This window comes from Lontra canadensis, unplaced genomic scaffold (assembly GCF_010015895.1).
Source record: "Lontra canadensis isolate GAN:19392208 unplaced genomic scaffold, GSC_riverotter_1.0 scaffold50, whole genome shotgun sequence".
In the NCBI taxonomy this organism is placed as follows: domain Eukaryota; kingdom Metazoa; phylum Chordata; class Mammalia; order Carnivora; family Mustelidae; genus Lontra; species Lontra canadensis.
Window position 1 is genome coordinate 7,777,267 of NW_022631044.1, and position 144,179 is coordinate 7,921,445.

At 44.0% G+C, this 144,179-nt stretch overlaps 2 protein-coding genes, 3 long non-coding RNA genes and 1 pseudogene across 5 annotated transcripts; 1 reads left to right on the forward strand and 5 right to left on the reverse strand.

Moving 5' to 3' along the window:
* Positions 1-2,466: 2,466 nt before the first annotated feature.
* On the reverse strand, positions 2,467-7,692 carry LGALSL (galectin like). The gene is made up of 5 exons (XM_032873785.1): positions 7,601-7,692; positions 6,704-6,775; positions 6,466-6,554; positions 5,418-5,595; positions 2,467-3,445 (listed from the first exon to the last, which is right to left on the reverse strand). Exons 1-5 carry the CDS (start codon positions 7,634-7,636, stop codon positions 3,302-3,304), a joined length of 519 nt encoding a protein of 172 aa, XP_032729676.1. The 5' UTR covers positions 7,637-7,692; the 3' UTR covers positions 2,467-3,301.
* On the reverse strand, positions 7,641-8,125 carry LOC116877094 (translation initiation factor IF-2-like). The gene has a single exon (XM_032873597.1). The coding sequence runs from the start codon at positions 8,025-8,027 to the stop codon at positions 7,641-7,643; it is 387 nt and encodes a 128-aa protein (XP_032729488.1). The 5' UTR covers positions 8,028-8,125.
* A 6,833-nt stretch (positions 8,126-14,958) lies between these two features.
* On the reverse strand, positions 14,959-94,792 carry LOC116877206. Its single transcript, XR_004384577.1, has 2 exons — positions 94,677-94,792; positions 14,959-15,246 (listed from the first exon to the last, which is right to left on the reverse strand). It is a non-coding gene; the product is annotated as an uncharacterized LOC116877206 (long non-coding RNA).
* On the reverse strand, positions 15,403-16,148 carry LOC116877205 (annotated as a pseudogene).
* Positions 49,401-53,342, reverse strand: LOC116877207. The gene is made up of 3 exons (XR_004384578.1): positions 53,305-53,342; positions 52,859-52,951; positions 49,401-49,601 (listed from the first exon to the last, which is right to left on the reverse strand). It is a non-coding gene; the product is annotated as an uncharacterized LOC116877207 (long non-coding RNA).
* Positions 94,793-113,335: 18,543 nt separating the features above from the next.
* LOC116877208 lies at positions 113,336-119,646 on the forward strand. Its single transcript, XR_004384579.1, has 3 exons — positions 113,336-113,452; positions 114,355-114,456; positions 118,844-119,646. It is a non-coding gene; the product is annotated as an uncharacterized LOC116877208 (long non-coding RNA).
* Positions 119,647-144,179: the final 24,533 nt, after the last annotated feature.

The following is a 144,179-nucleotide window of genomic DNA, read 5'->3' on the forward strand; positions in this document are numbered from 1 at the left end:
ATCCTGCTTGAGGCGGTAATTACAGGAATCAATGCATGTATTAAAACCCATAGAACTGTACACCAAATAAAGTTAATCTACTGTATATAAACTATATTTAAAAAACCCCATTGCACACACAACATAAACTCATTAGGTCTCTGAGACACTTTCCTTCTCTTGATCAGTTTATCAAGGAGGGAAACATGAACGGCTGGTTCTTGGGAGTATGTATGAAAGGGAGAGAACACTGCTCTACCACATGGTTTAGGCTATATCATACCTGGTGCCAAATTTAGCATTTTATAAACTGGAACCTTTTTGTAGAAAATTCCTTTATTATAGTGCAAATAACTTTCAGCAGTGACATTATAATGTAAGAACACATTTAGCAACATTTTACACCACGCAGTAAATAAGAAAGTGTTTCTTTGAAAATATGTCATCATAATAACATTATTCCTACATTAATGCCGGAAAATACCAAGGCTGTTTCTCTCAAGGCAACAGGGCTCCCTCCCTCTTTTTGGATATTTTCTTCTTAATAGAAATGAAAGGATTTGCTATTTTAACAAGTCGCCATCATTTCCCAGAGTGATTTCTTAGGGGGTTTTGAACCGAGGTTGGCAAGATTTGAAATGGGGTTTCAGATTTTAAAAAAATAATAATTTTAAGACAATTCTGGGACAGCCCAGAAAATAAAGTCACTTCTATTAATTTTTAAGTAGATATATACATTCATTCCAATTATGATGCAGAAGTGGACAGATTGTCTAAAGCCTGCCTTTTATTCTCCCAGAGCCTGATTGTTATTTATATTCCTTGGTTTTGGTCATGTTGCAAAATTAGGGCTCTGGTCAGAAATAACTCCTTACATACCCAAATGCTCTCCTGTGAAGCTTTAAATTGCACTTTCCACCCTGAATTCTCACCTTAGACCTCACATGCCAATGAGAGGCAAGAACACTGTTTCCAGTTGACAGCTAATGAGTAACACAGCACCCGCCCCCCTTGCTAATTGAGCTCCACCTGAATCAATCCATCACATCATTTAGATTAATTCCAACAGGCTCATCCAAGAGGTTCCCACTGGGCCTCCCAGAGAAAGGAAGGGTTAACAGTGTATCTTTAAACTGAGCTGCCTAAGGGCTTGGCAGCTAAGCGGTTAGCTGATCAGCAGAGAGAACAGTGTCCCTTCCAATCAGCCACAAGCACAGCTCCTCCTGTTTCTGCTGAATTATGCAGTGCGTGGGGATGGACGGCCACTCAGAGGAAACCTCCTGTGGGGGTCTTCCTCCAAAACCCCTACAAATATAGTTCAGGGTGTCCTCAAAGTGTCTGCACGAACACACTTCAACATCTAGCGGCTTCACAAGCCATGAGAAGTGAATCACAGGCTTGAAAGTACCTGCAGCCGAAGAAGAGCCCTCTTGGCTGAATATGGCTGATTAAGTCAGCTGGTACATAAAGCTTTTCAACACTCAGCCAGTTTTGTTGGATAAAGTTATCTTCTTATATAACGCGATGGAACTGTGCTAAACAGTTTCAAAGTTGAGAAGAACCCAAATATATCACCTATAAAAAAGTCACAATTTTAGTTTGCTTTTTCTTAGACTTTGGTACTGAAACACTGTCTACATTCTCGACACGTGGAAGTGACGTGGGCACTTCCGTGCCTCTGCATGTCGTGTAAAAAAAACGCAAAAGCAGAGCAGGACAAGGATGTGTCCTAACATGATGCAGTACGCTGTACAAACAAAACCTAAATTATATATAAATACATCCCCACCCCAGCTCCCCTTTTTCCTCCCCCCATCCCCACTACCTGACCAAAGCAATGCCAAGGGTCCTTCTCTCTAGCGCCAATGCACCTAGAATGTAGGTGAACGGCCAGCCATCCCTTGCCAGGAGGTGATATTCACACCAAGGCCGCCTCCTCCTGGAGATGCTCTGCTGTCAGATCAGCTCCACAAACGCAGGGAAACTCTTACAGCTTAATTTGAAACATTCACACTATTGGCTGGACTCCAAGGATCTGGAGTCCTGGGAGTTAACCTTCCAGATAAACTAATTGGATCATTTCCTAATCTGGATCCCCCCCCCCGACCCCGACCCCCCCATCCTAATGTCTCAGCGCAGCTAACAGAGTAGGAAGCAGCCTCTCCTCTGAAGTTCCAAAGACATTGCTTAGGGATATTGGTGAGGGTCACATAAGAAAAGTTAACACAATGACCTAACAGCTTAAGTTGATATAAATTATTTCCAAGTAAGTTATCTGGGGCCATTTGCTTCTGCTTTACACTGCATTCCAGTATCGTTTTCATAGTATACTTTGAAAAGTTTATATAATAGTTATTTTAAAAATGGTCTCATATATTTTACCTAGTTTAATAACAACTTAACGAGCTGTTATAAAGACCTAGGGAAATGTAGTTAATTAGTCTTAAGGAGGCCAATACTGTGCTAATTCACAGTAAGGAGAAAACATGATATAAATAGAATTTATGTAACTGTCGATTACTTGAAAAGCAATTTTATCGAAATGTTGCAAACTTTTCCCAAAAGCACTTACAGCAATTTATATCAAGAGATCCTAAGTTTAGGGGTATGGAAGATAACAATTCTTTCATGATTGTAATATGTAATTTTCCCCTTTGGACCTAAGATATCTGTACATTCAAAAGTTCATAACTTGCTGTTTTTGAGACATTAATCATTCTCTAATACATACATTGAGTATAAATAAATAACTACGAGAAAGCTTTAAAAATCTGAATTAACATTATGCTGTGCAAAAACCAAAAAACAAGAAAAAAAAAAAAAACCAAAACCAACCAAACCTTGAACAACCTACATTCTATGTAAATACCCTGACTAAAATGTCGGTTGTGCTACACACTTCACTTCAGTGCAGAAATGAGTTGATCTCGGTGTACCGTCTTTGTTGGCGGTGGTGTTAAGTCTTTAGCACTTTTGTTTCTAAGTATCACCTTGCTTTGAAAAGATGAATAACTTGCTACCAGATCACAAATTATCACAAATCCATGTCAATATAGTCTGAATAAAATCCAGCATAAATGTATTACTTTGTTCTGGAAATAATGGCTCGGTGTCTTTGTTCTGACAGCTTCCTAAGGGCAAACCACAGTTTGGAGTTGTCATTTTGGGTTTAAACTGCACAGAAAGAAGAGACAGTAAAGCCTGCTTTTTGTTTTTGTTTTCTTTTTAAGTCTCCAGGTCTTGCTAGCACACTTCTTCCAGACCCACAGTCAGGCAGTTGTGGCACCTGATCCTACGTGAAACAGAGGAGGTTTAAACAGCATCAGCCAAGCTTAGTGATCTGCAGGTCCCCGTTTATCTTTATGGTGTCAATTGCAGATAACGTTTGAATGCGGTGGTAAAAATCAAAAAGTTGGTGTCCATCCACAAACACTCTGAAACGTGGGTGCTCACAGAGAATTTCCACCTAGAAGAAACAAAATCAGGATTTCAATGAACCTGCTGGGGAAAACACACACACAATACTTTATTTTAGAGAAAGGCAACATCTTCAGCAGTTCTCAAACTCTGGAATCACACAGAAGTGTAACAGAGACCACTGGACTCCACCCCCCCCAAAATTTCAATTCAGCAGGTCTAGGGTAAAATCTAAGAATCTGCATTTCCATCCAGTTCTAGCATGATGGTACTACTGCTGGAATGAGGAACACACTTTGAGAACCACTCTTCTTCACTCTTCAATATCCTTTAAAGATTTTAATTGTTCATGCTTGAACACATCTCCGTTCTCCAAAGCGACATAAAGCAGAACAGATTTATTTATATGGCACTTAATGCCTCCACGGTCATCCCCTGAACCTATGCCACCCCCAGAAGAGACCCTCACAGAGATCCACTGGCCCCCACTTAGTAGCATGTAATAACAGTCCAGGCACCCAAGCATGGTAAACATTAAAGCTGACAGAAGGTTACACAGTAATTACCACTGGACCAAGGATGTGTAATTAACAAGGCTTTGTTAAGCCAAACAGAAATGCTGATTCCATATGGTAAAAGCTTTTTCTTCCTCTTTTCCTTAAGTAATTCGCTATAGATTTTAATCATTGGTTCTGTGCTGTGTATTTATTAAAAGCATCAGTGGCTACCATGTAAGAAGAGACTTCATATGTGATATTAGTCACATTTAATTCATATTATTACTAAAATTATATCACCAAGAAGGGCTGATTTCAGTTCAATTTGGTTGCTGGGGAGCATTATATTCCTCTTGGCAGACAGAGGCTCTGGTTACTCATACTCATGAGCTACGTATGCATTACGATTCATCATTAAGAAATTGTCACAGTCAAAAAAAAAAAATGAGAGAAAGAAACTGTCACAGTCAAGAGGAAGCTAAGGAGCCATTACAATTCTAGAGAAGAGGAGGGCACAGGATACGTACGGGTACCTTCCCCAGACTATGATTAGAAGGCAACAATCTCAATTCCATCACTGACATAAAAGTCATGGGTTCTTATTCCCCCCACCAGATGGCAAGGTGAGAAGAAAAATTATTACTCCTTCATAAGGCCCTTGTGAATGTCTAGATGAAGAGCAACAGGTTAAGGGCAGTTGTGCTTTATTAGGCATTTACGCAACATGGAGCTTTTAACTGAGCTGTTATTATTGTGATGTGTGTTAACAAGGTATAGTACGGACAACTTCATCACCAGGCCTGGTAGTTCAGTAAATCCTGTCCTAACGCATTACCCACATTACTTGCATCTCTTACTCGGCACTGTCCTTCACAGAGGAAGGTGCTACTAACATTGCTTGGTTGGATGGGAAGTTTGGGTTGTGCTTCCTGCCCACTAGATGGTGGAGAGCCAAGTTATACCCATCCAGGTCCAAGGGAAGGAACTTGTCAGCCACAGAGCCTGTGACGATAAAACAGACTGAGGCTTGTCAACCCAGAAGGAGAAACAAGGACCAGACTTCATTAGCAAAAGTAACAAGAGAAAATGAAAAGATTATCGCTATTGTTCTTTTGAAAAAAGTCACAACTAACAAGGTTCAGTGCTCCTTATAGGTTGAAAAAAAATGAGGAAATTTCTAGCACTTATTATTTATTAATCAATCAGGATATTTTGGGACAGGTATAGATTACATGCCTAGTACCAGGTTGAGTACTACACAGAAAAGTATTTATTCTTAACAATCTGGACATGGGTTTATTTACTAAATGTACTGGGTAAACAGAGCCAAGAGCTACTATGGTAAGTATTAGTTTGTATTAGCAAACAGAGCTCTTTTCATCATTTTTCTTTCTTTCACCATCAGGTGACAAATTTCCTAGACATGCAAAAATTTGGCGGCTTAAAGCATTCTTGGCATCTGCTGGAGGAGCAGAGCACCAGTGCTCTGCCAGCCGCTGGACTGGAAGCGCTCGAGGTACTCACCCTGAATGGCTGGTCTGGGATGAATGGAAAGTAAGGGATTGCAGACTGTTCTTCACCTCTTTCCCCAGATATACAAGAATTTCTAAGTAGTTGCCGGTCTGTGAACACAGCTTTGAGTTCAATGGCCACATCGGCGGGAGGGTCTTCGGAGTCACCACAGGTCAAGCTGATGGCAAAGCTGAAAGAACATCCTCTCATTTATTCTGGGTTTGGCTATCCATGACCCAGGCTCCCCTAGTTCCTCCTCCTCCTTGGGGTTTGTCTGCTTTGAATGGGCCACTACTATTTGCATAGGAGATTACACCGTGTATGCAGGAGGAGGATTAAAATGAAGCCCGACATCTTAATATTGAAAGCAGGCTCTGGTAAAAACTTTGGTGGAGGAGCGCCTGGGTGGCTCAGTCATTAAGCGTCTGCCTTTGGCTCAGGTCATGATCCCAGGATCATGAGATCGAGCCCCGCATCAGGCTCTCTGCTCAGTGAGGAGCCTGCTTCCTCCTCTCCCACTCCCCCTGCTTGTGTTCACTCTCTCCCTGTCTCTCTGTCAAATAAATACATCTAAAAACAACAACAACAAACTTTGGTGGAGTTGAACATGACTAACATTAGGACTTTCAGATACCCCAAACCACCCACACATCTGTGTCTATATCCACCTTAGATTCTCAAAAACAGCCCCAGAAACTGACCAGGGGAAATAGTATCCTATAATGTCGCTTGTCATTTATATTGATAGATCTTGCTCCAAGCACCATGTTTAAAAAAACCTTTAAAGAAAAAAAAAGTACTTTGGCCTCCTTAAGGGTCAAAGAGAAAATGATGTGGGCCGATATTTATAATCTTTGATATAAATAGCTGTCTGGAGAAATGATGGCTGGGATTCATACACATTCTTTTCATGGGAACATGGTACTTTCTTGGCACTTCCAATTAGCAACACTGGCCAGGAGGAGAGGAGGAGGAGGAGGAGCAAACAACCACAACAAGAGTGGGCAGGGCCTTGTAACTGCCTGATAAGCCTTGGGGTGACAAGGACTCTCTGTCTTACCTCTCTGGGTTGAGGTCAACAATGCCCATCACCAACACCTTCTTGCCTGGTCTCATGCCGCCTTTAATGTGCCCACAGAATGGAACTATCTGCAAAGGATGACAGGAGAACAGGAAGTTTACTGCCTGTCTGAGAAGAGCCAAGCCCTCAGATCCTGAGTACCTGACCCATTAGAAAATGCAATTAGAAAGGAAAAGGGTACAGGCAGAGACACAGAGCACAGAACTAAACCACTTACCAGTCGTGGGAAGTACACGTCGGCTTGAACTGGAGAGCCCAAGGAGTTGTTTAAATGCCCATCATCTAGTTTCTAAAAATAGCAGCACACAGATTGGCTTTCCAGAGGCTCTAGTTTTGGGGTGTGGGGGCTGGGAGGAGAAGGGGAGGGAGTGGGGAAGCATCTATCCGAGTCTGGCTGAATCCAGCAGCCTTCACAGGACACAGGCAGCATCTGCAGATGCTGCCACCTCACAGCCCATTGAACAACCACATAAAGCCCGGGAACAAAACCCGTCCTTTCCACCCCGTAGCTAAGCTGCTACCGAAGATCCCCAGACCTTCAGATCTAGATCAAAATCCAGGTCGAGGCACGCCGGGGAGCCAGAGCCCCGCGTCGGAGGAGGGGAGGCCCGTCTTCAACCGCAAACGCCCCTGGACCCGCAGTCGCCCAGGCCTGTCCTGAGGGACGCGGCCGGGGTGCAGGGCCGCGCTCAACTTCTCTCCTGGCCCCCCTCCCGCCTTCCCGGCCAGACCTATTTCCAAAGGGGAATCCCCGGGACGTCGGAGGCGGCCGCGGGGCGCGCACCCCAGACACATTCACACAAGCGCACGCTCACACGTGCAGCGTGCACACACCTGGCCGCCGGCTGCATGGCACGGCGGGGGCTGTCACCCCCACGCTGCCGTCCGCCCCCATGCACCCTCTCCGGTGCACCCGGGGCATCAAGCCTGCCCCCCGCACCCCCTCCAGGCCGGCCGCTCACAGCCGGCGCTGGCTAACAGGTACCGGGCGCCTTCCCACGCGGGGGGCGCCCGGCTGGGCCTCAGCCTCCTCTGCGCCGCAGCCAAGCTGAGCGAGCGGCGGCGTGCGGGGCCGCGGGAAGGGGACGCCTCGCGTGCACCCCTCCGCACTCACCACCGCGGTATCGCTGTCGGCCACCGATCCCGCCATCTTCTTACACGGCGCGCCGGGGTGCACGGCTGGCGGCCCGGCGGCGGCGGCGGCGGCGGGGGGACGTGGGACGCGGCGCGCGGGCGGGGATCCCGGGGCGGTCCTGCGCCGGGCGTGGGCGCGGGTCCGAGGCTGGTCGGGCGTGCGCACACACACGCGGGCGCGCGCGCGCGCGCACGCCTGGGGCCAGGCGCCGACCGGGCAGGCTGGGCCGGGGTGGAGGTGGAGGGGGAGGGGAGCGGGAGGCGGCGCGGGCCGGGAGGTCGGAGGTGGCCGCAGCTGCCCGGACCGGGGTTGTCGAGTCGCGGCTGCTTTCTTCCTCGGGGTGCTGCTGTCGCCTCCCGAGGCAGAAAGGTGACGAGGGCCGCGTCGCGCTGGCCCTGGGCGGCATTTAAAGGCCGCCGGGGCCCGGCTCGGGAACTGGGAACAGGGCGGGGACCCGGCTGGGCTGCCGCGGCTTGCTCAGCTTGCCCTGCCCCTCGGCCATTGGAAGGTGGCGGGAGGCTGAAAGGGGGAGGGACGGGCCAGTCGCAGGGCGTGCGGGAGGGCGGGGATCCTGGGGGCTAGGGAAGTGGGGACCGGGGCCTGACAGGTGACAGGTGCTTGTGACACCTTCGCCCCTCCCTTCCAGCCAACCTCCTTCCTACTGTCACGTCCAGGGGCAGGTGGAACGGTGGAGGCCGAGGTCAAGGGAAGACTGGAGTGTGGGGACGGTATTCCAGAGCTCCAGATTTCTGTCAGAAAATTCCAACAAAGTAGAGCAGAAGATTCCTTCGGCCCTCTAGGGTAGAAAGATAATGAGAAGGCTCTACATTTGCGTAAATAAATATTTGACCTGAAAGCAAAAGGCAGAGAGGACTCCGGGTAAAGACTTTTTAATCCCAGGAGGCTAGGTACAGAATAGGCCTCTCTCCCTTGTGGACTGATGGGCAGGTCTGGGAGACCCTGGAGGCTCTCCAGGGCAGGGATCTGGCTACCTCTTACCAAGCAGAAATGCTCCCAATGAATCCTCAGCCCCCACTGGGCCCTGTTTTTCACAAGTCACCTGCTCAGTTTGGGCCAATAAGTTTCTCACTGGAAAACTCCTTATATCCTTTGTGGAGTAATTCCCAGGGGTACATCCGTCTTTTATTCCAAGGCACAAATTCCTTTTTGGCATTTCCACATTAGGATGATTATGTAACTTCTTAGATAAAGCTGTATCAACATACCCTCTCTTAGGTGACATCTTGGCTTAAACATTCCATTGTATGAATCACCAGGGTGTTTTACGCTAATAAGCAGGGAGCATGTGTGACCTACTGCAGTCCCAGAGGGGCCCTCACAGGCTCTCTTCCAGCCAGTGCTGCTGGCTCTGTGGCCTGGAACATCACTGCGGCTTTTGTGCCTTAGCTTTCCCTTTATGGACCAGAGCTAATCGTGGTAATCTCAGTCCAGTAGGGAGAATTACCTGCACACGTCTGTAATGCCACAGTCCTATCCTTTCTGTTCTCTGAGTTAGACTCAAATGCAACACAGTTATGGTTCACGTTTTTTATCTTGTTTGCAAATCTTAGCTCAAAATCACACCTTAGTGATTGTTAATATTAGGAAGTTATAAGAAACTATTGAAATTTTGAAAGCACACTTGGATATATCTCAGTTTCTGAGAGTCTGGTATGGGGAAAAACCACCAAAGTCATTTTTTTGTCATTAGTTAAGCATGACACAGTACATCTTGGTGGTTAAAAGGCCTGTGCCCTGGGTTCAAATCCTGACTCTACAGTTTACTGGCTGAGTGATCTTAGACAAGTTTCTAAGCTATCCTGTGCCTTAATTTCTTCATTTGTGAACCAGAGATGACAGTGATGACAATAGTGCCTTCTTGTTGGGAAGATTAAGTAAATGGGTTCTTGTACCCTTCTTAGAATAGTACCTGGCACATAGTAGCACTTACTCTACAAAAATACTCAGTGCCTGCCGTGTACCAGGCACTAGGGATCCAGCAGGAATTTTTTGTTGTTGATCTTCTAGTGGGGAAATGCAGTCCATAAACAAATAAATATATAATACGTCAGGCAATAAAAGTGTTAGAAGAAAGTAGGAAAGAAAGTAAGGGGGGAGAGAGGGACAGGAGGTGGAGTGATGTTATTTACATAGGTGTGGACAGGGAGGCCACCTCTGGTAAACGATGTTTGCTAAGACCTCTGAAGAAAGGGAAGGGGGAGGGAGTCCTTTGGAAGTCTGAAGAAGAGATTTCTAGTGGAGGGAAGTGCAATAGAAAAGTCCCAGGTGAAGTGTGTGAAGAGTGTTGGGTGCTTCAGGCAGAAGAGATAAGTAATTACAAATAGATTAGAGCACACAGACCGTGTGAGGATTGGCTTTTGCTTGAGAGAAGTGGGAAGAATTGGAAGTGTCTGAGCAAAGGAGTGACAGAGTTTTCCCTCTGTAGTAGATGCATCCTGCTGGCTGCTGTGTGGACTGGCCTTTGTGGGGAGGGGAGTGCCCAGGAGGGAGGGTAGAAGCAGGACTCCTGTACCAGGCCAGCAAGATATAATGGTGGCTCAGACACCCCTGGAAGTGATAAACATGTGAGAAGCTGTGGGCCCTTGATAAGTCCTAGCTGTTACCATTCTGCAGCTTTGAGAGTTCATACTGACTTCTGAGCCTACTTCCTCACCTGCAAAATGAAGTGTTGGGTTCATTCATTCATCCTTCTTAGCTCTTAGAAAGTTCTTTGGGTTTCCTGAAAAGATGTGTAAATACCATCTGAATTTGAATGGGTTTGAGAGTAAGGGCTGCTGAATGAAAGCAATCTTGGGTTGAATCTCAGCTTGATAAGTGATTTTATAAAGTGAAGAATAATCCTTTGATTTGTTTTATGAGTGGAGTTGAAGATATTTGGATTGCTTGAGATGTGTTTCTTACATCTTGGGAATTTAAAGAATAGGAAGGTACTGAACCGTCCCAGAATACTTTAACATGGAAAATTGCCTTTTATCCCCCAAATGCTCGATTCCTTCTCAGTCTACAGAATGTTTCATTTTAAATATGAAGAGGAAGGAGAAAGCTTGAATGACTTTTTATTACAATTAAAGCTGAGCAGAGTCAAACTACTTTTTACGGGGGAAAGTTACTGGCAAATTAATTGCAGAGCTTTATTTTTATTCTTAGTTCTATAGTGAAGGCAGACTGCTCTATACTTGGATTTCAGGCATTTGTGTCAAAAACAACATAAACCACGACTGTGAAATTCCAAGATGAACTGCCTTACTACTGGAAACTGCTAAAAAGGCTAAAGAAGGGGGGGAAGGCCTGTCAAACAGATGGTTAACATCAAAAAAGAAGTATAAACAGGTCTTTGAAGATTTTGCTAAATGGTCTTCCCAGATGAAAAGAGTAGATCACTTCCTTTTTTCCTTCCCATTTACTGTGTTCTATTCATATGTGTGCATGCCACATTTCTAATATTGGGAGGAGACTACAGCATTGATGTCAATTCAACAACTGTTTTATGGGTATTTTGTTCTATGTATTTTGTATCTATATATTGTATCTATGTTCTTTGTATGGGTGTTTTGTTCTATGATACCATGGACCAAAAAGAAATATTGGAAAAGGCACAAGTCTTGTCTTCGAGGAGCTTACAGCTCACTCTGGGAAACAATGGCAGAATGTCATGGTTGGTAAGGTAATAAAGGCCTCACACCTCTAGCCTGAGCACTGAGTGGGGAGATTCACTCCCATATTTGGAGGATTAAGGCCGCTTTCTGGAGGAGGTGGCAAACTTCTGATGGAATGTGTATAGCAACTTCCACAGTCCCACAAAAGCACATCTTCCAACACCACATCACAGTTCCACTTATGGCCGGAATTCTAAATCCACTCTTCCCTATTCTGGCTGGCCCAACAACTAGCTAGAACCTGCTTCCAGAGGCTGTGTTTTGTCTCCTGCTCTGTTGCAGAGACATGCCTCCCTCCCTTACACTGCGACTGCCTTCGTAGGCTTTCTGTGGGTCTTGATCCCCTTAGCCTGACTTTGACCTTCCGATCACCTGTTTTCCGTGTATGTGTAGACACTCTGGCTGGAGCAGGGTTTCCTAACCTCAGCACTATTGACATTTGAGGGAAATCTTTTGCTGTGGGGGACTGTCTTGTGCATTATAGGATGTTGAGAACTAGAGGCCAGTAATGCCACCCCCTACTCCATGGAGAGGACCTCAGACATTGACAGATGGACCCCACGAGATGCAGGTGGGGAGTGCAAAATTGCCCCGGATTCAGAACCCGTTATTTAGAAGGTAACAGGGTTACTCTGGAAGCAGGGTTCTAGCTAGTTGCTAAGCCAGAGAGAATAGGGAAGAGTAGATTTAGAATTCGGGCCATAAGTGGAACTGTGATGTGGTGTTGGAAGACATGCTTTTGGGGACTGTGGAAGTTGCTTTAAGATTCCCATTATTCATATTTTTATACATGACACAAAATTTATCCAGTCTAATCTAGAGTAGAAACTTGCACGCCAGAAACGCCTTCTTTTCTATTTGGCAAGTCATTGCCTCCTGATACTACCCAAGTGGTCCCACAAGGAGCACCTAAGATGAAGCAGGACCCACGTAAGTCGCCCGTAACTATAATTCCCAGCTCAAAATGTCTTTGTGATATGGAGAAACTTGCATTCTGTTTTATCATATTGCATGTTTATTTTTGATTTAAACCTAATGTGCTCCCTGCACCTCTAAATACAGTCAAAGGGAAACATCCCAAATGTTTATCTTCTTTTATCTGGTGGCCTGATGCCCTTCCCACCCCAGACCCCAAATGGTGCTTGCAGCCTCCTTTGAGGAACAAGACACTGCACAGTTTTATTGGCCCATCAGGCTTTCAGCTCTCCATGATGGTCTTTGCCAGGCCAGTCTCTGCTCAGGATAAATATTCAAGTAAGCGGTAAAATACACTAAGTCAGCATCCTTTTGTTTACCTACTTAGGTAGGAGGGCACACATTTATTAAGCTATTTTTCTGTATTTCAATACATGATTAAAATTCTTAATTACTGCAGGAACTATGGTCACCGTTATCAAATAATTATTTTAGACACGCACACATTTGTGTTGTACCAAAGTAATTAGAGGACAACCATAAAACTTGGCAGTCAATGGCAGTTCCTAACATTCCATTATTTTCAGTTTATTTATGAGGAAACTAGAACTAGCCTCCTGCTTGTGTTTTAATTACTTAGCCACAAGAAGGATTGATTTCAGAAACCCTCAGTGCTGAAGGAGATAATGATGAACCCATCCCCCAGAGGAGTTCAGGGCTTCAGAGAGACTCACTGTTTCCTCCCCAGGGGATGTCACTCTGGGCCCTTTCGTGTGTCTGAGAGCCGCTGGGTGCACCCTGTCCTGAGAGCTCACTCCTGGGAAGGGTGACAATTGCTGAGAGGGAAGTGAAAGCCTTCTCCCAGGGAAAACAGAAGGAACACTGCTTCCAGCGTTTGGAATTGGCAGCATGAATGAAAGATATTTTAAGATTCTTTCCAGCATGGCACTGGGCGTATCCTGAGAGCCAAGGATGCGCTTCTGCGCCTTCTCCCCAGCCTCACCTTTCAGCGATTCCAAGAGGCAGATCTGGTCTTCAGCCAGTCTTTTTGCCAACGAGGAATGTGACAGGCCTGTGTGACAGCGCCCCAGGCCGGATTTCACTCTTCTCATTATGCTCCATGTTTCTGTTTTCATTTGCTGGTTTATAGTCCTCCCTTTTATTGCCTCTGTGATTTTACTTTCTTGTCGTCAGGTGGCATAAAGAGTTTCTTGGTTTGGTAGTTTCGTGGAAACTTGCGTGGCTCAGCTGGGTGGAAGGAGACCAACCCATTTGGATTTGGCAGTCATTTGGAGATCCCAGCTAGTGGGGAGGAAAACTCAGGAGGCAGGCTGCCAGGTGCTCCTTTGGTGTTTAGAGGAAATGGGGTTGAGTGACACAGATTTCTGGATTTCGTAAAAGGTGAGCTACACGGAGCAGGCATTAACACAGCGCAGCTCCTGGGCCGACCACTAACCAGGAGAGCCCTGGAAATGGAAACTTGGCATCCAAATTTGACCAAAGAGATTCAGAGAAAAGAGACTTCACTTATTTATTCACTCATGTATTATTTATTTATTATTCTTTATGGAGCTGGGCTCCATTTTGGTCGTTACTATGATAATTTTTTCCTTTCCAAAGAAGGAGGAAAAGGGGAAGGGGAAAAGGAAGAGGAAAAGAAAGAAGAAGGGGGCGGGGGAGGAGGAAGAAGAAAAAGAAAAACAACCATACACATGCTCACAGTTAGAATAATTGCTTCCGGGGCGCCTGGGTGGCTCAGTGGGTTAAAGCCTCTGCCTTCAGCTCAGGTCATGATCTCAGGGTCCTGGGATTGAGCCCCACATCATGCTCTCTGCTCGGCAGGGAGCCTGCTTCCCCCTCTCTCTCTGCCTGCCTCTGCCTACTTGTGATCTCTCTATGTCAAATAAATAAATAAAATCTTTAAAAAAAAAAAAAAGAATACTTGCTTCCTCTTCCATGTGACTTCCTTAAGAGCATGTCTGGTCTTCTCCAACTGTAGATTCCTTTCCTGCACACTGCCTCTTCCAACTGAAAATATTCGGAATGGGGCTAAGAGCTCCCGGCCAACATGGCAATATAGCCCAGAAAATAGAAATAAAATGTTTTGAACCCAGAGGCAGGTTATATTCCGCTGCCAATCAGATAACACATTTTCTATCTAAATTTAGATTATCTGCTACATGTTTATTTTAGGTTTGAATTGTTTAAATGATTAATTTATCTCACAGAGGAAGAGTAAGTGAAAAGTTGAAGAAATGTTTTAAATTAGCAGAAGTTCAAGTTGGCAGTCTACACTGATTAAACTCATCACATTTCAACCTTGGCCTGGATTGGCTAGTGTTGCTTCTACACCTAAGAATTAGTTGGAAATCTATAAATTCAGTAGGGCTTGGCCTAGGCGTGACTTTTTAAGAATGCTTGCGTGGGTACCTCTGTGGTGTGTGTGTGTGTGTGTGTGTGTGTGTGTGTGAAGGCTGAGTTGAATGGGGAGGGAGGGAAATTTCCAACTTATCTTAAAAGCCAGCCCTCATTTTAATTACCAAGAATAAACACAAGTACATTGGGGAGAGGAAACAAAAGGGCTGCCCGTGCCTTTGATCCCATCCATTTAGTGCCAGGGAAAAACTCCATCAAGAGAAGAGAAGAAACTGATGCTTAAAAAAAAGGGCTTTTTTGGTTTGGTTTTGTTTTTGTTTTTGCTTTGTCTTGTTTGTTTTTGACATGAGTGAGGCAGAGACACAAGTATTAAATTCATATCCTTTGAAGCTTTCTCTGTTAACCAGGGTCCACCTTAACACTAATCTGGAATCTGCCTGCACACCACTGGATTCCTGGGCAGTCCTGCCCACCTCACACATGCGCTGCACTGAGTGATGCAAAGTAGCTCATTGCCCTGGTAATCGCAGCTTCTTCCCTGGACAGGTTGGCCCACTTCCTCCCTAGCTTGTTAGATTCCTCCCTACTCCTTCTGTTAGCTCTGGGCCCTTCTGGGCAGGCTCTTCCTCCACCCGTCTTAGTGAGTAGGTTCTCAGCCTGAAAGAAAATTAAAAACAAACACATCTTGTTTACATGCAGCCCTTCTTTGGAAGGCAGAAGTCCCTGTCTTTCAGGAGGCCAATACTCATCTCCTCTCTCTCTCTCTCTCCTTCTGTTTTTGGCAGATAAAGTTTTGTTTTCTTGAAAAACTGATCTGTGTTATTGCTGAGGCCACTATGTACAGATAAAATAGAGGGAGTTTTATTTCTTGGTCTCTTCCTCCTCGGACAGAGTCTTGATGATTTCCTCCTTCTTGGCCTGGAGCCACTCTCCATAGTCTTGTGTGCTCCTTGGTCTTCAATCTGTGGGCCTCAGCCTGGTCTGCCAGAAGCTTCTGGCAAGCCTTGTCTACCTTCAGCTTGTGGATGTGTTCCACAAGAATCGGATTGTTTGTGAACACATAATGCTTCACTTTTAGGTACAGGCTGTGATCCATTTGGCGGTCAGTCTCCAGTGCAGAATTCTCATCCTCCTCATCCAGGTTACCTTCTGGGGCATTCCAGCAGGAGCAGTACCTTTTCTCTCAACAATGCCCTTCTGGCAGGCCAAGGTATTTTTCAGGCACGGAGCACAGGAATGGAGGGTCACAGACTTCCAGATGATCAGTCTGTCTTTGATCAGTTTCCGGATCTGCTGATAGGCATAGGCACTGGTGATCTCCTTGGTCTCCCTGGGGCCAACCAGACCTTCTTTTGTCACAGCAGAGGACCCTGGAGGCAAGCCTCTTCTGAAACCTGAGCATATCATGGTTGCAGCTGCCGTGGCAAGAGGAAAGCCATCCTTTTTAATTCTAGTCACTGTTGACCAGACTGATGCCATAGCCAGGACAGGCCAAAAAGTAGGTATCATCCCATTTCAAGGCAAAATGATGAGCTAACAATTATTCTAGAGAAGTTACAACCAAAGCTTTGCTCTAGATGATTTACAGAGATGATTTATGCTGTTGATGCCAGGTGATAGGCTATAAATGGAAATGAGAAGGAATGGGCTTAGTGACAACAAATGATGGATGCCCTTCCTGAGTGTGGGCAGGATGAGTGTTTTTTTCAGGTCTAGTGATGGTTTTAATCTATGTAATATTGTTCATTCTTAGTGGCCTCCTAGTGGTGCATAAACAGTCACAGACTCACCTAAAAGCCCTTTTAAATAATAATACAGTGTTAAAATAGAGTGTTACCCAGGAATCTTTTCGTAAGACATCTTTGTAAAGGCATCTTTTAGTAAATTGTAGCTCAGCTCCCTTCTTCAATGTTGAACTTGTGTTGAGCCAGCATGGTCTTTTATTTTTATTTATTTGTTTGTTTATTTTTAGAAATATTTTATTTATTTATTTGACAGAGAGAGAGAGGGATCACAAGTAGGCAGAGAGGCAGGCGGTGGGGGGGAGGGAAGCGGGCTCCCCGCTGAGCAGAGAGCCCCATGCGGGGCTCAATCCCAGGACCCTGATATCATGACCTGAGCCAAAGGCAGAGGCTTAACCCACTGAGCCACCCAGGCACCCCCCTGCATGGTCTTTCAAAAAATAAGTTGTACCCCATCAACCCTCCTTAAGATCACGAGGTGGGTTCTCAGTATTTAGAATGAAACCTTAATTCCCTTCCGTGGCTTTTAAGGCCTACGAGATCTGGCAGTATGTCTCCAGCTTCACTTGGGGGCCACACTCTCCTTTGCTCAGCTGCTCTTTAGCCAAAACTGGGCTCCCTGGTGTTCTTTCAGCAGCCAAGTGCACCTCTTGCGCAGGGTCTTTTCATTTGCTGTTCCTCCTGCCTGGAATGTGCTTCCCTAGGCACTTTTCTGATTTGTCACCCTTCCATCCTTAAGTGTTCCCTCCCACGAGGGTCCTTTCCTAGTTTAGGCCCTGAGAACAATCCGCTTTGGGTTGTAAAGATGGCAGTGAGCTGTCCTTCCCACCACTGAGAAGTTTTAATTCTAGAAGCCACAGGAGTTATATTGAAATTCATGTTAGCCATTAGGAGACATTGTTGAACCTCAGTTTAAAACATCAGAAAATACTCTTGCAAGCAATAAAAAATTGGGTTGGCAAGATCAAGCACAGAAAAGATAATAGTGAAAAAAAAATCCTAAAGCATAAACACAGCAATGAAATGGTTAATACTAGCGGTACCATTTCCTCATCCTGATTAGGGAGACTCTTAGGCTCTTTAAAGTAACCCGCTATTGAACATTAATTATAACCTCTTCTCTAAGAGGGATGAGTTGTGAAGGTGCTGTCTCTCCAGATTCCTTATTTGATTTTATTTAACAGCACTGACAGAGTGCTCACTGTGCTCCAGGGACTTCTCTAAGTACCTGACAAATGCCGCCTCAGGTTGTGGTCTTTGGAAGCAACAGTTGAGACAGAGATTGGGATGTGAGATGCTTATTAGCAATTAACACCTTGGAAGAAAAGGGGAGAAAGCAAGAAAATGTCAGACTGCAACTCAGGCTCAGTAAAGCCTTGGCCAGCATGGCAGGGAGCATGAGGCGAGTGCGCCCACCAGCGTCCTGCATCAGACCAGAATGGCCTGCCTTAATAACCTCTCGCCCCCACCTCACTTAGTCACCAAGCATGGGTTCCCCGAGGAAGTTCACGGCCTTAGGCAAGTCCTGCCTGAGATGCACTGAAGGTGCTGAAAGCTGGAGTCTGCCCACCATCCTTTCTGCACCTGGGCAGCAAGTTCGCCCATGAAGGGGGATCTGGGCAGTGCATCTCCGGTTCTGTTCAAATATTGACTCATTTAACCCTCAGACAATCCTATGAGGTACGTCCTTTAATTATTCCCATTTTACAGATGAGAAAAATGGAGGCATGGAGAAATCAGTTAACTTGCCAAATTAGATCAGGTAGCAGAGCTGAGATTTGATCCAGGTAGTGAGGATCCAGGATCAGAGCTCTTAACGACTCAGCAATCCTGTCTTAGCTGTTACTTCAGAGGATTGCAGATAGCCTAAAAATAGTAACAGTAGCAATTTTGTTTGTTATTAGTTCTTTCCAAAGTCCTGCAAGCCTGCCTCTGTGTGAGTGTGTGTGTGTGTGTGTGTGTTTATGTGTACATGCTTGCTTGGTACTAGTAAATTTATTAAGAACAATATCAAAAGAATGATCATTTTGGGTTACCTACTACACTTGAGTATTAAATCCTGCCTGTAAAAATCTAAGAATCAGGACTAGACGCTCAGAGGCAGTGACTGGACTTGAAGTCCAGAACAAGATGGCATGTGCTAAGCTTCTCATGTTGGCCTGGAATAAGGAAGGGCCCCTTTCGAGTTTAGGGTAAGATAGTGAGTAGGTAGAAAAAAGCCACTAAAATACAGTCCTGTGCTCTGCCAGGCACAGGAATGAGGAGGTAGCTAAAAAGCCCGAAAGATTAGCAGGTGGCCCCACGGGAAAAGGGTAAAGGAAGGAGAATGAGGCGCAGCAGGAGTGAGCATGGTGGGCCCTGGGCCCTTCAGAGAGGGAGTAAGACAGTACAACACTATCAAGGACCAGGAGGGCAACAGAGGAGCAAAGAGACAGGGGTCCGGGCTGCTCCTCAGAGGGGAATTGTGTGGACTTAGAAGAGGAGAGAAAAAGAGGAAATCCAGTAGAACATTTTTTCCATCACCATTTTTGGCATTATACACACGTGTACTCTTTTTTTTTTTTTAAGAGTTTATTTATTTGTTTGACAGACAGAGATCACAAGTAAGCAGAGAGGCAAGCAGAGAGTCAGAGGGAAGCAGGCTCCCTGCTGAGCAGAGAGCCCGATGTGGGGCTCCATCCCAGGACTCTGAGATCATGACCTGAGCCGAAGGCAGAGGCTTAACGCACTTAGCCACCCAGGCGCCCCCACACGTACTCTTTTTTTTTTTTCACTTTTCCTCATACTTTATTTGTTACAAACATACAATTTTTAAATATAGACTGTAAAACTCCATTTGCGGAATCCGCTATGGTGAGGAGTGCACACCAGCAGTAAGGGCTCTTCAGCTCTTGTCTCTGTTTCTGTCAGTTGTGCTAGTTAGTGGTCAGCACGGGATCCGCCGGTCACAGGCACACGTACTCTTTTAAAGATATTTTTTAATCATTTCCTATATTATGGAATTAGATTTATTTCTGAAGACCAGGCTTAGGTAAGGGAGAGAACCGAAGATGAGGAGTTTTATTTTGGATGACGCAGAACACATCTCCCCCTACATGCAATTCTATTTCTGCCCAGAAGAGCTCACAAAGCACCGGTCATTATCCTTAAGACTCTTAGCTCCAGTAGAATTTACTGGCTTCTCATTCCTTTTGCCGATGTTTGGTAAAATCCCCTCTTTGAGCTCAAGAGAGAAATTTTGTTTTAATCCTTAACTTTATTTATATGTGAGATCCTGGTCCAAAAGGCTGGAACAAAACTTGGTAGTAAGTGCTCTTTGCAAAAATAGTCATCAGGAATAACATTCAGCAACATGCTGTGTAAACTTCCCAGCAGACCAAATGTGTTCTCTGAGCCAGAGGGATTAAAGGATTCTACTTGGGATCTGAACAAAGGTCATTCTTGCTACCGAACTAACTCGATCACCGTCACTGACCCTTATGGAAGCAGCTTCTTTTCCTTCTCGTCAGCTCTGTTCCATTCTCTTATGCATATTTCAACAAGATTCACCCATTTTCATAACACCTAAATCTGTCTTAGAAAACCGATAACTCACAGCATAATGGTTCTCTAAAGAATTCACAGAGCAAAGGAAGTACGGAGATGTTAAAAAAGTAATTTACAACTATGGGAGAACGCATGATGCCAAGTACAGATCTTCCTTAAAGGAGATCCTCCAGCTCCTTTATGACACTGACCCAAACTGGGGGAATGTAAAGAGGTGCTTCTGTATCTGGAGCACAGTGTTTCTAACGCCATCCTCTTGAAAGCCAGCATGATTGCAGAGAAACACAGCTGCTTCCTGGAGCAAATGGTTTGTATTTGGGGTGGGGGACAAATAATTTCTTCCTGAACTCTAGAGGATTTTATTGAAGAATGTGTTCCCAAGTGCCACAGCCTTCTGAAGGCAGAAGCGGGAATAAGTCTGGAAGGTCACTGATGGTCATCGGAGGGGTTGAGTGATGGTGGAAGGGAGAGGAGAGATCTTGAAATCCTCGTGCTATCCGTTTCTCTTCGAGGATTCTGAGCTGCATTTCTGCAGTCACTTAGAGGGGCATAGTGCAGGGAACCCAGTGAACATGGATCTGATTCCAGGTAGTACTGAAAAGGTGGGCTGTTTCAGGATTTGAGATGTCTGTATCCTTAGATGCTGCACTTGGAAGCTACCTCTGCTTCTAGAATTTCTGTCTCTCCCAAGAAGCTAGATTTAGTATCAAAAAGTGAACTGATGGGGTGCCTGGGTGGCTCAGTGGGTTAAAGCCTCTGCCTTCGGCTCAGGTCATGATCTCAGGGTCCTGGGATCAAGCCCCACATTGGGCTCTGCTTGGCAGGGAGCCCATTTCCCCTTCTCTCTGCCTGATTCTCTGCCTACTTGGGATCTCCGTCTGTCAAATAAATAAAATAAAAAATCTTAAAAAAAAAAAAAGTGAACTGATTTGGGGGCCCCTGGGTGGTGTAGTAGGCGAAGCCTCCAAGTCTTGGTTTCAGCTCAGCTCCTGGTCTCAGGGTTGGGAGATCAAGTCCTAAGTCGGGCTCAGTGTTCAGTGGGGAGTCTGCTGGAAATTCTCTTCCTCTCCCCCCCGCCCCCACTCTCACCCCCTCTCTCTCAAGTCGATAAATAAATCTTTTTTTAAAAAAGTGAATTGCTTCATTGAATGGTATCCTCACAAGCAAAACGAGGATATGCTCTTGTGAAACATCTAAGCATTGACCCATTTAGAGATGAAATTGCCGGATCATAGGGAATGCACGTCTGAATTTTGTGGATACGGCTAAGTTTCTGTCCAGCATGGTTGGAGCAACTAAATACATTTTCTGCTCCCATGTGTGATGCATCTCCACTCTGCCGAACCACCCTGAGGAAAAATTCATTTTCTCCCTCTAAAAAAACAAAGACAAATGCAACATGCAGCTCACCCACATTCAGTCTCTAAAAGATGTTTGTTAACAGATTGAGAATGAATTTGATGGCATCCAGTATGGACCCTTGGCCTGTGCCTCTCCCCATGATGCAGGCCACACACATACTTTACAGTCTGGTGTTGTCCTAGAATTAACTGTACACTTCTTTCATGAGATGACATTCAAGCCACGAAAAGACAGCAAGGTCAGTGAGGGCTGGAAGAGAAAGTGAGTGTAGCTCATAAAACTAAGAGGCACTTAAGATTTAACAAGATTAACAAGTGCTGTTGAAAAGACCTACTTGGCCTGAGTCACAGAGAAAGAGAAGGGCACTAGCTCAATTCTCTTGGCTTTGCTGTCACACGAGTGGAAAGCTCCCGAAAGCCTTGCAAGAAACTGCAAGAAAGCTCTTTGGAAAATGTCTACGTCTTTCCTGGTTATTTCTCTTGGACCTTTAGAGAAGGAACCAGTCCCTCTTTTTCATTGCCCCAATTATTTGCTCTGAGGCTTGCTCAGGTTCTTACATTCAAGTCATTTAATACACAGAAAACTCACACTAGACTCTTCTGGAACAATCTCTTCTAAAAAACCTATAGTGGATCCAGCAACAGCAAGTCGAGAAAGAAAATCCTTCCCTTTTCTAGGCTTTGTGTAAATACCTGAATTAGCGGAATTCACGAAAAAACTTGTCCTTCAAAGGCCTACCGACCTTTTTGTCATGGGGCAAAAGCGGTTTTTAGCTTTTATAACAACTGCTGTTTTCAGGACATGCCATGTTTTCTATTCCATATGCTGAAATTTGGCTTTAAATGCTTAGTAACCAGAAGATCTCAGTGATGTTGGGTAATTCCTGGGTAAGCAATTTGCCAAATGCTCTAAATATAGAAAGAATGCCCAAAGGTATGGTAAGTGTGTATGCACCTTGCAATACAGACAGGTAAACAGAGCATGGACATTTATTTAGGTGTCTTTTAATTTAAGGCACGTAATTTAAGGTTTTCATGTTACACCTATATAGAAGCTACAAGTGCTCTGGTGGAAGGGAGAGGAGATATCTTGGCTATCTTACTCATGTTATGTCCAGACAGAAGCTACAAGTGCTCTCTGCCTGATGGTGCAGGGAGCTTGGTGCTTCTGTTATGTTAAGCACTTCTGGCCGATTATCTAATTTCCAATCTCCCCTTCTTTGCAAAAAGAACCTATTTTGAGGTGAGTGCTATTTGCCAGCTAATAAGCTCTATTCCTCAGACTTCGTTGTTGTTAAAGGTAGTCGTGTAATGTAGAGCTGGCCAATGGGATTTAAATAAAAGCCTGATCGAAGGGGTTTTCAGAAAAGCCACTGTATTCTCCCATAAAAAGCTGGTCTGTGTCTTTTGTTCTTTTTTCTTCCTACTTCTTTCTTACGGGAGCATGGACATAATGAGAGCAGGAGCTACACGCTAGCGATGGCAGAGCTGGAAGGTAGGAGAAATTGGTCCTTGATGTTCAGACGGTGAGCCCTGCAGTGCTTAATTCTTATAATTCTTAATAATTCTTATTAGAATTAATTCTTTAATTCTAATTAAAAGAATTAATTATAATTCTTATAATTCTTAACTCTATAATTCTTATGCTGGGGATATAAACCACTTGTGTTAGCCACTGAAGTCATGTTTCTGTTTTAGGCATCTGAGGTGCTAATACATGTTGCCTCATTTCCTTAGAGCAGGGTACTTACCTGAGGAGCTCTGGTTCTAAATCAGAGTAGCTCAGCTCTCCCATGACATCATTGCACTTAGGGTTTAAGAAAGACCAATTTTCAAACATCCTGAGGATTTGATTTGGAAAAAAAAAAAAAAGAAAAGAAAAAGAAAAGAAAACTCTGAGATTCCTCTCGTAATGATTGAATGGCTTCCAGTAGGCACTGGAAATCCAGTGACCCAAAAGGCAAGAAGATATTTGTCTGATGGTCTCAACTTTGCAGAGATTTAAGTGGGAGAAGGTAACTTTATAGAGTCAGTCCGTGCACCCCTGGTCATGCTTATATAAAATGTTCCCCTTCCCAATCATCCAGCAAGCTTCTCTAATAAATGAGAACATCAAGAACAAAAGTCAATCTCATATTCTGCTCTACCAAATAATCAAAATGTCCTTAGTGTGTGCCCATCTGTTTATGGGCCCATGGACAAGTATGTCTATGTAGCACTGATACTGTTCCTTAGTACAGATGAGGAACCTAGACTTTCTTTTCCCTCAGTTAAAGATCTAGTTTATGTTGTGTGAACATACACTGTAGTTTGGCAAATAGAAATGGGTCCAAGGATTGACAGGACAAGAATCAGAGGGGTGGACTCCTGTTTGACTCTAATAATAAAAGCCTTTCTACCAAAGAACAAGAAGTGTTGGTAGAACCATGAATAGTTCACGGTGAGTGGGTATTTGAGGCCAGTGCATGACCAGGGTAAGGCAGACCAGGGATCTAACAGGGTGCCTTTGGGGCCAGGTTCAGGAGTTTGGAATTTATCCTGTAGGCTGGTCTTTTCCAAAGGCTTCCTTAGAAATCCAGAGCAATCAGATATTTCATAAAAGAAAGATTCCATGGTCAGATAATTTTGGGAACTATACATGCTACATCACTCTCTCTTGAAAACTCACACTCTGTAATTTCATATTAAATGCTGAGAAGTTTTGCATTAAAGGAGCTGCTTAAAATCAGTTCTGGGTTCCTCTCTCCCCTACTCTCCTTATATTACTTGTTAAAATGTATATGCTTTGGAAGCTGCTGCTGAGGCAGTTGGGGGGCATTGCAGGTCTTTGAAATGAGTCATGTAAACAACTGCTTTAGAAAGATTTCTGAAAGCAATGTACAACCTGGATCAAAATTTGGGGAAGAGGGCACTTGAAGAAAATACTAGAAGCAAGGAATCATTAGGTCAGGGACTCCTCAACTTGGCTACATATTGGAATCATTTGGGGATTAAAAAACTCCCAGACTCCACGGCATTTCTAGAGGTTCTGATTCAGTAGGTGTGGGCTGGGCATGGGATTGTGTGTGTGTGTGTGTGTGTGTGTGTGATTCTGAAGCAAAAGCTAACATTGGAATTTATGAGTCCAAATTAATTGTGAGGATTATGATAGTTCAGTGGAAAGTTAATGAGACTAGTACTTGGATGGAAGCAGCAGGAGTAAAAAAAGTGGGAAGGATTCAATAAACCAAGTAAGGCAAGAATCTACATGCCTTGTGATCCAATGTGAGGATAAGATTGAACAGGGAGCAATTCAAAGATGTTTTCAGCCTGGGTTATTGGGAAAGGTGATGGTCTCACTAATGGAAGTTAAAGGTTAGGGGGCCAGGCCAGAATACTTTCTGAGATAAGAGGATGCTTTTTGTGTAAAAATGAGGATTACATAGATTCCATGTTATAGGTAAGTGCCTATTGTAGTATCATGTAATATGGTATAAATGGTGTATAACATAGTATATCCATCATAATACATACTCTATTATATATATAATTGTCTTAGTGAAATGTTCTTTGGCCCCATTAAAAAATTAGTTGTACAGACAAAATAAGTGAAAAAAGTAAATAATCAGCCATAATTCTATCATCTTAATAATAAATTCTTTTTACTTTAATGTTTGTATTTTAGTCTTTGACCATGTGCATATATACATTTTACATAGCTATTTTGGAGAAGTATGCTTTTGAACTTAGCATTATACCCTAAGACTTTCCTTTTATGGTTACTTAATTTTCTTAGTTATCATTTTATTTACTCAATAATTTTCCCATCAGTGGAATTTGAGCTGTTTCCAAGGTTGTTTTTTAAATTTATTTAAGCAGTGATCTAATTAACTTAAGCATTAATATAGCCCTCTAATTTTTATAAATTATTTCTTTTTAGATGAAATATCAGCAGCAGAATTATTGCCACAAAGGGCTAGAACGGTGAACAGTGAATAGTTTTCGAAGTATGTTGCTGAATGACTTTCCAAAAGTTGTATTAATTAACGTGGTTTCCAAAGGTTATACCTGTTAACAAAATATGAGTCGACCAGTCTTACCATATCCTTACCAGAACTAGTAATATCATTATTTTTTTTTATATTTTTGCCAGCATAATGGGAACAGACTGCCTGAAAACACAGTTCATTGTTGCTTAATCTGTGTTTTGATAATAATTGAGGCTGAATATTGAAGTTAACAAGAGAATGGTACAGTACCCAGACTAGCAATAATGATACTATTTCTAGGTATCTGAAGTGGTAAAGGGAGGGCCCACCAGTTAAAGGAACCCAGAGAGATAGTTGTCGGAAAGGGCTGCCTGAGAGGAGATATGGCCTTTGGAGAGACACTGTCAGCCTATGGTGACCCCTCGGGAGGGAACAGGTAATGAATATCCTGACCTTGATAATTTCTACTTACCCTCTGATCTCCTGGGATGCCTCTCATTGACCCAGCCCAAATTCCAGAGGGTGGTTAAGGCCATCCATAAAGGTCAGTCTCCTAAGCCCTAAGTAAGATGAAAAAGAAAGGAGTGCATTTAGAAGAACAAGTGGAAAATATTCAGCACAGATATTCTGGCATTAAGATATTTTAGAATGGCTGGTAATATAAACCTTCACAAATAGATACAAGATTATGGATCTGAGGTCTCACTTAATTCAACTTTTGAATGTTATTGAAAGCTATTTAATTTCCATAATTTAGCAATTAAATAGAAACAAATGTAATGTTAATGCCATTACTTCATCTTCTAAAAAAATCTGGATAGGAGAATTTATTCCTTGCTTGAAGGAGTTTTATTATGCCAAAATTTCAGAAGCAGGCAGGAAAGAAGAATTCCAAATCTGAGTCAGTAAGAAAACAAAGGGATAAGCAAAGAGTAAACTGTCCAGGAATGTTAAGAATGAAAGGGATAATAAGTGAGTGTACCCCCAAACTTTCTGATTCAGTAGGTTGGGTGGGTCCTGGAAATTTTATTTATAACAAGGGCTCCAAATCATTCTGATATAGCGAGTGGACTGTCATTTGGAGCGACTGGACAATACAGGTTTTAGAAAGAAGGTTCAAAATCTATAACTTCACAGAAATTACTGGAATCAATCTGAGTGGAAATGGCAAACTTCAAAATGATAATGATATGTCACTGGCAACAGGGATTTCCTTGCCTTAAAAGCCATGCTTGATTGTGACAGTTAAAAACAATGATGGTTCTAACATTAAGCACTTCCTACAGGCCAAGCCCTATGACCAGTGTTTAATACTCCTTATCTCACTGAATCCTCTCAACAACCTCATGAGGTACCTCTAGTATCTGCATTTAATAGATGGATAAATTTAGGTTTATGAAGATGAAGGACAAACCGGAGAACTCACCACTATCATTCCTCAGGCCCTGATGTTCTAGCTTGTCCACCCTCTTCTCTCTACCTCTCAGGGTTTTCTTATGTTTGTTTTATATGTAATATCCAGGGTTTTGGAGAAATAGAGAAAAGTATGTGTACCCCATCTTTCTAGAAGCAAAAGTACTTTAAAATATTTTTTAAATAAAAGGGTCATCATCTTTCACTCTAGCACAATTACTACTCTCATGGCTCCATAACTGCCCAGTCTTTGGTCATATATAAGAGTATTGGTATGAGATTATAACAATAGTTCACAGCATTATTTATGATGGAGCAGTTAAGAACCTGGGCTTTGGAGGCCAAGATACTTGGGCTTGAGTGTCAGCTCCACAGCTTACTAATGATGGGTTCTCTGATGAAGACCACATCGGAGCCTGACTTCGCCCCCACCCAGTAGGAATGAGGAGCCCATTCTCCCCCTTGCTGGGTTGGTGCCACAGGAGGCCTAGTGAGGAGTGAGGACTTCCACCACCACACAGTAGTAATGAAGCCACTCCACCGCACTGCACTGTCAACCGTGACCATGTGAGGAGCTGGAACTCCCACCTCCCACCATGTGAAGAGCTGGAACTCCCACCTCAGTAACAAAGGACCTCCCCCTCCCTTTTCATTGGCTGAGTGGGGGACTTGGATTTCTACCTCCACCTGAGAGTAAAGAGGTAACCTTTCTCTTTTTCACCTGTCAGAGCCATGTCAGAAAAAGCCAGCTAAAAACAGGTCTAAGTAAAGATCCATAACATAATACAAACTTGTCTAAAATTCAATTAATCATCATACCAAGAACCAGGAAGATTTCAGACTGAATGAAAAAAGGCAATCCATAGATGCCAACATTGAGATGACAGTGATGCTAGAACTATCTGACAAAGATTTCAAACAGGCATAATAAAACTTTCAGCAATTATAAACACACTTGAAACAAACTTAGCAAAGAAAGAGAAAGTCTCAGAAAAGAAATAGAGGAAATAAAAGCAGGTGAGGAAGGATGAAATGCACTGAAAAATATAAAAGGAAAGCAAAAAACTCAGTGAGTGGACTCAACAGCAGAATGGAGAAGAGAGAGCAAAGAATCCATGAACTGGAAGAAACAACAATAGAAATTACCCAGTCTGAACAACAGAGTGAAAATAGACTGGAAAAAAAAAAATGAAAAACCAGTTAATGCAATAATTCAAGGAAAGGAAATAAAAAGCAAAAGCATAGTAAAGAAATGAAAATATCCTTTTTTCAGATAACATCACTGACTATGTAGAATATCCCAGGGACTCTACACACACACATACATACACACAAACCCTCCTAGAAGTAATCAGTTCAGCAATGCCAGAGGAAACAAGATGTTAGTTAGGTGCAAACCAGCATGCAAAAACAGATGGTACTTCTACGTACTAGCAATGGACATGTGGGCCCTGAAATTAAAAATACAGTATCATTTATAATTGCTCAGAGAAAAGTGAGAGAAATGCTTACATGTAAATCTAAGATGATACGGCAGGACTTCATGGTGAAAACTACACAACACTTAAGAAGTCACAGAAGACCTAAATAAATGGAGACATACCATCTTCATTGATTAAAAGACTCAAAAGATACCAAACTGATACACAGGCTTAGTGCAATTCCTATCAAAATTCCAGAAAGGGCTTTTGTAGATATAGCAAGAGTATTCTAAGTTTTATGTCAGAAGGCAAAGGAACTAGAATAGCTAAAATATTTTTGATAAAGAAGAATTAAATAAGAAGAATCAGTCTATCTGATTTCAAGATTTGTTATGTAGCTATCGCAATCAAGACTACATGGTAATATTGGTACAGAGATAGATGCGTAGATTCATGGAACAGAACAGAGAACCCAGAAATAAACCCACACAAACATGCCCAAGTGATTTTGGACAAAGGTGCAAAAGCAGTTCAGTGATGGAAAGAGAGACTAATCAATAAATGGTGCTATAGCAATTGGACCTCCATAAGCTAAAAAAAAAATTAACCTTGACTTATGTTGCACATTTATACAAAAATTAACTTAAAATGGGTCATGGATTTAAAGTTTAAAATGTAAAACCATAGAACTTCTAGAAAGAAACATAAGAGAAAATCTTTAGGATCTTGGTCAAAGTAGAGAGTTTTTAAGCTTGTCACCAAAAGCACAATTCATAAGAGTAAAAATTAATAAATTAGACTTCATCAAAGTTAGACATTTTTATTCTGAAAAAGACCCTCATAAAAGGGTGAAAAGACAAATTACAGACAGGAAGAAAATATTTGTAAGCCACATATTTGACCGAGGACTAGCATCTAGAATATAGAAAAGACTCTTAAAACTCAAAAACAAAGGATCCTGTTAGAGAATGGGTGAAAGACATGAAGATACATTCACTGAAAAAGACATACAGATGGCAAATAAACACCTGACTATATGTTCAGCATCACCAACCATCAGGGGATGGCAAATTAAAACCACAGCAGTACACACCTATCAGAATGGCTAAAATAAAAATTAATGACCATACCACCAAATGCTGATGAAGATGTGAAGAAACTGGATCTTCCACACATCGTCGGTGGGAATGTCAAGTGGCACAGCCAATCTGGAGAACAGTGTGATGGTGTCTTAGAAAAAAAATAAAACATGCAACTACCATACAACCCAGCAAATATGCTCCTGGGCATTTATCCCAGAGAAACCAAGCCTCACGTTCACACAAGTACTTGCACGTGAGTGTATAAGGCAGCTATATTTTATGTAAATGCATCTTTAAGTCTCCTGGACTAATCTTTTTAATCCAATTTACACCTCCTATATAGAAATTCTGGAGTCACTATTGCTGCCTTTGTAGACTGAAAGAGAAAAAAATATATATAGAAAATGAAACCAGGTGCTTGATTTGAAGACTTGATACTAAGCTTTCCAGGAAAAGGAGAAATTATACACTATATAAATCCCAAGGAATTACATCACAGTTCTTGGGAATCATTGATCTGAACCTGGGCACTACTGGACATAATTCAGAATCCTGAAAAATGAAAATGTTTTCAAAGTTTAATGAATATTTATTGAGCATGTACTGTGGGTGAAGCATGAGCTTTCACATTGAAATAACATCTGTACCTGATAATTATCCACAGTGCACACAGGAGCCAATTGAAGTACAGACAGGTTTAGATTAGATTCTACTTTGTGCCAGGTACTTTGATATTCAGCTGTTAATTGATTTAATTATCCCTGTTAGTCATGGTAAAGGTTTTCTACCTCCTGGTTTCTCAAGTCTTTGGCCATGATGAGGAAGATTATAAAAGGGGTGCTCTGAAATTGGACCTCCAAATTAGAACAATGAATTTTATAGAGCAGTACACTAAAATGAGCTAAGAAAGAAGGTCCTGAAATACTAATCATTGTGCAGTTCCTTCTCCCCCCTCATCCTGGATCCCTTTTTTTCAAGGGGCCTATTACAGTCAGAATTTGATTAGAAGAAAATACTAGTATCGAGGTTACTGGTTGCTTCCAAATCAGGTCCTTGCAAAGTGAAAGACAAGGCTCTGAGGGCTTTGGGGCACAGAGTTTATGCCATAGCAAAGACAAGAAAAAGGTGAGAAAGGAAAAACCATCCCTTGCTCAGCTGCCTACACTCCAGGGAGACTACTCAGAGATCTCCTGTACTGGAGGGGGAGAAAGCTGGGGGACCCTGCCATGGGGGCTAGCTACTCTGTATCATTTGAGTATCAGGAGCAGAGCCCTGTGGCAGTTCTTCTCCTGCTATTATAGGCTGAATTGTGTCCTCCTAAACTCATAGGTGGAAGCCACTACTTCAAAATGTGACTGTATTTGGAGAAAGGGCCTTTAGAGGTGATTAAGTAGGTAGGCCCTGATCTACGCTGGTACTTCCTTATAAGAAGATAGAATCTGGACACACACAGAGATATCAGATATATATGCCCACAGAGGAAGGACCATGTGGGGACAGAGAGAGAAGGCAGCCATCTGTGAGCCAACGAGAGAGGACCCAGGAGAAACCTGGGAGACCTGCTGTTACCTTGATCTTGGGCTTCCAGCCTCTAGAACCATAAGAAAATAAATTTCTGTTGTCCAAGCCATTGAGTCTGTCATATTTTATCCTGGCAACCCCAGCCCAATGGCAAGACTAAGATACTTGGCATCTAGGGAGAGTCTCCCATAGAGTACAGAAAAGACACTACTCTGGACCCAGTAACTGTGCTGAACTCTGTCTAAACCACCCTTGACAAGCCTGCTCAACAGCAGCCCAGGGCACTGGTAAGACCCTTCAGGATGGAGGTACTGTGGCTCACGAGGGGTGGGGGTTGTGTGGAGGGGGAAGACCCAGCAGAGGAAACTGGGTCAGGCTGGACTGTGGAGAAAACCTTCCTGGCATCAGGTGCAGAAGTTCCTTGGGATGGGTAGAGCTGAACCCCTGTAGATTGTGATTAACCTGACTATGTAGCTGCCCAAGGACCTGGGAGACAAGGGTGAGGGGAAATTTGTTTCTTTCACTCGTGGGGTCGAGAATCCAAAAGTTGTTTCAGTTGACATGGTGGGAAGTGTGTCCTGTCTAACCAGACCCAGGGTGGACTAGAGGGCCAGTTATAAAGTGGCCAGTGACCAGCATGGCAGCAGCCAACCACAGTGAGACTCATGGGATTGCATTCCTGAGACATCCCAGAAAGCCTTGGATAGAGGATCCAGTGAAAGGCTGGCTTCCTGGGGTCGTTCAGGCATTCAGGTGGTGACTGTTGGGCACAAAGGGAAGAGAGGGACATCTGGGTAACAGGAGGCTCTGTTTGTGACCTTCGTTTTCTCACTTTGCCCTGAGCCTCAGCTACCGCAGCACTTTTATTCTTGGAATTTTCAGATGTGGATTTGATACTCAAACTGAAAAATAAAGGATGAGATTATAGAGGTTGGAGCAAAAGGAAGTCCATGGTTTTATGCATGGGTGACAAAGGAAGCAACAAATTCCTTCTTTTTTTTTTTTTTTCTTTAAACTTAAGTCAAAATAACAGTTGCACAGATGAGGGTGTATGTGTGTGTGTGTGAGTGTGTGAGAGAGAGAGAGAGAGAGAGAGAGAGAGAGAAAGACTGGGGCTGAAGTCTTAAACACCGTGGATATTTTTAAAACTTGAGGAGAGGCATAGGGAGGGCTTTCCTAGCACTGAAATCTTGAGGGAAAGTTCCAGCCTGGGAATGAGAATAGAGACTCCTACTTTCAGCTAAACCCCGACTTTTTTTTTTTTTTAAACCCCAACTTCTTTGCCTATAAAGTGAGGGGTTGGATTAAGTGATGGCAGAGTATTATAGTTCTAGAATTTGCTATTTTATTTAGATTCTTCTAAGTATTTACGTCAAACCCTCCCTGTCGCTAGGTTCCTCTTCCTGAAAGTTAGATGGCTGTATATGTGTGTGTGTACATGTGTGGTGTGTATAGAGTCTGGGTATAGGTATAGCATATATGGGCAGTGTGTGTGTGTGTGTGTGTGTGTGTGTGTGTATGTGTTGTGGCACATGGGCACAACATGTATTGTGTGTCTGTGTATGATGTGTGGGTTGTGTGTACAGTATGTATGGGTTTGGTGGGTCATGTACTATTTACTCTTGCTGCCCAGAACAACCCACATTGCCCCGTCTATGCTGGATTTCCAGATCCTTCAGAAATGCTCTCTCCCACACCAGCCAAGTAAGCAAGAACACATGTGAGAAGCCCTTCTCATTCCAGTGCCTCTTGAGATGCAGCTAAACAGCTGGAATTACATGCTTTGTAGAGAACCAGGGACGTGGCATGGCAATGGGAAATTCAGTCTGTATTTGGAAGCCAGATTCCTTGTCCCAAACCTAAGAGGGTGAGAGAGGGTGGAGGCTGGACTGTCTCTTGGCAGTAGCACGGGGTGTGTGTGTGTGTGTGTGTGTGTGTGTGTATGTAGGAGGTATCTTTCATAAAAACCTCTATCTTTTCCAGCATTCTCCCATTTATATGCACGTTTGCAATTCAGACTCCAATTTTGAAAACAGCTTCTTTCCTCTACATTTCTTCCTCTGGTTCTGTTGTTCCTCATTCACCTCTCTAGACCCTTTTCTCTTTTGCTCCACAGCAGGGCATCAAGCTCCTTGTGGACAGGGGCTCAGCGTTCTTATTCCACTGCCTGGAGGCCCCACCTCTCCCCGAAAGCAGGGAGGATTCGACTTTCCATGACTGTCAGGCTGTGAGGCTTCAGAGTCTTTGGTGCTTTCAGTTTCCTGGTTATGGGAGGGTTTCCTCTTGATTCTGGGGACGTACAGAGCTGCCAGGGTCCAGTTCTCCTCTGTATCTAGCCCAGTCACATGTTGCTGCTTAACAACTCACCCCAAATTCAGTGGCTTTAAACAATCATGCATTTCACTCACGAGTCTGATTTGGCCCAGACACCGCTCCCACATGGCACCTGCTCGGGCAGCTGGAAGGTGACGGGTGACTCTGCAGTTGGGGCTTGGAGTCATCGAAAACTCACTCACTCACAGGTCTGGTGTCTTTTACTGGGACTTAGCCAGGACTGTGGACTGGAACACTGACATGTGGCTTTTCTATGTGACTGGCCTTCGCAGAGCGTGGCGGCTGGGTTCCAGGAGTGAGTGTCTGAGGAGACAGGGCTGAAGTGCATACTGTTCTTATGATTTAGTCTCAAAAGACATTCAGTATCACTTCTGCCATACTCTATGGACCGAGGCAGTTACAAAGTCCTGTCCAAGTCCAAGAGGGGGTGACATAGACCTCACTACTCAACAGGAGGAGTTGTAAGCACAGCATGTGTGCCGTGTGTGCGTTCATATGTGTGCAGTGTACAAGGCACTATATGTAGTGATGTCCTGTGCCTGTAACGAGCACACCCTCTATCATGGCAGCTGTGCTTGGAAATACAGTCGGCTGCATCTCTTTCCACCTTTACTATCCCTTTCTTTGCCTCTTACAGTCCTGTTGGTTTACATTTGTGGACAGAGATGCAATTTGCAGTAAGGATTGTGTGGGTGCTAAAGCTTATACTCTTGCTTGAATTATGTGGCAGGCAGAATGACCTCAACATAAACCCTAAGGTTTCTGCTCCCTGGTACACATGCCCTGAATAATCCTCTCCCCTTGAGTGCCTGGGATGGGGGGGGGTGTGAAAATGTTGGGATTTTAATGGGATGAATAGGTTACATGAGATGACAAAGGTGAAGAGATTTTGCAGAGGTTATTAAGGTCTTGCATTAGTTACTGTGGGTTAATCTTAAGGGAGATTATTCTAGACAGGCCTGACATAACCAGGGGAGTCCTTTAAAGGAAGGTTTAGGGCTGCCCTAAAGAGAAAGATTCTCCTGCTGGCTTTGAAGAAGGAAGCCGCCATATTGAGACAAGACCATGTAGCCACAGTATGAGAGTGGCCTCTAGGAGCTGAAAGCAACCCCAAACAACAGCCAGCAAGAGAAAAGACACTTCAGTCCTATAACTGTAAGAAACTTCTGCCAACAACCTGAAGGAACATGGAAGAACTCCAGATGAGAACGTGGCCCCGCTGATTTCAGTGTTGTGAGACCCTGAGCAGAGAACCTAGCTAGTCCACACCCAGGTTCCTGACCAACAGAAATTACAAGATAATAAATGTGCACAAAAGCCAGCCAGTTTGTGGTAATGGGTTATACAGCAATGGAAAATGAACACGTGTCATAACCGTGAACTGCACTGGCAAGAAAACTTCATTGAGTGGGTAACTGGAGAAACACACGGCAGATCCAGTAGCGAGACAGTGCACATGTTTGAGACCCAGCTCAAATGTCACCTCCTTTAAGACCTTCATGGATTCCCTTCAGCCAGAAGTAATCTCTTGCATCAGAAATTCTATACCTTTGTTTGTACTTCTTTTGTGGTACTTCTCATAGTCTAGTCGTATTTACCAAGGTATGTGTTTTGTCTCTCTGACTGGATTGTAAGGCCTTCTCTGTGGAAATGGTGTCCTTTTAATTTAATTAATTTTAATTTAGCATAATTTTTGCACATTATTTGTTGAGGCTGTTTGAGAATACATTTGATGTAAAGAAAATCAAAAGATGGTCTTTGTTATTGTTTTACGGGTGTTAGTTTAAAATATTAAAACTAGGATCTCCTGGGTTGTTCAGTCAGTTAAGTCTCTGCCTTTGGCTCAAGTCATGATCCTGGGGTCCAGGAATTGAGCTCTGCATTGGGCTCTCTGCTCAGCAGGGAGTCTGCTTCTCCCTCTCCCACTACCTGCTGCTCTCCCTACTTGTGCTCTCTTTATCTCTCTCTGTCAAATAAATAAATAAAATCTTAAAAAAATATCAAAACTAGCTAAGCATCTTGGTCCTCATTTGCAATCAGTGGGAATATTTCTGTCATCTGAGCTTCTGAAATGAAGCCTATGAATGTTCATCAAATAGATTTTGGTTCCCAGACTCTGAAACTCTCTGCCAAGACAGAATCACAGATCCATCTGAGTAATATTTATTTCAATCCCATAAAGGGAGAAAAGAATTTCCTAAGCCACTGGGACAAGCTGCTAGTTAGCTATTACCTCTAGAATCAGGGCCACCATGTGCATGAAGGTAAGGATGAAATGTCTTCTTGGAGCACAGAATATAAGTCTCTTTAATTTATAGAAACAAGTAGCCTTGTCTTGGGACACCAAACACAGAGGAAGCAGAAAGGCCAAAGAACATAAAATAGTCATAAAATGCTTTAAGGATGGCAGAAAAAGCCAGAAGCTCCCAGGGAACCCCATGCAAGCCATGCTCGAGGACCCGCACACCATAGGAAACTTTTTGGCAAGCTTGATTATTCATAACAAAAAGCACTTCCATTAATAATCTTCCTGATACCTCTTATAAAAATAGAATTGTAGTGGTGTGAGGAATTCTTTTGGGGCCAACTTATTAGTCAGGTCCATGCATACGTGCTTTAGGGGAGTGCCAACTAATGACTCTGGGCCCAAAAACATCTTTCTAGGACTTCCAGATCTGGGCTTATAAAGACAGTGAGTAGAAACTACAGTTATATCGCTCCTGAGAATTTGCAGAGTTTCATGTACATTATCTCACTATGCTTGGTGATAGGCAAAAACGTTCCTCTTCTACTTTGGACTCCTAGGAGCAGGTGAATTTTGGGCACCATGATTGTTAAGGCCTCAAAAGGCATCTACTCTGTTTGGAAATTAGCAGTGTGTGTCTTGTTCTGGCTTCTCATCTCACGAGGCCCCAGACATCTGGAGCCGACAGATCAGATCACTACTAGTTAGCATCAAGGTGGTGTTAAAGGCCTGAGTCAGAAATTAATCACACTAGCTATTCTCTTCTTTACCCTGTGGTTATCCCCATGGTCAGTAATGAAACTGGATATGACAGGTCCTGATTTTACATTTCATGTGGAGGACGAGGAGGCGTGTGTGAAATCTACCAGGAATTATTTTCCAAAAATCCTGGTACAGGATCTGGGGTCTTTTTGCTGTTTAGACTCTAGACGATCTTTGGAAGTTACTGGGTATTTATCCTTACAAATGACTGGCAAGCTAAATGTGTTAGGGAAGAAGTCTGTAGTAGTGTGTGTGTGTGTGTGTGTGTGTATGTGTGTGTCTGGAAGGAGATGGGAGAGTAAGAAGCTAAGAAAAGAGCTGGTATCTGCTGTTCCCTTCCCTCACTGTATGGGGAGGGGGAGTGGCTAAGAGGAAGGGAAAAGTGTAGGGTGTGAGAAGCAAGAAGGTTGGGATAAGTAAGCTAGGCCCATCCAGCTCTGCCTTAGCTTCACTTGGAGAAATTTTTAAAAAACTCAGATTTCTAGACCAACTCTAATGAATCACAGCCTCTGAGGGGGGGGCCCAGAAACCTACATTTCAGAAAACCAGGTAATTTTGATGTACTGGTGGGCTTGCAAATCACTGGAATAACAAACAATAGAGTGTGAGCAGCACTGTAAAGAGCACTGGGCTAGAATCAGGGTCCTGTGTTTAAGTTCTACCATGAGCTTGCTGTGTGACCTTGTAAAAGTTGCTTTGCCTCTCTGGGTCTGTGTCCTCATCTGTAAAATGGGTGGTGGGCCAAATAAGTGTTAAAATTCCATCCACATTAGAACTCAGAGACTGTCTATGACACTAATGTCTGGAGCTCAGGGATTCTGTGAAGATCTCTATGTGGGCGCAGGGAGGAAAGGCAACAGGAAGGAGAGGAAGAGAGGTGAGAGACAAGTGGTGGGAGTCTCAGGCAGGTGGCCTCTTCATCAGGGTGGTTCCCGGTTTTGTGACACATATAATTTGAAGGGTCTTCCTTAAGGAAAAGAATACAAAAAAAAAAAAAAAAAAAGAAAGAAAAGAAAAAGAAAAAGAAAATGAATACAAAATTACCATAAAAAATTAAGTGTAGAGGGCACCTGGCTGGCTCAGTCAGTGGAACATGTGACTCTTGATCTCAGGGTTGTAGGTTCAACCCCTGTATTAGGTATGGAGATTACTTAAAAATAAAATCTTTCAAAAATTATGTAGAAAAGTAAATGTTGATTCAGGGTAATAAAATCACTGCTAACTATGTATTTTATGAAAAATGCCATAAATATAGAATCCAGAGAACTAACATAACACTTTTATTAATTTGTTGTTTGACACACCTTTATAATTTTTTTTCCTTTGGTCTGCATACGCTCTGACTTTCTTTTCATGTGACAATAATTTTGTATTATCACTTTCTCTGGAGAGAATAAGAAGACAATTCAGACTTAACTCTAATATATTGGAAATTTGTTTTTCTAAGCTACTGATAGTTTTGTAAAGTTTCTTTCAGCTTCACAACTCATTGGTAATATTGTGGGCTTTTTTGGGATTGCATTTAAGTCTGGGAAAACCTTAACTGTTTCTTTCATTTCAGAACTTTAAGAATTGAAAGAATTTGGGGGCACCTGGGTAGCTTAGTCAGTTACGCATCTGACTCTTGGTTTCAGCTTAGGTCATGATCTCAGGGTCATGGGATCAAGCCCCAAGTCTGGCTCTGTGCTCAGTGTGGAGATACTTTCCTCCCCTCTGTGTGTGGGCTCATGTGTACATGTCTGCTGTGTGTGGCTGTGTGTGGGCTCTCTCTCTCTCAAATAAATAAATAAGTAAAATCTTTTAAAAAATCATTAAAAAATAACTGGAAGAATTTTTCCATATACTACCTTGTACATTTTAATCCTTGTTTTTTTCCCTCCATTACCTGATGAGTTCTGGTGCTGGGTGTCACAGGTCACATTCATGGCACAGCTTACCCCTGACCTTCACATTAGGACTCTGGCTGACCTGGCAGAGTGGATGGCAAGCCATCATTGAACTACACATGGAAATGAGATGCACACATTCCCTTAAACCCACACCAAATGTACCCCTAACTTAATTCTTCTTAGCCAGATCCCCAGAATGCCTATGACCACTCCAGAGCTGCCCAACCTTGGGGGATGCATGATAGAGGAGGAGGGAGAGTAGTTTTAAACTATTCTGTTAGAAATATGTTATATTTATGTGTGCATATCATATAATATATATTATAGGTGGACCCTGTGACTTGTACATTTTATATAAACATATGCACACATATAAACACATTATGTAATATATATCCATGATACATAAATGGTATATATATCATATATATACATCATATATTATAATATATTGCATATGTGACTACATTGTATATTATGTCCTATACAATATAATATACCCATATACTATATATATGTGTACACAGACACACATACACACACACACACTGCCAATTTTATAAAAATTCATGGTCCTCTGAACCAATTGCTAGCACCTCTCAAGAGCCAAGGAGAAGTCCAAGCAGGGAGAGTACCTGGATCTAAAGTTTCATTGGCTTTATAATAGATCCACCTCTGCTCTGATGCTAGGACAGAGATCATGGTTGATTGTGAGAATCACAGGGCTGAGATTCCTCCCCTGAGGGTTCTGAGTATTTTGAAAGGCTCAGGCACATACCTCTAGGATGACGTGCTGTGACCATGGCAGTGGTCAGGGTGGGGGGTTCGTCTGTTGTCCTTCCCTTGCTTCTCAACCCCCATCTGGGAGTCAGGAAGGTCAGAGTCACAGTTGTCCAAGCAACTTGGCTGCTATTCTCCAGTTAGTTATCCTCACTGACTCTGCTCTGTATAAAGGTAAGGGTTAAATTCCAAGAGAAGTGGGGAGGAAAATTCTAAGATCAATAAGTACCTCGAAGAAGGGCTGAGAAACAGTAGCACTTCCTTGACACCCACTTGGAGAAAACAGGCAGAGCTAGATTATCAGCAGAAAATCCAGCAATAAAGCTGACTATGTCCTGTTAGGAGCAGAGCAGACAGGAGAGTCCAGCAAAGAAGTGAAAGGAAACTCTGCTTGAAATTGGGGGGTGTGGTGGGATTGGGCAATGAGGGTGCCTGTCTAGGTGATTAACTTCAAGAGGCAGGAGGTAACCAAAAACTTCCAGAATCCCCAAATATGTGAGGTATATTCCACCCAGTGGAATATGGACACAAAGACAGTAGAGAACAATAAACTCTTCTTGTGATGTAGTTATTGCACAGTTGGCCAAGTTTGCTCACACTAGCTAAGGGACACTGTGGAGTACCAAGCTTCCAGAGGGAGATAATCACAAGTGAGCCTCATCCAGAGGATATCTGCATCAGAGGCATTCTGCATCATAAGGGCTTATCAAACCCTCATCATAAAATTAATACCATGAGTCTACTTAAAAATTCTTAGTTCTGCCCAGAATTTTGCAAGTGTCCATTTTGTAACTAGGGAGGGAGCATGTGAGGCAGGGAAGTGCACCTTCGGCCAAGGCTGAGGAAATGTCTTAGAATCCAAATTCTATGAGCCTCCACTTTCTTTGCCGGAGATTCAACTAGATGTAAGACTGGTGAAGAGAAAGACAAAGGACCCTCCTTCAGAATTCCCTTTCTCCCTTGGTTTTCTTATTATTTTCTAAAATTTTCAAATCAAAGAATACAATATATATGTAGAATGTATACAGTGCATTAATCTTAGGTGTACAACTAATGAATTTTTGCATATGTATACAAAGGTGTAAGTAGATCAATATATGGGACATTTTCAGCATTCCAGAATGTAACGCTTGCTCCTTCTTAGTTAATAATCTCTCCTTTACTTTAGAGGTAACCACTATTCTGAATTCTATTCACCACTGATTAGTTTTTTTCTGTTCATGAACTTGGAATCATTCGGTATATTTTTTGCTAGTTGTCTATTGTGGTATAACAAATTACAGTAAACTGGGATGCCTGGGTGGCTCGGTTGGTTAAGTGTCTGCCTTCAGCTCAGGTCATGATCCCAGGGTCCTGAGGTCACGTCCTGCATTGAGCTCCTTGCTCAGCAAGGAGCCTGCTTCTCCCTCTGACTGCTGCTTCCCTGCTTGTGTTCTCTCTCTTTCTTTGACAAATAAATGAATAAAATCTTAAAAAAAAGAATTACAATAAACTTAGTGGTTTAAAATAACACACATTTATCATCTCATGATATCTGTGGGTCAAGAGTCAGGGCACAGCTCAGGTGGATCATCCTTTCAAGATCTTACAAGGCTGCAGTCAAGGTGTTGGCTGGGCTGTGTTCTCATCTGGTTGCCCTTGGGAAAGTTGCACTTGGGAAAGCTCTGTTTGCAAGCTCATTCAGTTTGTTGGCAGAACTCACTTCCTTGTGGTTGTATGACTGTTGGCTAAGGGCCACTCTCAGCTTTTATTATTTTTTTAAGATTTTATTCATTTATTTCTTTATTTGAGAGAGAGAGAGAGAGTGCACAAGTGGATGGAGGGGCAGAGAATGAGAGGGAGAGAGAATCTGAAGCCGACTCTAGGTTGAGATCAGAGCCTGATACAAGGCTGCATCTCACAACTGTGAGATCATGACCTGAGCGAAAACCAAGATTCAGACGCTCCACTGACTGAGCCACCCAGGCACCCCTACTCTCAGCTTTTAGAGAACAACTGTAGTTCCTTACCACATGGCCCCCTCATGGGCTCTCTCACAATAGACAGATTACTTCATGAGGATAAGGAAGAATATCTCTCTCTAGTTTACAAAGACAGAGTCTTATATAAAGTAACAAATCTATTGAAAAAAAAAGTAAAAAATCATGAGAGTGATGTCTCATTACTATGACATATACCATAACCTGATCAAGGAAGAAACACCTCATCCCCTTTGTCATGCTCTATTTGTTGGAAATAAGTCACAGTCTCCACCTGCAACCAGAAGAAGGAGCTTATATAAAGATATGACTTCCTGGGGGTCACTGTAGAGTATATCTGCCACATTTTATTTTGTGTCTGACTTCTTAGGTTCAACCTGGTATCTATGAGATTTGTCTGTGTTGATGAGTGTATTCACTGTTCATTCTTTTTCATTTTGTGTAGCATTCCTTTACCTAAATAGACCACAACTTATTTACCCATTCTACTAATGATGGATATTTGAGATGTTTCTACTTTTTGGTTATTATGAATAACTCTGTTTTAAACATTCTCGTACATGTTTCTAGATGAACATATGCATTTGCTTCTCTGGAATATATAATTAAGCATGCTTGGGTTTTTTTCCCTGTAACTTACTTCATTCAACACTTATTTACACTCAGCCCTTCTTGCTGCAATTTTAAAAGTCATGACTTGGGGCCCCTGGGTGGCTCAGTGGGTTGGGCCTCTGCCTTTGGTTCAGGTCATGATCTCAGGGTTCTGAGATCAAGTCCCGCATCAGGCTCTCTGCTCGGCGGGGAGACTGTCCCCACCCCTGCCTACTTGTGATCTCTCTCTGTCAAATAAATAAATAAAATCTTAAAAAAAAAAGTCATGACTTGGGACTGAACTGGAGGATAAAAGAGTTTGACTTTCATTGTGACAATTATGTTCACCTCCTCCCCACCTTGTCAAAGGTAGTGGTGATTGGATCCCGATTTTATGAATGCTTTCCTGATGATTCCTCTCCCTTCTAGCTTTTCTTTCAGCAACCAATAAAACATAAAACAGCAACCACCCACCTTAAACTTGAGAGACTGCCTTGCAGCTGCCAATCTGGTTTCAGTGGGATACAGGTTTCCAGTTCTCAGGAATACTATTTTCTATGCTTTCCCTGGTGCGTGGTTTCAGCATGCCCCTGCCTGAGAGTCCTGGACAGCAGAAGACCTCCACAGCAGCAGGTGGAGCTCTCCAGAGGACAGGAGCCCAAATCTGTAACCTTGGGAGGACTGTAGGAGGGCTCCTTCCCTCCCTGAAATCAGGGAGGGAAGGAGCCTTTCCCCTCACCGTGCAAAAGAAATGGAAAGATTCAGTCACATATGAAGGGAAAGGCCAGGTGATGAATACAACTTAAAAATACACAGAAAGAAAAACACTCCAGGTTTTCCTTATGGCTTAAGATTTCTTCTCCCCACTGGCCAGGAAGTGACTAGGTCTCACAAAGACTTCTTAAATACAAGTAAGCCCCATTTTCAAGATATCCAGAGCTAAAGATCAAGCAGTGAGTGATCTGAATTCAAAATGATTTGTGGAGGTATTCTACACAGCAGCTTTTGTGTGGAAGTGTCTGCTGATGGCATGACGGCACATGACTGCACAATCATCTGGCTAGAAATTTCGAGTTCCGTTCCATTAATGTTGCTTCATCTCTCACACTCACTTCAAATAATCACAGATTTTTATCAGCGCCATCTCATAATCACATGGCTAATTTATCTCTTGTTCTTTGCCTCCATGACTGTGCTCCAAAGTTCGGCCTCATAGCTTTCCGGATCTATAATCATGGTTACCACTCAGTAACATTCCCTGCGTGTGGAGAACTATGTTAGATACTTCATTGTGTCATGCATTTCGTCAAATTTTATTTATTATGTCATTTAATTTCAGAACACTCTTGAGAGGTAGGTACTTTTCTCTCCAATCCACCTCTAAAGGAGAGGGAGGCTCAGGGAGTATCTTAGACCTTGCCAGGCCATGTAGCTTATAATAGCAGAGACAAGATTTGAACCATTTGGAAATGTCAATGCCAAAGTCTGTGCAACTCTAATGGGGCGCTCTAATGGCCAGCTGGCCATGCCCTAGGCAATTAAAGGGGCGTGCTCTCTTCCACTGATGAGATGATTTAATGGTGGAGAACTGGAAGCGGATTCAACAGGAAATTGCTCCTGCTCTTCCACTATTGCCAGAAAGGCAGGTTCGAGAACAACCATTCTACAATAGTCATTTTGGCAAAAGTCTTTGAAATTTAATAAATGTGTATCCAACACTATTTTATACAACAGCTCAAGTCATTCAGTTCTTATGGGTCCATCTTCCACATAATTTACTCTGGCATGATCATTCATTCAGTTTGTGTTTACAGAGCCCCTATAATATGCAAGCACTCTTCCAGGTGCTAGAGAGAAAGCCATGGAAAGGAGACAAAGTCCCTGTCCTCATGAAGCTCACCTCCTAGTAGAGGAAATAAAACACAGTCAATAAATAGATAACCCGACAAAGGGATGGCAGTCATGTGTGAGCGCCGTGGAGGACGTGCTGCCATAGAGGAGAACAGGGTGGAGGGACATTTCACCTGAGACAGGAAGACTATAGAGGGGACAGCCATGCTACATAAGTAGGAAGGAACTTTCAAGCAAGTGCATCAGCTATCCAAGTCTCTGAGCTGGGTAAAGCCTTGGCTTGCCCCAGGAATGGAGAGAAGTTGGGTGGAACAGCAGTGCGGTGGCTGAGGCAGGGAGGGACACGAGAAGAGACTGATGAGGTAGACTGGAGCCAGATCATGCAGGGCAAGGAGTTTGGGTCTTGTTCTAGTGCAATAGGAAGGCACTCAAGAGTTGGAGACAGAGGAGGAAAATGATAAGATGTATGTTTTTTAAAATTCCCTAGGGATTCTGTGCAGAGAGAGAGAATTGGAGAGGGGCAAAGACGTAAGTGGGGAGAGCAGTCATAAGACGTCTGCATCTGCCTTTATTCTTGTAGTGGTCATGGGCTGAATTCTGCTCCCCTAAAACTCCTGTGTTGAAGTCTTAGTGCCCAGGACCTCTGGATGGGGCTGTATTTGGAGACAGGATAAATTCAGCTTAAATGAAGTCATGAGGGTGAGCCCTGACCCAATAGGACTGGTTTCCTTATAAGAAGAGATTAGGACACAGATACGCATACAGAAAAAGATGATGTGAAGACACAGGGAGAAGATGGAATCTAAGCGTCCTGTAGAAGGGCCTCTGAAGAAACCAGCCCTCCTGATGTGTTGATCTCAGACTTGCAGCCTCCAGAACTGCAAGAAAATAAATTTCTTTTTTAAAAAAGATTTTATTTATTTATTTGACAGAGAGAGTGAGCACAAGTAAGGGGAGCATCAGACAGAGGGAGCGGGGAGCCTGATGCAATACTCGATCCCAGAACCCTGGGATCATGACCTGAGCTGAAGGCAGATGGTTAAGGTGTCCCCAGAATAAATTTCTATAAAGCACTCTGTCCGTGCCACTTTGTTACAAACAGTCCTAGCAAACTCACCCACAAAGTGAGAGATGATAGGTCTTGGACTTGGCGGGGATGAAGAGATGTAGGTGGACTTGCCATACACATCTGAGGAAGAACTGACAGGTGAGTTAAATGTGAAGAGTGAGAAGGAGGGAGGAATTACGGGTAATCCCAAGATCTCTGACTTACTGAGTGGATTTTGTAAGTCACCTCAAAATTCTCTTTAATGATATGTGATATGTATATGGCTTCCAGTTCCCCACCACCTCTCTCCACCTCTTGCATGGGTGTTGGGCACTGCACTTCCAGAGTACTTTGGAGGGAGGGGAGCAAGGGCTGCCTTAGACTCTCAACTCAGCCAGTCTGGCTTGAGCTCAGCAGTCTCAGGACTGCCACCAGCACCACAGAGCCAACTATTGATGGATAGCTTGCCCAAGAGAGATGCCAACAGCTTCTGCCCAGATGCAGAGATCTGCTCCCAGGGAGGTGGAAGGGGCTGCAGGGGTGGGCATCATTTCTGCATGGTCCTCTAGTCAAATCCAAGGTGCTGGCAGCCTTTCACTGGACCCCATTTCCCCACGTCAGGGCCTGCCTCTCCAGCCTCCCTCCATGCCATCCGTCACCCCAGCGGTGGGGAAGGAGGAGGCCTCCGTAGGAGGAGTGTCACCTGCCTACCCCTCCCTCCTGTTCACTTCTGAATCCACCTCTCTATAGCCTTGCCTATTAATTTTCAAAAGCATCATTTGGAAGAAAGGGAAAAAAAACCCAATTGAGTATTAACTATGTTTTTCTCTTTACGTTTTTCTTTTTAAAAAAGATTTTACCTATTTATTAGAGAGAGAGAAGGAACAGGGAGGGGTGACAGAAGCAGACTCCCTACTGAGCAGGGAGCCCGACATGGGGCTCGATCCCTGGACTCCGGGATCATGACCTGAGCTGAAGGCAGGTGCTTAACCGACTGAGCCACCCAGGCACCCCTTTTCCTTTATATTTCTAATAAGAAAACTGGAATTCTCCTGGGTAATGTTCAAGTTTCTGACTGGCTAGGGGAGAGAGAATAGAAGAAGAAAAGCATAGCAACCGATGTATCCAGGTTTATATGGGAGAAATAAAACACATTTGTATTTAAAGTGGGTCTATATTTAGAATATTTAGATATTTTCATTGATTTTACTTTATAGGTATCTATTTGTGTTTACGAATATGTATGTGTGTAATATATAAATATATGTATGGAGGTATGTATGTGAGTGTACCTCTCAGATCTGATCAGGTCATGCCTAGCTTTAAAAACCTTCCACAGTCCCCTCTTGCGTACTATAGGATAAGGTCCAAACACTCCTTGGCACGGCCTCCATAACCTCTGGCCTCTCCACCCTCTGTCCCCAGCTCCCCTCCAATAGGCCATCTCCCCGCCCCCACACTCAGGCTCTGGCCCTGGGAACATGCATTTGCCTTGCAGTGAACCTTGCTCTTTCCTGCTCTCAGCTTTTGCACTCTGACTATAAACTCCCTCACTCTTTTCCCATCAGGTGCCTGCCTTGGAAACTTCTATTCATTCATCTCCAGTGAGCTCACTGTCCCTTGTGAGCTGAGGCCTTTGAGATCTCTGTGCCAAGCACAGGATACTCCACACCAAGTGAGATCTTGAGGGGACCCCATGGTAAAGGCATGCTCTCACTTCGGTCCCCAGAGCTCTCGGCTCAGTGACCCCTCTGAGAGAACATTTCTCAGGTGTGTGCTCTGCCTGCCTCTCCAGTTACAACCCTCAGGGCAGGACCCTGCCTTACCCCCCAAAGCACATTTTCTGTATCCTGCACAGAGCCCAGCACATGGTTCCCACCCAGTGTGTGTTTGCCGAATGAATGAAAGAGTATTTATAGGTCACAATTCATGTGACAGTTAAGCAGGAAGCAGAGAAACCAAAAGCAAAATGGTGGAGGCATTGCTCAAGAAACAGTAATCAGAAACAGTGATAATGCCGCCCCACACAGATGACTAATTCACTGAGGAAAACAGAATTTGATCTGGAGAGCTGTGGACATGACCACAGCTCTCGAGGAAGGCAGTGGTGGCATCTTTTTGGGTCTTCCCCCTCTGTCATCATGGGTGACCTGTGGGTATAATGATGTCCCAGATCCTACGACAACCAGCAGCACAAGGCCAGGAGGCCAAGGCCCCTCCCCCCAGCCCGGATGGGTGGTGGGGGAGACCCTCTGACTGCCAGCTGCTCCCCAGACATGGGCGGCGACATCTGCAGCTGCTAGGTCCAGCCCCTCCCCGAAGCTTCAGATGGCCCACCTCCTTCCACACATGTGTTGGGGAAAATCCAAAGCCACGTTTTCAATTTCCTACTCCCATTAGCTGTTACACTCCTGGCTGGGTTTCTGGCCTTCCCGGTGGCCAGATCTGGGCTTCAGGCCTGGCCCTGCATGCATCCGTAAGTTTGCAACAGGGTCAGGGGATATCATCGTTCCCTGGCACTCAGCAGCCTCCTAATGACTGTTTTTATTGTCACATTTCCAGTGACTTTCTATTCCTTCCTTTGTATTAACTTCCCAACATTAATCAGTAGGTAAGATCCACAGGGGGCACAGTGCTGTGAACAGTGGCTGGTATACACTAGATATGTTGCTGAATAGCAAATGAATGAATGAATACAAGTATGAATGAACACCTTCTGCTCAAAGACTAGTGTATTCAGACTAAATGAATGAAAGCTGTAGACACTCCTTCGGTTGTTTTTTCAGCTGGATATCTCCCGGTAATCTGTGATGGTTTAAATCTGGCCCTGATTGAAGGACTGGCTAGATGAGTTCGTTTAATTCTTCTGGCCTCAGGATTTCTGGTCATAGGGGCAGGGAGAAGGTAACGGGAGGGGCGGAGGGAAGCGGTGGCTAGAAGGCTTTTGGGAGCCTCATTGCCCAGCGAAATTTCCTCTGGCAGCTTCCCCCCACTGGCCGGGAGCCTGTGCCTGCCTGCCCCACAGAAGGAGGTTGGCTTCAGTTACACTGTGGCCTCCAAAGTCAAGAATGGTGAACGGAGGGCGCCTGCTCCATGGGGCCCGGGAGTGGGGGGGACCGGGGGGTGGAAGGGCAAGGAGCCCAGGCTCCGTGTGGCATCCGGTTTTAAACAACTCTCCTTAGAAATTGAAGAGAACCTCTCCGGAAAATGGGAGGGCTCTGGCAGGACTCCCAGGGCCGGGGAACAGCAAGTTCCTGCCAACTTGCGACGGAAGTAGGAGATTTGTGGGAAGGGAGGAGGGACGAGGGCATTGAAGGAGCCAACACAGCCCAGCGGCGTTTTTCCTGGTAAAAACCCTGCTCTGAAGTAAACATGTTTCTGAAAATCAGGAGAGTTTTTATTCTTCCAGGCTGTTGTGCGCATGGCTGGCCTACTTCCTGTGAGCGCAGTTATTCCCAGGTGTGTGTGTGTGCGTTTGAAGAAAGAATATTATAAGCTATTAATGGCCCCTGCCTGGGAATGCACTGGGATAACAGAATGCAAAAATCAGCTTTACCTCTTCATGTTTCTGAGGCAGGAACAGGCTTTCTCGGCTCTTCCTTCCAGGACAGGGCTGGGAAAGTCACTTTTTCTCTTGGGTGAAGTTTCTTTCCAGCTCAGTTCAGCCAGAGGGCCAATAATGGCCGCCTCAAGGTTTCATTTTTAGGCCAGAGAGGTTAAAGAATCTTGATGTGCAGAAAATTTGCCCTTGCTGACTATTTCAGCAAGTTGAACTCTGGGAAGGAAGGCTGGTGGGGTCGGGAGTAGGGGGTGGGGGGGGGCACCAAGGGGCCTTAATGAGGAGGGTGGGGGGAATAGTAACCATCTTCAATTGCAAAAAGATCTAAAATCCGCATGGTTGCCAAAAGACCCAAAGTGGATGAACAAACCACCAGTCTGCAATAACCCACTCTCCTTTCCAGAACCTCAACCCATAGCTGTCCTCAGGGAATCTGGGGCATCTCACAATCACTTTGATTTCAAACCTGGTTCACCTGGAAAACTGGTTGGGTAGGGGGAGACAGAGGGAGTTAATAGGTTTTTAAAAATTAATTAATTAATTATTATTTTTTAACTAAACTCCACACACAGTGTGGAGCCCAACAGGGGGCTTGAACTTAAGACCCTGAGATCAAGACCTGAGCTGAGATCAAGAGTGGATGCTTAACTGACTGAGTAACCCAGGTGCCCCTGAAATGGGTGCTTTTTAAACCCACCTTCTCCACAAGACTTTCCAAGATGATAGATCATCTGGGCTACTATAGGGACTCCCATGCCTTGCTCATGGTGGGGGGTGTGTTGTTACAACCGCTTGGGAAGACTCTTATTACATGATATAGGAAAGTTCAAGATGTACAAAAACTACAACCCAGCAATTCCTTTTCTGGTTATGTGTCCTAGAGCAACAGTTCTCAAGACTATTGGTCTTGGGACTCGTTTACACTCTGAAATGTTATTGAGGACACCAAGTAATTGAAATAATTTTGCGTAGGTGAGTTATATTGACTGATATTTACCATGCTAGAAATTAAAACTAAGAATTAAAAAAAATCAATTCATGTAAGCATACCAATAACAGAGCTATAACGTAACAACATAAATTATGTATTTGTGAAAAATAACTACATTTTCCAGTGGGAAGAGTAGAACTGCTCAATAGTCTTGCAAATCTGATTTGTTAGAAGACAGGATTGTCAGGGCTTCCACATCAGTGTGTTGAGATATCTCTTGGCTTGTAGCTGCTGGAAAATGCCACTATTAGGTGAGAATGAGGGTAAAAAAGGCAAATAACATTTTATTATTATGAAACTAGTTTTGACTTTGTAGATGCCCCTGAGAGGGTCTTAGGGGCTTCCAGAAGTCTCCAGACCACACTTTGAGAACTGCTGCTTCGGAGAAAATTTCCTATATCTGTCCCAGCAGATGTGTACAAGCATATTCAGAGTGGCATTATTTATAACAGCGAAGAAACCCGACTTAACCATTTATAAATAGTAGAATGGCTAAATTGTAGTATATTCATAGTATTGATGAATCTCACAAATCATACTTTAAAAAAAGACAAAAAAATGATTTCATATTAATAGAGTTCAAAACCATATAAAATATGTCATTTAGGGGTATACATCTACGGTAAAACCTTAAGGAATGGCAAGGATGGTGGTTGTCTCTGTAATACCATTGCTGAGGGATAGACCTGAAGTTTCAGAAACGTTTGCTTCGTTTATAATGGGCTGCAGGAACAAGTGCTGAAATCTTCATGGCTTAAGGACAGAAAAGGTTCATTATGGGCCCCTCATGTCTCCAGTAAAACTGGTGGGGGTGGGGGAGCATGACAAATCCTTCTCTTCAAGGCCATCCCAAAGCGGCACTTGTTGCTTCTGCTTCCATTCTATTGCCTGGAGCAAGTCACACGGCCGGATGTAACTTCAAGTACAATCTGATCATGGACCCAGGAGGGAAAGTGAGATGTTAGGGTCATTTGGTGTTGTTCCACTTCTAAAGTTGGGTGCTGGGCTAATTATTACATACTACATATATTTATAGATAGATTTATGTTTATTATTATATACTGTATATGTATATATCTTATATATGCATATCATTTTTAAGTATAAAATATTGGGAGAAAGAAAGGAGAGAAAGAAAGAATAGGCCCATAATTGTGCTGAACAAATTCATGTATTTGGATTAAAAAAACATGGGGGCTGAGAGAGGGGAAGTTGAGAGCTGAGCGGAGAAGCGTTTGCAGTGCCTGGAGCAGCGGTCTGTAAACTGGGGTGGGCTATGCCCAGGGAGCACAAAGACATTCTAACGGTTTGTGGTGCAGATGATATTAATGATATTCATTTCTAGATGCTCACATTCAAGTGTCCCCTTTTACTAAAGCTGGTCTCCCTATGAATGCTCCCATGTTTGGGTTGCTCTCCCCCCTTCCTCTTGCAGAAGTTGTCCTTTTCCCATGTTTGGCAGAAGTAGGATGTGGTCTATGTTGTTCAATCTGAGCATTTGTAAAAATCTTCGACTCCCATCAGACACAATTCAAAGTATTGGTTAAGGCTGAGTAAGTGAACCACTCCTATGACTGGACTACAAATCCTTTGGCAAATCAGACATTATCCTATTACTCTAACAAAGGTGAAGGAGAAACTAATGAACATTTAATATTATCAGATGATAAATCACTAATAGTAGTCTTGTCATTATGTGTGATTCTGGGCACACTCCTCAGAAAGAGTTCACACAAATAATGCCACTATAAAAATACACCTCCATTCTGAACATTTTACTGGCATCTCTATTTTTAAAAGTGAAAATTACAGATGAGAATTGATGTGGAAACTATTCTCAGAGAAAGTTATATTCATCCACGGATAGATGAAAAAAAGTACTAACCATCACATTAAGAAAGGCCTCCCTTCCTTCCTTTCTTTCTTTTTTAAATATTTTATTTATTTATTTGGCACAGAGAGAGTAGCCAGAGCAGGAACACAAACGGGAGAAACAGGCTTCCCGCAGAACAGGGAGCCTGATACGGGGCTTGATTCCAGGACCCTGGGACAATGACCAGAGCCGAAGGCAGACGCTTAACAACTGAGCCACCCAGGCGCCCCCAAAAAAGGCGTTTCTAATAAAATTTTACCTTCTTAATAATAGTATCTTACCCAAATGTTCAATAAACGGGTGATACATTTATGTTGTTTTTACAAATTGTGTGTTGCTACTAATTGTGATGATAACTAATTCTGGGAGACAATCTTTTCATACTGTAAATCAGCATTGTTCCATAGAACTTTCTGCAATGATGGAAATGTCCTCTATCTGCTCTGTCCAGTGTGGTTCCATGAGTCACACATGGTTACTGAGCACCTGAAGTGTGGCTAGTGGGAAGGAAGATCTGAATTTTGGGTATGCCTGGGTGACTCAGTTGTTTGAGAGTCTGCCTTCATCTTAGGTCATGATCCCAGGGTCCTGGGATTGAGTCCGGCATTGGGCTCCTTGCTCAGTGGGGAGCCTGCTTCTGCCTCTCACACTCCCCCTGCTTGTGCTCTCTCTCTCTGATAAATAAATAAATACAATCTTAAAAAAGAACTGGGGGGTGCCTGGGTGGCTCAGTTAGTTGTGTCTGCCTTCTGCTCAGGTCATGATCCCAGGATCCTGGGATTGAGTCCCATGGCTGGCTCTCTGCTCAATGGGGAGTCTGCTTCTCCCTCTGCTGCTTCTCCTGCTTGTGCTCTCTCTCTCTCAAATAAATAAATAAATAAATAAATAAAATCTTAAAAAAAGAAAAAACTGAATTTTAAATTTTATTTAATTAAAAAATGTAAATAGCCACAATGTGGCTAGTGCCTATGGTTTTAGACAGCATAGCTGTAGAACTTCATGACCACAGAAAAAGAAAGAAATTAAATTTGCATTTGTATACATTTTTAAGAGAAATATGATAAGGTGATTAAAAAAAGCTTGTAATCATAAATGTATATTATATCAGATGAAGTTCTATGGGGAAGAGAAATGGAAATCGAAATTCAAGGAGGAAATGAAATAATGTAAAATTTCTGACCTAACGAAGAGCTCATTCATAGTATTTTAAAAAGGATAATGGATAGTATCAATTGCTATCACATTTAAATTCTACTTAGATACATTTAAATGAGTGACAATAGTTATTTCAAAAAGTTTAAACTGTTAAATGTTAAAATGTTTCACATTTACAGTGGAATTTAATCTTTTGCCCTATTTCAACTTAAGATGAAAATTTTCGGAGACCAACACGCAAATGTTTAAGGGAGTGCATAAGGTTTCATAATTCCTTGGAAGGATGTGCAAGCAAAATGCTTGCAGACTCCTGAACTAGATGGTACTCATTGTTCCTTTCAACAATTTGGATTTTGTAGATATGATCCGACGGGTCACTCTAGTGAGTGGGTGCTGTAAGTATCATGGGGATACATCCCCAAATGTACAAGTTCACTTGGAAACAAGTGTTCTAACAAAAACCAAAATCCAAATACACAAGCCCAAAATACACACTTCTTCCCATCTCTCTTTCACACACACACACACACACACACACACACCCAAGAGACCCCCCCCACACTCTTACACTAGCGGTTCGGGTGCAGGGAGTTCATGAACTACTCTTTGGAGAAACATGAGCTCAGTTAGCGATGTGGGGTGGTCGGAGACCTCTCCAGAGGTGAGGGAGGCCTCAGAGAAGATCATTAAAGATCAAAGATGCCTTTTGAAGTGGTTTGCATCACTGCAACACCCCTCCGCCTAAGCGGCCCTTCACATGGCTGTTCGGGTTTGGTGGAAATCAAGGCCAGGGCCTGAGTCGCAGGTGCAGAGCACACAGATGGCAGAGTGACTCAAGCTGAAAGAATCCAGAGGAAGCACAACCTAGGAGCCGGGTGAGCCCGAGAACGTGAGTCCACTCTCACCCTCCCACCCAAGAATAGGCAGATATCTGGAGACATTAGGTTTTCCATGGAAGTGGGCCTGAGGCTGAGGTTCAGGTGTGATGAACCCAGCCTGGTGACCCTCATTCCAGCCCGGCCTCTCTGTGGTGCTGCTCAACCCCAGGTATCAGGGATGGCTCAGCCCGTTCTCAGCAGCAGCAAGAGAGCAGGAGGGACAGGAGAGATGGCAGACAGGCCTCTGAATGACCTCAAGTCACCAAAGCCACCAACCTACCACGGTGCTGAAGGGACTGACAAACTATTCTCAAGAGGCAGGGATTGCCTCCCACAACAGGGAGTAGTGACAGCCAGAGGGGGGTGCACCATTCTGGAAGTGGATAGGGAGGACAGTGTTAGTCATGTTGTGGGAACTGGGATTCTGGATTGGCAGTCCTGAGTCACCCTCTGATTGGCGAGGGCCAGGCCTCCCTTTCCACAGGGCCAGCCCAGGTCTGGCAGGCGGGAGGGGCCCGTGCTCAGCATTACACTGGGACCAGCTCCTGGGAAGCAGCAAAAGACCCAGGTGGCCTTGACACCACTTCAAAGGCTGGTTTCCAAAGCTTATCCGCAGGATTTTGCACAAGGCCCAGGCTGAGGCTGTATAAGAATTTTGAAAATGCAGGGAAGCTAACACAGCTTTCTTTAGACAGGGCTCAGGCTGTAGGCAGGGTACTTACACACCTCTTTGGCCCCAGTGAAAGCAAATGACAACATTAGCCCAGAGCTGGAGGAAACACAAACATTACGTTGTAAGAAGATGGGGTAATGACTCCAAGAGACTCCAAGAGACAGGAGATGTAAAGAAGAGGCCACATCTGCACTTATCTGGGCTTTGTGTGTTGTGCTGTGTGTCATCTCGGAATGCCTTAGGCTCTGGTGGCCCATCACGTACTGATGCCTGGGGCAAGGGATGTAAGAGCCAACGGCAATGTTGATGGCCGCTGTGGGAGAATTCTGGAGATCTTAACCTGGAATGAGGGAGAAGGGGGCATTCATGCATTTAACAGACATTGAATCCCTGAAAAAAAAAAATCTCTAAAAACCAATCATTCTCAACTTTTATTTTAATGCAATTCACATGACCTTTCCCTGTATGACTCAGCCCCGTGGACAGTGCAGGATTTTGAGACAACTGTTAGATTTGTGTGCAATTCCTGGCTCCCTGGTCCTAATTCTGTCTCTGCCTCTCCAGCCTGGGAGCACAGGGAGAATGCATATAAGAGTATTTCCTTTCTTTCTCTTCTTTCTTTCTTTCTTTCTTTCTTTCTTTCTTTCTTTCTTTCTTTCTTTCTTTCTTTCTTTTTCTTTCTTTTTTTCTTCCTTTCTTCCTTTCTTTCTTTCTTCCTTTTTTTTTTAGATTTTACTTATTTGACAGAGAGAGAGATCACAAGTAGAGAGAGAGAGAGGAGGAAGCAGGCTCCCCACCCAGCAGAGAGCCCAATGTGGGACTCGATCCCAGGACCCTGAGATCATGACCTGAGCCGAAGGCAGAGGCTTAACCCACTGAGCCACCCAGGCAGCCCTAAGAGTATTTTCATTAGACGGTAACCCCGAATAGCTCAAATTCATTAAAGCAGTCAATTCTTTGCAAAATTGATAATGAGCTGAAGTTGTATCTCTTTTATCGGCTCCCCAGTTTGGCTCCAGCTTCATCCCCTCCCCCGGCCCCCCTGCATTGTCAGTCTGACCATCTCTCTTTCCCAGCACCACTGTCCTGTGATAAGCCCAAGATATCAAGGGTCCTGGAATGATGATTTGAAACCGCAGGGTCACTCGTGGCCTTTTGAGCCACTAGAGTCACCTGGGATGCATGACTTCAGGCTGGGGGTCCCCTCAGTCATTGCCAGGGTTCCTAGATGGCCACCAAAACCAGCGGGGCCAGAGCCTGGACAACCAGCTAGTATGGCTGGTACTTGCTGCCAGTTTATAATGTCATGGCCTTGTTCGAGCTCCAGAGTCCTGGTTGCTGTACCCCTAAGGCTGGGACTCCTCTTGTTGCTGATCTTGGAGTCCTCTTGTTGCTGATCTTGGAGTCTGTGGCACAGCCAGCAGCCCTGGCCCATGTCCCACTTTTGAGTACAAGACAGGACCATCCCTGGCCCCTTCGATGGCAGTCAGTGAAGGCTGCTGCCCATCTGGAGCCACAAGCAGCCATGTCCTCCTGAGCAGGTCAAACTAGGCCTAGGTGTCTAGGCCTCCCTGAGCAGGCCGGTACAAGGCCAGGTTCCCATATCTGCCTCAGCTGACCCAGAGCCACTGCTCCTTTCTCCCCCTGCTTTCCTATATCCTGAGCCCATACCCAGCACCTCTCAGTGAATGAGTGAAGTGCCTTTTAAGGAGGCAAACTTTAATAGTTTTCCTCAGTAACAAAGTCCTTGGAATCCCTTGGAAGCCAAGGGGTTGTGACTCTGTTTGTGAGAACTGTGAACTTGAAAGTGAACCCTCAGCACAAATGTCTTCTCAGCCCCAAACCAAGCTCTGAAAACCAAGAGCCCCAACCAAGCTCTGAAGCTTTTTGCCATCTCGTTTTGGGAAACTGTGACATCATGTGTTAGAATTTCCTTCCTTTGGGGGCTTCTGGATGGCTCAGTCAGTTAAGCGTCTGCCTTCAGTCCCGGTCATGATCTCAGCATCCCGGGATTGAGCCCCACGTCCAGCTCTCTGCTCAGCAGGGAGTCGGCTTCTCTCTCTCTCCCTCTCCCTCTGTGCTTTCCCCCTCTCTCTCTCAAATAAAAAATAAAATCTTTAAAAAAAAAAAAAAGGAATTTCCTTCCTTTTGAAAGACAAATGCTATTCCATCATAACTATATACCACACTTTATCTATCCATTCTTTCATTAAGGGACACTTTGGTTGTTTTTACCTTTTGTTCTTCACACCCTCTTCTTAACCATCTCGACCTACAAGTGACCCATGTCATTTCTAACAGCATTCCATAAGGGAACTCATTGCATAGTTCTACCTATATATGAGGTGATCAGGACATGTAATCCCTGGCTGGGCAGCCACTTCCCAGAAGGAAGGCAGTCTATGGAAGGGGAGGCACAATTTGTTGGTGTCCCTGCCACTCTTTCACCTTTGTACTTCCTGTAACAACTATTTGCCATGGCTCAGGGAGAAAAATGTTTTTTTTCCCCCCAGTTTTGGTTCCTAACAGGACAGAGGTTTTGAGGTCTAAACGCTCTTTCAGTAGCTAGTGATCACTACTCTTTGTGTTGTCTTTTGCAGTTTTCCTTGTTCTTTGGATGTGGTGTAGTGGTTTGAGTTCTGATTCTGCCTCCATCGCTTTCTCACTGGGTGAAGTTTAAAAAACCCTCAGCACTACAATAAATTCAGTAAGTAGTAATTATTAGTCTTCATAACAACACAAGGTATGCATTCTCTCCCCATCTGTATAGGTGAGGATCATGAGCCCCGGGGAGATTAAGATTAACTTATTCAAAGTTACCCAGGTCAGAAATGATGACCCCGTTTCTCTGTCTACCCTTCTTTCTGGGGAGCCATCATCATAGGTTTAAAAAGCAACCTTGATGTCCTACAAAGGGTACTTTGGTCCCCCAAAACAAAACTCTGCTCCCCTGCACACCCTCCTTGCACTACAGCTGGTGGACATTGTCCTCTAGGACCCGAGCTGAGCCCCACTGGAGAATGTAGTGAGGAAAGGACAAGAGGTCTCCTCACTCAGGAGCCTTTCCTGTGCTCCCGACCCCAAGGAGCTTCCCAGGACATGTGCAGCACACAAAAATATGTCTTCCCCTGCTGCTGCTATGGCCACTTTCCAACAACATTGACAGAGCCCTTCCTATGTTCTCAGAGGTGTAAGTAAGAATGAGAAATGACCCCTCTCCTCCAAAGGGTGCATCATCCAACCAGGGAGACAGATAGGTGAATAATTTCATACCATGTGACAACGATGTGACCTACAGAGTACTGTGGGAATTCTGATTGGAGTAATTCATTTTGCTTGGTATGTTGTGGCAAGCTACAGCAAACAGGTGACATCTGAGCTGGGTGTACATGGCAAAGAAAGGATTGGGGGGTGGCTCTTTCAGATAGAAGGGACAACAAAGTCTCCATGTGTCAAAGAGCATAGTGTGTTTAAGGATAAAGAGCAGGTAGAGTGAGGGCAAAGCATGGGCAGAGACAGGGCAAAGAGAGGCTGGAGGAGGCTGGGTGGGGCCGGGGTAAAGGGCTGTGATTGAGCAAATCACAAGGGTAAAGGGTTGAGGCAAGGAGATTATTAACTGGGGGCCGATACAATCACAGCTATCTTAGACAAAGCTTCCTCTGGCTGGGGTAAACAATGGAAGACAGGACTGATAATCCATTTCATTCCAACCCCGCTCATTTCCAGTGCTTTGCCTGCCCAGAGCTCACGGATGTGGAAAGGAGCTGATCTCTAACTATTGAAAGTCCTCCTTTCTTGCTTATCTCCAGTCCCTTTGATTTGATGGCAAATGCCAGCAGAGGTGTGGAAAAGATCAAAACGGCGTTAAGATTGATCCCTGAGTTTGGCAGAGCTGAACTCAAACATATCATTCAAAACGGACTGCTGTATCTCTAGAAGCTATATGGGGTATCATCCACTTGTGATACATGTTCCTAAAAAAGTGACCAGGGTTTTGTAAATTGGATCATTTAAAAAGTTGTAGGGGGAGTTCATTGTTTAGAAGGGCTATGTGGCAAATCCATTTTTAAGGAAGTAATTCTCTTGTATGGTAAATTGCTTCCTGATCTAGATTTCCATTATACAGGGGTGCTGAGATACACAGTACAAGGTTGACATCAGAATATACGGCTTAACTCCCTCAAACTGGCAAACCAGCCAGGAATGAAAACATTTTATGGGTCAGTTTATCCAATAACTATTTTCCAAGAAGCCAGCTGTGCCAATCCTGAGGGCATAGTGATGGGGGGACATTTCCTGCCTCCAAGGCCCACAATGGTCTAAAGGCAAAGACAGGTAGGCATACAGCTCACTATGGTATGGCATTCTGGGTGCCATGCATTATGTAAACTGATTAATTCTAATCTCTTCATGTTGAATATCTAATCAAAATACTGAGTTATCTGGTTTTCTCTTCTGCAAACTGGCAGTTATACATGGGGATCCATGTCTAGCATCATGAAAATTGCACAATACCGTTATGAACTAATCATAAATGACACTGTCAGTTTAATACAAAAATCTATTCAGAAAAATTCAGATTCTCTCATCAACATATGTCACTATACTGGCAAAAACATGAATTTATCATTTTATTTTCTTCTCCAATTTTGTTCTAGTCTTTGAGTTGACTTTGTACAACAATGCTAAGGATTCCTTAATTCCTCTGACCCACCCCCTCCCAGGTCTGGGGCTGTGGTGGTGTTCACTGTTGAGGCAGGTGAAATACTCGAAAGTCAAGGCAAAGCCCATGACTTGGTTTCGTAAGAAACCATGAGTCTAAGTTGCTATCAACATATCTTAGCAGAGCAAGTTTTTCTGGGATTCAGAATTTGTTTCAAAGGAGTAAATATGAGTAAGTTAAGAAATGACATTGGGATGCCTAAAAGATAAAAGGATCTTTGGATGAAAGTTATTGGAAAGTGGGTTTGGGACCAAAGCAAGGAAGAATTTGTCATAGTTGGAGTCATCCAAGACTGGTGGAGGCAGTGGACTTCCTGTTGCCGATAGAGGCCAAGCAGAGGTGTGATGAGAGTCAAGGGTTCCCAAACTGGGTGGGAGATTGGATCAGATGAACTCTGCACCCCTTTGTGCTGAACTTAAGTCCTTGTTCTGCTCTCAGCTGATTGAACAACCCTGGGCCAAGAACACCACCTCTCCGGGGCTCCATTTTATCATTGCTAAGTTGAAAAGAGGGAGCAATTTTCAGAGCCCTTGATGGCCACTGTCAGGGAACCCCAGACCTACAGCCCTGGACCTCAAAGGGGAATGAGCACAGTGTTGGGAGTTGGACCTCCAGATCCATCAACTCCATCTGATGACTCAGAAGTTCTTTCAATCCCCAACATCAGAGACCGGCAAGGCTGGTTTGTCTTGTTTTAATTATTATTTAGATGACTATTTGGCGCATTCCTGAGCAAGGCTTGAATCAAGTCAGACCTGTTAATTGAATCAAGGTTATATAATCACATTTGGGCATTTAAATGCAAACCAATTATTTTGGAGCCCAAGCATCTTATACACAAGGAGGGAGTTCTAGTACGTGGAGGGAATGTATGCTAATGCACAAAGCCTCACCCTTAAAGTGGAAGGTGGAGCATTCTTGGGCACTCCTGTTTCGATAAGGTTGTTGTAATAGTTACTACTCTGGGCACATTCTGGGAAGATGCTGGAAACATCTCAAACAAGTATGACATTGGTGTCACTCCAGTTTGTTGAACTCATTACATTTGGAATATGTCTCCTTGTAGCATTTGGCTTGGCTTATAAATATATTTTCAGAATCTGTAGGAAGCATTTGCAAGGAGGCCTCTCTTGGCCTTTCTGGTTATCAGCATTCCCTCCTTCTCTCCTTTGACAAAGATATGCCTGATTAACTAGGCATTTAGATTTTTCACTTGGGTCTCTTTCTAGTCTCAGCCCTGATGCCCCCCAATCTTGCTCTTCTCAAATACTGACCCCCCTTCCACAAAGAGAGAGGAAAGCAGGGAGGGAGTGTGGAAAAGTCACTGATAAGTTTCACAAAACTAGCAATGTAAAACAGTGCATCAAGGAAGAAGTTACCAGACTTGAGTTTGAAGAGTTTGTCCCTAAACTTTCTAAGGTTCATGTAGGCTAAACAGACCTAGGGGAGCCTCTAGCTCATAGGCACCTTGTGTATACTGTCCTCCTCACTTGGAGGGTGAGGGACGAGATGCCCAGTCTCTGTCCTTTGTTACGAAATGACTTGGCAGGCTTTGTCAAGATCATTCAGCCTTGAAACATAACGAGATGCCATTGTTGGAGATGACACACTCCTAGATGAAGCACTTTCTGTTCTCACACTTTGTCTTTGTCTCCGACATAAAATTGTCAGGCACATCTGAGGACAGATATTCCAGAGAGGGTTTCATCTTTGCCATGGCGTCCTGGCTGGGAAACCTTTACAGACTTGGAGTTACAGAAGTCAAGGAGGAACTAATCACTGGAGGTGGGGTCCTTGGGACGGTTTCATTGCAAACACATGGCTGAAATGTGTCACATGAGGGCAGGCATACCAGTGTGCCCTGTATATAGCTTCTGGCTAGATGACATTGTCTTCAGCAAAGCCAAAGGAAACAGCAAGTTGATTTTTTCAAATAGGGTTCATTAGACCCACAGAGGACTAACCCTAAGCCTGACTTTGGATTACCTAACTTTTCTTGCCAGGAATTGTATTAAATGATTCTGTCTGGAACTGAAGGTTTTGATAGACCATGGTGTGGCTTCTCAGGCTTTTGAGAGTCAACTTTCAAAAGCGCATTTTTATTCCAGGTCAACCCTTCACCCCCTTCCTTCTGGGGCACCTGTGACACAGATAAGCCCATGACATCTGGCAGGGTTGGCAGGAGTATTAAGTTGAGGCGGGAATGTGGGTGATAGCATATCAAAGTAGATCTGGGAAGACATTCCAAACCAACTCTTCCACACTGGAAACTCAACCCCTAAGCAACGATCACAATAAGGGCAATTGTCCCATGTCACAACGGGAAGTACAGGGTAAAGGCCATGACTGCTATGTGCCAGCACTCGGATAAGAGGGAAACTCAGCTCAGTTCCACTCATTCACTTGATGGACTTCCACAAATGCTACTCTGGAGACTAAAGCATGTGAAGGGGAAAATAGAACACCATCCGTGTCTTGAGCTCTGGGGTGGTAGCTATAAGGCCCCAAGATGTCTCTGGAGCTGAATGGTGGCCTAAAAGTGCTTGCCTGAAAGATAATGGTGTCAAGCCTAAACTCATTTGCATCACTCACCCATCAGGGGACTCTGACCAGGAGCTATTTTCAGATGACATAGATCCCTAGGAGGCACTTGCCTCCTGCCTGTGACACTTGTAAGGGTGACTCTTGCCACATGACTATAGTGACAAATGAAGCTTTTCTCTGATGATGCCATTAATAATTCTAAACATCCCAGAAGGGAGAGACTGTGACTGGGAATAGACTTCCCAGTGTATCCCTCCTGTTACATTCCCAGGCCTGTGGGCAGAAAAAGAAATCTATGAATGTTGAGTATACTAAAAAGAAAAAGAAAATTGCTTTTCAAGTTATGGAATCTGGCTACTTTAAAGTATGTGGTGCTGTCAGTGTCTAAAACAGGAGATGGTCAGACCCAAAGTTCAAAATGTCTAAGTAGTTGTTTGGCAGCAGATGTTTCAAGGCAGCTTAAAGGAGAATATTGGCGCCACGAGTTTATAGTCTGCAGTCTGTAGTCACTTTCCCAAGAGCAATGCTCTTGGGTCTTGGGTTTCATAAAAGATAATCTCAATTCTTCCTTTTAAGGGAATTTTAGTCTAGTTGTTTTTTCTGCCTGAGGCACTGTCCTCTGTCTCATTATTTCCTGATTCTACCCATCCTTCAAGATGCAGCTCAAATGTCACCTCCTATCATAGGTCTTCCATGATAGACCCCAGTTGGAATTTACAATTCTCTTCTCTAACTCCCAGTAACTTTATCTACACCTCTCTCATGTTCACTTTCCAATTTCTGTAAGGTAAATTACACACTTGTTTTATCTCAAAAGTTTCAAAAGATTGAATTCCTACAGAATATGTTCTTTGACTACAATGGAATTAAATTAAAAATTAATAAAAACTACCTAGATAATCCTAAATATTTGAAAATTAAATAATGTACTTCTAACCATGGATCAAAGAAGAAATTTTAAGAGAAATTAGAAAATATTCAAATTGAATGATAATCCAATACTACATTTCAAAATTTGTAGGGTGCAGGTAAAGAAGTGCTTAGAATGAAGTTAATAGCACTAACCTGATCGTGTTGGAAAAGAAGGAAGTTTACTTATTTTGTTTATTTATTTCTTAAGTAGATTCTGTGCCCATTCCAAGCTTGAACTTAAACAACCCTGAGACCAAGAGTCATGTGCCCTACTGACTGAGCCAGCCAGGCACCCCAAGAAGGAAGTTTTAAAATTAATTATCCAAATTTCCATTTTAAAAAGGAGAAAAAAAGAAGATAAGAAATTAAACCCAAAGGAAATAATAATTACAATAATAGTTATAATAATAACCAAAAGCAGAAATCAACAAACTGTAGGAATTGTTAACAAAGTTGGAAATCAGTACTTTAAAAAGTTTCATAAAATTTATAAATCCCTAGCAGGGTTGCTCAATTAAAAAAAAAAAAGGAAAGAAAATACAAATGACCAATATATGTGATGGAAGAAGGGATATCATTACTAATCCTGTAAGTGTTATGATAGAGGAATGCTATGAACAATTTTATGCTAATGAAGTTGGTAACGTAGATGAAATAAACAAATTCTTTGAAAAATACAACTTACCAAAACTGACTTGGAAAGATATGGAAAAATCTAAACAGCTTATATTTTACTTATTTTTTAAAGATTCTATTTATTTATTTGAGAGAGAGAGAGAGTACAAGTGGGGGAGAGGGAGAAGCAGACTCCCTGCTGAGCAAGGAGCCCACTGTGGGGCTCCATCACAGGAAGCTGGGATTATGACCTAACCTGAAGGCAGCTGCTTAACTGTAAGCAGACTGACCTACACAGGCACCCCTAAATAGCCTATATTTTATAAAGAAACTGAGGGGCACCTGGATGGCTCAGTCAGTTAAGTGACTGCCTTAGGCTTGGGTCATGATCCCAGGTCAGGGTCCTGGGATGGAGCTCCAGAGGGAGTCTGCTTCTCCCTCTCCCTCTGCTGCTCCCCCTGCCTGTGCTCTCTTGCTCTTTCTCTTTCTGTCAAATAAATAAATAAAATCGTAAAAAAAAAAAAAAAATAACCCAACCCGAATTCACTATCAAAATATTCCCACAAAAAAAACTCTATACCTAGGGTGCCTGGGTGGCTCAGTGGGTTAAAGCCTCTGCCTTAGGCTTGGTTCATGATCTCAGGGTCCTGGGATCGGGGCCCACGTTGGGCTCTCTGCTCAGCGGGGAGCCTGCTTCCTCCTCTCTCTCTCTCTCTCTCTCTGCCTGCCTGTGTACCTGTGATCTCTGTCTGTCAAATAAATAAATAAAATCTTAAAAAAAAAAAAAAGAAAACTCTATACCTGATGATTTCACTTGTGAACTTGATTCATTGAAGGGGAAAAAAAATAATAGAAATCTTACATAAACACTTTCTAAAAGGGAGAAGAAGAAAAAATTTCCCAATTTATTTTATGAGGTTGGCATAATCCTGATGTCAAGACTTGATAAAGATATTTACAGAAATAAAAATAGGTCAATATTTACGTATTTTTGTGAAGATAGACACAAAAATCCTTAACACAATATTAGCAAATAGAATTCAAAAATACATAAAAATTATACATTATGACCAAATAGAGTTTATCTTGGGAATATAAAGTTGGTTTAACATTTGAAAAAAATCAATTTAACTCATAGTGGGAACAGAATAAAGGATAAAAACTATATAATCATTCAGTAGAGGCAGAAAAAAACACATGACAAAATAGGACACCCATTCATGATTAAACAAAACAAAACAAAACAACAACCAGAAATTTAGGAATAGAAGGGAACTTTCTCAATCTCATAGAGTACATCTGTGAAAAAACCTACGTTAATATTTTATATGATGGTGAAATACTAAATATTTCCCTCCTAAGATCAGGAAAAATGAAAATTTGTCCATTTCTAGCTCTTCTTTTCAACTTGTAATTGGAGGTCTAAGCCAGTGCAATAAGATAAGAAAGTAAATAAAAGAATTAAAGTTTGGAATAAAGAATAAATAGTAGTAGCAGATGACAGGATTTTTTATGTAGAGAATCCAAGGATAAAATGCCAATATACAAAAATAAATTATATTCCTCTATAATAGCAACCGACAATTGGAAAATAAAAATTAAAAATATAAAATAGGGATTAAATTGATAAAAGATGTATAATAAATCTATGTTAAAAACTACAAGAGAATCTTGAGAGAAATTAGAGACCTACAAAATTGAAAGATACATGTCATGGATTGGAAGATGCAATATAGTTTCAATGTCAAATTTACTCAAAATGATCTAAGTTTCAATACAATTTCAATTACAACCCTAAGAGGCTTTTGTAGAAATTTACAGGTTGACCCTATAATTTATATGGAAATACAAAGGGCCTAGAATAGCCAAAACAATTTTTGGGAAGAAAAAAGCCCCAAGCGGGAGTACTCACACTTCCTGATGTCAGTACTTCTTATGAAGCTACTGTAATCACAAGAATGTGTTATTTAGGTAAGGAGACACAAATACACAAATCAATTGAACAGAGTGGAGAGTACAGAAATACACCCATAAATATACAGTTTATCGATTTTTGACAAAGGTATCAACAGCTTTCAATGGGGACTATAATCTTTTCAACAAATTGTTCTGGAATAACTGGGATAAACTAAACTAGATAAAACAAAGCTCAATATTTACTACTTCACACAGTATAAAGTTTAAAACCAGATAGAATGTAGACCTATTTGCAAAAGCTAACATTCTAGAGATTCAAAAGAGAACATAGAAGAATATCTTTCTCAGATTAGGCAAAAATTCTTAAGACATGGAAAACAATAGTCAAAAAAGAAGTAAAGATAAATTAGACTTCCACAACATTAAATTGTCCTGCTCATTGAAAGAAATAATTAAAAAAATAAATAGGCAGGAAAACTATTCACAATGCATATATCTGACAAAAGACTTATATTCAGAATATAGAAAGAACCCTTACAAGTCAAAATAAAAAAGATAACCCAATTCTAAATAATGGGCAAAAGATTTGAATAGGCAACTCATGAAAGAAGATATATGAGTGAAAATAAGAATATGAAAAGATGCTCAACATCATTAATCATTGGGGAAAGACAATTAAAATCAAAAGGTGATATCATTTCAAACTTACTCAAATGACCTAATTAAAATGTGAAGATGTGGAGCAACTGGATCTCTCCTACATTACCGGTCCTAAAAATGCTACCTGGGAAAAAACCATTTGGTGATTTCTTGTAAAATTAAAGATGGGTCTACTGCTATAGATGGTTTATATCCTCTCCTATCCCTCCCCTCTCTGGTATTGGGAAATGGGGCATTTGGGAGGTGGTTAGACCATGAGGTTGGAGTCCTTATGAATGGAAATTGTGCCCTTATGAACGAGACTCCAAAGGACTCCCTCACCGCTTTCACCATATGAGCACACAGTGAGAAGACAGCCATCTTTGAACCAGGAACCAGACCCTTAGCAGACACTGAATCTGCTGGTGCCTTGATCTTGGATTTCCTGGCCTCTAGAACTGTGAGAAATTTCTGTTGTTCGTAAGGCCCTCCCTCTATGGTATTCTGTTATAACAGCCTGAATGTATTACGATTCCTACCCTATGACCCAATAATTCCACTTGTGCGTATTTACCCAAAAGAAAACATATACCTCCAACAGAGAATTTTGTAAAAATGTCACAGAAGCTTTATTCATAATAGCCCCCAAACTGGAAAAAAATCCTAATGCCCATCAACAGGATGGATATACAATTGTGGAATAGTCATACAAAGAAACACTACTTAGCAATCTCTCCTCACACATATATACACACATTTAACATTTATTTTGATTCCTAAATCTGTACATATGGAAAACTATGAGTTCACTCTGATGCCTACAATTCCAATGCAGCCATTGCAAGGTTTCACTTTTCTCTCTTTCTATATCTGTAACCCCCTTCTCTAACAGTGACATCTAGTATCTTTAATATATTCACAAGCTGATCAGTCTCCCTATACGTAATCTGTCTCCCAGCTCTTCTGCTCTCTTCACCACATAGAGGCTCTAACACTGCACATAGGGCTGTCCCTCCATGTTGGACATCCTCCTTCCCCTTCTAGAGCTTGAATGCAATGCTCTGGGCCACCAAGGTCTCCAATGGGGACACCTACCTCGTCTTCCCCTCTAACGGCTTTAAGACAAAATGGTTCTGGAAGAAAAGGGAAGCAACAAGTAGAAGAGGAAAAGGAACGATGAATTTCACTCTTGCTTGTTATTATTATTATTTTATAATTAAACCTCAGCTTTTTCCTTCTATACCATGTCCTGGGGAGCCTCAGTTTTTACAACCAAGTGTGGGAGGATCTATGAATTTTTCTTAGATAAAAGGACGGTTGTTTCTAAGAGGACTTCTCTTATCTGCTAAAAGCATTTATTCAAACAACTGTTAATTTTAAAAATAATAATTTTTTTTCCCTTTTTCTCACTGTCTGTAATATCAACAGTCCTTTGTGCCGGATGATGTTTTAGCAACTTCGAACTAAGGTTGTCTTCATTTTATAAGTGAGAAGTTTAAGTCTTAGATTAATGGAGTAGCTGGGACTTGAAATACAGTGTTTCTCTTCTAAAACTTGTACTTCCCACCATACTGAATGGCTTTCCTATAATCTACTGAGAGAGCAAAACACACAAGTCTCTATAGTGTGGCTCAGAAGAATTACTCTGGTTGTTTGGGGAACCAGAAGAGGGAGTTCTGTAGAAAAATTCTAGCCCAGACTTCCCACAGGGAGGACCACGTCACCTGATCAGCCTCAGAACAGTCTGGTTAGACCAAGGAAGCAGGAAGAGGGAATTCACACAGTCAGATCCTGAGATGTGTAGGGCTCTTTTTGCAAAATAATAGGTTTTGAACACACTCTTTCCATGATTCCACTAGATGATCATTAGATTTAATTATTTGCTTTCAATCTATAAGAGATTTGATATTTAATTCTTATTTTATTTTATTTTTAAAGATTTTTATTTATTTATTTGACAGATCACAAGTAAGGCAGAGAGGCAGAAAGAGAGAGAGAGGAGGAAGCAGGCTTCCTGCTGAGCAGGGAGCCCGATGAGGGGCTCCATCCCAGGACCCTGGGATCATGACCTGAGCCAAAGGCAGAGGCTTTAACCCACTGAGCCACCCAGGCATTCTGATATTTAATTTTTAAAAAAGATTTTATTTATTTATTTGAGAGAGAGAGAGAGAGACAGAGAGAGACAGAGATAATAAGAGAGAACACAAGCTGGGAGGAGAGGGAGAAACAGGCTCCCCACTGAGCAGAGAGCCCAACTCAGGGCTCCATCCCAGAACCCTGGGGTAATGACCCCAGCCAAAGGCAGATGGCAGATGCCTAACCGACTGAGCCACCCAGGTGCTCCTGATATTTAATTTTTAAAACCTAGTGAGTTATTAGGCTCACACCAGTCTGGGGAAAGTAGGAGATAGTGGGTACTGAATTAGGAAAAACTTCAATATCGGGCTTATTATATAACAGACAAAAATGCATGAAACTCCACTTTATTAAATTTTCTTTGAACTTTCAAATGTTATGAACGTTTTATTATACTAGTTTCTAGCATCTGTTAAGAACAAGGCTCAGGGGGGTACACAGAAATTCCTTTACTGTTTCTACAATTTCTTGTGTCTAAAAGTATTTCCAAATGAACTGTAACAAACAAAAAGCAACAACCAAGTTCAAGAACACTATTAACAAATGTTTATTGTAGAATTGTACTTGAGTTAAGTACTACATTTTTTGCTCAAATCAGCTCTTTCTATGACAAATATAGAGACCATTTAAATATTGGGTTTAAAAATACCTGTATATTGAGCTATACATCTATGAAGTAACATTTATTTTTCTCCAAATATGTTCTCTTTCTTTATTTGCCAAATTTAATCCTAGCTTTAAATGCTTCTTTCCCCCCAAATTGTTCTCTATAAGATAAACCCTGAAAATTTACCAATTTTATTTCTTTTTTTTTTCTTTTTTTTTTTTAATATTTAATTTATTTATTTGACAGAGAGATCACAAGTAGGCAGAGAAGCAGGCAGAGAGAGAGGAAGAGAAGCAGGCTCCCTGCTGAGCAGAGAGCCCGATGTGGGGCTCGATCCCAGGATCCTGGGATCATGACCTGAGCCGAAGGCAGAGGCTTTAACCCACTGAGCCACCCAGGCGCCCTACCAATTTTATTTCTTATTGAAAAATAAAATATGAGCTATAATTCAGGAGGAAAGCTCAGAAGGCAGGTCTCGCTGCTCTTTTCCATAAAAAAGGTTCCAGCAGCATCCCCTCATATTTCCCTCTGCACTGGTGCCCTGATGTGATGAGTATAGTTTGTTAGGGAATATTTGTGATCTGGCGTTCATAGACTTAAAGTTTCTGTGGCATTGGGGGAGAGTGTCCAGGGATGAGAATGGGTTGTGTATTTGTGGCTAAGGAGTTGGACTTCATACTCCAAGCAAAAGAGAGCCACAAAGGCTTTTAAAGGGAGACATACATTCCTCTGTATTTAGGAAGTTACCCTATTTTATCTAATCCTAGGTATCTGATTGGAAGACCTATCATTGTTCTATGTGCCTCTAAGAAAGAAAACACACCTCTGATGGAAAAGGACACAGAATAGGACACCAAAGGGCTCCGCTCTCAGTGGAAGGATAAATGAGAAATTTGCAGAAGGGGCTAGCCTGAATGCCTCCACCTTGGCACCAGGTGGAAGGACACAACACAATCTTCCCTGGGAATTTGTGCCCCAAACAGCAGTCACGCAAGCCTGAGGTCTGAAGTCACACCCGCAATGTGGTCTAAGTAATGTGAAGAGGAAAATGTAAATGGATCTCAGCTGAGATGGTGGAAGCAAACACAATCCGTGGTCGCTGGGATGAGAAAATGGATTTTGATTTGAATCAAGGACATAGGGTAACCAGCAGCAATCTGGGGTGAACAGCAGAAAGTGGAACCTTCTCCTTGGGGCCATCCTCATGCTGGGGACACCGAGTCTGTAACTCAAGACTGGCTGTGGGACGTCTCCGTGCCTCTAACATTTCACAGTAGAGGGAGTCCCCTTCCCTGGATCAGCCCCATCTCCTGTGGGTCCTCAATCACGCACAGTGAAGCTGAGAGTTGTTCTAGATGCTTCCTTCTCCCTCACACCTGGCTGCAGATCAAGAGGCTTGTGGTAGGCCCCTCGATTACTGGTACCTCACTCTGACACCCTTTGATGGCCCAGGAATCTGACCTTGACTGTACCCCCAAATGATGAAATCTCAGAATCTGACTTGAGACCAAACAGTATAAACGAGAAGAGAACTTAACTGATACTCAGTGTGACACATATCTGCCAAGGGCACTGGGAGACATGTTCTCTGGCCAGGGTGTGGGTCCCTGAGGGCTGCCCCTAAGGGGGCCACACAGTTCTGTAGATGTTGTCTGCTGGTTCTGAAGTCAGCACCAAGGGCAGGGAGGTGGTCAGTAATGGATGGAGGGGGGACGCACAGCACGTGCAGATGCCTGGCTTTACACTCATTCTCTCACATCATCCCTAAGCAGCCCTGTGAGGCAGAGGATTGTCAATGCCAAGGCATAGCTGAGGAAAATGAAGCTCAGAGAGATTAAGTCACTCACCCAAGGTCACACAGGTAGAAGCTGGGATTTGAACTCAGGTCGTTGTCTCTTGAGCTAGCACTCTTTACTGATACACTCTACTACTCATAATCACAATTCAAACATTATAGGGATGTCAAGTCATGTCAAGACAAAGGAACAATGTGTAAAAGGAGGGGTGTGGTGGGCACAAATCAGAGTATGAAGGGCTGAGGAAAGACTGGGTTTGAGGAAGTAGAAAACGCTGCTGTAGACCTCTTTCATAAAGTGTGGCAATGAAAAGGAGTTAGTGGTTGGATTTTTGCTGTTTTTTGTTTTTGGGGGGCACTTGGGCCAGGCCTGGAACAATCTCCAGAGGGAACAAGAAATGGGGTCAGGAGTGAAGGGGAAGCTCTAGATGAGATAAGGGATACATCATCTTATTCTGAACGCAGGAACCCAGTACTTTTTGGAGCTACTGGTAAGTTTATGGGGGTGGGAATTTGAGGGGCTCATACTTTCTTTCCTTGGCAAAAGAGGTAATAAGACCATTAGCTGAGAGTGAGGGAGGTGGGCTCTGCAGACAAGGGCACTTTGGTATGGCCACTGTGGGAAATGAGAAGGAAAGGAATTATTAATCAGTAGCCAGATCCCACATTCCCCCAGGAATGTCCTGTAAGACTTTAGCCCTCTTGTGAATTTCCAACTAGTTTCACAAAGCAGCCTCTAGACCCAACAGGCTTGTCTATTTTTAACCCATCTCATCCTGAGAGGAACAGTCCACATCTCAACTTTGGGATTAGCTCAGGGTCATGCTTGGCTGCTGCCATGGCATTAGTGGAAAGCAGGTTTTGTTCCTTTCTCTGGGAGGGGTGATTAGAAAAGAGTATAAGCTCTAGATTCCCCAGACTGAATCCTGGCTCTAAGATGCACTAGCTGTGTGACTTGGAGTAAGTGACTCAACCACTCTGTGTTTCAGCTGCCTCATCTGTACAATAGAGATAATAGCACCTACTTTACTGTTGTGAGGATTCAGTAGGCTTATGTTTATGAAACATTTTAGAACTATGCTAGACACTTAATAAATGCTCAAAAATGTTAGCTATTATTATGAGATCTTATTCTGAACATACAATAAACTGCACAAATCAGGTTTGAACTATGTGATGTAGTTTTACAAAGTAAACACACCTATGTAACCACCTCACAGATTGAGATACAGGCCATTACCTGAACCCCAGAAGCTACCCCTATCTCCCCTGCCAATCATCTCCCCCAAAGGAAACCACTATTCTGACATCCCACAGAGAAATTTTGTCTGTCCGGAAGCTTTATACAAGGAGATCGAACACCTTCCACCCAGCATCGTGCATCTCAGTTGTTGTGTGTGACAATGGCTTTTCTCCTTCCTGGCCGGTACTTCACCAAACAACTTTACCGTAATCGGTTCATGTACCCAAGCTGTCGCTCAAGTTATCCCTTTACTGGTCTGATGTGAACAGATGAGAAGTATGAGCGTGGAGGCAGAGGGAAGCTTGAGGAAATTCACTGTTAGGAATTCCCAGAGGTGCATGGGATGTTTTGAATACTCAGGGGCCTTGAACTGGAGTTTTGGGGAAACTCTAACCCTTTGGGGAAAGGGACGTCTCTGGGTTACGCTGTGTGGAGGGCATTTGAAACCTCTTTGCTTCAATTAATGCTTATAACAACTACTCTAGGAACTATTAGTCCCATTTTATTTTATTCTGTTGGAGTAATAATTACTGCAGCTTTGTTTATTTATAACTTCATTTATAGTAAATTTTGTTAGCCCCATTTTAAAGATGAGGAGACTGAGGCACTGTGAATTAAGTGACTTTCCCAACAACTACAGTGAGTATGTAGAAATAGGGAAAGTGTAATTAGAAGTGAAAAAAGTTGAACAAATTTGTAGATAAGCTTGATAATTATGGGTACAAAGACTAGAAGGAATGGACATATAAAATATTGTTTTAGTTCTGTTAAAGATTAGTGATTATAGAAACTTAAAAAGAATTCTTTCACTATTATATTGATTTTTCAATGAAAAAGTGATTTGAAAAACACTTTGAATCCTTCTTTGCACCTCCCAAACCACCATGCTCAAACCTTTCAACTCTGTTTGGCCTCCTTTGCCTTGCTCTCCTTTTCTCTTTCCCAGACTTCAAATCAGATTAGATGGCCTATCTAGTTTCTCCTGTGATTTTACATTCTCCAAATATGCACACACCCTGTTTTGTGAGGGGAGGACTCTTTTTAGAGTGTCAGCTCTTTGCTTAGGAAGGCTTACTCTGGTTTGATAATTTTCTGCTTTATGCTCATAAAAACTACTGGGGCATTTATGGTTCTACATAAATAAAAACATCACCACTTCGTTGTCATGGAGATGGGCCCCTCCCCACCTCCAGCCCATGAGTCTGGTTTGTGCAGCTGAGAGCACAGTCTCCAGAAAGCTCCAACCTTATACAGAGACAGAATTGTCTCCTTGGCATGTCACAGCTACGGACAGTAACTTCTGAGATGGGGGCAGGTGGCTCTTCTGCTGGCAAACCTCTGCTTTCCAGGTTGACTTGCCTGCTGCATCATTACAGATGTTGATCCAGCTGTTGATATTAGGACCTGAAATAACAGAGGCTTAACAGAGCAGAAGTTGATTTCTTTCTCCCCTAAGCAGGTGCAGGATAGATAGAGGGGCTCTATCCTATCGGGGACCTAGGTTCCTTCTGTTTTGTTGCTTTGCTAAATTTCAGTTATTGCTTTCATCTGTTTTCTCTGAGATGCTCACCGCCACTCTACATCCCAGTTGGAAACATGGGGGAAAGCGGGAAGGAGGGCATGCCCCTCCCTTCAAATCCCACATTGCGGCCATTGACCCTGGCATAGGAGGTATGGATGCGTTGCAAGAAGATGGCCACAGACAGACTCCAGCGCCAGACCACCCGGGTTTGAATCTTGGCTCTACCGCTCACTAGCCAGTTAACCTTGGGCAATTAATTCATCCACTCCATGCTTCAGTTTCCTTATCTGTCAATTGGGAATTATGATAATAATAGTACTCTCCCTTCAGCATTGTTAAAGCTTAAAGGAGCTATTATGTGAAAATGTGGGCTTTGCATTTATATATAAATTAAACTTACATAAGTTATATATAAATTTATGTATTAAATGTGAAGCTTAAATGAGCTATTATGCTTGGCCCTCTGCCACTCCCCTGCTCATGCTCTCTCTCAAATAAATAAAATCTTAAAAAAAGAGAAGAGTGTCTGACACACAACAGGTTCCATATGTACAAATATATGTTACTCTCTATATATTTACTAGTGTATATATATATATATAATTAGTATAATTATCGTGGAAGCTTTGGTGTAACATGAAGTGGTGATAGTGATGGTGGTAGTGGTGGTGGTGATGGTGGTGATGGTGATGATGGTGGTGATGGTGAGGGGGGTAATGGTGATGATGGTGGTGGTGAGGGGGGTTATGGTGATGGTGATGTGGTGATGATGGTGATGGTGGTGGTGATGGTGGTGTGGTGGTAGTGGTGATAATGGTGGTGGTAATGGTGAAGGGGGTGATGTGACTACCATAGGAGCTCATGGAGACCAGATCAGAGGACACTGAGAGATCCTGTATTGTTAGTACATGACCTTGTACTGCAGGGTTGAGCACCCTGGAGTTGCTTACCAGTAATGAGTCCTACCTTGACTACTGTAGGTCCTGGCACAGAGCCAAGCTGTGCTGACGGTGTTGATTCCTGGGCAATATGACCTTGATTTGAGTCAAATGAAATCATTTCTGGGTCAAGGAAGGTGTTATCTACCCACTTTTAGGTGAGAGGCCAAAGACCTCTAAAGCAGGAACAATAGTGACACATCTCTACCCAAGTCACAAACACAAATAAACAGGACCTGGGATTCTGGCAAACCCTAGGAGAGCTTCCATCCTGAGAAAAAAAGTTTTCTGTATCTGGAGTGGGAAGGAGACAGGACTGGAATGAAGCATTTTAATATAAGAGAATCTGCTCTGAAAAGCCTCTTGCCTCAGAACTCTTAAGACTAAATATTAAAATCCAGTTGACTTTGACTAATTATCTCATTTTACATTGCATTTCCATGTCCCATGTATCCTTAGGGCATCGAGGACACATGCCTTCAAATGCTGACTTGGGTTTACAACAGGGTTCAAGGTGACTCTGGCAGACATTTTATATCCCGCCTCAGAATCTTGGTCCGTTCTTGGCTCTGGCCGTTGTCGCAAGCAGCCACTTGCAAGTGTACTGGGGCAGCGCCTCGCTTCAGCTGCTCTTGCGTGTGTTGCTTCCACCCTACTAGTGGGGGAAGCCAGTGAGAGCTGCCTAACCTTGCTGGGGCATGCATACACTTGGGACTTTGAGGGGAAATGCTGGCCAATGGGCTATGGGACAGAGTGGATGAATAATCCCTTTTCCTGAGTCTCAGGTAGAAAATTCTCAGGTGCATTCAACACGATTCCTCAGAAGGTCCTCAGTGGGATCAAGCTGCCCACAGTGGTGACCAGCATCATCCCTCGGGCCCTTGGAAAGGCTTTCCCTCCTTCCTCATTTGGTCATGCAAGTTCCTGAACTTTGGCTCTTTGGATTCACTCCCCAAATAAACTATTTGCACAAAAGCCCTTGATTTGGGCTTTGTTTTTTGGAGGAAATCCAGGTAGGATAGATATACTGGAGGGTCCCTGGGAGAAGACTAGGGGGTGCAACATGACCTAAGATCTTCTTGCTCTTGCCCTCCACTTTCTATAGTGTGGCAGGCCTGAGAGGGTCTCTAGGTGGGGTTCCAGAAAAGGGAAAAAGGGTGTACCCTGTTTTAGTCTATAAATACCATCCCAATGCCAAAGATTCCTAGATTTCTAAATCTGGCCCTTAGCTCCCCTGCAAGGTCCAGACTCATAAACCCAAGTTAAACTGGCCAAAACTGCCTCATCTCTCTACATGGCTATGTCATAGGTGGCTCAAATGTAGCATGGCCCCACAATCCCCCCCACCCCACTGTTTCCCACTGCCTCAGTGCCCTTCTGTCTTTCCCATTTATCTTTGATAGCACAGCACTTACCCATTTGCTCAGGCCCAAAACCTAGGAATCATCCTTGGTTCCTCTTTTCTCCTCAACCCTCTATATCCAATCTGTAGCAAGACTCTTGGGTTGTACTTTCTGAATACCGCATTTCATCAATTCTAAGACACACCTCCCCATATGATAGCATCTATGGACGCAGAATGCACATTACAGTTGATGGCATACCACAGTTTAATTAATGTCATCTTCCTTCCGTAGTGAAATCTGACCACCCTCACCATCTCTTCCATAACATTCTGGTCCCATCCAGAATCTTCTCACTGCACACCTGCAGTGGCCTCCTGACCCATCTCCCTGCTTTCACTCCCCCTCCACTTCAGTCTGTTCAGCACACGGCAGGCAGAGAGATCTTTCAAAATTATAAATAAGTTCACCTCACTCTCTTACTCAAAAGTTTTCGACAGCTTCCTATTATGTGTATGTGCAGCCCTACACGACCCGGCTCCTCACTTCCCAACACTGCCTGCCCCCCTTACTTGTCTCACTCCAGTCGCTCCCTGGAACTTTCTTACAGGTCCCAGAATGGATCCAGCACATTCTCATCACAGGAGCTTCTCAGAGCTGTTTGCTCTCCCTGGAAAACCCTTTTTCCAGAACATTCTCTGGCTCACTTCTTCATTTGAATCTATTTGTTCAAATATCTCCTTTCCCAGAGGCCTTCCCAAGCCCTCCTAGCTGAAACAATGAACCACTCTATCCTCATTTACCTTTTCTGTAGCACTTATCTGAAATCATATGATTTACTTTTTTGCTTACTTGCTTGGCTGTCTCCCCTACTGCAATGTAGATTCTATAAGAGCGGGACCTTTCTTATTTCCCCTGGTACTGGACATATAGTAGGTGCCCAATAGATACTTGTTGAATGAGTGAGTGAAAATGCAAAGTACTGGTGAGAAGTTTGGACAGCATCACCTCCAGAGGCGGCTCAACTCCTGTTGGCTCACTCTTTCTGTGGGAAGAAGGAGCCATTGTACTGGCTGCCCCTGCAGGGTGGGGGTACATAAGAGTGGGTTGTTTCATCTGAGCTCTGAGGCCAGGCTTTGTGACTGATTTATTTATTCATACCTCACCTCATTCCGCAAAGGATTAGGTCTTGTTTATAAGAAATACACAGTGCATTAGTCAAGTATAAATATAGAACCGAATTAGAGTGAGGGGAATCAGAACAGATGTTCCAGATGACAAGGCCTTCTACACACTGGAGATATTGAGTGGCAAATACATCTGAGTTTCCTGGTGGCCAAAAGCAGAAGGCACTGAACTTCTTATGAAGCTAGGTGAGGACACAGAAGGAAAGAGGGACTCTGACTGATGGGAGAATGTAGGTGGCTCACTGTGGGCCTCTTTAGTGGGATTGGGTTTGGTGACCCTGCCTTACATTTTCTCTTGATTCAATATTTAGGGGTAGAGAGGAAGAGAGGGCTGGGAGGGAGGATTCACTTAGAAACTCCAGCTCTGTAGATGGCCTCATCTCTTGTTTTGTCCACCTCTCTGGGCTCGGTTTCAGCAAACCCAGCTGATGAACCCATTGAGAACCCCAGCTTTGCCACCCCCCTACCCTCCTCCTATAAGAACTATATCACCCATATTCCACTTTTTGGATGAATAACAAGTCGGATACCCTGCAGACAGTTACGTTTCTTCTTATCCCCTTGTATTTCAAGCCTGTCCTAAATCTGAGCCGAAGCTGAGCTTCCCATCCTGGCCTTCAGTTAGCTCACTGTTTTGGAATGTGGCAGATGGTCAGAGTCCAATTCATTTTGCAAACTTTGTTTATTACAGAGGGGCCATTGTTTCAGGACCAGAGTTACTCACCCAGTGAGCTGAAGTGACATATCTGGACAGGTCTACTTGGCAGCCAGTCGTCACCTATACCTGGTTTACTGGTTTCTCATTTACTTTGGTCGCCTCTCCTTTGATATGATGCTACACCAAGGACAAAAGAGCCAAGAGGATCCCAGCCCCTAGAGAGCAAAACAACTCTTCCCCCACAAGGTACAACACAGTTGTTTTGAATTCTACTTTAGCAACTAATCCTAGATGGACTCCTACAATGACCCTAAAGTGCCTCAGAACACAGTTTGAAATCACAGGTAATGGAAATGACCCGAAGTTCATCAACAGGAGAATAAAACTGTGTTCATCTATACAATGGGGAAAAAAAAATAAAAAGACTAAACTCAGCAAAAAAAGAAAGAGCTATGAATGTACATTGTAACATGGATGAATCTTGGAAACATACTCAGTGAAAAAAGCCAGCCATGAAAGAGTAAATAATGTATGATTCCATTTATATGACATTCTAGAACCTCTGAAGCCAATCCATGGTGATAGAAATCAGAACAGTGGTTGCCCATGGAGTTGGGTTTGGCTGGCCGGGGATGATAGAACTTTCTACGGCAATGGAAACAGTCTATATCTTGATTGGAGTGGGGGTTGCACAGCTGTATGTATCTGGTAAAACTTACCAAATTGTATATTTGTGATCCATGCATGTCACCATATATAAATTTTACCTCCAAAATTAAAATAATAAAATGAGCAAGTAGTCATTGATCTTGGAAGTTAACCATGCTGTACTGTTTAATTAAAAGCAGGTTTGAAACATCTTGTGCTATGTAATTACTTGTATAAGTATATTTGAGTATCTATAGCAACTAAGATTTTTTTAAAAACCACCTAACTGAACTTCTGTAGGTCCCCTAACTTGTGAGTATAAAATGAGATCAAACTTGCAATTTCTCAGATGAGAAGGGATTGCTGGATCTCAGCACTGTGGCCCGACCACTTCTGTCCACTCCAAAGTGTCTTCTAAGAATTTCTGGAAGTCCTTACAAAGCTATCACCCATGAGCCTACAAACCCAGTCTGTCTGTGGCCATCACTGTGTAGAATCTATGGAATTTCTCTCTCCCTTCTAGCTACTTCTGGCTGTGGTCCCTCCGCTCCCAGTCCTGGTGCCCCAGAGCACAGAGCACCTCCTGCAGACACTGTCTCATCCCAGAGTGGCTCAGTTTCAGGTGGACACGGGAAGAGAGTGTCTAACATCCTGAGAGTGGGAGAGTGGGGCATCTGCCCCAACACTCCCTCCACCCCTGCTTTGGTCCACTTTTCTTGAAATTTAGGGTAGTTTCTAGGACCCCTGTCGAGCCTTGCTTCCAGGACAGAGGCCTGATGAGTGAACTGTGAGCAGCTGCTCTGCAATGCTACTAGGGCTTTCCCATCAATGACATCATGCTTTACCAGGTGGGTCTTGCGGGACAAAGGTTGACTTTTTTTGCACTCATGGAAAAAATCTCCTTGCCCCATCCCTGGGTCTCTCACTTATCCTCCTTGCTGGTGGTAGATGTTTGGAAGGCAGGGGTCTCTTTCTCTTGAAAGAGATCCCATTCTAGGAATGTGGTGATTATAGCCTCATGAGTTTAAGAGAAGACAAAATCAGAAGATGTTCTAATGCTTTCACTGTAAATTTCCTATCAGTGAACTTCATGTGACTAAAAAGCAAATTACTGTTCACATTTTCCTGCATACTCTGAGTAAGCCTACCGTTTGCAGCCATTATCAAGGATGCAGAGAGCCACCTTTGAGAGAGTGGGTGACAGTGGGTAGCATGATGGATGATGTAGCCATGAGTAATGATATAACCAGTATTAAATAACAGTCCTAGGGAACTGCAGAGGTAGGAAGATCTATACTGTTTCAATACAGAGAGTTCTAAGACCCATGGAACTGTGAGGAACAACAACATGGCTACCTTTTTATGTGCTTAGACTTTATAAAGGATCTTCGGGTGTACTGACTGAACAACGCACACATACGGAAGTCCCTCTTTTCTGTCCATTGTTCTGAATCTTTATGGGTAAATGGCTATGTCTACTATGGATATGTGTATTTGCTCATACATTCTAACATCCTATATAGACAGAGACTCCACAAAATATTTGCCTAGGAACTCCCACACCCTGAGGTTGGCCCTGGTATCTTCTCTAATGTGTGCCAAGCTTGAGCTGCGCACACAGCCAGGTCCCCAAGTCTCTCAGGAGACCATTCCCCTCAAGTTCTGCAAGTGGTGCTCAGTACCAGAAAGCCCACGCTGGGGCTAGCTAGTCCCCCAAACTGCGGAGTACCCATTCCCAAAGGCAAATAGAAGGGTCCCTATCTAAAAGCTAAAAAACTCTCTGCACTTTTAAAATACTAGTCATTTTTTAAAGCACTCAGCCCCATGGCATCCCCGCCCTGCTTCCTTTCCCATCATGCCAGCTTTAAAATCCTTAAGATCTGGGCCCTGTGTACTACAAGCATGTACTGACAAAGTCAAAACGCTTGTTTCAGACCCAATTGCCATCTTGTAAGGTGTGGAAATTCAGGCAAGCTACTTCACTGAAGCTTTCATTTCCCTTTATGTCCTATAAGGACACTCCTCTTTATTTTGTACAAATTGGTTGGAGAATGACAAGTGCTGACCCTAAAGTACCTAACACAGTGCCTGATAGAGAATGCTAGACGTGCCGTTAACCTCAGTGCCCTTTTCTTTCTTCTCTTTAGCAACAGCTCCTTCGATGGCTTCCCTCTTCAGATTCTGAAAAGCACACTTTTGCCTGAAGGCATTTTATATTTGCCGGGGCCGTCCTGTGGGTCACGTTCTGAAGCAAGTGCTGGGTGGCAGAATCAGGGTTGTAGCTAGAAGGGCTGAGAAGAACAAGCCCAGACTGGTCGTTTTTTGCTTCAGCCTCCTGAGACGGAAGTAGAAAAATCACCACTAACCTAGAGCATGTGAAGGAAAGCTTATGAAACATTCGAACGATGGCCAATGAAGGACCAATGAGGAGAAAACAGTTATGTTTGGGGGAGAGAGACTTCTAGTAATAGAGAGGTTCTGTGGGTTCAATATTGTCTCCTTGACGGGACAGGACAGAATGACTAGATTATCATAATGATGACTCTCCTTAGTTCTGCCTTGGAAGGGCTACCAAAGCCTTTTAACCAAAGGGGTCTTACGACTGTGTGAATCAAACAGATCACGTATTGTCTTCATCCCCAAGGAAAACTTGAGACCTGGCATCAAAATGTGACATTTTCTGCTCTATCTTCTGCCCAGCCTGAGATCTTGCTGCATTCGTCGGCTAGGAAGAATTGTTCCTTCTTCAACTGTACCCCAAGTTCAAGAGGCTGAGCAGATAAACCGTGCCTGAAGCTCTAAGCAGGAGAGAAGAGGCCCAGGAGGATGTGAGCAGAGACAAGTGCTTTGATTTCTGAGAAAGCAAGCTGCTCTCTTTCACCAAGTTGCTGAAGATAGAGTGACACTGTGGTGATGACAAAATGCAGAGAGAAATCAGCTCCCCCCCGCTTTTTTTTAAAGATTTTATTTATTTATTTGACAGACAGAGATCACAAGTAGGCAGAGAGGCAGGCAGAGAGAGAGAGAGGAGGAAGCAGGCTCCCTGCAGAGCAGAGAGCCCGATGTGGGGCTCGATCCCAGGACACTGGGATCATGACCTGAGCCGAAGGCAGAGGCTTTAACCTACTGAGCCACCCAGGCGCCCCTCAGCTCCCCTTTTTTTGGGCGGCTTCTAACTGGGTTAGAGGAAAACTGGGGATTCTTTACATTGCCAGAGGTCCTAGATGTTCATCACTCCAATCTCCCGTGAGATGGATGATGTCCCTGATGGCAGTGGCTGAGCCACTGCGGGCCACTCCCAGACCAGGGGCCCTCATTTCCTCACAAGACAGCTATGCCTTGTAGGGCCAGCTCCAGGCCTGGGCAGGGTCTGCCCAAGGTGTGGGGCACCTCTTCACGTGTCCTGCCTGTTTTCTTACTCTTGTTCTCTATAACAGCATAGAGGAAGTAAATGTCCCTTCCATGTGACAATTCTACAAGGTGACTGTCATGTTCTAGTGTGCTTCTCTTTCAGTCCAAACATCTTCAATACCTTCCACCATTCTTTTATTTTTTTTTAAAGATATACTTATTTATTTGAGAGGGCGGGGGGAGCATGAGCAGGAGGGGCAGAGGGAGAGGGAAAAAGAATCTCAGGCAGATGCTGCATTGAGTGCAGGGCCTGTCCCAGGGATGGATCCCATGACCCTGAGATCATGACCTGAGCCAAAACCAAGAGTCAGATGCTTAGCCGACTGAGCTACCCTGGTGCCCCAAAGCTTTTATTTTTCTAATTGAAATGATAGACACTATTTGCACAGTCTCTTTATCCTTTCTTGCTCCCTTGAAAGTGGATGTGGTGTCTGGAGCTAGGTTAGCCATTTTATGACCATGAGGAAGAGGTTAAAAAAAAAATCTCAGAGGCTCTAGAAATGAAGTTTTTGAGGTATAGAATTGGTGCCACCAACTGCCTAATGCCATTCTTTCAGCTTCACGAGAAAAGTAAATCCTCAATTGTTTAGGACATTGTGAACCAACCTTCATGTTATTTACAACTGAAAGCAGTTATATCTGATACTCCTTAAAATGCTGCATTCAGAACTACTCATGATGTTCCACATTAGGTGACCATAATGGTATGTGTTTGTACTAACGTCTACCTTGTACCACCCAGAAGACCAACATTTTGGCAGCTTCAGACAGTTGACTTGCATTCTTCCTAGTAATAATAATAGTGGAAACTACCATTTATTGAGGGATGATTATTTGCCACATATTATTCATTTATTTAACAAGTATGTATAAATGTCAGAAGCTGTACTGAAACTATAGTAGTATATAAAACAGATAAACTCCTGCCCTCACAGCTGAGTGGAATTATTTTTAATCCTAGCAACATTTCAAGGTATATATTATCATTGCAATTTTTGTATGTATGGGGTTTGTGTCCAACTAGAATCCCCAAATATTCTGTGCCCGAACTTCTGAGAAAATTGGTTTCTCTATCCTGAAGTTACCAAAGCTGCAATGTTTAATATAATCAATTTAAATTCTTTCTTAATTTTGGAAACAATCTCAAATTTACAGGACAGTTGCAAGAACAGTACTGTTTTACCCTGAAACAACTGAGAGTAGATTTATAATGATACTCCAGCACCCCTGAATACTTGATCATGTATTTCCTAAAAACAAGGATATCCTTTTACATAACCACAACTGTTGAAATCAGTAAATGAAGATGGATATAATATTACCATTTAATTCTTACACAATATTTGAGCTTTGCTGCTTGTCTCAGATGGGTTTTTTTTACAGTGAAAGGATTTGGGTCAAGATCACACATTGCACTTAGTGGTCAAGTCTCTTGAGTCTCCTTCATTCTGGGATAATTCTTGTAACTTTCCTTGATTTTCATGTCTTTGGCACTCTTGAAGATCCCAGACCATTTATTTTGTAGAGTTTAATTTTGTCTCAAACAGATTCATGTTCTGCCTCTTGAGTAGTTACATCAAAGCAATGATGTTGTGCCCCTGACATTGCATTTCATCAGGTGGTACCCAATTTCAAGTTGTCCCCTTAACTGGTGATGTTCACCTAGATCACTTGATGATCACCTAGATCACAGGATCTAGGTGATGTTCACCTAGATCACTAGATGTCTGCTAGTTTCTCCATGGTATATTATTTCCCATCCCCCCGTAATGAGTAAGTATTTTCCATAAGCAAGTCCTTTCAGATTGTATAAACACCCTGTTTTTTAACAATGTATTCATTCATTTATTTATATGACTATGGACTCAAAGATCCCAATCTTACTGACTGGATTGTAATTCACTATCATTATGATTATGGTGCACAAATCATTTCAGACATGCCCAATGGGAATTTCCTAAAGCTAATTTCTGTGTCTTTTTGACATGTTCCATTGTTCTGTGAGTCCTTCCTGGTTCTCTGACTCAAGATATTCCAGGCTCATGTACTTTGATCACTCCAGCCCTAAAATTGGCTATTTTTCCAAGGGGTGTGAATCCTCTTAGAAGAGAATGATGTTTACAAACCAAGTCCTGGGTCTGTTTGAGCCTCTCTTTCCATCCTTCTAAGCTACGCTTGGACCCCCCCAAACATGATACAGGAAAAGGCTGAGGCCTGGCTGTGAGCTTGACAGAAATCCAACCCAAGACACATGCTTTCAGTCACACTGTGAACAGATAGGCCTGGGGCCTCCTGTGCCATTGGTGAAGGCTTGGGCTGCAGATTGTGTCCCCCTGTAGGATCAGACCAGTACCAAATTCTCTGTCCAGCCCCCTAGTCCCATCCCTGAGAGGGGCCCAAGGGAGGTCTGCCCCAATGGGGGCTTCAGAGTTAAACCTGAGGGGCTCCAACAACACAAGAACAAACTCTTGCTTTGTGCTTCCTGAAAACAGCTGGGGAAAAAATTTGCAAAGAGACTATTGGGAAGGAAAGGAACAGGGAGCATCTGTGTGGGATATACATATGCCTCTACCACATCAGACAGACTGAAGCTGGCGAGGGCCATTTACCCCAGCAGTTGCTTTCCATGATTTTTGCTTAAGCTGCTCTTGGGGTGGGGCACTGCCTCCAGCTGGGGTGCTTAGTTCTAGCCCGCAGCCCAGCAGAAGAAAATCCAACAAAGGAAAAGAAATATCCCTTAGGGGACACCTGGGTGGCTCAGTGGGTTAAAGCCTCTGCCTTCAGCTCAGGTCATGATCCCAGGGTCTTGGGATCCAGCCCTGCATCGGCTCTCTGCTGGGCGGGGAGCCTGCCTCCCCCTTTCTCTGTGCCTGCCTTCTGCCTACTTGTTATTTCTGTCTGTCAAATAAATAAATAAAATCTAAAATATATATATATATATATATATATATATATATATATATATATATCCCTTAGAAGAGCAAGGGGGGACTGGAGCCAGGCCTGGTCACTCCACCTGCCACCACTTAAGGCTACAGGAGGGCCAAAGGGATCTTTCAGGTTTGGCCTCTTTCACCTCCTCAAGAGAAAGCCTCATAAGAAATAATCTTGCTGGGGGCGCCTGGGTGGCTCAGTGGGCTAAGGCCTCTGCCTTCGGCTCAGGTCATGATCTCAGGGTCCAAGGGTTGAGCCCCACATCGGGCTCTCTGCTCTGCAGGGAGCCTGCTTCCTCCTCTCTCTCTGCCTGCTTCTCTGCCTGCTTGTGATCTCTGTCAAATAAATAAATAAATAAATAAATAAATAAATAAATAAATAAATAAAAAAAAGAAATAATCTTGCTGGACACTGTGGGAGGAAAAGAAGAAAGACCAGTCAGAATGGATGGGCGAAGCAGCATTGAGAGTTTTGTCCAGACTGACTGGGACTCCTGCTCATTGCAGATGGAGAATTCGAGAAGGCACATGGGAGTTACTTTCTCAATGGCAATGGTAGACTATAGGTGTTTTGATTCTATTAGACCATCCCAGACAGAAGAGGAAGAGAGGAAAAGGAAAAGACTACTTTTTGGGACTGCCAAGATGAGAACACTTTCAGGCAGAAGAAGGTAAGGGAAACAAGGCAGCCCCATCAGAGACTAGATAATAGAGAGTCTTTGTATGAATTACGAAAGTGTACTAGGGGTGTTTTTGTGCAAAGAGAGAAGAATGCATCCCACACCAGAGTACACAGCTTAGCAAGTAAAGCTCTGGTTGAATTTCAGCCTCCACTCATCCCCTCAACAAGGCATATGTGTGTGGTATATAGCCTACACAACTGTTCACAGTGTCCCAGAGGGTTGATTCGAGTTATTACTGAGAGAATCTGAATTTGCTGCCTTTCCTGAGTGGAGGGAAATAAACCCCTGGGAACTCTATCTTTCTTGCTGAGGATTTTCTCAGCCTACTCTGAAGCCTGAGTAGGCAATGGGGAGAATTATCAGTGTAAGTTCTCACTAGGGAGGAGGAATTGTGCACCACCTCAGGACCTTCCCATGTAAGAGGAGGAAACACATTCCTAGTTCATGATGGATAAACACCCTTGAGTGGAGGATGAACTCCCATGAAGACCACACCTGGCATCACCCAGGGAGGAAGAACTGCCACAACTTCAGGAATGAGGAAGAAGGCAAGAGAGGGCATCCCTTTGGGGCCAAGGGAGAGACTCTTTTTCCCCAGAGGTGGAACAGGTGTTCCCCTGTGGCCAGGCTGTGGAGGAGGCACCTGCATTCCCCAGGCAGTAGCTCACACTCTCTGAGCAGGTGTGGAGGGAGAGAGTTGAGATGACTCTTGAGCAGGGGAGTGGCGTATCTCTGTCAGGCAGGTCCTAAGGCCCTGGGGTGCTTCACTTTCTTTCTCTCAACCCCACCACTTTTCCTATGACCTGAGTTGGTAGTTATCTTTGCCAGGCTGCCAGCCATCTAGGGCTTCCTCAAGCAGGAAAAATCATGAGCCCCAGAGTCTGGCTTTACAATAGGCCTCAAAGCCTGGTCACTTCCTTGACCCAGCAGGCCCTGACTGAGGGCAACCCATGGATGAAAGAATATAGGAAAGATGCGTGTGTTTGTGTGTGTGTGTGTGTGTGTTTAGGAGGTGATGTGGAATCTCCTCAGAGGGAGTCCTATGCACTGTGTGTCTTCTCATTAGAGCATTCTTACCTGAAACTTGAGGAACATGGCTCCTCAGGTAAGGTAATCTACTCTCACTTCAGTGTGGTGTGGTTTGTAGGGTTACTGAAGGAAGGAAAAGCTCATAGTCAGTGGCTGTTCCAGTCATCGGGTGAGGGTTTTGCAGGTAGACCAAAGAGGGCTGACCCTCAGTGAAGGGCCACAGGGTTGTGATGCTAGTTCTGGATCCAATGAAGGATGAATGTCCCAAGAGGACCTTCTCCTGATTGCTCATTTTGTTCTTCCCCACCCCCCAGAAAATTCTCCCCCACTCTTCATTTATCCTTCAGAACCCACTGATTTCTCCTCTGTTCCTGCTAACTCTAGCCCCTCACATGCCTGTGATTTGGAAAGGAGCAGAGCGGAAAGGCAGAGTTCCATCTCTGGAAGCAAAGCCCTCTGCCAACCCAGAAGTCACTGTGTGCAACTGGCAATTCTGTGGGAGGAGTGATGTTGGCCCATGTCATTTCCCTGCCCTCTGGAGTCCCTCCCACTTCCTTTAGGGACTCTTTGACCCACAAATGTCCCCAAGCCTGTAGTGTCTAGTCAGCTCAAGTCAACTTGGTCTTCCCAGCGATGTTGGTGGGATGTCACCACCACACGGTCTTCAGTCTGGCTCTTACAAGCAGACCTGAGATTAGGTGTGTGTGCACGGGATTATGAAGTCAGTGCCCCTAGGAGCAATCACAAGGGAGTGGGGAAGTAAACAAAGCAGGGACAGTGTCAAGCAAGGATGCAACCTGTGGTGAAGTCCTGTACCAGCCTGGCTCCTGAGGAGCTCCTGAGTAGAAATTACACCTTAGCCTTTGTATACCTTGAGGCAAATTTGCTGAGCTTTCATCAGCCCTCAGTCCTTGGCTACAGGAAACCTTGGGGGGTTATACATTCCCAGGCACTTCCTGCTCCTGGATGGAGAGGTGGCTCCATTAGTGCAAGGTCAGGCCTCTGAGGAAGGCACAGGTGTGGGTTGTTCAAAGCAAAGCACACACAGCCAGAAGCAGGGATCTGAGTGGATCTGGGTGGAGCATCACCAGAGTATGGGGAGGTGGGGGGTGACTGGCCCCCAGCTGGAAGCAGTGGACATGGGGTGGGCCTTGGAGTAGAAGACCAAGGGCTCACACACGGTTGCCAGGGATGGCTTATCAGAGTGGAGAGATCGGGTATGATTTCTGAGATCACTGTAAGTCTCCCTCGTAAGTTCTCTCAATATTCTTTTTTTGTGGAACCAATGGATTTTCAGGGCAGAGCTCCAGGCTTTCTTTTCCAGAATTATATCTCTCCTTCCCATTCCACTCTCCCTTCTTATTATTATCTGATTTTTTTCATTCTTCTGAATTCCTATATCATCTGTAGTTGAATTCCTGCATCATCCACTCTCTGAACTACTCCAACTGCCTTAGCCATCCTTGTAGGGGGAGCTCATGGTAAGTTATAAGCACAGGCTTTGGAGATGGACTTGGATTTAATGCTCAGCTTAAACCTTTACCTACTTTGTGACCTGAGGCAAGTTATATAACTCCTCTGAGCTTTACTTTCCTCTGTAAAATTTGTAACAGTAGTACCTATTTCAGCTGTACCATGAGGATTAAAATGGGTAATCCATATGAAGTGCTTAGCAAAGTATCTGGCATGATCCGTGCCCAATAAATGCCAGCTATGGTTTTGAAATGATTGTCACTATTCTTTTTTTAAATCTAAGACAAAGTTTATGACATTTTTTACACAAAGGAGGACAATTTATAGTAACAAATCCGGCCACTCTTAAAGGAGATGATTATGAACTTTTCACTCTTACTGAGAGGGCCCCAAAATACATGACAAGAAAGGATAGAATCGAGGAGATGGTTGGAGACAGAAATGGTTGGAGACTTCAGCACTCGGATTGTCATATTCTCATATGGAGATACATCTCCACACTATACTGCCGTCCAAGACAGGCACCAGCTGCAGTGCCTTGTGTACTGAAGTAGGTGTTCAATAATGTGTGGGGTTTACACATAGAAAATTCTGGACAAGAAGACAAAAGTTTCAGCCCCCGCACCCCAATCAGTTTCACAGCAAAGCCCAGGACCTCTGCACTCCTCACACAACAGTACTTCCCCAATTTGGGGCAGGGCATCTGCCAGAAAAGTGCTCCCTGGCACTATCCCACCTTTTCATGACACCAGCACCAAGAGCCTGATGAAAGAGGCCCCCGGCCTGCTCTCTGGGAAAACACATGTACAAGACTATGTGGGAAAAGGTAATGGAAATGAAGGCTGGATATCACCCCACTGGGGAGAGTAGGGAGGGCAGTGACGGAAGTCCCCACACACTCTGTTTTCCCCAGAACAGCAGTGGACCAGAGTCCCCAGCTTGTCAGAGGGTAGAAAGCAGGTTTGACTCTGTGTTTCCAGGCCAGCCCAGGATGACTCCCATGTTACTCAGTCCTGGGTGTGGTCACCCCAGCTTCTCTCTGAGACGGTCTTCTTAGAGCTTTAGCAGTCCCCGCACTGGCTTTAGCAGTCCCCGCACTGGCTTCCCAGTTTTAATCCTTCCTTTTCCCTTTTTCCGATGCTAAGGGGAATGAGGTGAGCATGCGTTGGAGGTGCTCGTCCACCAGCTGCTGCCTCTCCTCGGTGGGAAAACAATGCTACCTTTCATGCACAGCTACTGCCCAGGGAGGGATGGGTAGGGCGTGCATCTTTTTGGAAAGAAACAAAACCCACTCTGGAGAAAGGGATGATATTGGGGATTATGTGAGGCGTTCAAGATGGGCAGGGGGTGGGAATGTTGGTGGCAGGAGCTTGGTCTCCCTCTGGACATTCCAGCCATTTTGAACAAGCATTATAGAGCCCAGGAAAACTAGGACCTGCCAACAGGGGTTGGCATAGGAAAAATGAGACATAGCTGCCTGTCAGATTGTTACACTCATGCTCAGTGCGAGGCAGTCTCTCCCTCCCTCTCTTTCTCTAACACACACACACACACACACACACACACACACACACACAATATCAGTGTGCAAGATGGATAATGAAGGATGCCCACTAATGCATTCCTCTACCTTCCAACTTCTCAGAAAACCAAATAACCCATAGTCTCTTTCTATGTACACAGAAACATGTCTAACCTAGACAATCTCATTCCAGATCTTTGTAGCAGAATGGCAGAACTCACACTCTCAAGGCCTTCTAGCATCAGTAGGAAGTTAAAACTGTGGGGCAGACAGTGGGAAGCTGATAGGCCAGAACTTTTGCAGTTTCTTGGACAACTTTAAATCTGAAGAAAATTAAGGGGCTCTTCCTTTAGAGAGATATGCTTAAATCATAGTGATGCAATACTGTACATACAATTTTAGGAAGTCTTGGATCCTCTCCAAGACCCCTCTATGGGCCCGGCGTTAAGATCCCCCAACCTGAAGGATTCAGTCGCAACGGCAGAGCGCAAACAATGTTGGCACCACATACAACCCACCTGGAGTCCCAAGCTAAATGATGTCATCCTGAGACTCAGAGATTGACAGGTGACAATGTGAAATGAGGGACACATCCCCAAGAGAAATCATCCCTCATGGAACACTGGCTCCCAAGGCCCTCAGGAGCTTTCTCAGGACCACCCATTAGGTTCCAGACCTTCCAGCTCTTAAGGTTCCACACTCCCGGGCCAGTGGAAGAGCAGGTTTGGAGTGGCTGGATTATCCTCAGGTGACAGTCCCCAGCCATAGCAAATAGGGAACTGACCTATTGGGGTGAGCGTCCCCGCCCTGAGGAGGCAGCAGCAGAACAATGAAAGCATGGAGAACAATTCCACAGAGAGTACCCTCATGGGAACCTGGGAGACTCAGCTTGGAATGTGTTGTGATACCAAGGTCACACGCAATGTGGTCTGCTGGTACAGAGTCTCAGAAGGTCGTCATGACTAAGGGCATGGGGACTAGTAGCAACCATCTCCCTCACTTCCGGGACACTCATCCATGCATTGAGCAAGTGTTGAGCTCCACTGTATACAGGACACAGAGAATTAGATGCAACAACACAGCCCAGTCCTCAAAGTTTACTGGGGAAAGAGATCATTACAGAAGGGCCATTTGATAGATATAAGCCCCAGGCTCTGGAGCTGAAATCCTACAGCAGGAAATTAGCTATGGTGAAAAACTTTGTGAAGCTGGTGCCAGCGTGGCCCAGAGTAGAGCTCTTATCCTTGATTTGCATTAGAATCACCTGGGAAGCTTTGAAAACTATCAAAGACCAGGCCACACCTAGAACAAATAAATTAGAATCTCCAGGGAAAGTCTCAGTCATTAGCATTTTCTAAAGCCCTGCCCCTCACAAGTTATTCCAATGTCTAGCAGGGAGAATGATTGGCCAGAGCTTCCCAGCCCCTCCTGTGTTCTTGCTTCAGGGAATACCTGCCCCCCACTACATCCCCTCCCCGCTCCTCCCCGTGCCTTGATGGGAATCGTCATGGTTGATGAGGTAGGATCTTAGGGGAACAGCCAGGATGGGAGATGGACTAGTGAGTAAGCTGATTTAAACAAAAAAGTTTTAAATGTTGTTTTATCTTCCTGTAACTCGGGGACCTGCCCATTGCTGTAATCCTCAATGTCTCAAGGCCTTGAACACAGACAAGGTTATGGTTTTCCTCACTTACATCTAAGACCCTGAACCAACTCTTCTGGGATTGATGGTTCTGAGAAGATCTCTTTCTTTCCAGGTAGACCCTCTCAACACCTGCACCTGGAAGGATATGACCTAGCCCTGTGGTCCCAGCAACACAACCATCACGATTTATAGAAGATTTCCAGGAAATGTATGAGATACGGGCTTTTGGTGGTGTTGAGGTTCTGATTAAAAATATCACAGAACTGACAGGAAAGATAGTCCACTAGAAATAAGCCCAGAAAAAATGACACAAAGCTGCTAATCAAGACACTGTACATATGGTGAGTGGAAGTAGAACTCTAGGTGCCACACACACACACACACACACACACCCCTAAACCACACTTCATACACACACAGATTTCATGAGCAGGCATCACCATCCAGGAAGAAGACAAGGACAAATTCCTTTAATTCTCAAATCTTCAGCATGCATATTATCCCTTGTTTCGGATTGGTCAGACTTGGGACATCCATGAGATTAAGTAAGGAGAAGTTACATAGGCAGGTAGTTCTGTGGGAGAGTCTTGGGTTGAAGAGATCTGAGTCGGTAAGAGAAATTGGGAGTCAACAGCAGAAAGAGGCATTTCAGTACCTGGGCACTGATGAGATGAGCCTGGGAGAGGGTGTAGACAGAGGAAAACAGGACATGAGACCAAAAACTTGAGCTGCCCCAGTGTTTAAATGTGGGTGGAGCAGACTAAGTAGATGTGGGCAGGGAGGGAGGAAGGAAACCAGGAGAGAGGCTGAACCAGAAACCAACCTAGGGTCCACAAAGAGGAAGGGGTCAGGTTGAAAGGATTAGGACAAAAACATGGCAGTCACCGGGGGTCTTGACAAGGCCCATTTCAGTAGTTCCAGGAAGGTAGGAACCTCAATAGTGGGTAGAGAAGTCATTCTAGAAATTTGGGTGGGAGGCGGAACAGAGAGGTGGGGCTGTACCTGGGGGATATTAGAGAAGTGGAGTTTTTCATGTTTATTTTTTATGCAGACGGGAATGATTCAGAAGAGAAGGGGAGGCATCAAAGCAGCAGAAAGGAGAAAGAGGGGCAATGCCAACCAAGGACTAACGTCTTTGGGAAGATGGGGAGGTCATCCCATAGGCGAGGGGAACTGGCATTTGGTAAGATGAGAGATATCTAACATTTTACATGTGAAGGAAGGGAGTTAAAGTTTATTCAATTTAGCTGTGAGAGAGGGTTTCTGGCTTCTTTCCCTCCAGGTGGTTTGTGTTTATAGGCGGGCCTGGGAGAAGTCTCCTTTAACAGCAAGATTCCTGGCAGCGGTATGAAGCCTGCCTGAGCTAATCAGAATTTCAAAAGGTTTATTTAGATGCACTTTATACTATCAAAAGGACATGGTGAAATGTGGGCTGTTTACCACTATCTAGGTCGCACTTATTAAAATACAGAAATCTGAGTTCTCTTTAATCCTTAAGATGAAAACAAATATTTCCAGACAGCAGCAAAAGTACAAAGGAACATTCCATCAGCACGGCCTCAAAAATTGTAGAGTTAAAAAAAAAAAAATAGAGCACGTGTTGCAGTCAAATAGTCTAGGAAGCCAACGTGACACCACTCTACTCTGTTTTTGTCTAACTTTGTGAAATAATGATCTAGTCTTACCCATACTCACTAACAGAAGAACAACGAATCACCCTCAGGAGTGAGTGTGATGGGTGTTGTATTCCTTGGACATAGCAGAGATCTCTGGAAATGCACAACTGGTGGTGAAATTCGTCTTCCAGAGAGGAAGTTATTTGGATTTTTTTAAAACCTTGTATTTCTTCTCAAAAAGCGAACAAGAGATATCCAAGGAAACAGAAAAGTATGCAGAGGAAGACATCGTTTTAGCTGATTCTTGAGTGCCCCCAGTAAAGTAGGTGCAAATATGTATTGCACAAATGAAGGAACGGAGAAGCTTCCATGGGCTTAAGGAAACCAGGGAAGTGCTTGGGATCTTGCTTCATGAGTAGTGCTCCCTTCAGAATACAACCTGTAGCTTCCTTTTCCTTCCTATAATTTCCTTCAGCATTTAAGCATTTGATCTTTGTCATAATTTCACAGGCTTTCTTTCCAGAGCTCTCTAGACATTTCCTATCTCTGAACACTGGCTACCACTCTTTGCCTCTCCTCCTCACATGGGAATTCTTATTCTTATTGCCCCCAACAGCAATGATCACTTTCTAGAACACATTAATTAACACTAGTTTTTAAATTGAACAACAACAACAACAACAAAAAATGTGCCTACTCTGGGTTAGGTAAGCATTGACATGCTGCCTAGGGTGCAACCACAAGCTCTGGTTTTCTTTACTCTGTGGTTTCCATGCCCTCCCAGATTCAAGTGAGATAGAGGGCCCAGAGGAAGTCATAGGGTCCACTCTGCTTCCCTTGACCACCTTGCTCAAGACATCTTGCAGCACCTGGGAGATCACACCACCACTCACATTTTCAGTGAAGTTTCCAGGGCTTTGTGAAGGGTGGGGATGAGTGGAGAAGTCTGGGGGGGGGGCAGGGGGATGGGTGCTCAGTTGAATACCAGAAGGAATGGGGAACCTGCCAGCAAGCCCTAGAGGGTGACTCAGTGGGAAACAACTTTATAGAGAAGACTGATGAGTAGGGATGTAGCCAAGAGAGGCGTGAAGAGAAGACGCCTTTGACACATTATAAAGTTAATGTGGCATGGCAGTTTAGTCAGCATTTCTCCTGGTTCATACTGAGATCTCTCCTGGCCCAGCTTCTGCTTACACTCCAGCTCTGAGCCCTATGGGACCCTTGCTCAGAAAGGAGCTCCTCCATGCCTGGCTTCCAGTGATCTACTCAGCCATAGCTGAAAAAACAAAGGAGATCAGTTGCCTTTGGAGCAACTGATATCTTGAGGGTTCGTGGTGACCACAAAAACAAAGAGTTGTGTTTGTGGTTTGGAATGTCATTCCCATGGTGAGGATGTGTGTAATCCTGCGTATGCAGAAGTTTGCTTGTGGTTGAATGTGGGACAGATTACAAACTCGGGCATGTGTTTCCAAGACACACTGATACCCTTTCCTTTGGGGATTATTATTAGACCTAAGATGTCACAGGAGGAAAACCCCAACCATGCTGATGGCCTCAGACCATTCCCCATTAGCCAGGAGCACCAGCACTAGACATCTTGCCTGTCTGCAAGAGAGGCCTCCTGCCTGTGAGCTCTGGTATCACCCGAGTACAACAGCTCCAAGTTGCCAGTGTCAACTCCATGCAAGATATGACCTCTCTGCTTAGCCCTCTGTGCCAGCTAGACAGTCTGATCCAGAAAGAGTTGTGTGGGTCCCAGTCTTACTCATGAAACTTGTCTTAATACTATTTTTTAAAAAGCCCTAATTGCCAAGAAAACTACTATGTTATTATCTGTTTGTATGGGGGAAGAGGATAGTGTGGGTGGGAAACAGCTTTCTTAATGTTTACCTTTTCATATCTTTTTTAATTTTGGAACCATATGATCATATTATGGATTTTTTTTTTTAAATAATAAGAAAAAAAACCTTCATTGTCTCAGGAAGTTTCTTCTAGCCAAGAATTTCCAAACGGCGTTTCTTGAAGTTGCCTAGAGAAGAGAATTCCTACCCATAGATCTTTATCAGGCATGTGCTACATGCCCTTGGCCTTTGATTCAAGGTGACTGCCTCTCAAAGGTCAGGAACTCCTCAAGCAATGAATATGGGATAATGTCATCCCTGGTTCTATAATCTCATGGCCTCTGAGAAAAGTGTGAAATGAGATAAGATGATTCCTTGCAACCCTAACCCCAAAGAGGGACCCCAGAGAGGTAGAAGGGTCTTTTGGAGACTGAGGGGAGGAGTAATCAGCAAAAATCCCCACCATGTCTGACACAGACACCCCCCACTCTCAGGTGGAGACCACCGGCTGTGGTTTATTTACCACCACAAACATGAGGGGCTATGGTGGAGTCTGAAGGAAAGCTGTGTATCTCCATATGCATTTTTTTAATGATTAATTTCCTTCTAGAACATTAAAGTAGTTGAAAAAATATCAAAAGATTGAAAAGTGGGTGTATTAAAACTCACAGCATTATTTTAAGTTTAAATATCTGACTTCTGCCCAAGTAGAATTTACTGCCACTTTAGTTCTGCTTAAATTTTTAAAAAATTACTTAGGATTGTCCCTTAGTCCAGAGGAATTGTCAGACAGGGGAATTATCTCAATTAAAAATGAGATAAGCAAAGAAGCATATTTGGAAAATCCCCATACAGAGTTTTCTTCTGCTAATGCCAGGGGCACACATTTTTCCTTTTGTCTCAGGCTCTAATATGGTTCAAATTGGCACTGACATTTCATTTAAAATTTGGTTATTTTGTTCATCATGGATGTTTCGTGGCATTTTGAGAGCATAATTCTGATTTTTAAGAAATACAACATTAAAATAATATTTTTCTTGATTACTGAGTTTATGTTCCCTTAAATTTTGCACTCAAGGTGAGTATCTCGCCATAGTTCTGGCCCAATTAACCTAAGCGATCCAAAGGTGACCTTTGCCCTACGGATTGCTTCCTGCATCACTGTTGTCAGATTTGCGTCTTCATTCAAATCCTACCCAACTTGACAGTCCTCTCAATGCCACGACTGAGGAGCCGTTTTCTCTCAGAGAACTTGTTTCTTCATTGTTCTCATTGTTCAAAGCCCTAAGCCCTGGAACCAACTCCAGTAATTCTCTATTTTCCATGCGTAAAGCTACTCAGAGAATCACCAGTCATTGCCCTTGAGCCTTTGGCTAGATGGAGTCTACAAATGTAATTCTCTTAATCTCTTGCAAGGCCCTTAATCACTCAAAACACACTCTGCCTGATCCAGTGTCCTGATGAAGCAGGGTGACAGGAAGGAAGAGTGACCCAATGATGCATGAACAACTGACACCAGCTCCTTCCAACGGTCCCCATTCCTCCTCTGGATGCCACTGTGCGAGAAGGGGCAGTCTGGTCACTCCTTTTCATTTCCCCAGCGGACACCCTTCCCCCTTCCAGATGTCTACCAGCTGGAAAAGAGGGGCGGACAGTTGTTCCTTTGTAGAGAGCTGCAGTATGAATATAATTTTCCACATGCTGACTCATGAGACTGTCAGTGCCCCGGGAGCCAGTACACGGTTCCACTCTTTTGCCAACTTCAGGGGTACAGTGGGGAACTGACTTTGATCTAATAACCCAAGTTACTCTTTGCCTCCGTTTTCCCACAAAAAGAACACTTACTCCCTTCTACAGGCAGAAGACAGACTCAGTGACCTCTCTCAGTCTCCTCCAACCTCAGAATTCCACTGGGCTATTATTAGAATCATCTGGACAGAGCTGCAGTGTGACACGAGGTGTCTGGGTGCGCAGAACCAAATGAAAATGTTTATGGGTGCTCCCGCACACCAAACCGCCTCTGATTGTCTTTCTGGTGTCACTCAACTTTACGAGGGCTATTTCTGTGAGCATTTTGTTCCGGTAAATGCTTCTGCTGCTTCTCCTCAGTCTATTCATTTCTTTCACCTTTCTCTCAAGTTTCCCCTCTTCACTAGGTTCCACTTACGAGGGAAGCCTCATTCCCACGGGTACTTAGCACCATGCCCGGCATGTGGAGTACAGGAGGAGGTGAGAACATGGGCTTTGCCATCAGACAGCCCTATTTGGATCTCAGCCCTGTTATATGTTAGCTAGATGGGGAATTGGGCAGATTACCTAACTGGTCTTTGGGCCCCAGGTTCCTCGGAAGAGGATGGGATGATAATACGTGACTCACAGAATATTGCAAGGATTCTAGCCGATGGAAGGCAGAACACAGTGCTCAGCATTGAGCGAAGACAAAAATATTAGCTGTTGAATACATAAATGAGCCTTTGCGTGATAAAAAATAGCTACACCAAAAATGTGCAAGTGTGTTCCTGTTGCACAAATTCAAGAATACAGAAGTACACAGAGGAAAAAATGAAAGAGCTCTTTCAGTGACTGTCCCTCCCCCCTCCCTCCCTTCCTGTGTGTTAATAATAGTTCTTTCTTTCTTTGTCTCTCTTCTTTGGGGGAAGAAGGAGTTAATTATCTGATATATGAATTTGTTCTTACTGTAAAGATACAAATGTTCAGAAGCATACCGCCTCCCCAGATTTGAAGAAGACCGCCTTCATCACATCCTTTCCTCTCTTACTTCTGCCTCTGGAGGTGACTACTCTTGCTAGAGATTTTTCTTATCTCTATTCTATCATTTATATATAGGTAACACACACACACATACACATATACATTTAGGCTTCTTAAAAAATATATATATCTTTCAAATATTTTTATAACGCAGAATTCAACTATATTTGCTATCCTGAAACTGTTTTTTCTTATGTAGTCATGTTTTCAACATCTTTCCATTTCAGTACGCATAGATCCATTAAATTCTTTTTAATGGCAGTATAATATTCTGTAATGACATATGTACTCCAGCATACTTATTTCCTATTGGTAGCTATTTAGGTCATTTAAAAAATTTCACTGTCATATAAGTAAATACTTTTAACCTTTGCAGGCTAAATACCAAGTAACATGTTTGCTGTCATCCACATTGGCAGCTGTCCCCAGTGTGGCCCGGAGGTAGTCAGCCCCTCTACTGTCAGAGAAGCACTGTCCTGGGTCTGAGCAAGAACCCCTATAAGACCCAAGGTCATTCAGATCCTCGCACCACCGCACCTAGAGCCATGCTGGTGGCTGTCGCCAAGGTCCAGTTCCTTGGGGACCACATGGGAGGGCTGGAGTCCAGACAATCTATGTGTCCCACAGTCAGAAAATAGGAAAGCACAAGATGCCTTAAGGAGGTTGCCAGCAACTGGGTTTGCTTCTTTGAAAGACTGGCCCAGGAATGAAGTGATAGACGATTTGTATTTCTTGGGTATTTGAAGATTTTAAATGTGAGCAAATGTAGATTTTAAGTGAGTCATTACCCAGGAGCATCCACTACAAAACCCAGAAAGGAACATCATTCGAGTGCAGTGCTGACATGACAGCAGATGGTAGAGCTGTGTGATCAGTGTGTCCGCACGTTGCAGGTCTCCCAGAAAGATCTGGTGAATGAATGAGGCTGGAGATAGAGGGAGGGTGAGGCTGTGAGAAAGCTTGAGTAGAATAAGGATCTGGTCTGACCAAGAGGGCATTATGGGCACTAACATCTGAGGTGTCCCCCCTCACTGTAGTTCCCATCCCTGAGAGCCTGGGATCAGGGTCTGACAGGCACAGAAGTTGTACTTGGGAGGGGTGTAGGCATTCTCCACATGCAGGAGATGGCAGGAGCTACTGGACATGGGAGAGGTAGCCCAGGCTACTGCTGTTCTCCAGAAATGTCAAGGACCGTACACATTTTGAGAAAACCGTAAAGATGCACCTAGAAAGTTCCAGAGTACAAGCAGGAAGATGGCACTCTTGAAAGGACTTAACTGATGAGCCTTTAGTAAAGGGATTGTTGATGGAGGTGGGCAAGGTTAAAAGAACCGCAAAAGGTAATGAGGTACCCAGGTACTAGCCACTGTGGGGAGCCATTATCTCCCCTAGCCCTAAAGGAAGCAAGGGGAAGAAATGCTCTTACTGGAGCCCGCCTGCCACAGAGGACCCCAGCCACGGCCAGGACCTCAGTCAATCAGGATGAGAAAGGGAGGATAAATACCTAGACCTCCCTCTCTTCCCATCCCTGGATCCTTTGCAGACTGCAGTGAATCCCACTGGCCAAACCCACCTGGAAGGAGAGAAGGGCACAAAGGGTAGGGGATGGATCTGGGCAGGGGGCTACAATGAAGCAAACAGAAGAAGTTCAACATGTCAGGTCAGCTTGGTATTTTGAAGGAGTAGCCTGAGCTCACGTGGGATCTGGCTCAACCATCCTAAGTGAGTCCCCAGAGCCCCGGCTACATGGCCAGCTCCCTGATGCCCACTGCTTTGCATGGACTGATCTTGGCAAAAGAGCCAGACAAATCTCCAAGATACAGGTGCTAAAACTATCTCCAGTGGTGGTAGACCACTTCCAATTCTGTCTAGAAAAGTGAAAAAGTGCAGGTTACCTAAGGAAGCCTGGAATCATGTCCCCAGCACTTTCCTGCAAGGGATAAGGATGGTTTTGCAAAGTACAAAGTACAAAGGAACATAGCTGTAAAGAAATCGAAACCTCTGAATACAAGAGATGGATGGATATCCCCTTTGAGATAGGGGCCCACATTATTCTGACCACTGCAGAGGACAGAGAGGGGTTCTGAGGGCATTAGGGATAGGAGACCTTGCTTCTCCCCAGGATGAAAGGCTTGTCAAAAAAAAAAAAAAGATGAAGCATACTGCCAACTCCAGGAAGACATTTTCTCAGGACAGGGGTGGGTAAACTTTTATGCATACCCTGTAAAAGAGAATGGAATGACTGAAGATACTAAGCATTTGTTATCAGCGAGCACACCAGCAGTTCTCAAGCTCATGTGCTATGATGTCCATTCTTCATTGCTTTGCCACCGAATTTTGATCAATACGTACAATTGGTTTTTGCTAAAATGTAGAATGTGTATTCCTGGAGTCCTATCTGGCAGATAAAATGTTTTGTCACAGAAATTTTCCAATGTCATGTTGAGTACAATTCATCGCAAGTAAGAGGAACAAGGCATGACATAACAACCATCTAACACCAAATGAAATTTGTGGATTTACTAAAACGTGGAGAACAACACGGGCCAGAATAACATGGTGGTTAAATGTTCAGGCTCAGGAGCCAGACTCCCTGGGTTCAAATCCTGGCTCTTAATAATTATGAGATTATAAGTGAATTTCCTCATAGATAAAATGGGGGTAATACTACTTATTCCTATAGATCATTAGGAAGATTGAAATATTTATAACACACTTAGAACATCACTGGCACATAAATATTTAGCATTACCTACTAAATTATGCTATCCTTCATTCACCGTTCACTCACATATATATTGAGTATCTACTATATTCAGGCATTATGCTAAGCTCTGGGGATAAGTTGTAAGAAAAAAAAAAGACACCACTTACCCTCATGGACTAGAGAAAGAAAGACGAATCAATAATCACACAAGCAGATATGAAATCAAAGCTGAGATGAGCAGTGGTACTTGGAGCCAGGACAGCTGGTAATGACTCATTGGGGGTAGGCCTTTCTGAGGACATTTACATGCTCTCTGATGTGTTCATGAGGTAAAGTTTTATAGGTAAAGAAGGGAAGACAAAGACCAGATATATATTTCTTATTATGGATCACTATCACAGGCAGGTAGGGCCAGGAGCAGAGACATCTTGAAAGTGTTGTAGATTCTGGGGGATAAGGTGACAGACAGCCTGGACAAAGACTCTGGTGGAAATGGGAGTAAAAGGGAGAATAAATGGGAGACGCCATTTTCCCTTCTTGGAAATACCTCTGAAAGGAGAAGGCCTCTGTACCCTACGGCCTGGCATGGGCTACATCCCTAGAGATGTAACTCAGACCGGAGCAAACTCACCAACAACATCTCAGCAGGATCCTCTTCAGAAGAGGAGCACACGTTCTTCCTTGGATGAAGAACGTTTCACGGGGGCAAGTATGCTCTTTATGGTGCTGTGGGCAGGAGATCTGAGGGTACAGGCCAGACTGCTGGGCCCATGTTGGACCGACCCTCCTCCCGCCCTAGTGGCCATGAGGAAAATGCCTGCATCCACGTGTGGCTGACTGAGCGTGTTCTTCTGGCGCCCAGCCCAACCTACACAGAGCATGGCATGGCTGATAGGAGAGGGCTTTGGAGTTAGAGATAAACAGGCCTAGAATTAATAAGAGAATTGATACTGGGAGCTGGGGCGCTGAGTATGACAGCTATACTCCACCTATCACCAGAAGAAGACTCACTCTAAGAGAGGGAGACATGTGGATGGTGCACGTAACTCTGTGCCAACCAGTCAAGGCACAGTGTCTGGCATTTAATAGATGCCACTTACTGCTATCCTTTCCTCCTATGCATATCTGAATTATCTTGCTTCATCTAAGATCTTGGGTAAATGCTTTTGGTGCTAACTTTTGGGGTGGGGGGAGCACTTCTTACCTAGCCCCTGAGGCTCACAGTCATCCTGGGGTCTCCTTGCCTCAGAAAAAAGTCAATCAGAGGCCCCCTAACACCATCATTCTCTCACACACAGCCTGGCCCACACCCAGAGTAACCATTTCATTTTTCCTCTCCTCTCCCCAAGGCTCTCAGTGTTGGGGGATCTGGGAGAACCAGTCAAATAGGAGCTACCAGCTCAAGGGGACACTGCTGATTCCTGGAGGAGACTCCTGCCAGGGATCCCCTACCTCTTTGCAAGGAGCCACCCCTGGAAAACCATCCTGCCCTGGGTCTATAGTAGCCTCAGAGATTTTTTAAAACCAACCGCCAGCTGGAAAAAAATTCCAGCTAAGTCCAAGCTTAGCAGATAAAATAAAAACAATAAGGGCCCACTGTATACTGAATGTTTGTTATGCATCAGTACAGTTGAAACACCGTGCATTCTTACAGGAGACTTCTGAGGTAGATGCGACTAGTATCCCCATGCTAATGGGGAAACTGAGGCTTACAGAGGTTAAGCACCCCCTAAATGAATAGAGTAGGAGTTCGACATCTGAGCTCGTGCTGAAGACACCATTTATCCAGCTTTTCCCAGAAATGACTCGGGCCCTTCGGGTTTCTGCAGCTCTCCTTTTCCTGCTCCTCAGACTGCACTGCAGGATATTAAACAGGAGATTTCGTCCACCTCATCTACTTCCTGGCCTGGCACACAGTAGGCACTTTACATGAGCAAGACTCTCCCCACCCCCTGCTGCTTCTCAACACCAGGGCTTCACTCTGGGTAACAGTTGAGGTCCCATCTTTCACATGTCTTCAACTGGACTCATGACTCTTGGTAAGAGGTGGGTAAAAGAAATACCTGCTTATCTTTTTACCCAATGAGACTGATAGAACACCTGCCCTGTGCCAGGCTCAGTGACAGAGGCCAGAGATAAAGAGATGAACAAAACCCTTATATTCTCAGAGCTGACACCCTGGTCAGGGGTGAGAGATGGGCAAATGGCTCATTTTCATAGAGAATGATGGGGGTCAGCACCTGAGTTTAGGGAGCACAGGATGGAGCAGAGTCATCCGAGAAAGCTTCCTGGAGGCAGTGTCTGAGATGAACTCTGATGTGGCAGTGAGGAAGAGGAGGACATTCTAGGTAGAGGGAACAGTGCAAACACACAGTGATGACATAAGTAAGAATAAACAAGAAGCCATGAAAAAGCAAAAAGCAACCTAGACCAGTGGTTCTCAACAGGGGTGATTTTGTCCCCCATGAGACGTTTGGCAACATCTGGAAGCCTTTCTTCCTTCCTTCCTTCCTTTCTTTCTTATCTTAACTCTGTATGTGCGCACATCTGCGACCGGCATCTAATGGGTAGAGACCAGGGATGCTCTTAAATATCTTAGAAGGGACTGGACAGCCCTCACCAAGAAAGAATCTTATCTGGCAGATGTTAAGAGTGCTAAGGTTGAGACTTTTTGGCCTAGATCACCAAATATAAAAAAGGCTTGGGGCGCCTGGGTGTCTCAGTGGGTTAAAGACTCTGCCTTCAGCTCAGGTCATGATCTCAGAGTCCTGGGATCGAGCCCCGCATCGGGCTCTCTGCTCAAGCAGGGAGCCTGCTTCCTCCTCTCTCTCTCTGCCTGCCTCTCTGCCTACTTGTGATCTCTGTCTGTCAAATAAATAAATAAAAATCTTAAAAAAAAAAAAGGCTTATAGCACTTGGATGATTAAACACTTCATAGTATTAGTGTATATACAGATAGATCAGTGGAACCGCTTCAGAAGAATATAAATGTATTTCATGTATGAGAAAGGCTGCCTACCAAACCCAGTGACTAGCTGGTAAGTGGTGTCGAGATTCCCCGGACAGCCAGCTGGAAACAAAATTCAGCTGGAGCTGTACCTCACAGGATCTACTAGAATAAACTCCGAATGGATTAAACATTTATATGTCAACCAACCAACCAACCAACCAACCAACCACAAAAGTACCAAGAGAAAATGTGGGAGAATTCTTTTACAATCTTAGAGTGGGAAAATCCTTCCCAATTACAAGCTAGAAAGTAACAAATTGATAAATTTGCCAATAAAAGTAAAAACAAACAAACAAAAATGTTCACAGCTTGTGCATGCCAAACAAACCAAGGAAACGTACATAAATGAAGTTAAAACACCAGATGAAAACCTGGAAAGAATGCATGCTGGTCAGCAAAGGGTGAATCTCTCGAAATCATAAAGCTACATGGACAAATCTCTGAAGAAAGACCAATGAAAGCATGAGCAAAGGATATGAAAAGATCCCTCACAGGAAAAAAAAAAAAAAAAGATATAAAGGGCTGTTAAAAGTAGGAAAAGATGTCCAACCGCCATCATGATAAGAACAACGCACACTGTTAAGTGCTAAGATGCTGTTTGTGGGGTTTTTTTTTAAAGATTTTATTTATTTATTTAACACACACAGAGAGAGAGAGAGAGAGAGAGAAATACAAGCAGGCAGAGAGAGAGGGGGAAGCAGGCTTCCCACCGAGCAGAGAGCCGGATGTGGGGCTCGATCCCAGGACCTGAGATCCTGACCCTGGCCAAAGGCAGAGGCTTTAACCCACTAAGCCACCCAGGTGCCCCGCTGTTTGTGTTTTTATTAAACCCACCAGACTGGCAGAAAGCTGTGTGTGAAAACACACGGTTTGCTGCGAGGACACAGACGATCCCACACGTTGCTGGGGACATGTCAGCTCGATAGCCCCTTGAAGGCAACGTAGCAGTATTTATCAAAGTAAGTGCCTATGTCTTCTGACAAAGCAATCCCGCGTCCTAGAGCTTTCCCTACAGGTAGCTGTATTTCCTCTGCATGTGAAGTAACATATGCTGACGATTAGAAATTGCAGCAAAAGATTAGAAAGGACTTAAATGCTTGTGAATAGAGAATTGGTTAAATACCTCAGGGGTTGACAAATGGGCCCAAGTGGCCCTCAGCCTGCTTTCGTAGGGCCTGTGGCCAAGAACGGTTTCAACATCTTTAAATGGCTCAAAAAAATCAAAAGAAGAATGATTTTTTTGTGACACATAAACATCACATATATTTCAAATATTGGCATTCACAAGTAAAGTTTTATTGGAACACAGCCACGCCCCTTTGTGTGAACACTATCTGTGGCTTCTTTTGTTCTGCAACAGAGAGCTGAGTGATGGCCACAGAGACTGGCTGGCCCACAAAACATTAAGTGTTACTATGCGGGGTCTCTGTGCAGTTAAATACTGCCGAGACACGAAATCAATGGAGAAGCTCATCATGTATTGCCATGGAAAGTTTCCTGGGATATTATTATTGAATTTTTATAAAGCAGACGTAGAAAGTGTGAATTGCTTGTTATCATTTGGATAAAAAAAATGGAGGACATAGTTGTATTTTATTGATTATGCATAAAAATTATCTGGATGGGAACACATGACATGATTCAACCACGGTTATCTTTGGGGGAGTGTGTATGTGTGAACATGTTATCTACTCGAAAAAGTCAATTAAAAATTATTTTAAAAATTACTCTGGGTTATAATACGCCACTGCAAGTGGCTGAGCCTGGCTGGAACAGAGCTGGTGAGTGGCATCTGGATGGCGACGAGGCTGGAGATGTCTGTAAAGCCCGATCAAGTTTGCATTTTTGCAAACCCTGAGGACAATGAGGAATCACAGGATATTTGAGCTCTGAAAAAAAAAAATGCAATTCTGGAAAACAGAATAGGGTGGCTGGAAGAAGTTTGGATGGGTAGAGAGAGAAGGCGCTGGAGGGTAGGGATCAGTACTGCCCCTGGGTAAGGATCTAGAAAGCTGGAACCTGGAGCAGAAGGGAAACTTACTTTTTACTATATATCCTTTTGTTGGATTTATGTGTGTGTTTTTACCTCCATGTGCGTTTATTTCCTATAAAAATACTATTGTTTATTTTGAAAAGAAAAGACTTTTGGGGAAGGTATGGGGAGGACCTGAACTGTGGTGGTGGTTGGGGAGTAGGAGAAAGGGGGAAAGTCAGAAGCCCAGTCGCCAAGATTCGGTGGCTCAGTGGAAGTAGGGATGGTGGGCCTAGAACTTGGTCTCCATCTCTGAGGACCTGGGGAACAGAACTTTGTGGTGAGGAGGGCTAGAGGGTGGAAGATTTGCCTGCCTCGAGGTGATTTCCTGGGCCACAATACAAGCCTCCAGTTGCCACGAACTCTGGGCTTTTGATTCCACTTTGACCCCAGCAAGTCATCTCCAAGCCAGACATGACGGAGGGGCAAGCCCTTTCTTACGCAGATGGTAAGGCCCAGTGAAAGCCACCAGGAATACGGAATATTGACCCAGGTCCCTTCTTCCCTCCTCCTCCCAATGCTCCCTCATTGCTCTAAAGGGAAGCTCTGCACAACCATGTTCTGATTTTGGGTTTCTGGACTCTTGCTAGGACTTTTCTATTTGTGTATATTATCCTTGCCCCAATGTCATTGAGCCAGAAAGCCTTTAAGGCAAAGACTGAAGGTCTTTGTGACCTCACAGAGGCACACCATTTCTTTCTATATGGTAGGTGTGTACAATGTGCTGATTGGCTGATTGATGGGGACTCTCCAGTCATCTCAGCAGCATTGCCAATGCACCTGCCCTCTGACTCTGCAAAGCCCAGCCTCCCAGGCTGGGAAAAACTCCCCTGGGGCCCAGAAGTCAATGGTCTGCTCAGGAATTCCTCTCCCTTCTGCGGTTCTCCACATTCAGCCTTTCTTTGCCCAGATGGTATCAACGGAAACCCATTAGCCAAAAGCTGTATTTAAGCAAGTGTTCTGTTTGGACATCAAAGGAAACGTAACAGTGGAAATGATAATAAACAACAAGGATCATCATCATTTCAAAGAGACAACATCAGTGCCTATGGTTCCAAGGAGACCCTGGAGTGCCAGTTGCTTTATCTGCAAACACAAACTGCAAGTCACCTGCCTCTTCAGGTACAAAGAGAGCTCCTAATGCTTAGAAAACTGGAAATCGCTTTATAACTGTCACTTCCTATTATTGTTCACAAGAGCTTTGGGATTGCAGCAGTAAGGGTCCCAGTATGCTCTCGATATAAATGAGGGTATACTCTCAGTACAATGGAATTGAACAGACATTTAAGGGCAACCTCAGCCCCAATCTCCAGACAGAAAATGAACCCACAACTCAGGTCCCCAGGAGCACTGAAGCTGCTCTCCCTCTGGAGAGGGCAGGGCCTGGAAAGAAATGGCCTTTGGTCAGGGCAAAAGTCCTCCGCTCTGCCCCAGAGGGAAGGGCAGAGGCTGAGCAGTTCTCACAAAGGAGCCTCAGGGACCTGGCTCTCCTCCACCCCCTCATCTAAAGGGAGAAAGGACTTCTCCTTTGGGATCCTCTGGGCAGAGCAGAAGTGGAAAAGGGTTACTTACTCCTAATGTTATTTATAGTTTAGCAAATGCTGGGTCTCCAGCCTCAGGTCTGGGAATTGCCTTCTGCAGCGACTCGGGGGCTGTGGTCCCAGTTGGCAGCAAAGCCAGGGGCTATCTCATGGTGGCGCTTTATGCTCATAGTATAAGCTGCAGTAGCCCCTGGGTCTCTGGGTAGGAGAGGACCTCACCGCAGAAACACTTGTCCAGAAAAGGGTGCAGTGTTAGGTCGAACTGCCCGGATAACGTGGGGTCCGGCGCCATCTAGCGTCAGCTTCGGGGCTTGGTGTGCACCCTCCTCTTTTGATGAGGTTTTTTTTTTTTTTTGCGGGGAAGCTGGCTTTAGACAGGAGGGGGACTGAAATGAGGAAACACGTTCCCGTGCACAGGGCTGTCCTCATGCCCACGACGATGGACTAGGGTTTTGGTAGGAGAAGCTGAAAAGCTACAATCCTAATGCGTCACAGATGGGGGTGTTGAGTGAGGGCATGGGGGAGTCTTTCTCTTGGAAGGAAGCTGGGGTGACTCACAAGTAATATTTAGAGTCTTCGTCCCAGAAGATTGGCTTGGGTTTGTCTGCTTGAATATTTTTGCTCACACTAACAAAAAAAAAAAAAAAAACCACAAAAACACTGGTGCTATTTTATGACTTCTATGCTTTTCAAACTAGTTTCTCAGTGCTTGCCTAGAGCCAGCAAGCATATGGGGTGTTTACAAAAGTACTTGCAAGCTGTTTCATCACTGAACCCACTCCTGCTCCTTGTTAATGCTCACGGACCAAGCCGTCCCCTTTCTTAACTGTCCCACTTCTGAACTGCCTTAAAAACCTCTGCTACTTAAAACCATTTGCTACTTGTTTTACATAGTTAACTTAAGATTCAGAATAGCCCAGGGAGTGGATATTGGTACTTTGGTATTGGATATTGGATATTGGTATTGGATTCTTGGGGAGGGTAAGTGACTTCCTGGGGTTATTCCATCTGGGGGTAGCTAGCTATTGTGGAGGAAGCCACCACATCCAGGAGGTTCTAGAAAAGATAAACACGGCTCTAGCTCAGAGGACACGTCTTACTCAGGACCAGCCCCTGTGACCCCAAGCCTTGGCTGGCCTAATGGTATAAACATCCCCCTCCCAGCATCTGTCCTGCTGCTCCCACCCCGATGCAAACACTTCCACAGGCTACACTCCTCCACAGTTGGAAACCACCCCAGAAGAATAATGAGAGCAAAGAGCAGGGATTTGGCAAATGTTCAGGATGCCAGGAGAATCATGGATTTGTCTCTAGCTCCCTGGGCTTTGGCCTTATCCAGTGGAAAAATGGGGAAATTCCCTGCTGGTTACTCCCTTCCCTTCCCTTTTGACCCCCTCCACCATTCTCCACCAAACAGACACACCTCCAGAGCAAAGTGAAGTGAGGTCACTCTCTGGATGCCTCTGAAACAAAATTCATGCTTAAATATACGGATTTAGAAAGAGAGTTTCAACGGGGTAACACACTGCGGGGGAATGCAGACCCTGACCTCCACAAATGAAGTAAATGTTTAGGTACTGGCAGTCCATGGGAAGTGGTTTGGGGTAATGGAAAGAGCACCATATTCAGAGACCTGAACTTAAATCCCCACTCTGTCACCCCCCAGCTGACAGACTTTGGGCAAGTCACTTAACCTCTCTGGGCCTCAGTCTCCTCATTTACAGAATGAAGCCATTCTTCTCTTACCTGCGAGGTAATTGGTGAACAAGACTTTGTAAAGCCTGGTTGGGTGGGAGGGGCCGTATGTAGGAAGAGAGGGCATGAGCAGGATTTGGGTAGGAGATTTTTTATTCACTTTCCCCTTTTCCTAACTGCCCCCTGACATCTGTCTCCTTCTATAAAATGGGCATTACCTCCCACACATACACATACTCCCATAGTTCCTGTGGACTCACCACTTTTTCAGAACTAATGACCTTGGGAAGAAGGTTTTCCAGTAAAGACCCCGTGGTCCCCGGGTCATTCTTTAGGGGAGGCAGGAAAAGCAGAACCAGGAAGATGTATGACAGTGTCCGTTATTGGCAAGAGGAAGGCCTCAAAAGGCAATTTCCTGAACTGCCAGCTAATAAAGATGACGTCTGTGGTTGATGCCAAGGGGATCCATCCCCAACAGCCCAGCAGAGCTAGGGCATTCAAGGAGAGAGGAATTTGACCCTGATAAAGAGCTGGTAGGGAGATGGAGGTTGAGTGTGGCCTTTTCTCCCTGGTGGTAAAGCCAGTTTGAAACCTCTTGATTTCTTCACAGGCTCCATTTCCAATTTAAGATGTCTCTACCCGGTTTGGCTAACTCTTGCCTCTCCACCAGGGAGGAAATAGCTTCATAAGGGAGGCTTGGGGAGAACAAAGGCCTCATTAGGATCAATCACTTATTCTGAGTATACATTCCCAAGAATCTCTATTGATGATCTCGGGTACAAATGAAGTGTAATTAAGGATAGAATGCAAATGATCTCCAGCTTAGTAACTCCTCTTGTAATTGAAATTTACTAAATTAAGTCTGAGGTTTTTGAAACTAGGTCTTTAAAAAAAAAAAAAGTCCCCGATTATCATTACCCCCTCTCCTCCCTCCCGCCCACCCCTCCATAATGTAATTAGTTTAAAATAAGACCCATGGTACAATGACGGTGTGCTGCCTACAGATTTGTTAAAGTGGCACTTGCTCTCTGAGATGCGGGGGTCCTGCACGCAGTTCCCAGGGAGAGAACGAGGAGAGGAGTCTCACGAGGGTCAGGCTGCTTGGGTCTAACACAGGGCGAGGAAAATGGATGCAGGGCTGGCAGCATGATGCTGGACAGGGACAGATTTCTCTGTGTCCCTCTGCTCCTTTCCTCTGCATCAGATCTAGTGTGAGCTGGGGATTGTTCAGAGGAAGAAGGAAACACTTGTTCTGTTGGGGTTGGAGAGGAAACTGGCATCTTTTTGGGGTCCTGAGAAGGTGTGAATTGTGGGAGACAGAGCGGCTGGGGCACATCAGAAACCCATCTCTGTTTTCTTAAAGGTCAGGGAGCCAGACTCAGACTGGAACAGCCCTGAGATGCCTCTGAATCCCGTCCTCTGCTGCCAGATGTGACCATCACTGGCCTGAACTCATCTCTTCTGGTCAGGCCACCAAGCTCAACCTGCCTGAAAGAATCCCAGAGAAGCCAGGGGTTCAGAGATGGGGACCCGGCAGGTGGTCCGGCCTCCCTATCCTCATCCCCAGTTTGGTCCCTTGTCCAAACCGAAAAGAGGGTCAATCTGGCCTCCCAGAAGAGCACACTGGCTGGTTTCATTTAACTCAGATGGGAGACCTATTTGTCTTTGAAATCACGCTCCAATTTCGTGGAGCTGCAGCAGAATGGTGTGTGGGAGATCAGGAGAGAACCTCCCACAGCTTGCCTCTTTCATCCTCTTCCCCTCCCCTCCAACCCGGCCTCCTGGTCCACAGCCTCTTGGAACTGGGAGGGACACACAGAAACACCTGGAGCTAACTGACCCCTCACGTGGGGAAAGTCAAAGTCTGCGAGGTCCATCTGAGAACGCAGAAAACAGCCATCCTCAGGCAGGCTGCAGAGACCTGAAAGAAAATGCCTTCTCCTCCGGACCCCACCCTTTCCGTTTTGTGCCTGTGCCTGATCTGCCTTCATCAGTTAACATCACTAGTGTTCAAGACGTGAGTAAACGCCTGCCCGAGCAACTTTGAATGGCACAGACAAGCAGCACAGTTGTTTCTGGAGAGCATAATAGGTGTATCCTTCCTTTCATAAATCAGATTTTAAAAAAAGAGACAATAGCAATCTTGTCTCCAGATGAGCTTGTACTTAAAACACTGCTCTGAGCTAAGGTGGGTGTGTCTACTGTGGGATCCCCGTGCCCTTTGTGGGGCCGGGCACCGGGTGGGTGCTCCCGAAATACTGGTTGCAGGAAGGAAGGTAGGATTAAATGACTTTCGTTCAAAAACGTTCAGTAGCTTTTCCATGGTAAGCAAAAAATACCCTAATTCTAGAATCCGGTGTTTAGGACCCTTCAATCAGATGCCATGCCTGTCCAGTTCCCTAAGAGGCTTTCAGCATGCTGACTGCCCTAGAGTAGTCATCAAAATCACCTGGAGGACTTGTTAACACTACCCAGCTGGGTCCATCACTGCCAGAGTTCCTGAATTAATACATTTGGGGTGGGTGGAGAATTTGCTTTCCTTATAAGTTCCCAGATGATACTGGTTGCTGCTGGTTGGACACCATGCTTTGCCTGTACCACTCCATCTCCACAAAGGGCACCCCTTGCCCTGCACTCTACCAGTCAGTCAAGCTCCAACTCCAATGCTACCTTGCCAAAAAACTCAACATGCCAGCAAAACTGTACCTCCACCTCCAGGGCCCCCAGCCCTCAGGTACCCCCTAATGGCTTCAGCTCCCTGTGTTGGCCAAGATGCTTTATCTGTTCAACTCTCTCTCTCAGACTTTGTGGGTCAAAAGGTCCTGCTTCCCTTCATGCATAGCTGCTCCCTCTTCCATTCTGCTTGCCGTGTTTTAGAATCCCACTCACCCTGCAAGACCAGTGGAAACCTCATTCTCCTGCCTTTCCATCCCTGTGGACATGGGACCATTTCTTCTACTCTGTGAGTTCTGCCAGCTCATCACTGACTCCCCACCCTCTCTCTCTGGAGCTCCTCAAAGGCAGAAGCTGGGCTGCTACCTTTACAAACTGTTGGTTAGCTCTGGTTGACTCCATTTGAGGATCTTTGAGGCTAAGACTATAAATGTTGTTTAGCCTCTCTTATAAATGTTATTCTATGTTTCCAGTTGTTAACCTGGATAATTAAGAACTCTCTAGGAGGGGCACCTGGGTGGCTTAGTTGGTTAAGCATCTGCCTTTGGCTCAGGTCATGATCCCAGGGTCCTGGGATCAAGCCCCACATCAGGCTCCCTGCTCAATAGGGAGCCTGCTTCTCCCTCTCCCACTACCCCTGCTTGTGCATCCTCTATCTCTTTGTCAAATAAATCTTAAAAAAAAAACCAAAAACTCTCTAGGAAGGGACCCTTTTCTGTGTATCAACATTGAAAGGAGATAATTCTCACCAAAGGAAATCAAAGGGGCTCCCTTCTCTGGCCCATTCAGCCAAGAATACACATCTTTTGGCATAGCATTTTAGAGGATAGATAATCCAGTTAAGTCGGGATAAGTCAAGGGATTCTCCTTCCAGCTAGAGGATGTCTGCCATCCAGAGATGTCTTCATGGGTTCTAGGACACCACCCAAAGAAGGATTTCTCCTTTCAGACTTTATTTCTAGGACCAGTTCTTGCCTCTTTTTCCTCTAAGAAGAAACAGTCACAACATTCACTAAGAGAAAATGGATCATAGCAGACCCTGGTCACCACCTGATAGTCTCATGTCACACGAGGGCTGGGGCTCCTTGGGTGCCAAGACTCTCCAGGCCTAAGGACAGCCCCTCCAGTGTTCCCACTAGACCGTGCTCTTCATGCAGTCACAGACTTGGCCTCTTCTGCTCACCATTTCATCCCTCCAAGCATGGTGGCTAACCCCTAGGAGGTGCCCAATAAATGTATTTTGAATAAATGAGTAATATTCTATTCTGCAGTGATGCCTCAGGAACTATGGAAATCAGCCAGAGCCACTGGGCCAGACACTGTAATTACAAGCAGCAGGGATCATCCTTTCTTAGGTCCAAAATAATGACCTAAGTTTGTCAAAGACACCTCCAGCTTTTCTTCCTGCCCCTTCCTAAAGGTACTGCTTTTGGTTATGATCAGTGTAAAGCTAACTTTTTAGGAAAATAGTGTCATAAAGTCTTCTGAAATATTCTGCCCTGTGTTTGTTCAATATAAATGTTGTGACTACAGACTTCAAACGGGGGCAAAGACATTTCGGCTGAAGTCAGGTGCCCAGAGCTCACCAGCTCTATAACCCTGCTAAGAGCAGGTAGTTGCTGAGCACTTACTAGGTGCCTGGCCCCTTTAGGCATGATCTCATTTAATCTTCAAGAAAATCTAGTGTAAATAGTGCTATCACCATATCCATTTTCCTTATGGGGAGAGTATGGTTTCCAGAGCGTATGCACCTCATTCTGCGCCACATGGCCACACTGTAATAGGTATTGGAAGCCTCAAACACATCTGCCCGACCTCAGTGCCACTCTGCAGCACTGCAAGTTACTTAGCCTCCCAAGGCTCAGTTTGATGATAAATGGTGATAAAAAAACACTGAGTGACTGTTGCCTAATGGTATCTTGTTCCTCTGGAGGAAAGGTGAAGGTGAAGTTTGATCCTGATGCTCAGACCTCTAGGATGAGAGATTAAGAAGTCAGGTAGGAAGTGGGAATAAGGCCATGCTGGCTTTGAGAGCCACACCCCAGGGAGGACGGAAACTCTCTGCTCCCGTAAAGGATGATCAAACAGAGTGGTAAATGAGTTCAAATAGCCCTTTTCTTCCCTGGCCACATGACCTCTGGTAAGTTATGTAACCTCTTTAAGGCTCAGTTTCCTCACCTCTTAAAAGGGGATAAGAGAGACAAATTTTTTTTTTTTTAAGATTTTACTTATTTATTTATTTAGAGAGGGGGGGAGAGAGTGTGAGCATGCACATGAGTGGGGGGCGGGGCAGCAGAAGAAGGAGAGAGCATCTCAAGCAGACTCATGATAATGATTTGGGGCTCCATCTTATGACCTTGAGATCATGACCTGAGCTGAAATCAAGAGTTGCATGCCTAATTGACTGAGCCACCCAGGTACCTCACAGGACAATTTTTGATAATATGTGTAGAGAGCGTAGTTCAGTTGGTGGCACATAGCAAACATTAGCTCATGTGCAGCCAAATGCTGCGGGAGCTGTCAACACTAGCCACTGTGTGAGGAGTGCGTGAGCAAGTGCAAGGGGGTGGGTGGGGAAATGGTCGCTAGTGCCTGGAAGGAGAAAAACACTCAGGGAAGGAGGGAAGGAGGGAAGGAGGAGCACACCCACCTCAGGGAATTGGGAGGGGGCATTTGGAACCAAAGCCTCACTTGTCTGGCGGAGCCAAGATTTAAAAGGACAATAATACCACATAATAAAGGTGCGTGCTTTTTCCGACAATGAAAACTATTCTTTGTTTGTGGATAAAGAATATCGGGTATTTTTGTTATGCCTTCAAATTCATTATCTCATTAGATCCTCAAAACAACGCCATGAAGCACACTAGAAGAAAACAGTCATGCCCATTTTATAGATAGTGAAACTGAGACTCAGATGAAGTCTCTTGAGGTGAAGCCATTTGATTCAGGTCATGCTGTTAGGAGTGGCCGAATAGAAATAACACTTAGTGCTAGGTTCAGGGTTCCACACCATCTTTCCAGGTAAATCTTTGTGGAGAAAGTAGAAAAAATACAGATACACATCTGTATGTGTATGCCAAGCTTTAAGACTTCAAATTCTTGGGCACTCCTAAGACGTTGTAAATAAGAATCGATGTGTGCGGGAACCCAGGAAGCTCCCCCAGGGGAACTGATGCAGTAAGGCTGGCATGGTGAACTGGCATCTGGAAGCCAGTAGAAGAAATAGTTATGCTTGTTTGTAGTTGTAAAAGGATTCAGACACATGCTGGGCTCCCGCAAGCCTCTGACTGCTCTTGCCAGGACAAATGCCATAGCCCACTAGCTGGGGTTCCACCCATCAACAATGTTGCCATTCCCCGCACACCCCACCCCCCCCCGCCCCATCCACCCTCCAATGGCAACCAGCAAGAATATGTCTCCACCCCCTATTCACAGGCTCACAAACCCCACTTAAACTTTCCTGAGCTTCCCAGACCCTTAGCCTGGTTAACAAGCCCTGCCTGGTCTAACAGCATCATCTGCCCTTCTCTGTTCCCCGGCCCCATGTGTGCCTTCTTTCAGAACTGGGAAGATTCCCTCCTACCCCAGGGCTCTTGCACGTGCTCCTCCTGCCACCTCCCCTTCCCACTGCCCCACCCTTTCCTCTGGTTCACACTGCCTCCTTCTGCCCTTAGCATTATTTCTTCAAGAAAGTCTTTCTCAACTCCCAGTCTAGGGCAGATTCTTTGTTATAACTTCTCTTGCCTGTTCTCCTCACTGACTGTAATTGTGCACTGAAGGGAGTGGTTATTTTATTTAGGTCTATCTTCCCTCACCACCAGCGCTGGGCTTCTGGAGCGCAGGGACCATGTCTCCTCCAGGGGTCCCTGTCCATCTCCTCAGTGTCTCCTCAGTGTTTGACGCCCGGTAAACATGTGTGGAATGATGTTGCAGGACATGCGTGGCAGGAAAGACCAGGAGCCTGCTGCCTCCACTTCTTGAGTCCCAGAAGACAAGAAGTCTTTTAAAAAGGCCAGTTTGATGAAGTCATTTTCACATCGGTGTCTCGTCAAAGTGCAACACCACTCGGTTTTATTGCCAACTAACATGCACAGCTGACACGCTCAACGTTGTGCTGCCCACAATCCCCACCCTGGCTGTGAGGGACGCTCCCAGTCTGCTTGATCTCTGTTTTGTTTGAATTTTTATAAGGTGGATTATTTTTATAATCAGCAAAGGCCATAAAGAGAATGTTCGTAGTCTGTCAGAACTGGGTAAGACTCTAAGGTGACATTAATTCTGTCTCTAAAAATCAAAATTTGGAGGAAAGTGTAATGTATTTAATGGAGGTCCCTCATTGAACCTAGTTAAAGAAACGCTGGAAATTGAATTGAAGTTTTTCTGGGCATTCTAAAGTTAAGAAAAAGAGATAATGGTCTGGTTCAAATGTCCTCATTGTCTTCACACCCCTGATGCCGGCTGGCTGGGTCCAAGGACCCAGAAGAAGAGGTCCTGCAGAGCCGACCAAGAGGTGTCTTCGGTTTCACACAGGATGGAGAGCAAACATGAGCCAGGAGAAAGGGAAAGCAGAATTTGTTGAAAAGAGAGAGCAAATTTGGATGAACTCTAAGAGACTCAGAAAGCAAAGGAGGGAGTCTCTCCTTTACTTGGGGTCTGCGTTTTGTTGTTTGTTTGGTTTTTTTTTTTTTTTTTTTTTTTTGGCAACTGTGGTCTGGTGTATGGATCCTGTCAGAAATCCGGGACCTGGTTAAACAAGGACAGGGTCCAGGTGTCCTTCATAAGTCACTCATCCCCTGAAGCCAGGGCGCCAATGGAGGCACACGGTGGCTCTGCTCCATGGTTCCTTAGATATCGGCTCTTGTGCTAGAAGACTCAAAAGATATCTTCATCCCTTTGTCCCTTACAAAGGGACATATGGTGTTCACATTCCAAGGCTTGTGTACAGCGGGGCAGAGGTATAAGTCCTAGCTGGAATAGAAGCTAAAAAAGGAGCAAAGATAAAAAAAATAAAAATAAAAACAAACAAAAGGTCTTTTTTTTCATGGGGTCCCTTCAGTTTCCTTGTCTCATCACAGTGGGTTGTTAACTTTAAGGGATCCAGCAGAGGATTGGAGAGGTGGACCATGAAGAGACAAGTAACTTCTCAGAGAAGGGCACCCGCTTGCTGGTCTGATGGATGGCGCCTCCTAAGTAAGGTAAGTAGATGGAGGCCAAACAGGAGGCTGGTTCTATGGCCAGGCGGTGTCATCCTTCCTCCCCTCACTGTCTCCTTCCTCAACTTCTGCTTCACCCTGAGCCCCTTTCCCCACCCACTCACCGATACAGAAAGGAAGGCCAGCAGTGGTGTGAGATTTTTTTTTCACAGTACTGCTTGCTTTTTAAAACCCAAAGACTTAGTGGGTGTTTTGTTTGGCCAAGTCAAAGAATCCGCACATGAAATGACTGCACTTACCCAAGACCGTCCCTCCCCTCCCTCTCCCCTCCCTAGATTCTGGCTCCTTTCTGGCTTCTCACTGATGAGAATCTCTTTGATTTCTTGGTTATTAGAAAGAAACATCAGAGAGCTGTTCAAGAATCTGTGCTTTTGGTTGGGTCTGGAGAAGGCGAAGGGCTGTGTTGGCAGGAGCAGAGCCTTCAAAGATAGGACAGGACTTCCCCGCCCCGACTGTCAGGTGTTTGAGAGCCTGCTTCTGGAGAACCAACTTAAGACACCCAACTCACTGACTGCTCTGTACATGTGACCAAATAGTCCCCAGGTGTCACCCTTAACCCTCTGTTTCCTAGAAACAAGAATAGTCTCGTTGTAAAGGAAGTGGTACTTCACTGACACCTCCTTGGAATAGTAGTATTGAACCCTGTCCAAGTGCAAAGGCACCAGGTTTTATTGCCTAGTACCATGCTCAGCCAGCGTTCCTGACCTTGGTTCTGTCCATGACCTCTACCCTGATCTGGAGAGACTCCCACAGTCTCCTCTACCAGTCGATGTTTGGTTTGAATTTTTATGTGGTGCATTATTTAACCCACACCTAATTGGAATAGTATTAAACTCATTCTTGATTAATTCTCTCTGGAAAATCTCATCTTATTAAGTACTTAACAGAAGTTCAGCTTCATTACCGAAGCTGATCGGATTCTGTTATTTAATGCCTGAAAGGAGAACGAATGTCAGACACACCGACCCATTTTTCTGGTCAACCTCCTTTGACAACACAGTTATCCTAACTAAAGGCAGTCACATTTCTTAAAAGAACAGTCCTTTTAGCTTTTCTCTGATTATTAAGTATCTAAATGCCCCGCAGATCCTCAGAATACCTACAACAGTTTCTAGCGACACTTTAAAGTACTGGTTTCTCCACCCTAAGTGAGCAACGGATTCACCTGGGGCACATTGATTTCCAAGGGCTCCCAGGTCCCACTCCAGGCCAGTCAGTGGTGGTGTCCTGGTGGCCCATTTAAAGTTCTGCAGAGTCCACAGTCTGGGTAAATACCCAGTAGGTTCTCCTACTGGGTTTTTACCCCAAAGATACAGATGTAGTGAAAAGAAGGGCCATCTGTACCCCAATGTTCATAGCAGCAATGGCCACAGTCGCCAAACTGTGGAAAGAACCAAGATGCCCTTCAAGGGACAAATGGATAAAGAAGATGTGGTCCATATATGCAATGGAGTATTATGCCTCCATCAGAAAGGATGAATACCCAACTTTTATATCAACATGGACAGGACTGGAGATTACGCTGAGTGAAATAAGTCAAGCAGAGAGAGTCAGTTATCATATGGTTTCACTTACTTGAGGAGCATAAGGAATAACATGGAGGACATTGGGAGATGGAGAGAAGTGAGTTGGGGGAAATTGGAGGGGAAGACAAACCACGAGAGACTGTGGACTCTGAGAAACAAATGGAGGGTTTTGGAGGGGAGGGGAGTGGGGGGTTGGGTGAGCCTGGTGGTGGGTATTAAGGAGGGCATGTATTGCATGGAACACTGGGTGTGGTGCATAAACAATGAATTTTGGAACACTGAAAAGGAATAAGATAAAATGGAAAAAAAAAAAAAAAAGAAAGTATCTAAAAAAAAAAGTTCTGAAGCTGGTTTTCATGTGTAGCCAGGGGTGAGGACCACTGACTTAAGGGCATAGAGCCTCTAGGAGGCCATGAGCACCAGCTTCCCCAAGAGCCATGGCTCTGGACAATGCAGGAAGAGCTAACATGGTCCCTGGTGGCAGCCCCAGGTGACACTGCACACACCATAATAACAGCGTCACTACACGTGGGCTGCTCCGTGCCTTGCTCCCCTCTTCCCTCCTGCTTCACTCCCTGCACTCCAGCCAAGAGGCCCCCAGGAAGCCCCTTGTCAACCCACACTCTCATAAGAAAACATCTACCATGCAATAACCTTTTGTTCCCATAGCATCACAAAAAACTCTCTTCCCCAAGGAGATTTCAAATCAGGAATTTTATCTTCTCATTTGAAAATCTGGGCAGTAGAGCCTCATGCATTTTCATTCATTTCTCTCTTCCAATCTGGGTCATTTTTGCTCCTGGCTGAAACTTTCTCAGCCTTGGTGGGTGTGGCTGCCTTGATCCCTGGGGTGTAATTCTAGAGAAGGAGTTACTCATGTTCCCAGAAACAAAGAAATGTTAAAAAGAAAAGAAGAGGCAAGAAGAAAATAGAACCTAGAAGCTGTGACCTCAGTTTATGACTGGCCTCTGTTAAGCCTGGCCCTTAATGACGTTGGAGCCCCAGAGGACTTTTTTAAGCCTAATAATGCTCTCTCATAAAATGTTAAGAAACCACAGTGCGCTTTTAGAACTCCAAGCCAAAGGGTAACTAAATTTAATTAAGTAGGTACATGAACTCTAAGATGTTTGTATATATTGGTATTTACCTGCATTTTTCTGAGGGGACAGTCTCAAATTCTCAGATGCGTATGTGACCACATGAAGTTTGAGAATTAACGACTTGATGTCCAAAAACAGATGTATGACAGGAGGGACTTTGGTTGAAACTTCTATATACCCTGTGTCTTCCCCCTCACTCTGTTTTCTTACCTCTTCTTCTGCCACCACCCTTCACCATCTAGGGGCTTTTTAATGCCACCATATGTAAATTCCTGGTCTCAGAAGAGGGGAGCTGAGGCCACAGGGCTCCCAGAGGCCAAAGGTCAAGGAGACCAAGTGCCCCAGCACTCCAGGCCTGCAGTTTTTCAGAACAAAGATCTGGCGCAGGCTTTCAGATGGCCCGTGAGGTGACCAGCAGAAGTGATCCAAGACTCATGGACCTGCAGGCTAAGGGCTGGATTAGTGAGAGAGGTTGACCTCTCTTCTGCAAGTTTATGTGATGATTTTCCATGCATTCTTCAAAAGTCATGACCAAGTGGTCATCTGTCACTGTCAGCCTTCCTATGACATCAATGCAGACACACAAAGACACCCAGACTGAGGGAGAGAGAACTGCAGTCCCCACACGGCAAACATTTCTCTCCCTGCCCCCTCTGGTAAAGCCAATACTGGTCAGTACCTCTTCTTTGATGGGGTGGATATTAATAATGTTTCCCCACCAAGGGAGGAAACACAGGTCTCTGCAACTAAGTTCCATAAAGGGAACTGTATGTTTGGAGACATGGTGGACAGGGCACAGGGAGAGAGAACCAACATTTATTCACTACCTAGAATGGGCCAGGTGTGTGTTAGAGACTTTCCCCGTGTTATTGCCTGCAGGTCATGCTCAAACAAGGGAGCAATTCTGGCACAGAGTTACACTGTAGGGCTGGAAAAGTTCCCTACACCAAGGGACTTACTCCTGAAATGACCAGCATAAATCTTTCTATTTCTGTGAGAATGACTACCCATTTTGTCCCAGGACTTCACTCTTTATTCTTTTTTTAAAAGATTTTATTTATTGGGGTGCCTGGGTGGCTCAATAGGTTAAAGCCTCTGCCTTCGGCTTGGGTCATGATCCCAGGGTCTTGGGATCAAGCCCCACATAGGGCTCTCTGCTCGGCAGGGAGCCTGCTTCCCCCACTCTCTCTCTCTGTCTGCCTCTCTGCCTGCTTCTGATCTGTCAAATAAATAAATAAATAAAATCTTTTAAAAAAAAGATTTTATGTATTTATTTGAGAGAGAGAGAGAGAGAGAAAGAGCATGAACTGGGAGAAGGGCAGAAGGAGAAGACACCCCGCTGAGTGGGGAGCCTGATGAGGGGCCAACCGAGGACCCCGGGATCATGACCTGAGCTGGAGGCAGATGCTTAACTGACTGAGCCACCCAGGCACCCCTCACTCTTTCTCCTATAGCAGTGCCATCCAGTAGACTGTTCTGTGATGATGAGAATGTTCTGTATCCATACTGTCCAATATAATCACAACCATGAGCCACATGTGACTATTGAGCTCTTGAAATGCAGCTACACTGACTGAAGAACTGAATTAGACATCTTGTTTAGTTTTAATTCACTAAAATTTAAACATCCACATGTGGCTAATAGTTACCAGTATTGAATAGTGAGTTCTATAGTCACCCTGAGCTGTGGCCTGGCACGTGGTCACCTGAAATAAAGACTAAGTTTCACAGCCTCTTTTGCAGGCATATGATGAAATTCTGGCCAACGGATGTGAGGGAAAGTGACGTGGACAACTTCCAGGCTATGACCTCAAGGGAAGAGGCGTTCCCTTCACCCCCCCAATGCTTTCCACTTCTTCTTGCTGGCCGGAGATGGACAGAGCTGTGCACCATCTGGAACTAAGTGATGAAGACAACACCATAGGGGCTGCGGAGCAATAGGATAAAAGGAAGCTTTGTTCCCAAGAATGACTTCAGGTGGCAGTTCCCTACTTTCAGCTCAGACAAGTGCACGTGAGAGAAACTAAAATTCTATTTCATTTAAGCCACTGTAATTTTAGGTCACTGAGATTAAGCCACACCTATATCCTGTTCTAACCACTCTACTGCCCATGTCTCTCTTATAGAGATTGTGGGGAACAAATGTCCCAGCTATGATTTTGATCATGTGATTTCAAAGCTTCTGCCAGGTCTTTAAACAGCTGAAGGGCAGACCCCCAGAATGAGAGGCCTCTGCTTAGCAAAGCACTTTGGTGAGGGGGCAGATCTGCAAAAGTAGACCTGAACTTAGCAGGTTTAAGGAATAGAGAGCTAGAGGCTATGCATAAGGAGAAAGAATCAAGTTTGCAGGAAGACTGGCTTCTAGAGAGGGAAAGAGGGCCTGGAGAAGGGACAAGGAGAAACCTGAGAAAGTGGCATCAAGAAAGGCCTCAGAGATGATATGACCAGCAGGGTCCTGTTCTGTGCCATGACCTCCCCACTGTTCCAAGTACTACTGTACACCACGGCCACGTGTTGATGGGGCTCTGGAGAAAATGAAGGATTTAGAGCAGCATCAAGCATGAGACAAAGCAGTCCTAGGAGGCAAGACTGAGGCTTAGCTCGGGAGTGTAATAGGAAGCAAGAACTCTGAGCAAGAGGTGACTAGGACTCCAATAAGCACCTTGAGCATCCCCAGAGATATTATGGGAAGGAGCATGCTGGCTTCCACCATTCTGCCACTCTGCTTGAATGTTAGAGAAAAGTGTCACCCCAAGATGTCTCTATAGCCTGCAATATCCAGGCAGCTGAGATTGGTTTGCAGTTCCCTATAGTACCATCTTTCTCCTGGCCCACTCCCAAAGCCCTGACAGCCAAGATGGGAAGGGAAACAAATGTTTCCTTCTTGCTTTCTCTGCATTGGCCTGGATTACAGGAGATCTGCTCCTCTTAAATCTAGAGTACACAATCATTAGAAGAAGTGAGAAAATCTGTCATCGGTCAGAAGGCCAAGATGGAATAGTGGGCCAGGTGGTTGGAGACATAGGGAACAGGAGCTTGGGATGAGCTGGAACCCATAGCTGGACTGGCTCTTGAGGCAGAGCATGTAACATTTGCGGGAAGGTGTTTGCTGTCCTTACTGCTGAGAGTAACACTTGTGTTCAACATCCAAATATACTCTGTTTACACTTGCTCAAGTGATGGAGTTTTAGGGGCTGCCCCTGGGGCAATGGAAAGGGGACAGGCATTTCTATGGAAACCCTCTTAAATATGGTGCTATCCCATCTTTATTCAAGTTAGACATAGACTGAAGGTTGGGATCCACTAGGAAAAGAACATTTGGGAATAAGAATCACTGATGATTATTGAGCACCTTCTCAGTGCTAGTATTATGCTCCATTTGTATATTATTCACAGCAATTCTGTGATGCAACCTTTTTTTTTGCATATTAACAGATATGGAAACTGAGGCTGGGGAGATTAATAAATGGCACAAAGTCACAGAGCAAGTTAAGTGGTCTGGCAGGGGATTCCTTTTTTTTTCTTAAAAGATTTTATTTATTTATTTGACACAGAGAGAGTACAAGCAGGGGGAGTAGCAGGGAGAGGGAAAATGAGGCTTCCCGCTGAGCAGCCCCCCCCACCCCCCCCCGCAACATGGGATGACCTGAGCTGGAGGCAGATGCTTAAATGACTGAGCCACCCAGGCCCCCTGGATTTGTTTTTTGTTTTTTTTTTTAAATGATTTATTTATCTTTAGAGAGAGAGAGTGAGCAGAGAAGGGGGAGAGCTAGAGGCAGAGAGAGAGAGAGTGCGCACAAGAGAAGCAGACTCCCTGCTGAGCATGGAGCCCAACTCAGGGCTCCATCCCATGACCCTGATCATGACCTGAGCCAAAATCAAGAGTCTGAGGCTTAACCAACAGAACCACTCAGGCACCCCTGGCAGGGGATTTGAACCCAGGCCAGCTGCGATCAGGGTCCACACACTTGTCACTACCATTTCTTGCCTCTTTGTTCTGTAGGTGTTACACTCAGGCCCTGGTTACACACAACCCTTCAGAACCATGAGCACAAAACTTAGTGTAGAAGACTCTACCCTCGGATGGTAAATATCCTGGCTTAAAACTACACGGCTATTAAGCTACGGCCTGGTAGTTTTTGGTTTTGTTCCATACATCTCTTTATCAACTTAGTTACTAGCCACATCACAGAAACCATAAAAGCAGAATGTTTCCAACATGTTTCTGTGACTTGACATTTCTAGTAGTTTGATTCCAGGCAAATAAGAATTTTTTGTAATTTGAACAGTAAATGGTCATTTTCAACCCCAACTCAACTGAACAGATACATAGCTCACTCATTTTGTTATTTATTGCCTGCCAAACTAACAACACACAGTTTCACTAAACCTTGTATTTTGTAGGAAAATTATATTTCATTTGAAAATACATGTGTTGAAATTTTTTAGTTAAACCTTAATGAAGCTCATTTTAAAACACAAAGTGTCTGATTGAAGATTGTATGCATAGTATATTTCTTACACCCTTTTCTGTTGAGGTATAACTGACATATAACATTATACTAGTTTCAGGCAGACAGCGTAATGATTGAATATTTATATATGTTGTGAAATGGCCACCACAATAAATCTAGTTAACATCCATCAATATACATAGTTATCATTTTTTTCTTGTGATGAGAACTTTATGATCTACTCTCTTAGCAACTTCCAAATGTGTAAAACAATGTAACCATAGTTGCCATTGCTGTACATTATATCCCCATCATTTTATAATTGGAAGTTTGTATCTTGTGACCCCCTCCACCCATCTTGCCCATCCCTCTCACCCCCTGCCTCTGGCAACCACCTCTATGTCCATTCTTAGGACCTAGGGACCAGCTTCACAGCCAGCTTCACTCTTCCATTGCAAGACTATTCAAGTAAAATAATGCATTCAATGATTCGGGAAGAAGATGATTTCTTCCATTTTAAGGTAGTATCTCTTATCTTAGAATGAAGAACTGGAGGTTTATCTGATACTGACTTTGCCTGATCAAAAATACTTTATGTATTACGACATTAATTTTTAAAGGGGAAGCTCCAGGATTACCTTCCTATTACATTTTTAAAAAATCTATATTTCAAATAGAAGATGTATTTTCAGTTCTGTATTTTGGTGTATATTGAACCTGTATTACCCCATAGGTAGAAAGCAAGAAGAGGGTTTTTGGATTTTCTGTTACATGAACAGTTACATTGAATGTATAAGTGAGAAGATAGTCTTGAGCAGCTGTAAAACCACTGAATCTGATTTTCATTCTGTCAGACTGATGGTGATTTGGGAGTTCAACTTCATCCTAAAGAGGCTCAAACATGAGAAGAGTGTCACTGGCATGGAAAAGGACCTCCAAAGAGCTTCTTCCTGCGGGATTCAGAACCTGTACAGCATCTTCAGCTAGTCTCAGTGCTGCTGGTGAAATGTGTCTTCTCAGATAAAATAGGATCCCAAGAAATGACATTTACAGAGTGTGGGTCGAGCCAGTTTGGAGCAAGACTTCTCACAAATTCACTCTGCAGTCCTCCCTGCTGGCAGGGACCAAACTGTGAACGTTTTTAGCATGAAGAGCTGGCACATGGCTCTGACACACAACCCCCCCCAACCCCCTACCCCCGCCATGGTTTGAGCCTGTAGAGAACCAGGTAAGATGTTGTACAGTTTGCTTCTAATACCCATGTCCTCTTGACATTGTGAATTTTTGCACAAAATTACCTAGAAGGCATCACAAAATGCTCTTTACTTTAGGAAATCATTCCTGTAAGTGAAAAATCTAGAGCAATCATTGGAGAGATTGGGGGTTTCCTTTTCCAAAGTTTCTGGAGCCAACTTGAAGTTTCTTTCCACCCAGGGAAAAACTGCTATAACACTTAGGGGGAAAGAAGTAAAATTTGTTTGTTTTAAATGTGAGTCATGACAAACCTAGGGATTAGAAACTTAGAAAGAGGAAAACTTATCTGAACAAGGACAGTAGCCAAAAAATTCAGGGCAAAATTGGGGGGAAAAATCCTGTTGTTCCAAGACTTTTCAGACTTGCAAGTGTCTGGTGCTGTTGAAAGATACCTCACATCCAGCTAGTTACCCCACTGAGCTATGGGATGCCTCAAACACTCCTACATCTCTACAAAGCAGAACAATACATTATCTGGAAGAAGGGATATGCCAATCCAACATAACTGATTTTCCAACTATCAGAATCCCGAAAGTAGAGCCTAAGGTTGGGTAAGGCTAGAAATTGGGAACCCAGTGGAGAAGGGAAAAAAGATAAAAAAAATAGGTTCAGAGTAAAAGAAGGGACAGTGCCAGGCATGAAGGGTGGCCCCAGGTCGCCAAGGGAACCTGGGTGCCTAAGTTTTGGGACTAGGAGGTGGGATAGAACGAAAATCATCCCTGACTACCTCTCCATTAAATCCTTGTCAACTATGACACAGGTACACCTATTTTTTAAATCAGTTTTTCATAAACTGTTATGCAAGACTTGTCTTCAGTCATCACAAAGCCTGCAAACCTGGCTACGCCACACAGCGACATGACTCTTCCTGCAATGTCTACGCAGCTCTGTTTCCAGGGGAACTACCAATCACAGCCACTTCTGGATGGTTCACTTCCAAAGTACTCTGCCTACAGGAGCAGCGCGAGTGCCTGAAATCCACAGAGGTGGATGGCTCATTACAACCAGCAGCCCCAACCTGCTCTTAGACCTTGTCACTGCCTGGAACAGCTAACTAATATGGGAGCATTTCCCCTCCACCCGCCTGCTGCCACCTCCTGCCCTCTGGGAGGGGTGGGAGGTGGAAACGAAAAGGTCAGCACCTCTGAGTTGTCCTCAACCCACACAAGACACCCTGGAATCATCAAGAACCACCGGGGTTCCCCTAGATATTTTTCAGCATCCTCCCTTCATGCTCTGCTTTGCAGATCATTCAACATGCCCTGCGTCATGGATGATTTACCAGCTTTTTTACCAGTTACATTACTTCACAGTGGGTGGAAGCTTCCATTTGGCCTGTAGCCCTCCCAATCTTCAAAACAAGCCTATTTTCTACCATACGCCAGTTTTCAGGCGCCAGCCATCACGTTAATATACCTGAGCCCCAAATGACGTCCTTAAAATAGGGGAGCTCCAGATAGCTGTCCTGCCACATGGGCCTGTTTCTTGTCTAAATTAAAAACGTCCACATCTATTTTTTCCCCTCTTTCTGGGAAGATGACCTACACAAGTAAGGATGTGCTATAAATGTCTTTCAAGACTCAACTTGTAGGTTCTAATTATAATTAAGAGAATAATAATATTACTTTGCATTTCCCTGTGCCTTTCTTCCAAAGCGCTCGGAGCATTCTCAGCGGCGTGAGGACAGGTATTACAAGTTCGTTTGTGTCTACCTGCAGATTCTAATTATACCTTCTTTTGATTCTGGTTCTAAACTCATCTCCCTTCCCAGAGCCCGAGGCCCAAGGACGCATCACCCGGGCTCACTTTCCCGGGTGTCTGGCCTGCCCTCCCACCCCGTGTTATCTGATGGAGGCTCTTTTCACCTCTGCGTTGCCCCGGTGCTGGGCCTGAGCCTCCGGTGTTTTTAGAAGTGCTGAACTGGCTCTGTCTCATCCCTGCCTCTTGAGCCTCTCCACCTCCGCCCTGGCTCCCCAGACTCCCCGGTGCCAGGGAGGCAGCTTGCTTCCTGCCTCTGCCGCCAGGAAAGGGCCTTTCCTCTGACCACGCAGAGACTCCCAAACCTGCCCTGGGAGGACCCCGTGCCCTCCTTGTCCCAGCTTCAGGGCAGGAATGGGCTCGCTTATGTCCATGTCCCTGCTACTCTGTGTCAATGTGACGGGCCAGAAGCTCTGTTTTGTTTTCCAGTATGCCTTTGAACTTGTAGTGTGGGCTCTTCCCCTGGCCCTGGAAAGAAACCCAGGCAGGACCTCTGACTTTCATGGTCCCTGTAAGCAAAAACTAGAGCCCTGTGGTCACTGTAGTCACAAAATAGTCTCAATCCAGAAATTAAAAGGTCCAGTCTTATGTCATAATGAAAAATCTGAACCAGATTGAAAGTTGAAGCCTCTCCTGGCTCCCAGCTCAGGCCAGTTGTTGGGGTGGGGTGGGGGTGGGGACAGCCGTGATTGATTCTTTCCCCTACTTCTCCTCTCTGAAAGCACAAATTGCAGGTTCCCCGCATGCTGCCCCCAACCTTGCCCCCCAACCCCACACAGCTGGAGAAAGGAGAACTGGAGGAGGGAGCAAGAAAGTGCCAGAGTGGGCCTTCTCCAGACTTGGCCAGTATAACAGTTCCATTTTCTTCAGAGACCCCACCAACCCCCTTACCAGCACTGCTGGGTTCTCTCACCTGTGTGCCTGGGGACAGCAGTGAACGGGACAAGATCAAAGTGGTTTCTTCTACTTCTTTGGTTCCTGGAAATTCAGTGATGTCTATGCTTCTCTCAGCAGAAGTCCTTTCACGCTCCACCTCCTAGCAACACTGCCTTCAAGGTGACTCCCCGGGGTGCAGTGCCCATGACCCCACACTAGTTCTCTAAACATACACAGTGTGTGGCTGCGTTCTTTGTCCTGCATGTCCTCGGCCAGTCCTCTTTCCCAGCCCTGCCAGTGAGGCCACCAGCCCTAGTCCATGCAGACTAGTCCAGGTTGGCCCAAGCCACAGTGATCCCCAAACTGAAGGCAACATGCATTAAGTTCTTCGTTAGCCCTTCTGTGGGGAGGGGAAGGAGGCACATCCTGCCTCGGTTCCACAAGTGTGCAAGGATGTGGGAGCTCTCAGCTCAGCATGCCATCGGCTTTCTCCAGAAATCCTTAATGAAAATCTTGCCTCTTAACTCTGTTTTTAAGTTGGCTGTTGAGAGGGCATTATAAATAATTTCTTTGTACCTCTTTTTGAACATGGTTTCTATTTTTCCTGGTTCTTTGGATATGACCCAAACCTGGTAAGAGAGGAAAGCATGAGCACAGATCCTGGCTGGCCTCCCTTGGGGAGTTGAGCATCACAAGATCCCAAGATCTTTGATTGTTAGAACACAGGTCTTCCCTACTTCCAAGTTGGATCTCCTATGATGCAGGAGTGTTGAATCTCTGAAGGAAAATGGAGTTAGAATTTCTTTGTGTGGGTTTTCCTGTGAAAATCAGTAAAGCTAGATTTTCTTGGCCTCCACCAAAATTGAGGTGGAGGCCAAGAAGGCTTTCCAACAAGAACAAGTAAGCCAGCCATGGTATTTGAGCTGACGTTACAAATGCATCTTGTGGGTGCCTGATACCCAGGAGTGTATCCCCTGTCATCTCAATCTCCTTCCCTAATTAAGACAACTGTAATATGCTTTGGCTTACCTACCCCTTCCATTAGTATTCTTTGGGTGTCTGAAAGAACACTTTGGAGAAGCATCTAGACATTTTGAAAAATGATGGTCAAAGACAGTGCCTGATATATTACCTAATGTTTCACCTTATGAAGGTAACTGCATGATAAAACATATATCAAAATTCAGTACCAGAGGATATCTCTATCCATACTCAGACTTGTGTGCTTTCTTTTATTTGTCAATGAGAGCTGTACAACTTGGTGTATTTCTCATTTTTCTCTGCCTACCAGGAAGCTCAGCACTAAAGTGAATGCTTCATTGCAATAACATATTCATCCCAAAAAGCTGGTGTGTCTACCTCATTCTGCTTTTAATTGGTTTCCATTATTTCTTTCTATCTTGAAAAGTTTTGCTATATTTATGGATATATTTTAACATCGTAAACCACCTCTAAACCTTTTTGTTCTTTTGATGTCATCATAAATATGAATAAAACTCACATTCATTCATTCCTTCAAAAATATTCATTGATCACTTGCCTAGCACTTCATATTGGTGAAGAAGAGATGGTACCACTAGTTGCCTTCCCTCCTCTTGGAACTTTCATCATACTGTAGAGTGAGAAACAATGGTGAGCGAGCCAACCTTCTCTCCCCTCAAAGAGCTCACAGGGCACCAGGCTCAAATGGAGACGAGGCACACTAAGAATGCAGGGCACTGGAGACGACTCTGTGAAGGAAAGTCAAGACATGGTGGAGTTATAGAAACCAAGGGAAATGAGTGTTTCCAAAGAAAGAAAAATCTCCTATGACAAAGAGACCAAGGAAGACAAGAACTGAGGTGTGCCCACCCAGCAACAAGAAGGTAATTAGCTACTCTGCCTGGACCAGTTTCACTGGAATATTGGATGGGAGATGAAGAAGTAGAAATAGTAAGTGTAGACAGTTCTTTCAAGAAGTTTGGCTATGGCAGAGAGAAATAGGCTGGAGGAGGGTGTGATGGCTGTGCTGAGAGGGGCTCAGCCTCATTTGGGTAACTTCAAATAATTATTTGAATTTCTGTTGAGTTTTAAGTCTTCTTGTGCTTAGGATGAATACTAATTTTCCAGAAAAGAGAGCGTCCCAGGATGACTGGGCTAGCAGATCAAGGAGGTAACGAAGGATACAACACTTGAACTGCTTGCTGGTTGGCTATCTTCCCTTAAATTTCACTGAGCCAGTGGCTGATATCTTCTCTGAGCAACCAGGATTCCAGGAGCACCTAAGGACTCTATTCTTGACTCCAGTGTCTGGCACACTTGGCTGCCAGTCCACAGCTGGCCTCCATCCCAGCTTGACTTAAGAACACCACAGCTTTCCAAAATCTGCACTATCAATTCCTCCACACAGCAGAAGGAGAGGGCTGCCAACAAGCCCCATGAGCATGGGAAATACATTCACATTCCACTTTTCCAGCCCTGGCTTCAGGTCCCATTTGGACCTCTGCTGGATGCTTTTCTTGTTGACCCTGCAGTAGCTTGATTCCTATTAAGGATGGCTCTAATGATTTATGAAAGCAATCTGCAGTGTGGTTTTAATGTTGGGAGTCTAAAGAAGGAGCCAGATAGCTTTAAGGCAGATAGAGGGGCCATGTGAAGTTTTTCCAAATTTGCTTTCCCAATTGTTGAAGGAAAGTGGTAACTTTCTCCAAAATCATAGTGACTCAATATATAATTACACGATATTCCACCCACTCTTTCTTCTCTATCATGCACTTAACTTGTACATCATGTAAACATTCAATCAACTCTCTCCTATCTTATAATGAGAGTTCTGTGATTGCTTGCATTTCTTCCTTTGTGTTGGCTTCCAGGAGGCTCATATTTGGGTTTTATTTTCAGATACAACAATCTTTTCGGATTTTTTTGGTTGACATATTTATTTATCTACTCTGTTTGATCTTTTTTTTTAATTTTGCTCATATTTTATTTACTTCCTATACATGACATTTTTGGAAGCTGCTTCATTTTTTTTTAATGAGGTAGGGAATAAATAAAATCAATAAACCATTTGCAATCCCCTGTTTTATGAATTCATTCTGCTTTTAACTCACTCTCATTTGTGATGTAGGAGGGATTCTTAATCTGTTTTCAAAGATAAGCTCTTTGCTGTTTCACTGAAGACTTCAGGTAGGAGGGTGTATATGTAATAAGACACAGCAATGTGAGCTCTGAAGGAAGACTGCCTGGGTTCAAATCCCAAATCCACCACTAACTAGTTGAGTGACTTTAAGTGAGTTCTTTAATTCTCAGCTTTAATTATGAGAATAAGACTTACTTCTTAGTGTGATTGTAAGGATGAAATGCTAAGACATTCACACATAGGAAGTACCTAGAACAGGTGCTCACTTACTGTGAAGAGTTACTGTTGGTGTGGGGCAGGCAGGTAATGCTGAAATCAAGGCTCTCTACAGAGGGCGAAGAGGAGGTGGCACCACTAGCTGTCCTCTTTCTTCCTGGGCCATTAGCCAGTCTGTAGAGAAGAAAGACAGGGCTGGGTGTGCTGACTGGCTTGGAAATCAACCCCCTCTGCCCAGGAGGCCTGTTTCCTAGTGGAGACTCTCACTCAACGTGGTCTGATCTTCATTTTCCAACTTAATGGGTTGGACCAAAAAACTTCTGAGCAAGCTGTGTCTATTCTTAGGTTGAATCCATCTCTCAAGCTTTTAATTCCAATGGCAAGACTTCTAGTTTGGTTCTTTGTTATTACTAGTCAGTCATGCAATCCATTTTTATTTTTATGAAGTTACATCTTCTCGTTGTTAAAAGAGACAAAGAGTCCTATATGGGAATCCTCTGTTCTCCTCAGAGAGGTCACTTTCAGCTCTATTAGTTAATTATTTGGGGTTAACTGCTTTCTTTCTAAACAACGTGTTCATATTGTTGTTTCTTGCCTACTTATTAGCTTGGGCAGCTGGCATTATGCTGCAATCCCACTATAGAAGATAAGGGTTGAGTTTGTTTCCACTCATGTTTCCCCACATCATCCATTCTCCTCACATTCCATCCTTCCTATGGTTATGCTCTCATCTGATTAGATCACTACTTAGTATTTAGATTGTTGTGATTATATAAACACATTTGATGGCCGGGCAGTGTGATGTACGAAGAATACTTTTCCTTTCCTATAACAGCTTTATTTCCCATGGAACCAATACTTGCTTTTTCTCAATGCTTATTTTCCTATGAATTTATTGCTCATTTAATCCCAACCCCATTGTTTAAACCTCCTCTTAGCCTGTTCAAATACATCAGGTATCTCATTAGCCACGTCTTTTTCTTATTAAAAGAGGTTTTTATATAGTCAAAATATATAAAACTTTGCTAGTTATGTTTATTTCAAATATCTTCTCTCATTTTATATGTCGCTTTTTCACTCTTTTAGTGGCACGTTATGATGAACTGATGTTTTACTTTTTTTAACATATTTAAATTGTATTTTATTTTATATTTTTACAAATTTTGTGGTTTATGAAAATTTTCCTTCCTTAGTTGTCATAAGAACATTCCACATTTTTTGTAAAATGTTTACGTTTTGACTTTTTAACACTTAAATAGTTCATCTACTTAGAATTGATTTCTGTGTGTGATATGAGGTAGGAGCTCAAGTCCCTCCCTCCCCCTTTTTAGAAGCTCTATACTGTCCAGAGTAAGTGAAGGGCTTCCACTAGTGTGTTTATTATCTTTAGCCAAAGTCCTCCCTATAACTCTGCAGAACATTTCTCTTGGTTTCACAAATGAATCAGAGGTTGGCAAGTCTGTGATAGAGAGGACAATGTCTGTCTGTTCTTCTGTCATCAGCCCCGTCTGTCTGGGCCAATTCCTATCCTTCTCCTTTTGGGCTTCCTGACTTATTTGGAATGTCAACAAAGGCACATCTACTTCTTCAATACTCCAATGACTTTTAAGAAGCACTCAGTGAGGGCACCTGGGTGGCCCAGTGGGTTAAAGCCTCTGCCTTTGGCTCAGGTCATGATCCCAGGGTCCTGTGATGGAGCCCTGCATCGGGCTCTCTGCTCAATAGGGAGCCTGCTTCCCCACCCCTCTCTCTGCCTGCCTCTCTGCCTACTTGTGATCTCTTTCAAATAAATAAATGAAATCTTTTTTTTAAAAAAGCACTCAATGATAGCAGAAATGAACCCATTGAGAGCTGACTGCTAAGTTTGCAAATATTTGTTATTTCTTTCATGGAAGGAAAAATTGAGAAACATCTGTGATAATAGCCAATAGTGAAACTTTTCTGGACTGCAGATTTCAGGTCTTTATTCCTTCCTCTCCTTTCCTCCTCGCTGTAACAAAAATGCCCGTTAACCCCGGAGGCTATCAGACAAATGTTCATTGTGTTGACCTTGTTTGACTCCTTTTAGAAAAACTGCATACCATTAGAAAGAATTTGCAGAGCTGTGATCTCAGCCAGCAACTACAATGTCAGTTTTCAGCAAGCTCCTGCTGAGTAAGAAAACAGAAGATTTAACCACATTGGTGAGAAAGTCAGATGTTTTACATATAGGCCACAAGACTGTTGTTGGCTGCCTTCTGCAGAAAAAAATCCCAGGCAAACGTATTTCCTCTCTTGAGAGGATCAGACTCCTACAGAACCACTCTCTCTCCCCAGTACGCAGTGCAGTCAAGTGAAACAAATCATAGATGAGGTAGGAAATGTCTCTGAAAGAGAAGGGTAAGCAGAGGATATTTCACAGAGAATGGCTGGGAAGTTAAGCACAGTGCTATCTTGAAGTGAGCAGGAAACAGAGAGTTGGAAGATGCAGTGCTCTTTCTCCATGGGCCTGAGCTAATTTCTGCTCTGCGTCCTTAGGTCTTCATTTGGTGTCAGACTGGATGAGATTCTGAGTGTTCATGACTCTCAAAATAAAAACATGATAAAAGAATCCTATATTCCTATGATCAGATGATATATCTTGTTCAAAAATAGTAACGATAATGCAGTAAAATATGAATTAAAAGAGAAATGACTGCATTGGAAGGTGTTTACTTGACACTTGGAGGAAGAGAGGCTGTCTGGCCCTCCTTCTTTCCAGGGAATGGCAAGTCCTCCAGTCTGGGAACAGAATGATGGCTTGAGCTCCAGGCGTCATAAGGGATTTCAAGTAGTAGAGGTTTTGCTTCTTTGTAGTCATCAGAGAGATGTCTCCGTCTCAGAGGAAAAAAGCGAGCTTGGGGGGCTTGGGATGTGGGTAGACCCGGTTACTAGGAACTGGAGTTTCAGCCACTGCAACTCTGTGAACTTAAGCAAGGAATGAGAGCAGCAGAGTGGCCCCCTCTGAGTGCTCGCATAGTGAGCGAGCACATCAACAAGTGACTGGTGTGGGCTGAAGGCCAGAGAGCCTCCTGAAAAGTTCTGCTTTGTGTAAGTTTCCTCAGACCCTGCCCTAGCTTGAGGGGAATAGTTCTAATAATGAATAAGCTGCAGAGAGTCAAGGCTCAGGGTAAGATGTCATTTGATTTAGAAAGCAATCAGGGAGATGTTTTTGCACCTAAGTGTGCTATTTACAAATACATACACGCCACAAACCACTGTTTTTCCTTAGCATTTACATGCCAGGATTGGAGTTAAGTACTGACATGCTAACATCTCACAAAAATCATTTCAGTGTATGTATTACCATTAAATTAGACACAGCTTTGATGGGAAGAAATGTCTGACATCCTATATCCTACAGGACAAAAATATTTTAAACCATTTAAACAAACAGGGTTTGGATTTTCTGTAAATAATGTCACATATGTAAGTCACATTTCTACTTGTGCTTTGTGCAAAAACTGCAAGCTTTCCAGGAATATAAAATATAAAAATGAAGAAAACCAATGAGTACTGTCCTAGGAGAGGTTGAAGGAGCGTCAGCGGGATCCTGGGCTGGGAAAGACCAACTGACTCACCGGAAGCAAGCCTGCAGAACCACAGACGAAGGCCTGACCGAACAGGGGTGGCCCCCACCAAACAAAAACTATTTCATGTCGTTACCTCTAGGACTATCCCCACATGCCTGGTGGGGGAAACGAGGCACGGGAAGATGAAGCAGCTGCCTACGGTCACACTGCTGACCGTAAAAGAGACAGGAACTGAACTCGAAGTCATTCGATTTCGAAGTCTATGAAATTTTACCGACGAAGCTGATCCTTCTGTCCCTCCCCTTCCCATGCTGTTTTGATGGTTTTCCTACACAGGACCCATTCTCCAACAGGAAAAAAGAACTGCATTTTGACCCCCGCAATGACCTTGCCGATTGGAAGCGAGAGAGAAAGGGCACCAGGCGCTGCGCTGTTATCTGTAGGGCTTTCCTTTTCTCTTTCCTTGGTCCTTTTTAAGTACAGAGCTCTGGAAGCAAGGTGGTGTCAGAGGCACACAGAGCCACATTGATTCGGCTTGTCGCTTCCAAAATGCAGTTTCAGAGCTGCTTCCATTCCCTCTCACCCCAACCAGCCAGACGTCCTCCCGCCCACCCGCCATGTGCTGGCCGTGTGCAGTTAAGCTGCCTGTCCCTGGCACCTCTGCGGGGTGGCACCAGCTCGGTCCCATCAGAGACCAGCTGCAGAAACCCTGCTGTTCGTCAGCACCCCTGCATCTTGAGCTAGAAATAGCCCTGCAGTTTCCAAGTACCAGGAAGAACAGAATCGGGATGGGTGTGGGTAACTGTTTTTTTCAAGCTATTTGGTACTTAATTGTTTTTCTATTAGGCTGTGTATATGAGTCCTTTCCAAAGTCAGTAGAATCTATCCAACCTTGGGGGAAAAGAAGACTTCACTGCCAGCCAGTCCAGAGCCCTGGACTGGCCGGCTAGCAGCCCTGTTTTCTGCTCTCCCATCGCCCTTCATCTTCAGGGAAGCAGGCAGGGCCTTCTTCTCTTTCTGACAGCTTCGGTCTTAGATGTTTCTTACAAATCTCTCCTGCTGTTACTAGCAGACAGCCGTTATCACTCTGAGAACTAAAGGTGCCAGAGTGGGATTATAGGGGTGTGGGTAGGTGAGGGGTGGCAGTCGATGGTTCACAGAGGAAAGCAGTGGGGTGAGCAACACTCCACCTCACTGATTTCTGATTGAATGCTAAGTGCAGTTTCCCTCTACACTCTCCCTCTAACTTTGTCAGTCTTCCTAAGAACCTGAGGATTCCCCACTGAGAGTGAATGTGGGCCACCTTTGGTCCTTAGTGTGACACAGCCTCTTGCCAGGGTTCATTGCCAAGGAGAAGATCTTGGCTAGATATGCCCTTAGTTGAATGTCCTTGCACAGGGCACAAGCTGCATGGCTGTGCATGGGGTCCCTTGTCCTATCTGCCCACTTCCTCCTGCCAGTGTAGAGATGTCATTTCTCTCATTCACTTCTGCTTTTCAGAGTAGGTTTCCTGAAGGCCAATGAATCAGCTGCATTTTATGCACCTTCTCCTGATCCGTTTTAATCTGAGAGCTATCGAGAAAGGAAGAGTCCCTAGACACCACAGATATACATTGTAGGGAGGATTCTTAGTTATCAGGTTCTGTTAGCTTGGGCAACCATCACAGAGTCTGCAATTTTCAAATGCTGGGGGACATTAGTCAGCTTTCAAAATGTATTATTGCCTGAATCTTCTATAAAGAGATCCTTCTATAGGACAGGATATAATAAGTGTTAATAAAAACAGAAGAAAGACAATTCTAAGTCTTAAATAAACTGAAAGCCCTTTATTCATTATCTGTTCACCAAATATGTATTAAGTGCCCATTGTGTGCCAGCTGCTAGTATACAAAAAAGACATGAGACGTGATTCGTGCCATTATAAAAATGACATAGTAGGAAAGAGAGAGTTTAAACAAAGAATCCCACAAAAGCATATCATTAGAAGCCATTCAAGTTCTATGAATGAGCAGTACTCACTGCCCTTTGAGAACACAGAGTATGTCTCATTTGTTCTGGTACCTCCAATGTCTGTTACTTAGTAGGTGCTAAATAAATATGTGTAGAATCAATGGATGGATAACTACATAAAAGAAAGAATAACTGCATACCACTAGAACCATCTAAATGCACATGATTAGTGAGATACTGTTATTTCTGGGTGATTTTTTTCACCTTGGTTAAAGTTTCATGTCAATCTCAGATGATCAGATCTCTCTGTGGGTCAGATATAAATTAGGTGCTCCAGAGTCCTAGGCATGCAGCATCTCCTCACCAGACCTTGTTTGCTACTCTCTGAAATTCTTGGACTAGTATAACCTTGCATGTTTTTGGAAACTACGTACTGGAAATAGTCCTTCAGTAAGGAGAGTCAAAACCTGCCTCAGGCATGGTGTATTTCTACCTCATTGTCTTCATAGCCTTCTTTAGGTTTTCCCCTGGGTTTATGGCATTGTGGTCATCTCTGACATTCTGATTCTACTTGTCTGGTTTGAGACTCTGGTTATAAAATACTGAAATACATTTAAGGAAACTAAAAAAAGCAGGGAGAATCATAAAGAAAGAGAGGGGATTTCACAGGAGCCAGTTTGGAAAATAGAGCCTATCTCTCTCTCTCTCCCTTTCCCTCTCCCTTCCCCTCCCCTTTTTGCTCTCCCCCCACCATGTCATCTGTGGACAAAAAGTTTGATATTTTCCTTCCCAATCTGTACATCTCTTAATTAATTAATTAAGCCTTATTGCATTTGCAATGTTTCCAGTGCTATGTTGAAAAGGAGACGTGAGAAGGGACATCTTTGCTATGCACCTGATCTTAGTGGAAGATCTTTAAGTTTCTTACCACTGAGTATGATGTTAGTTGTAAGTTTTTTATAGATAGTCTTTATCAAGTTGAGGAAGTTATAGATTTTTTTTGACACATCCTTTTTCTCTACCTGAAATTCTAGTTATTTCTTTCAGCATCTTCCCTTAGGCTGTTCTCAGTGGGTCAAGTGCAGAGCCCAGTTCTCACCCATTCTTGGCACTCAAAGACCCACTTATGTTCTTTAGGAGCACACCCCATAGGTCAGATGCTCTGGAGTTCCCTGCTAAATCATGAAGTCTTTTGGGACAGTCCCTCCTTCACTGCTGTCAGTCAACTCCTCCCAGAACACTTTATTATAATTAGGGCACAAGGGGAAGATCCCTTCTTGCTGTTGTTCTCTAGTGACTGGACGAGATGGGGATGGCCTCCAAGATCTAAGGAGGAGGGAAACACTTCAACTGTTAAGGATTTGGAGGCAACTGAATCAGATACAGGAATGTCTCTCAGACCTCTAGTCTCTGTGGACAGCATATGAATTAGAAGATGCACAACTTGAATGTAAAACAAAGGGCCATTTTGATCCCACTAAAGAATGACTGTGTCAACCAGGAAATTAAAGAAGAATTTAAAAAATACATGGAAGCAAATGAAAATGAAAACACAATAGTTCAGAACCTTTGGGATGCAGCAAAGGTGATCCTAAAAGGTTAGTATATAACTACACAGGCCTTCCTAAAGAACAAGAAAAGTCTCAAACACACAACCTAACTTTATACCCAAAGGAGCTGGAAAATGAACAGCAAAAAAACTAAATCCAGCAGGAGCTGAAAATTAATAAAGATTAGAGCAGAAATCAATGATATAGAAATAAAAAAAAAAGTAGAACAGATCAGTGAAACTAGGAGCTTGTTCTTTGAAAGAATTAATAAGATCAATAAGTCCCTAGCCAGACTTATCAAAAAGAAAAAAGACCCAAATTAATAAAATCATGAATGAAACAGGAGAGATCACAACAAACACCAAAGAAATACAAACAATTATAAGAACATATAATGAGCAACAATATGCCAATGAATTAGGCAATTTGGAAGAAATGGATGCATTCCTAGAATTATATAAACTACCAAAACCGAAACAAGAAGAAATAGAAAACCTGAACAGATCCATAACAGCAAAGAAAATGGAATTAGTAATCAAAAATCTCCCAACAAACAAGACTCCAGGACCACACAGCCACCCAGAAGAATTCTCCTAAACAGTTAAAGAAGAACTAATACCTATTCTTCTGAAGCTGTTTCAAAAAATAGAAATGGAAGGAAAACTTCCAAACTCATTCTATGATAGGCATTACCTTGATCCCAAAACCAGACAAAGACCCCACTAAAAAGGAGAATTACAGATCAATATCCCTGATGAACATGGATGTAAAAATTCTCATCAAGAGACTCACTAATAAGATCCAACTGTACATTAAAAGGATTATTTACCATGACTGAGTGGGATTTATTCCTGGGATACAAGGGTGGTTCAACATCCACAAAGCAATCACTGTGATACACCACATTAATAAAAGAAAGGACAAGAACTATGTTTTTGACAAAATATAGCATCCTTTCTTGATAAAAACTCTCCACCATGTAGAAATAGAGGGAATATACCTCAATATCATAAAAGCATATATGAAAAACTCACAGCATATATTATCCTCAATGGGATAGAACAGAGAGCTTTTCCCCTAAGGTCAGGAACACGGCAGGGATGTCCACTTTCACCACTGTTGTTCAACATAGTACTGAAAGTCCTAGCCTCAGCAATCAGACAACAAAAAGAAATTAAAGGCATCTCAATTGGCAAAGAAAAAGTTAATCCTTCACTCTTCACAGATGACATGATACTCTATGAAGAAAACCCAAAGACCCCACCAAAATAGTGTTAGAACTATACAGGAATTCAGCAAAGCCACAGGATATAAAATCAATGCACAGAAGTCAGTTGCATTTCTACACACTAAAAATTAGACAGAAGAAAGAGATATCAAGGAATCGATCCCATTTACAATTGCACCAAAACCATAAGATGCCTAGGAATAAACCTAATGAAAGAGGTAAAGGATTTGTACTCTGAACATTTATGTAACAAATTGAGGAAGACACGAAAAGTAGAAAAACAGTCTATGCTCATGGACTTGAATAACAAATACTGTTCAAATGTCTATGCTACCCAAAGCAATCTACACATTCAAAGTAATCACTATCAAAATACCATCAACATTTTTCACAGAGCTGGAACAAATAATCCTCAAATTTGCATGGAAACAGAAAAAAACTCAAATAGACAAAGTGATGTTGAAAAAGAAAACTAAAGCTGAAGGTATCACAAATCTGGACTTCAAGCTTTATTACAAAGCTATAATTATCGGGGAGGGGTGTTGGGAGAGGGGGGGTGGGGTTATTATGGACATTGGGGAGGGTATGTGCTATGGTGAGTGCAGTGAAGTGTGTAAACCTGGCGATTCACAGACCTGTACCCCTGGGGAAAAAATATATGTTTATAAAAAATAAAATTAAAAAAAAAAGCTATAATCATCAGACAGTATGGTACTTGCACAAAAACAGACACATTGATCAAAGGAACAGAATAGAGAACCCAGAAATGGACCCTCATGGTTCTATGGTCAGCTAATCTTCGACAAACCAGGAAAAAATATCCAATGGAAAAAAGAGAGTCTCTTCAACAAATAGTGTTGGGAAAATTGGACAGCTGTATGCAGGAGAATGAAACTAGGACATTTTCTTATACCATACACAAAAATAAATTCAAAATGGATGAAAGACCTAAAGGTGAGATAGGAATCCAACAAAATTCTAGAGGAGAACACAGGCAGCAACTTCTTTGACCTCTGCCACAGCAACTTCTTGTTAGACATGTCTCCAAGGCAAGAGAAACAAAAACAAAAATGAACTATTGGGACTTCATCATGATAAAAAAAAGGTTTTGTGCAGCAAAGGAAACAGTCAACAAAACTAAAAGTCAGCCTACTGAATGGGAGAAGATATTTGCAAATGTCTTATCAGATAAAGGGCTAGTATCCAAAATCTTTAAAGAATTTATCAAACTCACCCCCCCAAAAAAAAATCCAGTCAAGAAATGGGCAGAAGACATGAACAGACATTTCTTCAAAGAAGACATACAAATGGCTAAGAAACACATGAAAAAAATGCTCTACATCACTTGGCATCAGGGAAATAGAATCAAAACCACAGGGAGACACCTGACACTTGTCAGAATGGCTAAAATTAACAAGTCAGGAATTGACAGATGTTGGCAAGGATGCAGAGAGAGAGGGGATCCTCTTACATTGCTGATGGGAATGCAAACCAGTACAGCTAGTCTGGAAAACAGTATGGAGGTTCCTCAAAAAGTTAAAAATAGAGCTACCCTATGTTCCAGCAATCGCACTAGTAGGTATTTATCCAAAGGGTAGAATCATAACAATTCAAAGGGGCACATGTACCCTAACATTTATAGCAGTAATGTCCACAAGATCCAAACTATGGAAAGAGCCCAGATGTCCACTGACAGATGAATAAAGAAGATGTAATACACACACACACACACAGGACTACTACTCAGCCATCAAAAGAATGAAATCTTGCCATTTGCAATGACATGGATGGAACTAGAGGGTATTATGCTGAGCGAAATAAGTCAGTCAAAGAAAGATAAATACCATATGATTTCACTCATATGGTATTTGTAATAAAAAAAAATACCATATGAGTGAAACAAAACAGATGAACATAGGGGAAGGGAGGGAAAAAAATAAAATAAGACAAAAATAGAGAGGGAGGCAAACCATAGGGGACATTGAACTCCAGGAAACATACTGAGGGTTGCTGCAGGAGAAGGGGGTGTGAAGATGCGGTAATTGGGTGATGGCAGTAAAGAGGACACTTGATGTAATGAGCACTGGGTGTTATATGCAACTGATGAATCACTGAATTCTACCCCTGAAACTAATAATACAATATATGCTAACTAAATTGAATTGAAATAAAGATATAATTTTTTTTTTTTAAATAGAAGTCCATTTTGAACATCCTTTTGGATGTTTTACCTGTGCCTGGTGAGCTAAAATAAACCATGGTACCTATCTCTTCCTCTAATAATCAGTAGTTATGGCCCATTTCCCTAGGAAATTTTTGATCACTGTCTCCCACACCAGAATGTAAAAGTCTCCATGGGTCGTGACTGTGTTTGTTTTGGTTCACATGGCAGTCCCTGCCCAGAACAGTGCTTGGCTGCTTGGCACATTGGAGGCCCATGGTAAATATTTGCAAAATGTCTACATACTTGACCTGGGAGATGGGAGGCTAAGCGGGCAACCCGTATTGGAGGATGGGGGAGAGGCTGAGGCTGAGAGAATATGTAAAACCAAGAGTGAAGCCAGGGTATGGGAGAATGTGGAGCAGGGTCCGAACCAGAGAAGGGGGGCCAACACTGAGTAAAACATGGAGGAGCCCCAAGGCCGCTCTGGGGAGGCAAGGAATAAATGCAGAGGGTCAGGCTATGACAGTGATGAAAGTAGGACTAGTAGGCTGAGCAGGCAAGTGAGATGGGTCAGCAATCCAGGGCTGCTGCCTAAAGCAGGTTTCTACTTGCCTGGGTGAGCAGAGCAGACTGCCTTTAATGGTCAAAGGTTAAAGAGGAGGTAGAATGTGATTAAGCAGTGGTTCTCCATCCTGGTTGTGCAGTTGAATCACTGTGGGTATTTTTTAAAATAGAAAGACACCAGGCTCCATGTCCAGAAATTGATTTTTGTTTTCATTCTAAAGGCAAGGAGAAGCTACAGAAGGCTTTAAGGATGGGTGTGTGTGTGTGTGTGTGTGTGTGTGTGTGTTATTTGGATAACAGATTGCAGAAACTGGTTAGCAGGGTATTGGGCATATGACTCAAGAATAGGTATTTTGCAAAAGGATCTCATGCATTTAAAATATGCAGTCAGGTTGGGAACCGCTGTTCTAAAACAATAGTCTTTGGTCTTGGCTGCACACTGTACTCATCAGGGGGACTTTTTAAAATCTTTTGATGCCTGGACCTCGTTCCCAGAAATTCTGATTTAATTCTGTGTGTAGGAATTTTTTTAAAACTCCTGCAGATGTTTATAATGTGCAACCAGGGTTGAGAACCACTAGGTCAGACTCTTGCCACTGTAAGTGTGGTCTGAGGACCAGCAGTGTAGACATCATCAAGGAACTTGTTAGAAAGGCAGAATAGCAAGCTCCACCTCAGACCCACTGATTCAGAATCTGCATTTTAAAAAAGATTCCCTGAGTGATTATCGTGTAAAGTTTGAGAAGCATTGGTCTAGAGCAGGAATTCTCAAAGTGTGTTCCTTGAAGCAGGAACAGCAGCATCACTTGAGAACTTGTTAGAAATGCAAATTCATGGGCCACTGAATTGGACACTCTGGCAGATGAGGTTCAGGATTTCGTTTTAACATGCCGTCCATTGATGGTTTCAGAACCATAATCCTAAAGGGTTAAAGCAACAATTTCAGATTGCAAATCCACTAGGGAATCTGGGCAGCTGAGTATTTCAGAGAGGTTTGGGGGTTAACTCACTTCTCTAACCTCTCTGTGTAGCTTTGGCTTCCAATCCAAAAGACTTGGAATAAATAACAGTTTCTCCTCTGTGAGACCCACCTTCCTCCCATCTTGGGACACATCCGCTTAGAGCAATGGCTTGACATTTTTCTCACGATCTCTCTGATCCCCCACTCAGGATCTCTGCCAGAGGTTACACTGACGCCTGCCCGAAGGCTGACTTCCCATTGAGCTTCATATTAAATAAAGAAAAGATGTGGCAGAGGGAGCAGCTGCAAGCCTCAAAGGCAAAACCCAAGAAGAACGAAGGAAGGCAAACACCATCTGCTCACAGGAAGTGGGTCTCCCTTTTATGGCTCAGATGCACAGAGCAAGATCTGGGAAAGTGAGAGAGGCCACCGCAGCTGACTAAGGAAGGAGAATTCTCCCCACAGGTGCATTTCTCTGGCTGTCCCCTCCTAACAATGCACAGCCATAGGTGTGACATACCATACCTAGGACAACCATAAGTTGTCTCAAAGTATCCAGAAATTCTCCTCCATCTTGTGACTAGGCCAGGTTTTTTTCTTTAAGATTTTTTTTTATTTATTTGAGAGAGAGAGAGAGCACACACAAGCAAGAGAAGGGAGGAAGAAGTAGGCTCTAGGAAGCCTGACATGGGCCTCGATCCCAGGACCTGGAGACCATGACCAGAGCCAAAGACAGATGCCCAGTCAACTGAGCCACCCAGGCACTCCTTGTGACTAAGCCAGGCTAGCAGGCAGCAGACTGTAGAAAGCATGCAGATTTTGGCACTGGAATGGGGGGCTATCATCTCAGTAATGAAATCGAGTGAGCTTTCCTTGTTTCTTCATGGATTTTTAAGCAGGGTGCAGAAGGTCTATAAATGCCCTTCAGGGACAGGCCAGAGGGCAGAGGGTCCACTTGGGGGTTTAATATGGTGCGAGAAGAAGTTTTATGTCCTTTTCATCCCCCTACCCTAGTAGGAAGGGGTAAGAGTCCTTTGGTGAGGCAAGGCAAAGAGATAGATTCTTTGCTAGCTTAAGAATGGAGTCACATTAAAGGGGGTTATATGTTTCTGTGACAGCGTAATTGAGATATTATTCTGAGGTTTAGCCTGGCTAGTTTTCTCCTTCCCTGTTCCAAGAAGGTAGCTGGGCTCTTTGAGTTTCCTTCCAGTAGAAAAAGTGTCAAAAACTTGGAAATAGGCAAGAGAGAGTAGAACTGGGTATTATTTTAGAACAGTGATGGACCTGACTTTCTATTTACTAATTAAGGCTATTTTACAACTATGCAGGGGTGAGGTTAACCTAGAGCTCTTTGTTGGGTAGAGATGCAAATAATTTCTGTCCAGCAGAACAGATAACCCTCAAGGTTATGGTTTGTGGCGCTGTTGGCATTTTAACCAGTTCTGTATCTAACCCAGCAATCTACTAGGTCATGTACAAGATTCTCAGCTGCTGTTTAGAGCAGTTTAGTGTCCTGCCAGTTCCCTCATAAATTGGAGTTGAATACAGTCTTCAACATGTGTTCATTTTATATTTATGCAAAGGCCGTGCCTTTTAACCTTTTGAAAATTTGATGTTCTTTCAAAACCGTTTATATTACAGACAACTTCTTTTTCTGTCTTTTGTTTTGCAAAAGCCTAAGCTTCTTGGCAGGTTTATGCTAAGTGGGGAGGGAAAGAAGGCAGAAGCAGCAAGACAGACTGGGGCAGACTCCCCGAGACAGAGAAGTTTATGGGTCCACAGGTTCTAAAGTTTATGTTGACCTCTAGCCTGCTCTCTCTCAAAGAGTCCTGGAAAACTATCAGGATTTCCAGAGGAGAATGCTGACCAGGGCACCCAGGGTGCTGGATCCCAAGCAGATCCCAAGAGATCCCAGGCTCCAAGGTGATCTAAGTACAGAGCATGGCCCCTGATTAAAGTTACTAATCAAAAGGGCCATGCAAGCTTAGATAACAATCTTGAAAAGGGACCAGAATGAGTTGAAAGACCTGAGGGTCTGTGGGAAATCTTCACACTATCCTGGAGGTATTAAGATCTCCAATAATGACTGAGCTCAAATTTGGGAAATTTGAGACTTAGAATCACATGTAAATAGAGCAAATTAATGTGACATAACGTAGATGGTGGGATAAGATTCCTGCCTACCACCTTAGCAGGTTTGTCTTACCTATGTTCCGAACGGAAGTGACTAAAAGACCCACACACCCTCCCACAGAGGAAAGGACAGAGCAGTTAGTAGGGACGTTTCAGTAGTTCCTGGGGGACCTGATCAGCCTGTTCAAATCCATCACTAATATTTGAAAAGTATTCTCATCAACCGGGTGGGGGGGCGGCACCAGCTGGTGTGCCAAAAGGTAGGATCAATCCAATGTATGATCAAAATAACCCCCTAGGGTGATGTGAGAGAAGATTTTGCAGAGTCCCCTGCCCAAAATGCCAGCCCTGTCACCTAAGCTTCTGAGTCAAAGCTGCTTTCTGTCAAGCCTTCAGATTTGCAGATCTCAAAACACATATCCCCGGAAAACCATGAACCCTCGGCCTCTACTTAGTGTTTCTCAGGTGTGTACAATGAAAATACCTGGGTCAGAATCAGCTGGGGAAACTTAATAAAAATATGTATTCCTGCGTCCTGTCCCAGACTTCTTGAATCGGCTCCCCTGGGAAAGAGAAGGGGGGAAGGGTACCTGTATTTTCAACAAGTTTCCCAGGTGATTCTGAGAGCCTCTGAATTCTGGCAGCCTCTGAGAAGGGGTGAAGGGATAGGGCAACAATTTGGCAATAAGCATGTGGGGCTGGGCTCACTGTCTTGGGTGTCAAAGGAGAGAAGATTGTCCCCTGTGCATATGTGACTGCCATGTGGCGAAGGGTTTGTGTTATCAGCTTCTGTGTGGTTTTCAGGTCTTACCCCCTATGGGGTCTCAGGCCTTGCTATGCAGGGTGCAGTGGGAGCAACAAAAGCAGCCCATCACCCTGCTTTTAGAAATGCTGACTCTCTGGCCCTGCCCCAGATCTGTGGACTCAAAACTTGCATTTTAACCCATTCCCCTGTTAATTCTCTTGCATGTTAAGTTTGAAAAGCACTGCCCTAAGGCGGGTGGGGATGCTGGACGATTGTTCTGGTGTGTTGTTGCAGACCTCCTTCTGGGGCCTTGCAGCTCTGCTCCTGTGTGTGGTTCTGTGGTTTAGCCAGCTGGGGCCTCCCACAGAGCAGCCAGGGCTGCCCCCCCCACCCCCACCCCCCCGCCTAGGCCCCCTCCCCCCAGGCCCCCCCCCGGGAGGGGGGGGGGGGGGGGGGGGGGGGGGGGGGGGGCTGCAGAGGCCCCCCTCAACAGCATCTCTCTGCTTTCCTTCCAGGGCAGCTGGGAGCTGTGGCCATCTGCTCCTACAGAAGGG

Bases quoted from the DNA above. Each gene is read 5' to 3' on its own strand.
- LOC116877094 (XM_032873597.1), bottom strand. From the start codon at position 8,027: ATGCCGCCCAGGGCCAGCGCGACGCGGCCCTCGTCACCTTTCTGCCTC.
- LGALSL (XM_032873785.1), bottom strand. From the start codon at position 7,636: ATGGCGGGATCGGTGGCCGACAGCGATACCGCGGTG. The intron at 5,596-6,465 runs GTAAGACAGAGA...ATGTTCTTTCAG, and splicing joins GTTGACCTCAACCCAGAGAG to CTTTGCCATCAGCTTGACCT. The intron at 3,446-5,417 runs GTGAGTACCTCG...TGTTTCTTCTAG, and splicing joins TCCCAGACCAGCCATTCAGG to GTGGAAATTCTCTGTGAGCA.